The sequence below is a fragment of the Nicotiana tomentosiformis genome, chromosome 3 (assembly GCF_000390325.3).
Source record: "Nicotiana tomentosiformis chromosome 3, ASM39032v3, whole genome shotgun sequence".
Lineage (NCBI taxonomy): Eukaryota > Viridiplantae > Streptophyta > Magnoliopsida > Solanales > Solanaceae > Nicotiana > Nicotiana tomentosiformis.
Window position 1 is genome coordinate 84,196,986 of NC_090814.1, and position 144,179 is coordinate 84,341,164.

General features: G+C 37.5%; 6 protein-coding genes and 1 pseudogene across 13 annotated transcripts in view; 4 read left to right on the plus strand and 3 right to left on the minus strand.

The window, feature by feature from the left end:
• Positions 1-6,284, plus strand: part of LOC104087232 (uncharacterized) — a 9,055-nt gene extending 2,771 nt beyond the window's left edge. For 3 of the 4 annotated variants that reach the window (XM_009591648.4, XM_009591647.4, XM_009591646.4), the window contains 9 exons: positions 453-664; positions 942-1,075; positions 1,318-1,362; positions 1,459-1,512; positions 2,881-2,985; positions 3,087-3,293; positions 3,563-3,648; positions 4,601-5,601; positions 5,696-6,284. In XM_009591648.4, coding sequence (XP_009589943.1) covers positions 484-664; positions 942-1,075; positions 1,318-1,362; positions 1,459-1,512; positions 2,881-2,985; positions 3,087-3,293; positions 3,563-3,648; positions 4,601-5,601; positions 5,696-5,970 — 2,088 coding nt within the window. In that variant the 5' untranslated portion in view covers positions 453-483 and the 3' untranslated portion in view covers positions 5,971-6,284. Of the gene's footprint in view, positions 1-347; positions 371-452; positions 665-941; positions 1,076-1,317; positions 1,363-1,458; positions 1,513-2,880; positions 2,986-3,086; positions 3,294-3,562; positions 3,649-4,600; positions 5,602-5,695 lie in introns of those variants that run through there. The other variant, XM_033653669.2, reaches the window with a different exon arrangement.
• A 1,721-nt stretch (positions 6,285-8,005) lies between these two features.
• On the plus strand, positions 8,006-8,962 carry LOC104087231 (uncharacterized). Its single transcript, XM_009591645.4, has one exon. The coding sequence runs from the start codon at positions 8,125-8,127 to the stop codon at positions 8,863-8,865; it is 741 nt and encodes a 246-aa protein (XP_009589940.1). The 5' UTR covers positions 8,006-8,124; the 3' UTR covers positions 8,866-8,962.
• A 1,946-nt stretch (positions 8,963-10,908) lies between these two features.
• On the minus strand, positions 10,909-18,205 carry LOC104087230 (SKP1-like protein 21). 4 transcript variants are annotated; one of them, XM_070197189.1, is made up of 10 exons: positions 17,795-18,205; positions 16,923-16,980; positions 15,707-15,928; positions 15,364-15,555; positions 15,171-15,281; positions 14,947-15,028; positions 14,108-14,211; positions 13,798-13,973; positions 12,484-12,617; positions 10,909-11,239 (listed from the first exon to the last, which is right to left on the minus strand). In XM_070197189.1, the coding sequence occupies exons 2-10, from the start codon at positions 16,956-16,958 to the stop codon at positions 11,223-11,225; spliced, it is 1,074 nt and encodes a 357-aa protein (XP_070053290.1). In that variant the 5' UTR covers positions 16,959-16,980; positions 17,795-18,205; the 3' UTR covers positions 10,909-11,222. The 4 variants fall into 4 exon arrangements, with proteins under 4 accessions (XP_070053290.1, XP_009589938.1, XP_033509559.1 ...); XM_009591643.4 differs by having other exon boundaries at positions 10,909-11,242; XM_033653668.2 differs by having other exon boundaries at positions 10,909-11,242; positions 16,923-16,970; positions 17,795-17,936.
• A 13,411-nt stretch (positions 18,206-31,616) lies between these two features.
• Positions 31,617-94,560, plus strand: LOC104087229 (short-chain dehydrogenase TIC 32, chloroplastic-like). 2 transcript variants are annotated; one of them, XM_009591642.4, is made up of 8 exons: positions 31,617-31,942; positions 33,464-33,695; positions 33,837-33,916; positions 34,475-34,628; positions 35,199-35,277; positions 35,530-35,614; positions 36,203-36,249; positions 36,788-37,036. In XM_009591642.4, exons 1-8 carry the CDS (start codon positions 31,837-31,839, stop codon positions 36,944-36,946), a joined length of 942 nt encoding a protein of 313 aa, XP_009589937.1. In that variant the 5' UTR covers positions 31,617-31,836; the 3' UTR covers positions 36,947-37,036. The 2 variants fall into 2 exon arrangements, with proteins under 2 accessions (XP_009589937.1, XP_070053291.1); XM_070197190.1 differs by lacking the exons at positions 35,530-35,614; positions 36,203-36,249; positions 36,788-37,036 and adding exons at positions 72,125-72,209; positions 94,514-94,560 and having other exon boundaries at positions 31,618-31,942.
• LOC104108593 (short-chain dehydrogenase TIC 32, chloroplastic-like) lies at positions 38,717-48,513 on the plus strand (annotated as a pseudogene).
• A 1,153-nt stretch (positions 94,561-95,713) lies between the features above and the next one.
• LOC138908109 (uncharacterized mitochondrial protein AtMg00810-like) lies at positions 95,714-96,361 on the minus strand. Its single transcript, XM_070198748.1, has 2 exons — positions 96,295-96,361; positions 95,714-96,180 (listed from the first exon to the last, which is right to left on the minus strand). The coding sequence occupies exons 1-2, from the start codon at positions 96,359-96,361 to the stop codon at positions 95,714-95,716; spliced, it is 534 nt and encodes a 177-aa protein (XP_070054849.1).
• Positions 96,362-98,843: 2,482 nt separating this feature from the next.
• On the minus strand, positions 98,844-99,506 carry LOC138908110 (uncharacterized). The gene is made up of 2 exons (XM_070198750.1): positions 99,416-99,506; positions 98,844-99,337 (listed from the first exon to the last, which is right to left on the minus strand). Exons 1-2 carry the CDS (start codon positions 99,504-99,506, stop codon positions 98,844-98,846), a joined length of 585 nt encoding a protein of 194 aa, XP_070054851.1.
• Between the last annotated feature and the right edge of the window lie 44,673 nt (positions 99,507-144,179).

Consider the following 144,179-nt stretch of genomic DNA (forward strand, 5'->3'; position numbering starts at 1 on the left):
TCCAGATGTTTTGGATTTGCTATATATCTGTTTTAGGTCAGGATGTTTTAACATTGTGGCTGTTCATGCAAGTAATTCTGTTTATTCTTCTTTTCTGTCCATTTGTTTGCTGTAATTTTTCGTAACTCAGTGGCATTCTGTGATTGTATCTTCAATTTATGAGTACAGTTTCAAAAATTTTATTTTCAGTTTCAAAATTTATGAGTAGTGTCTCTTCCAGGTTATGTCTAAAGATACAAGTTGTGTTCATCTTTTACTTTTTTCTTGCGTCTCTTTTTATTTCTGCTGTAAAAAACACATCTTTTGCAGTTCTTGCCTGCCATGATGAAGATATAGTATATCTACACAAGCCCAACTCAGAAACATGCATGTACAGATATATCTGACTCGTGCTGCAGAATATGCGATATTAATTTGGATTGTTGATATCTAATTGATAACTTCTTCTGCAGTTCAATTTTATGAGCCATTAACTGAGAATACATGTCGGTTGCAAAGCTCAGAATAGGTGCTACTCCAGCTGCAATGAAAGCCGATGAGGGAAATGATTCGCTTGATACTCTGATTAGGCAAGCCATAGGCAAGGAGCCTCTTTTTTCTTTCTCAAGAACAGGGGATGGTCCTGTCCAGTGGTTTCAACTGCTTCATGGTTTAGAGCAGCAAGGTAACAAAGTAACGTCTAAAAATGGCTGCATTCATAGCATACATCATTTCTCTAGGTTTTGAGCATATTAGATAAGTGAGTCAGGTAAGTCACCAATATTTCAGTAGGTCTGAAAACCTTGTGGTTGTAAAGAATGTCAAGCTTTTGGCAGTACTTGTCTTTTGTGTGTTAGAGGCAGAACCCTTCAAGTACATGAAATGGACTAAAAATTGGTTACCTATGGAGCTACAGTTGAAGCCATGAGGATTGATTTTGGTTTATGTGGTTCTTTGTGCAGATAATGCTGGTGGTTGGCCAATGCTAACACCGTTAAAACTTCAGAAGTGTGAAAAATGTTCTCGGGAATTTTATGCCCCTATAAATTATCGGAGACATATGCGTCTGCATCGCCGAGCTTTAAACTTTGATAAGGTATCTTTAGATGTCATTTTCCTTTATATTACTTTGTACTTTCAGAATAACAAGTTTGTTTTGTTCCAGAAAGTTATAGGTTTACTGTTTGCATATGTAAACCACCTTTTTCCAATATAATTTCCATTCTGGTGACCTTTACAATGTTTTGTTATAAAACTAAGTGCAGTTGTGTTTGCTTGTCAATAATTTGAATGTGGGTGTGCTACATGTGCATCTTATTATTTGTTCACATTTTGCAGGAATCTCGCAAATATAGGGATCTGCTGGGAGCATTTTGGGATAAGGTACTCCCCTCTGCTCCCCTCTCTAAATTTTCTCTGTAGTGTTGTTCAGTGTCCTTTGTTCCATATGGCTATTTATGTTTGCATAACTACATGCAGCTCTCAGTGGATGAGATTAAGGAAGTTGTATCGTTGCATGATGTTTCAATAAAGGTAAGTACCAGATTCACTTTACCTGTCTTAGGTATTTGTTCGCCTGGAATTTGAAGTGAGTTTTCTTAACATGCAAATTTTGACCTTATCCAAAAAAAAAATGCAAATTTGAGACAAATGTGAAGATCATCTAAAATCAACCATTGATCATTAAATTGCTTGCAGTGATTGTAGTAGGATAATTGGTGATGTGCTACAAGGTGCTTCTTACATCTCTGACGTATATATGTGAAGTTGACAATAGTATATTTATCCTATGATTGTTGTTGTGATACTAATATTGTTTCCTTTTTGTCATTTTGTCATTTTGTCATTTTGTCTTTTTATTTTTTTTTGAGCCGAGGGTCTTTCGGAAACAGCCTCTCTACTCCTTCGGGTTAGGGGTAAGGTCTGCGTACACACTACCCTCCCCAGACCCCATTAGTGGGATTTTACTGGGTTGTTGTTGTTTGTTTGTTTGTATTCTGCATGTTCTACCTTTCTATGAGAAATTACAGCTTAATTCTTATGCACTTAGTTCTATTTCCCTTTATAGAGAGGTAGCAGGCTGATTATTATCACACAAGTAATTGTTAACTGTAGAGGTTAACGGATCTATTTTTTATTCAAACTATCTCTTTATTTCATATAAATGTCTACTCATGCTAGAAATCTCTAGCTTGTTTATAACAGTGTTATGAAGAGCGTGAAGCGAGGAAAAGCGACAAGCCCCTTTTCGCTTAAAGCGTGAAGCGAGAAGCGAAGCACTCGCTTTTTTGAAGTGAATCGGAATTTTAAAAAAAAATACTAAAATAAATATTGCGTAGACAACACATGTACTGTAAGAAAATGTTCAATACTTCAATGCAAAAACTAAAGAGTAGCATCAATGAAAGCACAAAATGAGCATCCTTTTTTTTTACAAGATTGTCAAATTCTTGTATTCCACTATCATTATTATATTCCACTATCATTATTCCACTAGCACAAAATGAACTTGAAGAACTTGAACTTGAAGAATGCTGAAAATGGGCTGATGTTGTGAAAAAAGACTCAGTTTTTTTATTTTTTTCACTCAAGTAACATTGGCTCACTTAAAAGACTGAAGCGCTCGCTACAGTCGCTTCTCGCTTCAGAGCCAGACGCGGACACTTCATCTGACCTACTACACTTCACAACATAAAAGCGACACAGCGGTCGCCTCGCTTCGCGCTTTAAGCGCCGAAACGAGCGCTTTTCACAACACTGGTTTATAATAAGCGTACGACTGGCGGTAAAATTTTCTTTAAAGTGACTGTTGGACTGTAGTACCCTAGAAAATTCTAACGTTTCATCTGCTGATCTTTAAACTTACAAAGGATCATTTTTGTGGTTGATAATGACTTTCAGGACCTTGCTGGATCTTCACTTGTTAATGACCTGGCAACATCTCTGCAAAAGATGGTGATTTGGGCTCATCCTCAAGATTATTATAAGGCTGGTTTAGCTTTGTTGGTAAGTAATCTATTTCAACTTCCTGTCAAGTGCTATCGATGCTCTTCCCGACAAAAGAGAAGTGAGCAGAAGAGCCAATAATGCTCATAGTTAATTTGCAGGAAGTCATCCAAGGTAAACCTTCCAAGCTTCCAATTACCTCTCAGGAATTATTTAGCATCCTTGATGATGCTAGCGAAAAAACATTTTTATGTGCTGGCACAGCCGAGTCGGTGCAAAAATATGTTTTTGACGGGTATGCTGCCAAAAAAGGTCTCGAGTTGAAAAATTTGGTTGCTTGCGCTAGCTTCCTTTTTGAACAGAAACTGGTAGTTCTTTCTCCCCTACCTCTTAATTTTTTTTCTTTATTTCTTGAGAACTAGCTAGCTTTATGTTGTCTGTGTGTACATGTCTATAGAAATATTAACGCCATGCACCAGCATATTGCATTGAAATGAATGTTTCTAGGTTAATTATATTTTGGAAAATGCTGATAGTTGTGCAAAGCATTCTCTGTTTATTTTTTCTTTTTCTCGTATCAGACCGATCCTGTCCTTTAAACCAACATGCACAGTGACTTGTGTCCTGTTATGCCCAGGTAAAAGCATGGTTCGCAGACAAAGATGCTGAAGCTATGAGATGCCAGAAGTTGCTTTTTGAGGAGGAAGAAGCTGCTCAAAAAAGGTGAGGCACTGTTTATTGTATTTCTCGTTCTCTAATATTGCCTTTTCATGTGTCCCACTAGGAATTATGGCTTTTACTGATCATCATTTTTCTTATGTTCTTAGTAGGTAGTCAATAATTGATAAAGAGGTATTCTTTTTATTTTATGGAATGAAGTGTTAGAAAACGTTTACATACTCGAGGTGTGACTATTCTTGTAAACAGATTTATATGTTGTGAAGTTGTGCTCTTGGAGTTTATTCCCTCTTTTCTTGAAGCATATTACTTTTCATTTAGTTCTCAATCCCAGAAATGGTATACATGTTTTGAGGACCGGTGATGTTGACATTTATATCCCTATTAATGTGGCCAATAATTTCCTCTGGTTTCATAGCTGCTTGTTTTGTTACTTGTTCTTGGCCAACTGATTTGTAAGTCTGGAAAATAAATAATGAGGAGATTTCAATAGCTTTTTTAGCATTTCCGGAAGGGGATAGAGTGAGACTGAACCAGCGATTCTTGTTCATAGTTGTTGGGAGAGTTCTCTTCATGCCATGTCAAGAGTTCGAGGCTGAAAGTTGTCAGCAGAGAAAAAGCGATAGAGTGAGACACAAATCAAAGGGGAAAATATTCTACATGCTTAACAACTCCTAGTTACTTGAAAGATTTGTTATCACTTACATAAAAATAAAATAAGATACATGATTTGCCTCCGGGGCATTGATCTAGTGGTAAGAGCACAACATGTGATGTAGATCATCGTTCAAATCCTGCTGGCTGCTGCAGACAAATGCTTGATATTTAAGTATAGAAGGGTATAGGGGCAATGCCCATTATTTATTGAGTTTAGAATCGTCCGTCACTAGCCCTCGGACTTTACTCAGTTATCAAAAAAAGAATAAGATACATGATTATATTTTCAGTTGTGCAGTTACAGAAACTCATTTTCACTATCATTCTTGTTTTCTTGTAGACAAGCTGAGCTGTTGGAAAGGAAAAAGCTGAAAAAGCTTAGGCAGAAGGAACAGAGAGCAAGAGAGCAATCAAATTGGGAAAGGGGAGATTTGGAGGTACCTGCTGATTCTTTTGAAGGTCCAATAGCAGAATCTTCTGTCCGTTCAGCGGCAGCATCTGAATCCAGTTCTAGTACTCCCGAAGTATCTGATGATATTTCCTCCTGCCTTGAACTTGTTCAATTCACTAACAATGAAAATATGGACATTGAAGCCCAACTAAATATCTCTCATCCACACCTGGATCTGGTTGAAATTCAGGATGTTGAACCCCCTCCAGTGTCTGCAAATAGTCGACGGCATTTCCCCCACACCCAGTGGCAAGTCGCAAAATCACAAAGAACAGGGAGAAATGGTTTTCGTAACAGCCAGAATCATGAAGTACAGAAACTTGAACCAGTACAGAAGCATGGAGTTATTAAAGACCGAGGTGCCCCTGTTAATGGCAGTAAGATTTGGACAAGAAAAATTAGAGTGCAAAATGGTGAGCGCTTAAGGCTGGATCCGCAGAAAGAGGCAATTGATCAAGATCAGAGTAACTGTGAAGTGATGATTGGTTCTATATCTGTTCCAATGAAAAATTGCAGCACACATGGACAGGGTAACTGTCCTACTGTCGAAAAAGATAACTTTGAAAGCACAGAGCCAGCCATGCTACAAAAGTTAAATCATGTACAGAAGCCAGCAAAGCATGATGTTCTTCAGGATGGGTCAAATGGAGCAGCTGTGAAGCTCTGGAGGCCTGTGAGCAGGCATGGAAGTGGACAACAAGATCCTGGAGAGGATGTGATCTTTGTAAAGTTGGACAATCGGACTTCCTCCACTGAAAATAATTTGCGATTATGCTCGAGGGACAACCCTACTGGCAAGAGTAAGAATTACACATGTCAGGTTTCAGATGGAAATGTTTTTCAAGGTCTGGGATTTTGCAGTGTATCTGCGAAAGCTTTTCTATCTCAGAGTATGTTTCTATGCTCTTATTCATCTCCTGTTCTAGGTTTTCTACCTGCTTATTATCACCTTCATATTAGTCTGACTGGTCTGAATAAATGTAGGATGGAAGGAGGCAATCTCGGGAGATCATGTTAGATTAGTCCTTTCCGATGACACTGAGGTTTCAGGACAGTCCGACATGCAAAATGGCAGTTCAGAAGCAGCCCTGTCATATGCTGATCAGGACCATGGTATTCTTGTCAAAGCTGACAACCAGCAGGCAAATACTGGAGATCTTAGTTTTTCGTCCAATGGCAACACTAAGGTCAAGTTTAGGCAGAAGCATGATAAGTCTACTAAGATAAAGTACATTCCAAAGCAAAAACAAAACCCATAATTTAGTAGGATAAAGGTATTTCATGGTTATACCAGATTGTGCACAGCTTTTACAGTCCAGCAGAGGTTCCGTTTTACCTGTGGTCTTCTGTCAAAGAGTTGAAGGAAGGTTTTCTAGAGTATACAGTGCCATTCTCTTATTGGAGTTGTCGCCGCATTATGGCTAGGGTAGTTTTCTTTTTGCAGCTTCCAATTTTTCTGTAATAAGTTGGCTTTCTAAATTTTTTGATCTCAGTGCTCGTCATTTTCTGCCGTTGCCGCTCACCAAATCTCATGTTTTCTCGGACAATATATGAATATAGGATCAATTGATAAGATAGTCCCAATTATTTACTGAACAATTAGATTAGCACTCACTCTGAGCTTCTTCCAATTTATTTTTGGTTCAGCTAAGATCCCACTTGTGTGATTATACTGGGTTTGTTGTTGTTTACTAAGGGATAACCTTCTTGCTACACCTGCGTATTCAGGCTCCCACAGGATACTCGCATTCTTTAGTTCGCTGCACTGGCTGTTGATCTTTTTCTATCCTCCTAAGAGAAAATATGAAGAAGGTTCATTCCAACTTGTGCAACATAATTCCTGACGACTTGACAATACGGCCAGTCTTTTGTTGCCCAGCTTAGAATACATACTTAAGTAACTGACTAGGATTGATCTGTGTCTTCAGTTTTCATGGGGAGGCTATTCAGATTGGTCATGTTATAACGGATTAATATCATTATTACACCAGTTGTATAATTATGAATACTCTCATGTTCTAGTCAAATTTAACTGATGTGGAGTTTAAGATTAAAATGTTGAACAGATTATCAAATACAATAATATAAAATGATAATAATAACTGATGTTAAACTCAATCGCTAGAGATGAGCAAAGTTTTCAGCACAGTCAAATAGATAACTTGTTGGAAATGTATTTGGTTGTCTATGAGCATCCCAGTGATAAATAGCCCTGAAACACTTCTTTTAGATATTTTTTTCTGAAGTTAATTTTTTAAGGATAAATAGGAAAGACTAACCAATAGGAAAGAATGTCTAGTTTTACTTTTTAAAAAGGTCATTATTTTTTAATCATCTGCTGAAAAGTTGAATTTGCAATGCATAACTCACGGAAGTAACAATAGTGATAACACTCACGGAAAAAGGGGGCGAAAGAATAAACTCACGGACGCAGTCACTCGACAGGCCACAACTCGACCGCCGAACGATATGCCTCCTTAGTAGCTTCACACATTTTGACCAACGACAAATGACTTAGCTATCTAACAATCACATTGTAGGGCTATACATAATTTGATAAATATCGAATTATCGTACTAAAATTAAAAATTTTGATATTTAGTATTTAATATTTTGGTATTCGATATGTTATTTGGTTTAAGTTTTAACAAAATATGATATTATATATGGTATTTGATACTTTTAAATAAAATACCGAAGTATCAATATTGTACCGAAATATATATTATATTACACAAAACACATATTATTAATTACATCATAAATATAAAAAATTAAAATTTTACTTTCTTTTATTCTCTAAGTTCATCAATTAACTCTAAGCAAGTAAGACTACATTTCTAATGATCAAATTTATTCCTTTATGTGCAATTTTCTCTCTCTACGTTGATATTTGATAGTTTTGGATAAAATTTTTGTCAACTAACGTTTTATGTTTTATACTTTTGAGTACTTTAATTAAGAATATTATAATCTATAACTCGATACACTTGTTAGTATTCAAACCGAATAAATCAAAATCGAAAAGAGAAAAAGCGAATCATATTAAATTTAATTAGGTACGATATTGATATAACATTTTAAAAAATTGAATATCGAAAATACCGAACTCAAATATTCATATCGACTTACGAACAACCGCGACATTCCAAAAATAAACTATTTATCCCCTCCCCAAAAAAAATTGCAACGTCCCCTCTTTTCAGCCACGTATTTTAGCCAGCACCTCCAATTGCCACGTGTACTTCCTTGTCCCCTTACAAGACAAAACTTCTGCAATTTTAACTGCAAGTGGTTCTTCACTTTCTGAACCAGTTAGTTCCTGATTATCTTCAAAAAAAGATCACCATATAAACGAATTTTACTTCAAATCCATCACCAAAAAAGTAACCAAGTAACGAAGTTTTAAAGAAATGTCAGGTGGGGTTGGTGTATGTAGTGACATTAGTTTACCCAAAGATGAACACATTCAACAAGACAATAATCAGACCAAATTTCCCAACAATTCCCAGAAAAAAACTCATCACCAAAACAGACGATTCTTCACTTTCAGACAACTTAACGCCCTTGCCGTTGTAATCGTCTTTTCTTCTAGTGGTATGGTGAGTGTTGAGGATTTCGCTTTTGTCCTATTTTCTCTAATTTACATGTACTTCATTTCCAAAATTGCCTTCCCACCAATTTCTCCTCAAACAGAACCCCCTGTTTTTAGTGAAAACAACAAGTTACTGACTCTTTACGTTACAATTGGAGCAATTGTGGGACTATTTCTTCCCATAGCTTATATTTTCGAAGGTATTTACGAGGGTGATAAAGAAGGTATTAAAGCAGCAGCGCCACATGTTTTCTTGTTGTCCAGTCAAGTTTTTATGGAAGGATTGGCATTTACTGATAGATTTTCGCTGCCCATACGTGTATTTGTTCCAGTTTTTTACAATTCGAGGAGGATTTTTACAATTATGGAGTGGTTGACAAGTGAAATTTCTAAAGTGGATCAAGAATATGGAGGAAATGTGAGGAGGTTGTATATGGGTAGAGCTTTAGCTGTTGCAAATATGGTATTTTGGTCCTTTAATTTGTTTGGTTTCTTGTTGCCTGTGTATCTTCCTAAGGCCTTTAAGATATATTACTCTGGCCGCAAACTAAAAGATTGAGTAATGTAAGTATTTCTTAGGCTTTTATTTTCATCTTCTAAAAGATTCAAGTATGTAAGTTATGGTGAATATATAAATGGATTTGTATTTTCTCTGATCTGTCTACATAATTTGATTGATCAAGAAAAGACCCATAGACTTATTTTTTTTTAACAAAAGTGGAAAAATTAAAAAAGACTTCCTAATTAATATTTCCCATTATAAACAGCGAGCACTAAGAGGGTTATGCACGGATTATAGTTTATCTATTTGTGATAAATTAATTACCATGTCTACTATCAAATTAGCTGGAATTTTTTTTTCTATGTAACTTGATAGTTGAAAATTTTAAACTGTCAGTATAGATTTTGTGTTTTTTCAATTTCTAGACGGATTGCTTTTGTTTTATTTTCTTTATGATAAAGATAGATGAACAGTTCATATGTGTCAGTCTGGCACCTTGTTCTTGCCTCTTTGAAATACACAATACTAATAGCTTGTTTGGCCCATTTTTTTTGGAAGCTTTTAGATGGGCTTTTGAGGAGAAGCAGAAGCAGAAAAAAAATAATTTCTTGTCAAAAGTAATTTTTTGAGAAGAAGTTTTGAGAAAAATACACTTAGAAATATTTTTCAAAAGCTTAGCCAAACACTACTTACTGTTCAAAAGTGTTTTAAATTAATTAGTCAAACACAAATTACTTCTAATTCTAAAGCATTTTTAAAAAAAATACTTTCTCAAAATAAATTGATTTTAAAAACTTGGCCAAACAGGCTATAAGTAGGTGTTGGGACATAAAAATTGTAGTTTTTTTTATAAAAAAAAATAGTATTTGGAAGTAAATTTAAAAATAATATTTATAATTTGAAATTATGTTTGGACTTTTGAAAAAATATTATAATTTTGTGAGTTTGGAAACAAAAAATTCTAAAAATAAACTATTTTTTAATTTTTAAAAAGCTTATTTTTGAATTCTTTTTAAAAAATTTAAAATTTTTTATGGACAAATATATTTTTGAAAAAAATAATATTTATAGACAAACAGGTCCAATTTTTCAGGCACAGGGTCAGGGGCGGAGTTAGCCTTCTGCTTACGGGTTCGGTCGAACCCAATAGCTTATGTGCAGACTTTATATTTGTCTTAAAAAATTTATGAAATATGTATAAACTATTATTATAGAAAGAATCTTGAACTCATAAACTTCAAATCATGGCTCTGCCTCTGCACAGGTATCAGGCTTGCCTTGTCTGTTTCCGGCCAGGAGAAAGATACTATACAACTACTATAAGATAAGCTTGTGAGTTAATATAGAATAGAGATCGCTATGACTCCATTATCCCTAAGCTGGTAAAGTTGTGAAAAAAGTTAATAACTACACCATAAAATCCTAGTAACTAAGTAGAATTCAATTACAGTTTTATTCAGATGTAATTTAGACAATAACCTACTGTTCTTTTAATCTTTCAAAGAATTTCGCACCGAGTGTAGTAGACCCGAGTGCAAGATTTCACTTCAGCACCATTTTCTGAAAGCAACTTTGGGAATAGATAGAGGGGAAAACATAAAAAAAAAAATAACCACAAGTTTACACTAAGTGAGCTCTCACGTTGCCTAGAACACCACACTTACGAGTTGCTCACATAATCCATCCCAAGCCTGAATAAAGGAAGAGAGTCGGAATAAGTTGACAGTCAGCGTAAAACTACTGTCATTCCCAGATGAATCCTCACAATTTATGATATTGAGGTTCAAACAGCCAATCCAACTAACTTGGGATCGAGGCCTGGTTATCGTTTGTTTGTTAACCACAAGCTTAGACTAATTACTTGTACAGTGAAGAAACAGAAGCACGATATCTATTTTGTACATAATATACAGTTACACACCCTGGTGTCAAGTGAGGTATGCCAGCCATTTCATGAGAGAAATGGTCATTATACATTCCTTTTTAAGGGGGAAAAGGCAAAAGCAAATTTAAATTAAAAAATAAAAAAATAAAGCAAAGGGGTGGCGGGGGGAATTACAACAGCCATTTGAACCAAATCAGAGAAGATAAAAGAACAGGTTTAAAGAAATTTGGAATCTATTGCAAAATTGGAAATTGTGTCTGGAAATGCATGGCAAATGCAATGCAAGTTACCATAAACCACAAACAACGAAAACTTTCCTTCTATTTTGATATTTCCCTACACTTTGAGCACTCGGCTTGGCTTATCCAGCGACAAGAACTCACTTTTAGCAGCTTGACAAGAGGGTAGAACTTTACATGCAATGAACAACAAAACATTACCAGCCATCGTTGCAAACAGCGGAGACAGGCACGCTGGCATGTTAAGCTCAAGCTGAATCTAAAAGACGCATTATCCACCATTTCAACCATTATCCTCGGTCCACACCTGCTGCAAAGATTATAGACTCCCAATGAGACACAAGATTCTAGCACAAAACAGTCAGCTTTTTATTTCTCTTGCACAATGCAGACATCTGTTTTATCAAGTCGTCTTATATTGATTCGGGTGATTCTGTTTTTCTTTTTTTTTAGGGTGGAAAATGTTCAAGGAGAGGTGCAAAGCTAACAATCAACAAATAATCATTGTTCACAACCACAAACTAGCCACGAAGTTTAATACACATTCCCAGCTCTAGAAGCCGCGACTAATAAATGAAATGACAGGGCCATGAGAAAAATCATGCACGGAGCTACAAGCATTCAGACTAAATTACTTCCCTAATATGTCAACTCCAAAGAACCATTGAAACTCTGACTACAAAAAGTCAGCTGCAGCAATAAGACTACTTATAAGCCTAATTTCCACAGCAAAAATTTGAAATAAACTAGGTTAAAGATCACCCTGACTCAACCAGGAGAAATCGCTGTGGGAAATCAGAAATGTGACACACGTTAAACAAAAGAGATAGAGTTTTGATTTCAAGGAATGCTTTTAGTTCTTTGAGGGAAGTGCAAACAAATCAAATGCTATACCGCATTAAATCTGGAACCATTTCTGACACTACCGAGGCATTGTCTCATTAGGTATATAATGAATGTCAGATACAATCATGGCAGCTCCATACTACGATATTCTTTTACGATTAAGATTCTACTATTTAATTCAACTTCTCAAAACAGCCTAAAAATTATTGTACTTGTTGGCATATTCCAATCACCTACGGATTGAATTCTTTATTTCACTGCAGCTCAGCAAGATCTTTCCTAAAGAATATTTACATTTTTTCTAAGTTCTCTATAAATGTTTGGTCTGTGGAATCTCTTGGGTAATGCCACCGACTGTTAGGAGCTTGTTGGAAAAGTGGCATAGTCAAAGAGTACCTAGAAGACTGAAGCAAATATGGAGAACCATCCCATTATGCATCTTCTGGACTTTATGGCTGGAAAGGAACCGGGCTTGTTTTGAAGGACATAGGGAGCACATTTTTAGAATTAGAAACAAATGTATTCACATCTTGTTTTATTGGTGTAAAAGTAGTGTATCAATGGAACATCAAAAGTTTTTAGAGTTTCTGGATTTACTAGGAGGCCTATAGGATATGGCTGTTTTGGGGTGTTTTCTGTAACTTTTTGTACCATCTTGGTACCTTATGAATAAAACTTTTACCTTATCAAAAAAAAAAATCTTACCTGTACATCTCTTCAAGGAACCATTTCCATTCATGGAAATTGGTCCAAGCCTTCTCTCTGGAGCCAAAGACAAAATCTGTTGCATCCTGTCCGGCCAGTCACAGTTTAGTCGCCGAGCAAAATCCTCAACCTCCCTGCAATTTAGAAATTCAGAATCAAGTTACAAACTCCATATTTTACCATTGGAATAGTTAAAAGAGAACTTGCCCCATACAGACCATAGAAGCCCATGCTAAGAGTAATATGGAAAGCATCTCTCTGTAATAGATAGTAATTGCTACTTCCACACACAGAGACTAGAACAAGCCCCTTCTCCAAAGACAGAATTATGATGGAACTTCTACATATTCTCAAGGATAAATAATAAGAAATGACCTCTGCTACATAACTAAGGATTTATCGATTGTTATCCATTCCCCATCATACGTGGATGAGATCACAGTTCTACACTGATTAAATAAATCCATATACTATGATATGTAAGCAGATTCCAGCTAGAAGAATGCGAGCATTATAATGCTGATTAACTTGCAGTTTGCACAATGTTTAGGAAAGACAACCAGAATACGAAAGCAGGCAAGAAATTAATGCCAGCAGGGGTTGCACGAAGGAAGCAGGTCAAACAAAGAAATCAAGGAAATTCATGGAATTAGATGAACAAAAGACAGATCATCAAAGGTGTGCCCATAGTAGATCCAGATATAGAATCTAGAGTTTTAAACCAAGGGAGCTATATCACGGGGAAAGACTCTCCATGGGATTTTGGGAAGATAAATATTCTATCTCTAACCCTTTTTCTATCTTTTGTTCTTTTTTTCTTTCCTCCTTTTTTGGGGGTGGGGGTGGGGGTGGGGGTTTAGTTATGCGCATAAAGGCTAAGTTATTAACCTTTAAGCCATGCAATATGCCCTGAAGTATGCAAATCCTTCAGTCTTGCCAGAAAGAAGGGATATCGATAGTTACTTATAAAAAAAAACAGATAGTTCCACTGAGCTTCTTAGATAGGTATGCAACCTCCGCAGAAGCCACTGTCAGTAAGTTCACTAAGCAACACAACAGTCCAGAAGAAGCAGAAGGAACCCAGCGAGAGAGAGAGAGAGAGAGAAGCCAAAAAAAACAGCTTTTCATGAATAAAAACTGTGCTTTACCACCAGAGAACTAGTCTTCCCTTCACCTAAAGAATCCTGCCAAGATCTATGAGAAAAAGAAACATAAACATATACTAAAACTCAACAATTTAACATCAGAAATGCAATCATGTCATATAGTAGAACAACACATCTATCTCTAGAACACTATACAAGATAAGCAAACCTGTCAATTTTTTCCTTCATTACTGGATCTAACTCATCATCCATATCAAAGTCATCAAAGTCGAGTTTAGATGGAAACGTTGCAGATGCCGAGTTTTGCAGCTTCGAATTTCTACTCGGAGAAGACACGTCGTTGATATCACCATTTAGGCAGCCAGATGCAAGGCAACTAGATTCCTGAGTACCAGCAAGGATCAGATCAAAATAAATAAAAGATAGTTCCGAGTAACACACTCTCCTCTCTTTTACACGCATGCGAGCAGAAAAAATAAAAGAAACAGAAAGAAACCTAGAGTCCACGAGATGCCAACCTTATTACAGTTTCCAGCTTCATTATTTGAAGAATTGTTTCTAGCTTGTTCTTTTCTCCCTCGAGTTTTCTTTTTATTTTTTGTTTCTCTCACTCCCTTTGGGTCTGCCAAAAAAAAGTACCATGATACAATTAAAAGAAGGAACTTGTCAGACACAGAATCAAGACCAAGGTTCTCAAAACAATAATGTTGGTTATAAATCATCCAATGTCAGGGGCTTGTAGAAATGAGAAGTATACAGTTCTGAGTTGACTGAAAAGCTAACCTATGCATGTGCATGTACTAATGAAAAAGTCAAATCCTTCAGACGAAGCTAGATTACAGTATTATGAGGTCCAGTGACCATACAGACTACAAATATGATGAATATGCAGCAATTTATTTTCTCTGATTATGCAGATATGCAGCAATATGTTTACTTATCGGAAAAAGAATTTATGCAGCAAAGAATTCATCGAAAGCACAAGAATGACGCATGCCCATGACCATAGCTTGGGCAAACTAAAGATACAAACTATGACACGCAACTCCATCGATAAAGTTGCGTGCACTCCAAAACATGCTCTTAACCTTTCCATCAAGAAAGCATCCACAATACAGAACCGGAGAAATAATGATGTAGTGAAAAGAATTCACACCCAAAAGGTGACTAAAGATAGAAGTCGACAAACAATGATACATAGCGATGCCAGGAAGCTGCAATACAACTTCATCTAGTCATTAGCAATATATGGAAATTAACGTACGCAAATAGCTAAATTATACTACTTATATAACATGTAGAAATTAGAGCAACTCTACACCACAACGGAGGGTGTCAATGAAGTTCATAAATATACCTCCATCTCCACCATTTATGAATGACAAAAGATCATCAACGGATCTTTCATCTACACGTTGTTGTTCTTCCACCTCAACATTCTGGAAAATGTAAATGAAGAGCAGTTCCCCATTAATGAATTGATGCAAAACAAGAGTTGATGCATATACAATCACGCAATAATTAGCGTCAACTTAAGTAACCACAATTAAAGATTCAAACAAAAGCTAAATGTCAAAGCACCTTTAGTTTCTTTCGCTCATTCAATTCTTTTCTTTTTTTTGCATAGAGTCGATTTAGAAGGCGGATACGTGGATCATCCGTCATATTTCTTAAAGGCTCCAACTTCTCCTCCTGACGAAATACCACTTCCATGTAAGAATAAAAACAATATGGAAGTAGCGAGCTATCAAAGTTCTATGATAGCGAGACAGACCTCTGTTAGATCATCAGGCAAATGGAAAGTTTCACGTATTTCTTCGGGAGTTTTGCCTTCAATCACCCTGGCAAGTGCACGGCTTGTAAGGTCAACCACAGGCTTTAGTTGAAGGCTGTCAGCAGCAGAAGCCAATTCACATAACTTCTGGGTATCTAACCGGATGTACTTCTCATCAAAAATCTTGCGCTCCTAGATACGTAAAAGACAACTGTTGCACTTAGTGGAAAGCAAATGCTTGAACATCCTATTACATAAAACCTACACATAACATACTGAGCTCTGATTTTCCTTCATTGTGGGGAGAGGACATGCATTGTTAACAAGGAAGCAAGAAATAAACCTTATTAGAACGGCCAGTAACTTGATGGAACCGACAAAAATCCAGTATTAACCCTAAGACAGCAGCATTGACTCGTTCAGGAAGTACAACTGCATTATTTTTCGAGGATCCCGTGCTGTTTTGAAGTACTTCCCTGCATATCACAGGGCAATACATGGCAACCTCTTGCTCCACTTGTTGGATTGAACCATCAGCTGTTTGGAGCCAGATGTATGACTTCATCTGTACGGAAGAACCGCAAAGCAAATTAGCAAGAGTAATTTGGAAACGGTCACTTGATTGGAACCAAGAGTGGGTTGCTCTAGTGGTGAGCACCCTCCACTTCCAACCAAGGGGTTGTAAGTTCGAGTCACCCCAAAAGCAAGGTGGGGAGTTCTTGGAGGAGGGAGCCGAGGGTCTATAGGAAACAGCCTCTCTACCCCAGGGTAGGGGTAAGGTCTGCGTACAAACTACCCTCCCCAGACCCCACTAGTGGGATTATACTGGGTTGTTGTTGTTGTCACTTGATTGGAACATATAATATGGGGAGCAGTGGAAATACACAAAAAATCTATGCCCAAAACTTGGACAGTGACAGAGGATGTCACACGACTTTCCCATGCAAAAGGTATCCAGAAGAAATAACAGTGTCTTTAAATAATAACACTTAATGGCAGCTGTCACACCTCCTTTTTCCCGAGGGGATAGGGAGTTTCAGAAATTAGGTGCTCACAGCAACTAAAATTATGCCACCAGTGCCCGCATTAGAGCTTCCCATTATCAGTTCTCCAACTGGATCAACGCTTACAACATTTCAGCGCAATGATCTATATAACATATCTTGTGTGGTGATGCAACATGGCATCATTAAACTAAGAAACACCTAACTCGTCCATGCAGCATCCATCTTTAAATCTAAAATATGTCTAAAAAAAAGTAAATCAGCAGAGCCAGTTCATCTTAACACAAAAAAACTGATATTCCCAAATCGTGGCATCTCATAATACCTTAAGTGAATGCAACTCACAGCCTGAAAGAGCAACTGATACAAGACACCCTTTAAACGGAATGGGATTGATTGAGGATAAAAGGAATAAAAATTAGAAGGGTGTCCAAAATTCCCATACATCATAACCACTACATGAGCTCATACCTCATGGTCTCTCATACTTCTTTTACTAGATAAATAAATACAGCCAAGTGTCGTTTGAACATAAAAATTTATGGTTTCTCATACCTCTGGTTTGACGATCGCCATAGGACCTCCCGACATGAGCTGCCCAATCTGAGAAAAACTGTTTATAGGCCTTCTCAGAACTAATGCAAGAATAAAGGTAAAATCTTAAAAAATGTAAATGTAGTGAATAAGACAGAAACTTTATTCATTCAGAAGACAAGCATCAGCAAAACCTTCGTAAGTAAACTTTTCCGAATTCCAATAAGACATGCACCTCCAAGGAGATGGTTTCATTAGTAGTATATTCCGCTCAAAATAAAAAACCGCAGCAAGTTGATCAAGTTACATTAATTAACCCCCCCCCCCCCAAAACCCCAAAACATAATATATGAATCTAAAACTACCAACGTCTCCCCCCCCCCCCAAAAAAAAAAAAGAAGGGGCAAAATTAAGAAGTAAAAAAGGAAAAACAATAAACAATCCCCACAAAATACACTAGGTGATTTCTTTCCATCTACCTCAGCTTGGTGGACTTACCCGGTACCCGTGGGAGGTAGCGGGTACCCAGCAGAATAGACGAGGTGCGAGCAAGCTGGCCCGGACACCACCATCATCAAAAATTAAACAATCCCCAGAAATGAACATTTGACAGAGAAGTATCAAAAAACTTCAATTTTCACCCCAATAGTTACCAAATGAATAAACCCGTCAACATTTTCTCCATTTAACCCCAATGAATATCCACCAATTGGAAAACCATATAAAGCAACTCGATTTTTACACGAAATTAAAACCAAGAAACCAATAAAGAACCAATCTTTACTTTACAAAGAGGTAGTTATCAACAATTAACATAGGTAATTAAATTCTTCTTCTCTAACAGAAGTAATTAAACTCAAAATAAAAAAGTGAAAACGAAAATGAAAGGGCACCTGAGGAAACAATGTAGCCACCGTTTGAACAACACCGCAGAAATAAGAGATGGGGAAGACAAAACCCCAGAGGAATATATAGGGTTTTCAGCTAGCAAGAAAATGGAAGAAAGGGAATTTTATTCTTTTTTTGGCTCGTTTAGGGTTTTTATTTTTTTTTATTTTTATTCTTCCCCGATAGGAGGGAGAACAGTTTCTGTAATTGTATGTATATATATCTGGTTTCTGTTTCTGTTTCTGGCACGTGAGTGTCAATGGTAGTTTACCAGATTCGCACGGTTTAGGAATTAGGGCTCTCTATCTCAACGACAATGGTGGCTGCTGGATTTACGAGGGAGCTACTGGTTAACCTCTTTTACTGCCAAATATTATCAACATTTCCTTTTTATTTTTTTCATTTGTTTTCTGTCCGCATTTGGAACTTCAACTATTAAAGAACCTTTAAAGAAATTAACTATGAAAACTGATAGAAAATTTCTATACATCTCTATCACAATTTTTATTATATTATAATTTTCTTTTATTTTTCCTTATCATATTATTTATTATTATTTTTATTCTTTTCTTGTGAAACAAAGTAGATAGTATGAATATTGTGGTAACTTCAAAATATAATAGCCAAATGGAGCAAAATAGGTTATATTTCATGCACATAGCTTAGTTTGAAATTGAGGCGTAATTGTCTTATTTTAAAGTTGATATACAGTGGTTAATTAAATTGTTCTAATTATGTCCAAAATACTACTCTCGGAAGATACTTCTTGTTTCATTTTTTCTCGATAAGCATCTATTTTATGTATAAATATTAGATTTTTACGTTTAAAAAAAGTAAAATAAAATAACTAACTAGTCAAATCTCAACATAACAAGAAAATGGGATGAGTAAAGTATATATTAATATGTAATGTTACACCAGACATAAATTATTATTTATTGTATGTCTGGTGTAACATTACTTATTAATATACACTTTACTCATACCATTTTCTTGTTATGTTGAGATTTGACTAATGTAAATAAACCCTAGTTGAACGTGCATGTTCGTATATAAACTTTACGTTGTTTACCCTGATTTTAACTATACGAGAAAGTTCTAATGATCTAACTATTATTGAACCCTACTATAAGCCAAGCAACAAACAATTTTCCAATGTCTTAGTATTAGTTACTATGCAATGACCATAATTTTGCTTTTCAATTTGTCTTTTCGATCAAATTTAACTCTTTAAATGCTCATTGTCATCTATAAAAGAAATACTATAATGAACTCGCATTTAGTATTCCAAACGAAACATATATTTTAAAATTTTCAAATTGAATTACCTTGGCCACGTGCACAATTGAAATTTTACGAATGATTAAAAATATAACAGATTTCACAGTTAAATTATAATCACTAATTTATAGAATTTCTAACTTAGTTTTTTTTAATAATATTTCCTTTTTATTATATTTCTAAATGCCCTTTGTTGACAAGAAATCGGGTAAAATAATCTCCCACCTCCAATTCTAAATGAATTCAAATGCTTTTCAAATTAAATATAATTTGATTTAATCTCATGTCAATGTGGATTTGTATTATTTTATTTCCATTTATGCTCTATAGTCATTATTAAAATCCTTTCATAAATGATTTTAGCAACTTAATCTTCTTGGATTCAATAAATCTTCTTCACATTCTCTTTTCATAACGGTTTTCCCCCCATAATTTTTAAAGTGCCCAAGAATATTTTTCTTCACATAACCATAATATGTAAATTCAAATTTTTTAAGTTCTAAATTTTAAATCTTTTTATAACTCTCTTCTACCTCGAATTTTCATAATCTCTGTTACCTAATTATTACTTCTAGTTCAAATTGAATTCAAATGCTTTCCAAATGAAATGTTGTTTAATTTCATCTTATGTGATTGATAGATTTTGAATTATTTTATTTCCATATGTGTTCTACATTCATAATTAATATCCTTCCATGAACGATTTTAGCATCTTGATCTTCTTGGATTTCAGCAAATTTTCTTTTGTAGAATTCTCTTTTCATAACAACCAACCCCCCCCCCCCCCCACATTATTTTGCTGTACATTCCCAACAATACTTTACTCGACATAACCATAGTATCTCAATTCAGATTTATAGCAAAATGAATTTCCAATTTTAAATCTTTTCATAACTCTAGCAAATCCTATCTCCATACTCTAGTAGAGCTTGGACAAATATTTTTTGATCTTCCTCAAATCTTATGTTTGTTATATCTTTTTTCCTTTCAAAAAGTTGCAACAACTCAATCATAACACCCTCTTAATCAACATAACTATTCCATTCCTTCCCTATAAGTCTTGGATCTACGACTATTTTGTTTGTTCTTCTAAAAAAATCTTTCAATTTCTATATTTTTTTCCAAAAGTATATTTACTACATAAGTAATTAATTGTTCTTTGATTAAAATTTACTATACCAATATTGAATGTCCATTGTGTTAATTTGTTATCAACGACATTAGTTTGTAAAATTATTGGATTAACATATGAAAGATAAGTCAATAACAGAAATGATACCACACAAAAAATCTAAAAAAGTAAAAGGTTTATAATTTGGAGTCCATAACCCATTTGTGGTTGTTTTTGCCAAGTAGGACAGAAATGCGTGTAAAAAAAAAAAGAGTTACCTAACTATATATAACGCTCTTTTAAAGAGCGCTATACCTTAACGGACGTTTTGGAAGTTAAGGTATAACGCTCTTTAAAAGAGCGTTATATATATATAACGCCCTTATAAACCGCGCTATATATGTATAGCGCAGTTATAAAGAGTGCTATATATGTTTTGTGGGCCCACCAATAAGTCTCATATGTTTAACTGACATAACAATAATTCAAATGTGTATAGCGCCCTCTAAAAGAGCGTTATACGTAAAAATAAAAAAAAAATAAAAAATAAAAAAAAAAAAAAAACAGCCCCTCGAGCTACGCATTGCCTTATTTAAAGGCGTTAGGATTTTACAAAAATCCATTCAAAAATATTCCTTACTCCCACTCAAATTTTTCTTCTTGTTAAATTCTCAAGCATTTTTTCATAATGTCTGAAGAGCGAAAAGCAAGGGTTTCATTATATTGGGGGGGTGAGGTTGTGGTGGCGAATAACTCTGTGAGCTATAATTTATCTCCACATTTTCATGTTAAGTTTTCACTTACAATGGAGTACGATAGATTAGTATCGTTATTATGTAATAAAATGAGTGTGAGGAAACGTTCGGTGAACCTTAAAGTAACCGGAAGATATCTGTATTCCGTCACTCTGCAAGGGGTTGCTTGTTACGCTTAGTTCAACATCGATGATGATGAAACTTTGAGGGATTTTTTGAGGACTCCGGATGAATACTGGGAATTTCTTGTGATAAAAATGTTGGAAATGTACGTCAAGGTCGAAGACGTTCGCAATAATGAGATTGAGCATAGTAGGGATAACCCTCAGCCATCGGGTGGTTATTCTGGAGCAGTTTTTGCCGGACAGATTCCGGATGAAAGAGTTTGCCCTGATTTAAACTTCTCACCACTGGCGAATGAGGAGCGAGGAAATAATTTCTCTCATGTTTTACATAATCCACAAGACGAGTGGTAAACTTCAATTTTCCTTTGTGTTACGATGTATATTTTTGTTGTATTGAATTTGTATTAACGCTCACATATTCCGCAGGGGGTACCAGCCAGATATGACTTTTACAAGTTATGAACCCCCGGCCAGTTGGAATATGCATAGTTTTGGTGTGTTGGATCATGGTGGTTCATCCGGGAGTCGTCACCAACAGGATAATGTCCATCAAGGAATGTCAACACATTACGACTTGTAAGTGAAGTGATACAACTATATGGAAAGTATTTATTAATTTCAGTAATGATGTTTACTTTGTTATTTGTGCAGTAAAAACGAGCAAGTTGAACCACCTGTCCTGACTCAATTTCGCGAAGACGACATATTAAATCGGGATCTGGCAGATGTACAGAGTGAGGAAGAGAACAGTGATTATGATAACAATGCCGATGATTCTAGAGACGACACACCCTTCCCTCGTGAGGATGGTGATGAGGAGGAAAAGAATGAAGGACCTGATTTGACAAGGGAGTATGCTCCACCCCCCGTTAGACCAAGAGTGTACGAGTCTCAAGTGCCGTTTCATTCAAGGAAAATTCCCTACCTTGATCATTTGCCAAATATGCCGGATGTGGATGCTCTGACAAGGGATTTTGATGAAATCCGGACAGCGATGTGGGATGATTCTAGACCAATGGTGCTGGCAAAAGGCATGCTTTTTCCTGATAAAGTGCGCCTAAGTAGGGCAGCGAAAATGTACAGCGTAAAAGAGTATCGTGAGATGACGGTATGGGAGTCAAGTCCGGATGTATGCAAGTTTGTTTGTCACAGATGGTTTACGGGTTGTCATTGGATGCTCCGTGCGAGCAAGAAGAACACAGGTCTGTGGAAAGTGGGTAAATATATTCCCACCCACATATGTAAAATGGACACATTCAATGGGAATCACTGCAACTTGGATATTGACTTGATTTCTCTTGTCCTTATTCTACACCTTGAAGCGTCCATAAGGTATAAAATCAAAGAGTGTATTACATCAGTCCACTAGGAATATGGCCATACCATTACCAAAAGAAAGGCATTTCTCGGGCGCAAACGTGTGTTTGAAATTATTTATGGTAACTGGGATAAGTCATTTGCAACTCTACCCAGGTACATGGTTGTACTGCAGCACTTTAACCCCGGGACGGTTGTTGAATGGAAGCTTGAGCGAAGTCCGGGAAGACCAGAATATATATTCAATTACGTGTTCTGGGCATTTAAACCAGCAATTGATGGTTTTTCGCATTGCCGATCGGTAATATCCATAGACGGCGCTCATGTCTATGGAAAGTATGATATCAAACTGTTGATCGTCGTTGCAGTAGATGCTAATGGACAAATACTTCCTCTAGCTTTTGCTATTTGTGCCAATGAAAGCCAAGAGACGTGGACGCTGTTTTTGAACCATTTGAAAGAGCACATTGTCAAACAGCATTTTCGGTATTTGTCTAATATCTGATCGACATGGTGGTGTCTTAAGTTTTATATAGAATTTGCCTGCATGGCAAGAACCTTATGCCTACCATCGTTACTGTGTGAGACGCCTGAAGGCCAATTTCCAGAAGGCACATCCCAACAAAGATCTGCATGATTTGATGTGGATGGCAGCAACAGAACACTAAGAGCATAAATTCCGGAGGCACATGGAATCTATCAGGCAGGAAGATGAGAGAGCCTATGGTTGGTTGATGCGACATGAGCTTGACAAGTGGACTATGCATGCGGATGGTGGAAGAAGATGGAGAATTCTGACTACAAATGTGTCAGAGCCTTTCAACGGGTTATTGAAGTCGGCAAGAGGATTGCTTGTCACTGCCATAGTGCGCATGTCGTTCAAGCTGATGGCGGAGAGGTTTATTGAAAGGGTTGCAACTGTAACATCATTAATGGAAAGGGGTGTTGAATCTATGCCACTGCCGATGAAGAGATTTGAGAAATACAGGCGGCGAGCACATTGGCATTCATTTTTACAGTATGATCACGACAGAATTTTTTTTGAAGTTCGCACCGCTATCCATCAAAATCGGGGGAATAATATACATACCATAAATGAATATACAAGGTTATGCTCTTGTGGGAAATGATCCATCTATCACATGCCATGCTCACATGCCATCAGGTGCTTTCAACATGTTGGTTTAGGGACAACCAACTACGTTGATAAATAATATAGTGTCGATGCATACTTAAATATCTATAGTGGGCAGTTGCAGCCAGTGGGTGCTGAGCATTATTGATCGCCGAAACCATTTAAAATGGTATGTAACAAGGAGTTTTTGCGGCGAATATAGGTGCAGGTACAGAAGAGAATGCGTATACGGAATCAAATGGATGTTAGCGATACCATTTATGCGCGCAAATGTGGTATATGCTCGCAAACAGGACATGACCGTCAAAAATGTCCTTCGGCTAGTTTGGGTGGCGGTGGTAATCCAGCTCCTGGTGGGAGTTCTTCTAATGTGCCCAACTATCAAGGATACATGTAGTAACTGGGTTTCGTAATGTAGTTGTAATAAGTGTATGTACTTGTTTATGTTGCAAGATGTATCAAATAAAATTATGTTTCCATTGTTGTTAAATCTTATTGATAATGGTCCATTTTTCAGTTGAGTAAATTAATGAATTTCTCCCTCTCGCTCATGTAATCAAAAATAGTATTGGATTTACAAACGGAATTTTTTTTAGTAGACCTTCGAATTTCATGCTAAATTTATTATTAGAAAACTACACTGTGAGAGGAGGAAGATTTTTGATAAATATGTGAATATATATAACGAGGTTAAATATTACGTTATGTGTTAGCATAGCACGGTTAAATACTACGTTATATGTGTTGTCTTGTCGAATTTAAAAGCTGCCCGCCTGCGAAAAAACTATTTTGTATCCGAAAGAATCTTTAACACGCGAAGCATAGCGCGGTTAAATACTACGTTATGTGTAAGCATAGCGCGGTTAAATACTACGTTATGTGTGTTGTCTTGCCTATAAATAATAGGTGCATTCTAGTTATTTTCTGCGCTTAACAATAACCAATATCAAAACTCTCCATAAAGCAGGGTTTTTTTCGCTTTAACAAATGTCTGAACGCCTTTATGTACCAAGGTGCCAATGCGGCAAAAAATGTATGATGACGGACTGTTGGGATGATGGTGAAGTTGTGCGCCGATACTGGATATGTGTGAACAAGTTTTATAGGATTCCCGATGAACCTTTTTGTAATTTTGAGGTATGGATTGATGAACCATGTAAGAAGGAATGCTACAAATAAACTTTGCAGTATATTCATGATTTGAACAAAAGATACGAACGTGATGAGGTTATGTATAAACGAGAAATTGCGGCGTTTAAGGAGAAATTAAAAGAGGTGGAAGAAGAAAAAAATAAGTTGTTGGATCAATTTGAGTGGTTAAATAAGAGAATAGTTGACTAAACAAACCAATGTATGTGTTGAGTATTGTATTTTATCTTTATGCTTTCCATGTCATGTATTTTCATTATGTGTGCCGAATTTAAATTATGTTAAGTTGTTGTGTTTGTGTTTGTGTTGCAGTATTAAAATAACGAAGAACCCGAGAAATATATACATAATGCGCATATAACGAAAACAATAAAATTTGTTGCTATTATTTACATAAAATAATATTTACATCAAATACAAAAAAAAATTAAAAAAAATCAATGTGTTCCACAGCCTGTGTGCTTCAATGCAGCCGTTGGCCTGAGGCGCATCCCATCCCGCCCAACTACGCTATCAGGATCATCCTCATCACATCGCCTCTTTATAGCAGGATGCGCTGCAGCATGATCATCAGTAGTGCTGGCAGGATCGGTAGAAGGGTCGTCGGTCCAGTAGTAACCTACAAAAGAATAAGCCAGATCAGTAAAGGAAAATATATATTAAGTCACAACAATTTAAATTGTCTTACCACGATCTCGTTGGCCTCCTGAATATAATCATCCGTCGCAGTCAGGTCAGCATCGCACAAAGCGGCCTCCGTGACAGGCGAGGATGAAGCCTTAATAAGAAAATTAATAAAGTTATTTTATGGAAAATAAATGAGAATTTTTTTAAAAGTAAATACTAATAAAAACATACTTGCGCCTGTGAAAGCTCCCCAGCACCCCTCGATGATGAGCCATAACTCAGCCGACGCCCACTATCCACATCTCGGGTCGGGCGATCCTCAACAGTAGTCGATGAGCCTGGGAAGTATGCATCCCAATCCTCTCCGGTAATGTCCGTGCCCGTGATCAATAATGGACCTGACGGGGGTCACCTGCGAAGTTCCTAGAGTGAGCTGCAGCCCACGGATATATGACAGCATGTTGTTGCGATACTCGTCTGGCTCATGAAGGTCACCCAGCAAATCAGCATCAATATAATCAACATGGGCCTCAACGCCCCCTTGCTGGGGACCACCTCCTCGCCGCCCACCACGACCCCGTGGGGCAGCCCTGCCTCGTGGGGCACCCCTACCTCGTGGGACACCCCTACCTCGCTGGTACTGCTCTGGCGCCACATAAGCAGGGTCGTGTCCTAAGCATTGATATTCTCGGGCTCGTTGCAGTGTCCGGGCAGCCACCTCTGCAAGCTGCCAGCCATAATCGTGCAAAGCGTCTGCTCCCTCACCGGTATGCTGTTGCATTTGCAATCCCATCTAGTAGACTATATGTAGGCCAATAGCCTGCACAACGTATAAAATATAAACTACAGAATACTATGTTACAATTATATAAGTAATAATACCAGAAAATATACTAGGGCCTCGTGCCGCCCGGCGTATGGAACGTACCGACCGCCAGCTCGATGAATGGGATTCCCGATGAAAAGTTGGGTAACACGGCGGTACTAGGGCATATACTCATGAATAGTATCCGTCCGGCTCTGTGAAGGGGGGAGGGGGGGCTGAATCAGGGGGGAATCAGGTCAGCTCACCGGTCCCAAGTATCGACCTACGCCTCTAGCCATGCCATATGTGTGTCTTCCACCCTGGAACGATCATCCCGCTGATAATGTGTGGGCTCCCATATGGGCCCTCTCGGTACAAGCTGCGGACGGCCAAACTGGCATAGTATCCTCTCCGTGGCATGATGCTCCACAATATCGAGGCACATCAGCGGGACTGAAGTGCTCCAAATTAGTCGGCCGACCGAGCAATAATCGGGCAGGCCACCTATCAAGTCGTCGCTGTATGGCGTCCAGATGAACTATTAAATAAAAATAGAAAACGTGAGTATGCGCAACACATGTGAAGCTATACCAAGTAAACTTAGGTATACATTTACCTGTGCGCCCTCCGGCATATCCAACAAATCCCTGCAAAGGGGGAGATTATGCCGAGCCTCATAGATATGTACGTATCCCCGCCGGAGAACCCACCTTCTAGTTAGAGGGAGAAACGGAGGTGGTACATCCAGAGGTAATGGTGGTAGAGGTGGCTACAACTGCAGTAACGGCTCCCGGCCCCAAACCTAATATACAAAGTTGACGTAAAATTTAAGATTAATTTTTACTAGATATGTTATAGTGAATAGAGTATTCGAATATGTTGTCACCTATAGAAGCGGCAAAAATCCACATACGTCATGTTGGGTGCCCATGCTCACCGGCACATCTGCCTGTACAAGTAGGCGAGAACAGCAGCACCCTAGTTGTACTGGGGTAAATCATCTAGCCGCTCAAGATGATGAATAAATCTCAAGCTGACTAGGTTCCCCGAAGTGTTCGGGAACAAGACCCCTCTAAACATAAGGAGTAACAACAACCTCATATACCGGTGAATATGCAGATCATTTGTCTCGCCAGTGATGTCGGGGTGCAATATCTCCAAATGTTGTCGAATAGCTGTCAAACTCATGCGACTGGCCTCTGAGTGTGCAGTCTCATCCTGTGGCATGAAACCAGTGAGCTGTTGTAGCATGTCCAAATACTACCCACGCGTCATCTCTCTCATGGCCTGAGGTAGTGCAACGGGCAGTCCATCAACGGGCAGGCCATATAAAACCTCCACGTCCTGCAGCGTGATAGTGGCCTCGCCAATGGGCAGGTGGAATGTGTGCGTCTCCGGTCGCCACCGCTCTATCAGGGTTGTGACCAAAGACTAGTAGAGCTGCAACCGCCCGATCTCCAAAATCCTGTAGAAACCTGTAACCTGTAGGCGCTAGATTATACAGGGATGGAGATCTTTGTCTTTCATAAAATCCCACATGTCGTCCACTCTCCTGGCACGGAGAGTCTGGGCCAATAACTCTCCCTCACATACGTGCGCGGACCTATGATCGCCTTGTAACACTAATAGCTCATCGGAGAAAGGTCCGGGATGCATAGGCGGCATGCCCATGTCGTCTACTGTAAATTAAACAACATTAATTGTATGTTTGATCTGTAAATTAAATAATTAATTTTTATAATTCTACAATATTTAATTGGACAGAGTATATATCTATGGGTTTCAGGCTCAATATTTGAGGCCCAGTAGCACCAAGCTATCCTGAATTCTTGTATGTTTCAATTTTGTTATTTTCATAATTTTGTATGTTTGATCTGTTAATTAAATAATTTTTTTAAAGTTATACAATATTTAATTGGACAAAGTATATATCTATGGGTTCCATGCTCGATATTTGAGGCCCAGTAGTACCAAGCTATCCTGAATTCTTGTATGTCAATTTTATTATTTTCATAATTTTGTATGTTTGATCTGTAAATTAAATAATTAATTTTTAAAGTTATACAATATTTAATTGGACATAGTATATATCTATGGGTTCCAGGTTCGATATTTGAGGCCTAGTAGAACCAAGCTATCCTGAATTCTTATATGTAGGGGTGTTCATAAAAAATAAAAAACCGAGCCAAACCGAAAACCGAACCAAACCGACTAAAAAACCCGATACTTTTTAGGTTTGGTTTGGTTTTGGTTTTAAATTTTAAAAACCCATCAAATTTGGTTTGGTTTTGATTTTAATAAAAAAATAACCAAACCAAACCGACTATAAAAGTAGCTATATAAATTTATTATTACTACTATATATATGTATATTTTTATATAAAGTTTCTGAAATTTTATGGTATATATTAGTCATTTGTATTTTTGGTCTAGTCCTTTGCTATTATAGTAATCTAATTATTTGTCTTCTAGTTTGATTGGTAGTTTTCTTTTGCTAAGCACAAGAATTTATTTCATGTTAAAAATAATCAATTTTTAATTGAGTACTTAAATTATTCATCACGATTTGAGTCAATTATTATCAATATATCTTAGTAAATGATAGATTTCTCAAAGAGCAATTAGTTTGATAGTATTATGTTGAAAATGTAGTCGCCGAAATATGCATTTTGTAGTGTATGTCTCATATTTAAGAGAAAACCGATAAATAATCGAAAAACCCGAAAACCCGACAAAAATCGACAAAAACCGAAACGATAAAAAATCGACTTAATTGGTTTGGTTTGGTTCCAATATTTGAAAAATCGACTTACTTAGTTTGGGTTTTTTTTTTAAGGAAAAAACGGACCCAAACCGAACCATGAATACCCCTATTTATATGTGTCAATTTTATTATTTTCATAGTTTTGTATGTTTGATCTGTAAATTAAACAATTAATTTTTAAAGTTATACAATATTTAATTGGACATAGTATATATCTATGGGTTCCATGCTCGATATTTGAGGTCCAGTAGCACCAAGCTATCCTGAATTCTTGTATGTGTCAATTTTATTATTTTCAAAATTTTGTATGTTTGATCTGTAAATTAAATAATTAATTTTTAAAGCTATACAATATTTAATTGCACAGAGTATATATCTATGTGTTCCAGGCTCGATATTTGAGGCCCAGTAGTACCAAGCTATCTTGAATTCTTGTATGTGTCAATTTTATTATTTTCATAATTTTGTATGTTTTGTTGTGTAAATTAAATAATTATTTTTTAAAGTTCTACAATATTTAATTGGACAGAGTATATATCTATGGGTTTCAGACTCGATATTTGAGACCAGTAGCACCAAGCTATCCTGAATTCTTGTATGTGTCAATTTTATTATTTTCATAATTTTGTATGTTTGATCTGTAAATTAAATAATTAATTTTTATAATTCTACAATATTTAATTGGACAGAGTATATATCTCTGAGTTTCAGGCTCAATATTTGAGGCCTAGTAGCACCAAGCTATCCTGAATTCTTGTATGTTTCAATTTTGTTATTTTTATAATTTTGTATGTTTGATCTGTAAATTAAATAATTAATTTTTAAAGTTATACAATATTTAATTAGACAGAGTATATATCTATGGGTTCCATGCTCGATATTTGATGCCCAGTAGCACCAAGCTATCCTGAATTCTTATATGTGTCAATTTTATTATTTTCATAGTTTTGTATGTTTGATCTGTAAATTAAATAATTAATTTTTATAATTCTACAATATTTAATTGGACAGAGTATATATCTATGTGTTCCAGGCTCGATATTTGAGGCCCAGTAGCACCAAGCTATCCTGAATTCTTGTATGTTTTAATTTTGTTATTTTCATAATTTTGCATGTTTGATCTGTAAATTAAATAATTAATTTTTAAAGTTATACAATATTTAATTGGACAGAGTATATATTTATGGGTTTCAGGCTCGACATTTGAGGCCCAGTAGCACCAAGCTATCCTGAATTCTTGTATGTGTCAATTTTATTATTTTCGTAATTTTGTATGTTTTATTCTGTAAATTAAATAATTATTTTTTATAATTCTACAATATTTAATTGGACAAAGTATATATCTATGGGTTCCAGACTCGATATTTGAGGCCTAATAGTACCAAGCTATCCTGAATTCTTATATGTGTCAATTTTATTATTTTACATGTTAGTTTCATAATTTTATATGTTTGTTTTGTAAATTAAATAATTAATTTTTGTACATTGGACAGAGTTTGTGTTTGATCTATCAATATAAGAGATACTTAAACTACAGGGATACTACGCTAAAAGGCTCTACATTTTACTACGCTAAAAGGGCACTATATTACTAGTCTTTAAGCAAATAAATAATCTAAACTAGATAAACAAATAATAAATTTAATCACAAAACATTCACGGAAATACATATAAAACAGTAAAAGAAATTTATTAAATATTTTTATTAACAAATAATAATGATTTCTCAATTTTTACATATTTTTTTAGAACACTAATATCTTAGCCCGGATAAAAATAACATACTAGTTTAATCGCAAAAAAAAATACGAAATAACATGAAAACACATTCAAAACAACTAATATGCATTATTTATACGAGTTTCGACATAAACTAAATCGGAATAGCTCGATTTATGTTTTTCGGAAAGTTGATAAATTGAAAATTTGAGTCCGAAACAAGCAAACCACAACATAGAAGGCTTGGCTACGACGTGGGACCTACAATCTTGTCGTTTTGTGTGACGGGTGGGGTCCACTCGGATTTTTTTTGGAGATTTTTTTTGGGGGTGGGGGGTGGGGTGGGAGGGGGGCTTCAGATTTTTAAAAAAAAGGGGTAAGTGGACTGGTGGGGAAGAAGGGAAGGGGACCGTTTTTATCTATGTATAGCCCGGTATATAACAACGCTATACATATAGCGCTTTTATATACCGCGCTATGCATAGTTGTCTTATCAGCTCAGGCATAACGCGATTTATATATATATATATATAAGCTCTTTTAAAGAGCGTTATACCTTAACGTCCAAAACGTCCGTTAAGGTATATCGTTCTTTAAAATAGCATTATATATAGTTAGATAACTCTTTTTTTTTACACGCATTTTCGTCCTACTTGGCAAAAATAATCACAAATGGGTTCTGGACTCTAAAATTTGAGGGTATAAATAGACTTTGCATATAAGATCACTTGTTAATTATCGGATTTTGAGATATGATAAAGGAAACATTCAAAGTTTAAAGTTGGAAGAAAATATTAATTTTGTTACAAAAAATGAAAGGAGAAAAAATAAATTTCACACAAGAATTCACTCAAAATGGATAAAAATTAATGTCAAAACCAATAAAGTCCAAAAGGTGGATTAACCATTATATTATGAGAAAAATGATATGGTTAGTGTTTAACTTGTAAAAATAGTAAGGTGTGTAGATTGGGCAAATGTGTAGGCTAGCACTTCCACTTGGCAACATACGCTCCACACCAGGTACATTCATATTCTTGGTCAGACAACTGCAATTTTTAATTTTGCTGCTACTTCCGTGTCAGTCCGCTAATTCAGGAAAGTGAAACATGCAAGTCGTAATTTAATTTAATGTTTGCTTTTAATACACATTTATCTGTGCATTAAAGCAAAGCTAACTTCTGCACTATTTTCCAGTTCCCATCTCTTCCATTTATCTACAACACAGACAAGCATAAAAACAAACCAAGAAAACTAAAATGTGGTTTTTCAGGAGAAAAGGGGCATCTGGGTTTTCGTATAATTCTACTGCTGAGGAAGTTACTCATGGAATTGATGGCTCTGGTCTCACTGCCATTGTTACAGGTTACACTCTGCTTCCTCCTTTTTACTTTCTTGAAAATTCCCTTTTTGATTCCTGCCTATAATGGTCTAATTTGAACTCGATCGTTGCTATTGTTGGTGCATGCAACTATTTCCCTTAAAAAATGGAGGACAACCCGGTGCACATAGCGCGGTATCCGGATACCGGAAATGCCGGATCATAAGGGTCTATTGTATACAAACTTACCCTACAATGGTCGTGTATTGTTTACACGGCTCGAACCCACGATGACATCAAACCGCCATGATTCTCCTTCCATGCAACTATTTCCTTTAGTATGTTAAATTAAAAAAGGGTGACACCTTCATCGATTAAGGGTATGAACCAATAAATTAAAGTTGATTGCTGACAATATTCAATTTCAACTTCATTTTGTACCAGACCAACATAATTGGTAATTGAATTTCATTCATAATCTCATGATGTACTGAAAAGCTAATGAAATATTGAATTCCTTAAAGTAGTCATCAGTCATCAGGCAATTTCTTGACTACGACCTTGTTACCAATGCTTATGTGGCCCAGCTAATGCAAAAATTGGTCTACACAACGATTAGACTATTGCAGAAGCTGCAATCTGTATATGTAGTTGAAGCAATTGGTCTATTATCACCAAGTGTGAAGTAGAAAAAAATCTATATTGGTTAACTTTAATTGATACATTCTCATGTTGACCTCTTCTTCATTTTCCATACTATGGCTACTAGTGATTTATCATAAACAGTGAAATTGAGGAGGTCACGAGTTCAAGTCGTGGAAACAAAATCTTGCAAAAATGATGGTTAAGGCTGCGTACCAGGGGTGGACCGACCTTGAAGCAAAGGGGTGTCATGTGACACCGCTTCGTCAGAAAATTTTATTATATATATATATATATATATATATATATATATATATATATATATATATATATATATACACACACACACTGTGCATATACCTATATATAGAAAGAAAATGACACTTTTTAGCGTTAAGAGTCGCTAGCATTGGTTCGGCGCATGATTTTGTTCGCCGATGTTGCAGGTTCGAGCTTCACCCTAAGCCTATTTTTGGCAAATAGGACCTCTGTGGCTAAAAGTTGTCGTTATGTACTAGCATCGCACCCACTTGCCTCTTAAAACAGTATTTGACCAATGGGTCAAGGCTATCTATTACCTAGAGATGTGATACTAATAATTTTGTTATCTCTTTTATAAATATCGACACTGCTTACAAGAAATCTTACGTACGCCCCTGCTGTGTACAATAGACCCTTGTGGTCTGGCCCTTCCGCGGACTCCGCGCATAGCGGGAGCTTAGTGCACCGGGCTGCCCTTTAGTGAAATTGACAATACTAATGTAAATACGCATGTTTGAGTAAACTGGCTTTTTTAGACAGTTGAGATTACACATTGGATTCTCTTAGGTAAAGTGTGTGCAATGTCTTTATTAAGAGGCGGGGAGGCAGGAAATGTTAAGCGTTTAGCAGTATCTGGTTTGCTCATGAACATCCATTTGCAGGAGCATCAAGTGGTATTGGATCTGAAACTAGCCGTGTTCTTGCTTTGCGTGGAGTTCATGTTATCATGGCCGTCAGGAATATGGCTGCTGGAAAAGATGTTAAAGAAACAATAGTTAAGGAAATCCCTGCTGCTAAAGTTGATACGATGGAGTTAGATCTTAGCTCATTGGCATCAGTGAAGAAATTTGCTTCTGACTTTAAATTATCAGGTCGCCCATTGAACCTTTTAATGTAAGTGAAGAATAAGAGTGATAATCAAGTACCTGAATTACTCCTTATATATCATTTAAGTAGCTTTGTTCTCTGTGTGAATCTGTTCCCGCTTCATATATCTCCACATAGGTCAGTTAACATCATCTTCTTCTTTGAAAGTAATAATGCAGGAGTGATGGCAACTCCCTTTATGCTCTCAAAAGACAACATAGAGCTGCAATTTGCTACAAATCATCTAGGTAACAACTATTTGATAGATATATGTTTCTATGCATATATCGATCATGGAATGAGGAAAAGCATAATTTGGTTTGGAGAAGATATTATTGATGTTTTATAGTAGATCATAGAATACTTGCATTTTCTTTTATCTTTTCTTTTTTGTTCCAGCAACAGTTCATTTTATCTCCCTTCCTGATTTTATTGAGATGAAGATTCAGTTCTCGCTGAAAAGAGATCAATAGTTGATTCTCAATTTTGACATCTTAGGCTTATGTTATAAAATGCATACATAAAAGACCATCTGAGACCTGCTTTAACTTGTATATCCAACAACGATACAAAGGAGATAAAGCATGATTGTAGAATCACACGGGTAAGCGGGCAATTAATGTCCCTTTTGTATATGTTGTCATCCTACTCTTCTGTAATACAACACAGAAATGAAAAATCTTACAAGGTTGGTAGTAAGTTGTAGATAGATGATAGGCGCGCAATGATTCTATAAGTAAGCTTTCAAGACATTCTTCCTGTTTATTTGTCTTAGCCATAATTATTCTATTTTGTTGTGTTTGCAGGTCATTTTCTTTTGACGAATTTGTTGTTGGACAAGATGAAGGAGACAGCACGTAAAACAAAGAGAGAGGGAAGGATTGTGAATGTTGCATCAGAGGCTCATCGATTTGCATATCGCGAGGGAGTTCGGTTTGACAAAATTAATGACCGCAAAAGGTAATTTGATTAAATTTTATTGCCTAATTTTCAGAAAGTTCTCCATATTGTAAGAGAAACCTGTGTTTACTCAAACCATCACTTTTTTGATGACTTCTTTAATCATCCTGGAATTTTCACAATTTCCTATCTAAAGCGCCAGTAGTTCCATGAGAGTGTATATATTTAATACTATGTATTTTCAATGTTATCATACCTGAAACTAGGATGAGTACTTGCAATTCGTTACAAGTTCTTGGTTGACCATCTCTCTTGTTAATTTTGTTGACTGCTGTTGTTACCTGGAGAGTACTGGAGTTATGCTATTTGTATTTTAACTTAAATGAATTATTTTAGACTATCAATTAAATGATCACTTAACTTGTTTGGTTTCTTTCAATCTTAATAGTTGCTCATTTCGACTATTGTACCAACCAAAGAAGACAAAATTTTCGTGCTAAAATTGACGATTCATTGTCGTCTTTTTCACTTAAAGCTACATAACCATGATTACGATTACATGACAAAAATAGTCTTGCCCTGTGGAGAATTGATTTTAATTGTCTATGTTGTTTGTTATCTTATGCGCAGCTACAACAGCTTCGGTGCGTATGGCCAGTCAAAGCTGGCTAATATACTGCACGCGAATGAGCTTACGAGACGCTTAAAGGTGATCTTTCAGAAAATAATTACATACTGATTTTAATTCTGATTTTATCTCAGCGGTTCTTGTGTAGTCATGATATGTCTCCATTCCTAGAGGCAAACACATATATTTCTTAAGGTGGATATTTGGACCTCTTTGCACATTAAGAGAATTCTTGGTTTGGAGTCTGACTTCTGTAGCCCAATCATAGCTTTATATGAGGGTCCATGCCATTCAATTGAAATCGAAGATTTGAGCGATCGTTGTTTCTAACAGGAAGATGGAGCGGAAATAATTGCAAATTCACTTCATCCTGGAATGATCACAACCAATCTTTTCCGTCACATGGGTGTTTTTGATGGTAGGAAGATTCTCTTTTCTTCTTTTTTCTATTTAGTGGCCGGTGTCTGATTAATATGAATGGTATGTGCAGTCTGTTATCTATTTTCTTTATGTCTGGAAAAAAGCATCTGTCCTCTTACTAATGCTAACTCATGGCATAATGAGAAAAGGCAGTCGTATTTTGATCTGTAGATTTGTGGTGCGTCATCGCCCTTCTTTTTCCAACATTTGACAAAGTTAATCCTTAGTCTGTGTCGACAAGTCACTCTAGCTCTTTCCTCTTTTTCTCTTTATTTTATTTTTTCCTCAGTGGGGTAGAAAGGGAGGGGGGTTGTTAAGAACTCGACCACTACAAATTTAGGGGAGGAGAGGGGGATGGAATTGAACCCTCACACTAAGTCTAATGGTCATTATCGAGCCACCAGGTTGTCTCCTTGCTGACTTTGCATAGCTTCGTGAGATACACATCTCTGTGACATTTAACTTCAGAAAGTCTTCATATATAGTTCTAAGCCCACGGTCATTGTAGAATATTCACGTGTAATGTTTGTCTCGCGTGCTGCCTGGAGAGAAGCGAACATGAAATATTCCTTTCTTCTTATAACAGGTCTTGTAAGCAAGCTTGGAAAACTTGTGCTTAAAAATGTACAACAGGTATGTTTCGCATCGAAGCATTTAAATTTGAAGTATGCACAGATGTATAATTTGTACTTCAAATAGATCTATTATTTTGCAAATCTATTCACTGTGCAGTGAATTTTGACATGTTCTTGAACAATTAGTTTTGCTCACGATGGGGAAAATGCCTAAATAGTATAGGCATACAGCACCTGTTCTTGCTATCAGAGGGTTTTTTCTTAGGATCAATAATCAGTTGGATAAATATATTCATCAGTCTCATCTAGAAACATAATTTGTATTTCTCATAAGTCTTCTGATAAAATTCCCTGGTATGTACATGGGAAATTTAAGAAAACGGAACCTGACCAAAAAACAAATTCCGGGAGGTAAGTCACAAAACAAAACTAGAGAATGATTTGTCGATACTCTATACAGAATAGCTTGTCTAATACTCTCTTGACGCACATGACCTTTGCTCAGACCAAGAAGGCTAGAATATGATTCACTAAAGAATAAAAATCATGATGCTATGGCAAATGACGAGTTTAACGTTCGTGTTTCTTCTCTATAGGGAGCATCAACCACCTGTTATCTTGCATTGCATCCACAAGTGAAGGGAGTAAGTGGTGAATATTTTCTGGACAACAATTTGGCGACAACAACAGCGAAGGCTAAGGACATGGATTTAGCTAAAAGGCTTTGGGATTTTAGTATGGATTTGGTCAAGTAAACATATAACATGTTGTACCAGTGATATAGAAAAGTAACTTTGTATTTGGTCGTTTATGATCTTATTATTGCACTAAGTGTTAGAGATGGATATCGTGCTGTGTTTAGTGTTTAATCTTCAGCTTTCTGCAGATGTTCAACGTTTGGACCGAGCATGCTTAAAATGAAAATCTTTTATGAGCCGCTCAAAGCAAGAAAGCCTGAGCGGGCTGTTCTCTTAAACAAACTGGATCAATATTCTATTATGCCACTCCGAATTTAAGTTCTATGCACTAACTTTTTATAAAAATATTTATACAGTCATGTCACCTAAAAGGTAATTATATGTAATATGGTAAGTAACATGTTATAACAAGTTAAATTACACTGGTGGTGTAAAAGAAGAGTATAACTTAATCTACTAGTCCTAAATCATAATTGTCCCATCAACTACTTCTTTTTCTTTGCTTTTTATATTTCCTAAATTTTGGGCCATCTAAAATTTCCGACTCTGTACATTTCAATCCACTATTAACAATCAAGAAAATGAAAATAAGGAGAAAAGAAGACAGGATTCAGAACACAATTACTCCTATTATACTAGAGAACAAATTCGAGGGAAGAAGACTGGTAATTGGGGTAGTTTTTATGGGACCTGCTCGGGTTACGGTCATTTAACTTTGTCCAATATTTCGTGTAAATAGAACGGGCTAGTCATTTTTTGTGTAATTAACTTTCGTGTAATTGAAAAATAATCAGCATTTGTAAAGTCATTGAAAAATAATCATTATTTTGCTGAAACACGAAAAGTTCTAACATAATATGCGGGATTATGGAGCTCCTACGTATAAGCTTCCAACATATTATATTGATACTCCAGCACACGGAAAGTTCACGCATAACATGCTAGATTATAGAGCTCATGCATATAAACTTCTCGCATATTATGTTGGAACTCCAACACATTATGAAATTCCAGCACATTATGCTAGAATCTCATATGTAAAAAATTCGAACTCCAGCATATTGTGTTGGAATATTTTCGGATTTTTAAGGGAGTTTTTGTTCAGATGTTTTCTTTACATGAAAAATGGCTAAATTTCGATCACTTTTGAAATTGTGACTATTTTTCAGTTACCAGTTGTAAATCTGACTATTTTTTTTTCCAATATTTATATAGAAGAATATTTATTCATTATACCAGTAAATCTTAAAATTATTTCTTGTTATATTAAATTAGATAAATTTTCAAACTTTGACAATAAAGTAACAAAATTATTTTTGTCACATTAAAGTAATCGATTTTATCCGCTATAGGATTAAATTCACAAAATTTTAACCATAAATCGCCTTGACGAATAAGTTTGTTGTAATAGTGGACTTTAAAATGAGTAAAGTTAAGTTAAGTTACTTTAATATAATAAAAAATAATTTAGTGACTTTATTGCTAAAATTATTAAAATTTAGTAACTTTATATAATTTTGTAACTTCTTATAACATAGATCATGATCATTTTATTTGTTCTTTGGTAGCAGACGAGCAGTAATGTTCCCGAAATACTGAACACGTGTGGTGAGATGAAAAAGAAAAAAGAAAAAAGAAAAAAAGAAGAAGATGTGCAGTGTGATTGATGTAGTGCCCGGTAAGCAAAGCTGCATTTTGCATTTTTCCAGTTTGCATATCCATAGGTAGATGTATGGAGATTCTACACAATTAATCTGAGCTATTAATTTAGTGTCAGTACCATTAAACTCCGTGTAAGCAAGCAGAGCAGCAAAGCTAAACAAAACTATGTGGCTTTTCAACAGGAAAGGGCCATCTGGCTTTTCATATTCGTCCAAGTCACCCATGGAATCGGCGGCTCTGGTCTCACTGCCATTGTTACAGGTTCACTCTCCTTTCTCCATTTCACTTTCTTTTTTGTAAAACAAATAGTATTCCCTTTTGGTGGCATGCAATAGGTGTTTGTATATATGACTACTTCTTTTAAGTCTACTTTCAGCTCTTTGCTTTAATAACAATAATTCAAGTGTGACACTCTCATGGATTAAGTATATAAGTATTTATCAATTTCTCCTTGAAAATATATGTTGCTTTGCATATATTTTTTGTCCTATACATGGACATATAATTACACGAGATATAGTGCCAGAGCCACCCTTCTAGAAGGCGTGTCGCTGGAAACTTACACAGTGTAATTAATATGTAACTTGTATTTTGGCACATCTTGATTAGTTTCTTTTTCTTCTCAATGGTGGTATTAGCACCTTGTTGTGCTCATTCCATAGGGGGAGGAAGACTAAGAAAGATATTGCCATGATATTTAATGCTATAATAAAAATATAACGCATTGATTTGAATATCTCTTTACAATATTTTTGTTCTTTTATATATCTTAAGCTATACATATAGTATAATATAGTATAGTATAGTATATATATATATAAGCTTATATTTATAAGCTTATATTTATACTATACTATAGTCTATACTATATATACATCTCATAAGATATATAAGCTATATTCGATATATATATAAGCCTATATATATACTATCGAATACGGCTTATATACTATAGTATAGTATAGTATAATATATATATACTATATATACAACTTAAGATATATAAACTATATTCGATATACTATATATACATCTTAAGATATACTATATATCTATACTATACTATATATACATCTTAAGATATACTATATATACATAGTATACTAGATATACTAGATATATATATATAGTAGATATACATGTATATATATAGTATATCTTAAGATGTATATATAGTATATAAATCGAATATAGCTTATATATAGTAAGATGTATATATATTATAGTATAGTATAGTATATACTATATATACAACTTAATATAGTATAGTATAGTGTATATATAGTATATACTATACTATACTATAATATATATACATCTTACTATATATATTATATATATCTTAAGATGTATACTATCGAATATGACTTATATACTATATATATATATATAGTATAGTGTGTGTATATATAAGATGTATATATAGTGTAGTGTGTGTGTGTGTGTGTATATATATATATATATATATATATATATATATCTTAAGATGTATATATAGTATAGTATAGTATATATATAAGCTTATATATATATATATGTATATCGAATATAGCTTATATATCTTAAGTTGTATATATAGTATATACTATACTATACTATAATATATATACATCTTACTATATATAGTATATATATCTTAAGATGTATACTATCGAATATGACTTATATACTATGTATATATTGTATAGTGTGTGTATATATCAGATGTGTGTGTATATATCTATATATATATCTTAAGATGTATATATATACTATATATATACTATAATATATATACATAGTTTATAAGTCATATTCGATAGTATACGTCTTAAGATATACTATATATACATCTTACTATATATATATATATATATATAGCTTATATATCTTAAGATGTATATATATCTTAAGATCTACTATACTATACTATATATATATATATATATATATATATATATAGTATATCTTAATATATATATATATATATATATATATATATATAATATATATATATATATATATATATATATATATATATATATATATATATATATATATATATATATATATATATATATATATATATATATATATTTTAAGATATATATATAGTATATAAATCGAATATAGTTTATATATCTTTATTACTATTTTTTTTCTCTAACTTCTATAAAAAAAAATAATTAAAAATACAAAGTTTCTGTTGGGACCGTTAGTTCGTGGTCTCGAGACCGGCCCACTTAACTCGGGACCGTTAGTTCGTGGTCCCGATCCCGAGCCGGTTCCAACAATAAGCCCGCGAAGCCCGGGACCGTTTAGGACCGGACCGCATAGGACCGGTCCACTTAGGACCGGCCCACTTAGGACCGGGCCTGCGAAGCTCACTTAGAATCGGGCCCGGCCCACTTGCCACCCCTACTTACACTATGTAGATAGGTAATATATATATATATATATATATTAATTATATATTAATTTCTCTTGATTTTTTCGTGTGTTTATTTTTTTATATATTTTGAGTCCCTTCGGCGAAAGTTTCGGGCAAATCCCAAGCAAGTTGGAGATGAATCTTCTATAATCATTCCAATTCATTTGGGCGCCTATCATTCCACTACTCAATAGTTTATCTCGTAGGATAACTTAGATTCTATAGCACTACGGATTCTCGAAATTTATGCCCCTTTTCTATACTGTCATACTATCTTTAACTACACTCGAAAAGACTCCTGTCAAACAGTGAGCTTTATATAAATGTGTGAATAACGACTAGCCTTATTCCTAGCTCGTTGATATCACCTACACAAGTATATATGCTTGGCTTCCATTCTGCTATGTTTTTCACTAAGTCCGCATGTATTTCAAGAACTTTATTTGTTAGGTCTTTTATGAAAACTTTCCTCCGTATGATTGTTGGTCTACCTCGAATTCTTTTAACACCTTCAATAGTCATGTTACCAGCTACGGATTAGTGCATTTGCATGTTACCAGCTACGGATTAAGCAAACCATCTCCGATGACATCTTTAACATTTTCCTCTGTTTGTTTTACTTGTACCTTTTGGCAATTGTCATCATTTTTAATCTTGTCTAATTTTTATATGACCAAATTATCCATATGTCTAGGACATTCATCTGCTACTTGTAGATAGATAGAGGCCTAACATTAATGCGCATATAGCATTGTTGGTCTCACAACTTTTCAATAAAAATAAAACTTTTCACTTTGTTACATATGGATGACTTTAATTTATTGGGAATGCAGATTTTTAGGTTTACTTCCATTTCCCTATCATGGGTATTGCTAATGTATGCTAAGCTTCGCGATTGACACTACTGATGTAAATACGTGTGTTTCTGACCAACTTGGCTGCTTATATACATCTCAGAATCTTTTATGCGAAGTCTGTGCAAGGTCAAGCACAAAATAGTAATTTTGGAAAAAATAATAATCCCGCCCATGAATAATATCCACGGCAAATAATAAAAATATAAGAGAGTAATAACGACATCAACTCTTTTAATTGGTAAAATACAATACCCGAGCGGAGCAATATAATCACTATAATATTACAACTTAGTAGTGTCAAGAGACTACTACAATCTTGAAAGAAATAACACTCTTTATTTGAAACAGCTCACTATAATATTACTCACTATTTATCTCACAGACTACAATCTATGGATTACTCTCTCTAACTTCTATTGCTTCTATCTTATTTTTGGTGTCACTGAAATGAAGAATGGAGTCCTCTATTTATAGTAAGAGATGTCATTCAACTACTATAAAGAAGATGTCTTGTTGTTGATTTAGTCATATAATTTTTCAACAAAGTTAGGCACCTCCCATTTTCTTCAAAAAAGTTGTCAACAAAGTTAGGCACCTCCCATTTTCTTCAACAAAGTTGTCAACAAAATTAGGCACCTCCCATTTTCTTCAATAAAGTTGTCAACAAAGTTAGGCACCTCCCATTTTCTTCTTTGTTTTTCTTTAATAAGCCCCACAAATCTCTCCCTTAATTTTGATTTTTCTTTTTCATTCCAAGACTTGATCTCAATCTCTGAAAATTCTCAAACTTAAGAGGCTTTGTAAAGATATCTGCAGCATGATCATGAGACTTCACATATTTGAGCTTGACTTCCTTCTTGGCAATGCACTCTCTGATGAAGTGATATCTTGTATCTATATGCTTGCTTCGATCATGATACACCGGATTCTTGGCGAGTGCCTGTGCAGATTTGTTATCAATACAAATCTCTGTAGCTTCAATTTGTGGCAAATTGAGCTCATTCAATAATCTTCTTAGCCAAATAGCATGACAGGTACATGATGTTGCTGCTATATATTCGGCTTCACAAGTCGAGAGAGTAACTATGGATTGTTTCTTTGAACTCCAAGAAATAACAGAATCACCCAAGAAAAACACAAAGCCAGTTGTGCTTTTTCTATCATCAATATCTCCCGCATAATCACTATCACAAAGTCCCATAAGGTTGAAGAAGAATAAAATAACCCAAAGTTGATCGTACCTTTTAGGTAACGAAGAATTCTTCTAGTGACTTTCAAATGGGTGGAGGTAGGAGTTTTCATGAAGCGACTTACTACTCCAACTGCAAAGAGTATATCTGGCCTGGTACAAGTCAAGTTCCTCAAACTTCCCACAAGACTTTTGAAAAATGTGGGATCCATATTTTCTCCTTCATCAAACTTGAACAATTTTGTCCCACTCTCCATCGGTGTGTTCACGGAGTTGCAATCGAGCATGTTGAACTTCTTCAAGATTTTCTTCGTATAGCTTTCTTGAGAGATGAAAATTCCATCCTCCATCTGCTTCACTTCTAGGCCCAATTAGTATGACATGAGCCCTACATCTGTCATCTCGAACTCACTAGACATATCTTTCTTAAAAGCTTCAAACAAACTTGGGTTATTACCCGTGAAAATAAGATCATCAATATAAAGACAAACAAGTAAGATATCTCCATTAGTATGAACTTTAAGGTAAATAGCATATTAATGGAGACAACGAGTAAACCCATTGTCTTGAAAATACTTGTCGATGCAACTATTCCATGCTCGTGGGGCTTGCTTTAATCCATATAAAGCTTTCTTCAATCGCAACACTTTATCTTCATGGTTTTTGACCACAAAGCCCAATGGTTGTTCAACATAGACTTCTTCTTCAAGATAGCCATTCAAGAATGCTGATTTGACATCTAGTTGATGGATCTTCCAATTCATTTGCTCCGCCAAAGAGATCAGCAAACGAATTATCTCTATGCGGGCAACAAGTGCATAGACTTCTTCATAGTCAATGCCTTGCCTTTGCTTGTAGCCTTTATCCACAAGCTGTGCTTTGTATCTCTCCACATCTCCATCAACATTCTTCTTTGCCTTGTATACCCATTTAACTCCAATTGCTCGATGACCATTGGGAAGTGTTGGTAACTCCCAAATGTTGTTCTTCTCTATTGACTCGATCTCCTCCTGCATGGCTTGTCTCCACCTTTTGTCTTCAACAGCTTCATCAAAGTTCATTGGTTCACTATCAGCAAAGAGACAATATAAAAAATCAAAATTAGTAACTTCTTCTGTGTCCTCATAGAGCTCTTGAATACTCCTTGTCCTTTGCGGTTGTTCATTTGAACTTTCTTGAGAAGAGGGAGATGCAACATTTATTGGAGAAAGAGGTGGAGTTTTATCCTGCACAGGTTTCACGGTTTCTGGTTCTTCTTCATCACCAAAGTATGGAAGAAAATCATATGAAGTTTCTTCCTGAGCTTCCCAGTTCCATGCCAATTCTTCATCAAATTCAACATCGCGACTTACCACCATCTTGCCGCTACTTGGGTTATATAGCTTGTAGCCTTTTGAACTCGTATCATAGCCAACAAATACATGCTTGACACTTCGATCGTTAAGCTTCGCTCTCCCTTGATGTAGCACATGAGCATAGGCTATGATCCCAAAGATTCTCAAGTGCTTGACACTTGGCTTTCTTCCACTCCATGCTTCTTGAGAGGTTTGATCTCTAACATTTTTTGTTGGAGACTTGTTGTTCAAATAAACTGCATAATATACAGCTTCTGCCCAAAATTTCTTGGGCATATTTTTAGCTTTTAACATACATCTAGCCATATTAAAAATCGTTCGATTCTTTCTCTTTGCAACTCCATTTTATTGGGGTGAATAAGGTACCGTTAGTGGGCAATGAATTCTATGAGATTTACAAAAGTCATTAAACTTTTTTGAAGTGAATTCGCCTCCTCTATCGGACCTTAAAACTTTTATTTCATAGCTACTTTCTTTTTCTACAAGTACTTTAAAATTTTTAAAAGTAGCAAAAGCTTCAAATTTTTGGTTCAAGAAATAAACCCTAGTCTTTCTACTAAAGTCATCAATGAAAAGTAGAAAGTATTTACTTTTACCAAAGGAAGGTGGATAGATTGGTCCACACACATCAGTATGAACAAGCTGAAGCGGCTTGGTTGATCTTGACATGGCCTCCTTTGGAAAACTCCTCATTGCATGTTTTCCAAGAAGACAAGCTTCACACAATTGATTGGGATGACTTATTGATGGTATCCCATGCACCATGTTCTTCTCCCATTGATTTTAGCGCTTCAAAATTCAAGTGCCCAAATCGCATGTGCCAAACACCATGATTCATATTGTACATTAGCCTTCAAACACTTTGCATCAATTGTCTTAAGATTCAGAGAGAATAATCTATTCTTAGCCATATGCACTTTAGCAATTAGAATTCCACTTGAATCTCTAAGCCAAAGATGCATATTTTTCATGTGGATGTCATATTCCTTTTCAAGAAGTTGGCCCAAACTCAAAATATTACTTTTTAATTTTGGGACATAATAAACATCTTGAATTAACTTGTTACTACCATCTTTACAGGAGATCATAATCGTACCTATCCTTTCAATTTGAATCTTTGAGGTATCTCCAAAGGACACATTACCTCTCACCGTTTTATTGATTTCCACAAACTTCTCTTTGCATCCACACATATGATTGCTTACTCCATTGTCCAAATACCACGAGCTGTAATCATCCTTATTTTCTTCCTTGAGTGCCATCAATAACGTTGACTCAACTTCTTCTTTCTTGTCGTCAACAAGGTTAACTTTTTCTTTAACATTGCTATGACATTCCCAAGAGTAATGACCAAATTTATGACAATTATTATACTCAATTTTTGATTTGTCATACCTTTGTCCATTATTTTCTTTGGTAGTAGCCACGTCCTCTTCCTCCTCTATGTCCACGACCACGATCTCTTAATGTCTGGTGGATTTTAACTTCATTGTTGAAGTTGTTAGCGTTGCTTCTTCCTCTTCCATGACTGCCACGACTTCGTCCCCGTCCATTCCCTCGATAGCTCTTTCACCTCCATAATCTTTGAAGGATGCCTGAGTTTTAAGAAGTTGCTCCAATGGTACTTCTTGTCTCCTCTTGATCTTTTATTCATGGGCCTGTAAAGAACCCTCCAATTGCTCTACCATCATATAGTCTAAATCTTTAGACTCCTCAATAGCACACACCACAAAATCAAATTTAGGTGTTAAAGTGCGAAGGATATTTTCTACCACACGGACATCTTTTATATCCTTCCCATATCTTCTTAATTGATTTACAACAACCTTCACTTTTGAACAATAATCTAAAATGCATTCGGATTCTTTCATTTTTAAAACTTCAAAATCAACCCTTAGAGTTTGAAGTTTTACCTTCCTCACCTTGTCAACTCCTTGAAGAGAATTTTGTAAAATCTCCCAAGCTTCCTTTGAGGTGATAGCATCTGCCACCTTTTCGAATATGGCATCATCCAGACATTGATGGATGAGCGTGAGGGCTTGTTGATCCTTCTTCCTTGTCTTTGCCAAGACATCTTTTTCATTATGAGGCAGAGCTTTCTCATTATCGGGTTTTGCATACCCTCTATCTACGATTTTTCACACATCCTGAGAGCCAAGAATGACTTTCATACGTAGACACCATTTTTATAATTATCTTTTGTGAGACGGGGTACTGAAAAGACAGCGTACCATTATTTGCCATGGCTCTGATACCACGTTGTTAGAAAAAATAATAATCCCGCCTAGGAATAATATCAACGATAAATAATAAAAATACAAGAGAGTAACAATGACACCAACTCTTTTAATGGGTAAAATACAATACCCGAGCGGAGCAATATAACCACTGTAATATTACAACTTAGTAGTGTCAAGAGACTACTACAATCTTGAAAGAAATAAACTTCAAAGCTCACTACAATATTATTCACTATTTATCTCACAAACTACAATCTGTGGATTACTCTCTCTAATTTCTATTGCTTCTCTCTTATTTTTGGTGTCATTGAAATAAAGAATGGAGACCTCTATTTATAGTAAGAGATGTCATTCAACTACTATAAAGAAGATGTCTTGTTGTTGATTTAGTCCTATATTTTTTCAACAAAGTTAGACACCTACCATTTTATTCGACAAAGTTGTCAACAAAGTTAGGCGCCTCCCATTTTCTTCAACAAAGTTGTCAACAAAGTTAGGCACCTCCCATTTTCTTCAACAAAGTTGTCAACAAAATTAGGCACCTCGCATTTTCTTCAACAAAGTTGTCAACAAAGTTAGGCACCTCCCATTTTCTTCTTTATTTTTCTTTAATATGAGCCCCACAGTGAAAATCTTGAGTGTTCTATTGAGAGGCAAGAAATTTATTCATTTAATAAATATTTGTTTCGCTTATAGACATCCATTTGCAGGAGCATCAAGTGGTATTAGATCTGAAACCAGCCGTGTTCTTGCTCTGCGAGGAGTTCATGTTATCATGGCTGTCAGGAATATGGCTGCTGGAAAAGATGTTAAAGAAGAAATAGTTAAGGAAATCCCTGCTGCTAAAGTTGATGTAATGGAGTTAGATCTTAGGTCAATGGCATCCGTAAGGAAATTTGCGGCTGGCTTTATATCATCGGGTCACTCGTTGAACATGCTAATGTAAGTGAAGAGTAAAAGTGGTAACCACATACTAGAAGACTTTGCACTTTTGCTACCTAGTTTTCCCCTTTTGCACGAATCCCTTCCCCTCTTCATATATCTCCACATACATCTATTAGTATTATCTTGTTTTCCATAAGTAATAATGCAGGAGTGGGGGGGAATTCCCTTTATGCTTTCCAAAGACAACATAGAGCTGCAATTTGCCACAAATCATCTAGGTACGGCTGTTTGTTATACGTATGTTTCTGCGCAATATATCGATCACAGAATGAGGAACAACATAATTGGACCATTCTATGAGGAGAAGATATATTTTTTATGTTTGCAGTAAAAGAGAGCTCGAAATATTTGTATCTTTTTTCAATTCCAGCAACAGTTCATTTTAAAGAATAAAGCATCTAATCTAAATGTATCTCCGTTCCTATTTTTACTGAAATGAAGATTCAGTTCTCACTTAAAAGGAGATCAATAGTCAATTCTCAATAATGTCATTTTAGGTACGGCTGTTTGTTATACGTATGTTTGTTATACGTATGTTTCTGCGCAATATATCGATGATTTGTCATGTCAAATGATAAGTTTAACTTTCGTGTTTCCTGTTCTATAGGGAGCATCAACCACCTGTTATCTTGCATTACATCCACAAGTGAAGGGGGTAAGTGGTGAATATTTTCAGGACAACAATTTGGCCACGCCAACAGCGATGGCTAAGGACATGGATTTGGCTAAGAAACTCTGGGATTTTAGTATGGATTTGGTCAAGTAACATCTAACATGCATGTACCAATACAACAGAAAAGCAACTTTGTATTTTTTAGTTTTTTTTTATCTTATTGGAGATGGATTTCGGGGAATATTGTTACTATATCATTTATTTAGGAGAAATCGAGAGAGGATTAAGAACACATGTATTATACTTGTGAACAAATTCGATGAGAAGAAAAGACCAATTTTCTTTTTTCTTAAGGTTTATTATTGTATAAATGATAAATAGTCTATTTTAACTTCTAATAGAACTGTAACAACTTGTTTTAATAGAAAGAGCCAATAAATAAACTGAAATGTTGAAATCTCATCAAAGATAATTTCATGTGCTCCACATTATTACAAGTTGGACTAATGTTGATTTTGAACAATGAGTATCGGGGAGAGTCCATGCATTTGCTTATTTTTATTTTTATCTTTTTGAATTTAAATGCATGTCAAAGTGTGCAATATGGATTTGTCCAATCTCCGCAATGACAAGGAAATCCCAAAAGAGAAATACAATGAAAATTCATTGTTGTGTTATGCATTTATTTATTAAGAAAGGGTGAAAAGTCAATTTCTATACGATATTTAGACTTGCTCATTGCATATTCTACTTATTCTTGTCGTTATTAAGCCAACTCAAATTTACAGTTAGATACTCAATAAATGCATGTCTGTGATGACCCAAAGTGTCATCTTTAAATTTAATAAGTAATTCTGTATTCTAAGACCTCGAAAAATACTATTTATCATTCCTCGACTTGCATGCGCAATCCGCATAATTTTTCGAAAAGTTTTTATGTGAAAAATAGATTAAAATGTGAAATAGAGCTTTAAAACTCAACCGAGTTGACTTTGGTCAACATTTTGAGTAAACAGACTCGGATCAGTATTTTGACAATTCCGATAGGTCTCTATCGTGATTTGGAACTTGGGCATATGCCCGCAATCGAATTTCGAGGTCCCTACCCCGAGATATGAAATTTTGATAAAAAATTAATAGTATGAAAGCTTAATGATTTTTAAGAATTTACTGATGTTGGATTTATTGACACCGGGTTCGTATTTTAGTTTCAGAGCCCGGTATAGGTCCACTATAATATTTATGACTTGTCTGCAGAATTTGGTGAGAAACGGAATTCATTTGACGTGATTCGGATGTCCGGTTGTGAAAATACAAGTTTTAAAGTTTTCTTGAAAATTTTCTTTGATATGGTGTCCGATTCGTAGTTCTAGGTGTTAATTTGCAGATTTGATTGCGCGAGCAAGTTCGTATGATGTTTTAGGACTCGGGTGCATATTTGGTTTGGAGTCTTGAGGGCTCGGGTGAGTTTCAGATAGGCTACGAGATGATTTCGGACTTAGAAAAATCTGGTGTACTGCAGACTTCAGGCTTCTGGTGTGTTCTTCTTCGCGTTCGCGAAGGTACTCTCGCGAACGCGAAGAGTAAATTGGACTGGCATGTTTTTTGCTTCGCGTTCGCGATAGAGGGAACGCGTTCGCGAAGGGTCGAGGTGCAAAGCTTCGCGTTCTCGATTGAAGCCTCACGTTCGCGAAAGGTAAATGGCCGGAGAGAAATTTGCCTTCGCGTTCGCGAAGGGCAGCTCGCGTCCGCAAAGGCAAAGCTAGGCAAGCTTCCCGTTCGCGAAGGGTAAAATTAGACAGCACAAATTTGTGCTTCGCGAATGCGAGGCACTGACCTTGTTCACGAAGGGTAAAAATTCGAGAAACAGATGTTCTAGAAAATGGGATTCGTTTCATTTTCAACCATTTTCCATTTTTAAGCTCAGATAGGGCGATTTTTGGGCGATTTTCACGAAAAAATATTGGGGTAAGTGTTCCATATCCTATATTGATTATATTTCACGATTCCATACTTATTTATATCATGAATCAGTGAAATTTTGGGAGAAAAATCAGATTTTTATAAAATCTTCCAAAAATAAAAATTTAAGATTTGAAGGTCCATTTGACAACGGAATTTGATAATTTTTGTATGGTTGGATTCGTCTCTGAATGGGTGTTCTAATTTCGTAAGTTTTTCTGAGATTTGAGATGTGGACCCCACTGTCAATTTTTAAAGTGAATTTCGAATTTTATCCGGAAAATTAGTAAATTCATATGGAATTAATTCCTATGATTCGTATTGAGTATATCGAATTGTTTGTGAATAAATTTGATGCTTTTGGAGACAAATTCAAAAGGAAAAGTTGTGGTCGAGTAATTGATTGAAATTATAAAGCGAGGTAGGTATCGTGGTTATCTTGACTCGAGGGAATAGAACCCTTAAATTATTTGTTATGTGAATTGCATGTGAACGACGTATAGGCGAGGTGACGAGTGTCTATACGTCGTCAAATTAATTGTTTGCATAATTATTTGAAAATCCTAAATTTGTTTTAATACATGAATTAATTATTATGATAATTGTTTTCTCCTATTCTTTGTCAAATATTAATTCTTGAATTCCTGCAATAATTGCTACATGGTGATTTGATTTATGTGCATTAATTGTTACTTGACATTTAGCATATTAAATAGTAAATTGTCTATTTTCTCCCTGATTTCCATAATAAATTGCTATTTGTCATTGTTTGTTTCATAATTAAATCATAATTTTTGTATGCTTGTCATCTTTAAAATTTTATATTAATTATTGCATTTATCAGGGCAATTTCTTCTATAAGAATTGGTAAATAGATATATTGGAAGAGCGGGTTGCACGCTGTAACAGAATTGATCAAAATAAATATATTGGGAGATCGGGTTGCACGCCGCAACAGACTTATTAAAAGTCTATATTGGAGGATCGAGTTGTACGCCGCAACAAACTTATTAAAAGTCCATATTGGGAGATCGGGTTGCACGCCGCAATAGACTTGTTTAAAAGTCCATATTGGGGGATCGAGTTGCTCGCCGCAACAAACTTATTTAAAAGTTTATATCTACTTGATTAAAATAAATATATGGGAGGATTGAAAACAAATATGTTGTGGGAGCGGGTTGCACGCTGCAACAAAAATTGATTGAAATAATATTTGGTTATGACTGTTGAGTTGGCTTCAACTATTAGAAATGAGTTACCTAATTTAATTCTATTATTATGGTTATTATTATTATTATTGCGTACAAGTTAATGTAAGTGACATGCTTTAGCCTCGTCACTACTTCGTCGAGGTTAGGCTCGACACTAACCAGTATATGGGGTCGGTTGTATACTACACTCTGCAATTCTTGTACAGATTTCAGAGTTGATCCAGCGGTGTACCATAAACTTGCTCGGGTTTCAGTTACCAGAGAAGACTTGAGGTATAATTGCACGGCGTCCGTAGTTCTGAAGTCCCCGTCTACTTTACTTTAGTTGTGTGTTTATTTTCAGACAACTTTATTTTTTTCAGACCTTTATCTGTATTATTCTAGAAGCTTGTGCACTTCTGACACAAATTCTTGGATGGTATTTAGACACCGTTATTTTTATGAATTATTCACTACATTGCAAACTTTACTTCCGTATTTATATTTTTGTTATTAATAAATTTAAAAATTATTTTAAAATGGATAATATTATTCTAACGTTGGCTTGCCTAGCAAGTGAAATGTTAGGCACCATCACAGTCCGAAGGTGGGAATTTCGAGTTGTGACAGTTGGTATCAGAGCCCTAGGTTACATAGGTCTCATGAGTCACGAGCAAGCTTAGTAGAGTCTGAAGGATCGGTACAGAGACGTATGTACTTATCTCTTAGAGGCTATGAAGTTTAGGAACAATATCACTTCTTTCTTATTCTGTCATGCAAATTTTTTCTAACATCGATGATTGAACCATTCTACTCTTATTCTTTCGCAGATGGTAAGGACACGTAATACATTTACCGATGGACAGGGACTAGGGCCCCCGGTGAAAACTATGGCCAAGGGGAGAGGTCGAGGCCGAGGTCGTACTAGAGGCCGAGGCAGAGGAAAAAGTAGAGCTCAGTCTAGAACTCGAGTAGCAGCACTTGTTGTAGAACCTCAAGCGGATCTTGAGGAGGAGGTTCCAGTTCAAACTATACCAGTTGGACCAGTTCAGGTCCCGGAAGGATTTATAGCTACTCTAGTACTTCAGGATGCTCTAGTCCGTCTGATGAGTCTTATGCAGGGCGTAGCCCAGGATGGTACATTTCCGTAGCACCAGTCATCTCACAGGCTGGGGGAGGAGCACAAACTCCCACTACTCCCACTCTGGAGCAGATGGCTCCCCAGAATCAGGCTCCAACAGCCCTGCCAGTTGGGGTAATTCAGCCAGTTGTTGCGGCACAGACCAGTGATAGTCCTGCCATGTCCTTTAAGGCCTTATTGAGACTGGATAAGTTTACTAAGCTCTTTCTAGTTCACTTCAGTAGTACATCTTCTGAGGACCCACATGTTTATCTTGACTGCTGCCATGAGGTGCTGTGAAACATGGGTATAGTTGAGACCAATGAGGTTGATTTTGCTGTATCTCAGATGACGGGTTTCGACAAGAGGTGGTGGAGAGATTGTACATTGACCAGACCAGTTGGATCGTCTACACTTACCTGGGAACAGTTCTCGCAGCTATTTCTGGAGCAGTTCCTTCCTATCACACTTAGAGAGGATTACCGCAAGCAATTTGAGCGTCTACAGCAGGGCAGTATGACTACTACTCAGTATGAGTCCCGTTTTGTGGATTTAGCCCGTCATGGTCTCCTTTTACTACCTACTGAGAGAGAGAAAGTGAGGAGGTTTATTTAGGGACTCACTCACCCTATCAGGCTTTAGATGGCCAAGGAGACCGGAAGCGAGATTTCTTTCTAGGCAGCTGCTAATGTCGCGAGGTAGATCGAGATGGTTCTTGCACAGGAGAGAGGGCAGAGGTCTGATAAGAGGCCTCGTCAGTTTGATGGTTTTAGTGGTGCATAGTCTGGAGGCAGGGGTAGTTTTCGTAGGGGTCATCCTCCCAGACCGTTTTATTCAGCACTTCAGGCATCTCTCGGTGCTTCAGGGAGTCACGATCCTATTATGCCTTACTCAGGGTAGCCAACACTTAGTGCACATTCAGCTCCTATCAGTGCATCACCACTCCAGAGTCACTACAATGGTTATCCGGCCCATTCGAGTCAGCTTTAGCTCCAGCAAACACGGTATCAGGATGTGTGCTATTAGTGTGGGAACATTGGTCATATCAGGAGGTATTGCCCTAGGTTGGCGAGTAACAAATCTCGATAGGATTCTCGTGCCATCATACCAGCACCGGTTGCTTCACCGCCTGCTCAGCCAACTAGAGGTAAGGGTCAGGCTACTAGAGGTGGAGGTCAGGCCATTAGAGGTGGAGGTCAGACCGTTAGAGGTGGAGGCCAGTCAGCTAGAGGCCTTCCCAAGGACGCAGTTCAGAGTGGTGGGGCTCACCCCCTATTTTATGCTTTTCTAGTTAGGCCTAAGGCCGATTCATTCGATGTTGTGATCACATGTATTATTCCAGTTTGCCATAGAGATGCTTCAGTTCTATTTGGTCCAGGATTTACTTATTCCTATGTGTCCTCCTATTTTTCTTCATATTTTGTGCCTTATGATTCTCTAAGTGCTTCTGTGTGTGTATCTACACCGGTGGGAGACTCTGTTATAGTCGATCATGTCTACCATTCGTGTGTGGTTACTATTGGTAGTTTTGAGACTAGTGTTGATATTCTACTTCTTGATATGGTAGATTTTGATGTCATCTTGGGTATGGATTGGCTTCCACCTTATCATTCTATATTGGATTGTCATGCCAAGACAATGACCCTAGCCATGTCGGGGTTACCTCAGTTAGAGTGGAAATAAACTCCTGGTCATTCTATCAGCAGGGTTATTTCTTATATGAAAGCTCAGCGTATGGTCTAGAAAGGGTGTCTAGCCTATTTGGCATATATTCGCGATCCCATTGAAGATGTTCTTTCTATGGACTCAGTACCAGTTGTTCGTGAATTTCCAGAAGTATTTCCTGCAGATTTGCCGGGGATGCCACCCGATAGAGATATTGAGATATTGACTTCTGTATTAATTTGGCTCCGGGCACTCAGCCCATTTCTATTCCACCATACCATATGGCCCCGCCGGAGTTGAAAGAATTGAAGGAGCAGTTACAAGACTTGCTTGATCAGGGATTTATTAGACATAGTGTCTCGCCCTGGGGTGCACAAGTACTATTTTTAAAGAAGAAAGATGGCTTTATGCGGATGTGTATAGATTATTGGCAGTTGAACAAGGCCACTATCAAAAACAAATATCCGCTGCCAAGAATTGATGACTTATTTGATCAGCTTCATGGTGCCATCGAAGATCAATTTAAGGTCTGGTTACCATCAGTTGAAGATTAGGGCATCTGATATCCCTAAAATAACTTTTCGGACTCGGTATATGCATTACGAATTCCTAGTGATGTTATTTGGGTTGACAAATGCCCCAGCAACAATTATGGATTTGATGACTCGGGTGTTCAAGCCCTATTTGGATTCTTTTGTGGTTGTATTCATTGATGATATCTTAATTTATTCCAGCAGTCGAGAGGAGCATGAGCAACATCTTCGGAGTGTGCTTCATACTTTGAAGAATAATCAGTTATATGCCAAAATTTCAAAATGTGAGTTTTGGTTAGACTCAGTTGCCTTTTTGGGGCATGTAGTATCGGCAGAAGGCATAAAGGTAGATCCTAAGGAGATTGAGGCTGTTCAGAATTGGCCTAGACCTACTTCAGTTATAGAGATCTGGAGTTTCCTTGGTTTGGTAGGTTATTATCGTCGGTTCATGGAAGGGTTTTCATCTATAGCAAGCCCATTGACCAGAGTGACCTAGAAATGTGTCCCATTCAGATGGTCAGACGAGTATGAGTTGAGCTTTCAGAAGCTCAAGACTGCTTTGAGTACGACATCAGTGTTGGTATTACCCACAGGTTCATGATCGTATATGGTATATTATGACACATCTCACATTGGGCTTGGCGTAGTATTAATGCAAGATGGCAGGGTGATTGCATATGCATCGCGACAGTTGAAAGGTCACGAGAAGAATTATCCTGTTCATGACTTACAATTGGCAGCCATTGTTCAAGCGCTGAAGATTTGGAGACATTACCTCTACGGTGTCTCATGTGAGGTATTTACTGATCATCGTAGCCTTCAGTATCTGTTCAAACAAAAAGATCTTAATTTGAGGCAGAGAAGATGGTTGGAGTTGTTGAAAGATTATGATATCACCATTTTGTATCACCCCGAAAAGGCCAATATGGTGGCTGGCGCTTTGAGTAGAAAGGCTGTGAGTATGAGTAGTCTTGCGTAAATTCTGGTCGGTGAGAGGCCATTAGCTGCAGATGTTCAGACTTTGGCTAATCAGTTCGTGAGGTTAGATGTTTTAGAGCCCAGTCGGGTTTTAGCTTGCACCGTCGCCCGGTCTTCTTTATATGAGCGTATCAGAGAGAGATAATATGATGATCCTCATTTACTTGTCCTTAATGACACGGTGCGACACGGTGATGTAAAATAGGTTATTGTGGGGGAAGATGGACTTCTGCGAATGCAGGGTCATATTTGTGTGCCTAATGTGGATGGACTTTGCGAATTAATTCTTGAAGAGGCACACGGTTCTAGGTATTCTATTCATCCAGGTGCCGCCAAAATGTATCAAGATTTGCGGCAACATTATTGGTGGAGGAGAATGAAGAAGGATAGAGTTGCATATGTACCTCGGTGTCTGAATTGTCAGCAAGTTAAGTACGAGCATCAGAGACCTGGTAGTTTGCTTCAGAAGTTAGAAATTCCCGAGTGGAAGTGAGAGCGTATCACTATGGATTTTGTTGTTGGATTTCCCCAAACTCAGAGAAAATTTGATGCAATATGGGTTATTGTGGACAGGCTGACCAAGTCGGCACATTTCATTCTAGTGGCAGTTACCTATTCTTCAGAGCGGTTAGCTGAAATTTATATTCGTGAGATTGTCCGTCTTCACAGTGTGCCCGTGTCTATTATTTCAGATTGAGGTACGCAGTTTACCTCACACTTCTGGAGGGCTGTATAACGTGAGTTAGGCATGCGAGTTGAGTTGAGTACAACATTTCATCCACAGACAGACGGTCAGTCAGACCACACCATTCAGATATTGGAAGATATGCTTCGCGCTTGTGTTATAGACTTTGGAGGTTCTTAGGATCAGTTCTTGCCACTTGCGGAATTTGTTTATAATAATAGCTATCAGTGGAGCATTCAGATGGCTCCATATGAGGCATTATACGGAAGGCAATGCCGTTCGCCAGTTGGCTGGTTTGAATCGGGAGAGGTTCGGTTGTTGGTTACTGATTTGGTACAGGATGCCTTGGATAAGGTCAAGATTATTCAGGATCGACTTCGCACAGCTCAGTCTAGGCAAAAGAGTTATGTCGCCCTTAAAGTTCATGATATTGCCTTCATGGTTAGAGAAAGAATATTGCTCCGGGTTTCACCTGTGAAAGGTGTAATGAGGTTCAGAAACAAGGGCAAGTTGAGCCCTATGTATATCAGACCTTTTGAAATTCTTGAAAGGGTGGGTGAAGTAGCCCATTACCACCTAGTTTATCAGCGGTTCATCCAGTGTTCCATGTGTCTATGCTCCATAAATATCATGGTGATCCGTCCCATGTGTTAAATTTCAACTCAGTCCAATTGGACAAAGATTTGACTTACGAGGTGGAGCCGGTGGCTATTCTAGCCCGGCAGGTCCGACAGTTGAGGTCTAAGAGTTATCCTTCAGTTCGGGTGCAATGGAGAGGTCAACCAGTAGAGGAATCTACCTGAGATACCGAGTCGGACATGCAGAGTAAATATCCACACCTTTTCTCCAGCTCAAGTACTTTTTCTAGCTCCGTTCGATAACGAACGTTTGTTTTAGAGATGGAGAATGTGATAACCCAAAGTATCATCTTTAAATTTAATAAGTAATTCTGTGTTCTAAGACCTAGAAAAGCACTATTTTTCATTCCTCGACTTGCATGTGCAGTTCACATAATTTCAGAATGTTTTTATGTGAAAAATGGATTAAAATGTGAAATAGAGCTTTAAAACTCAACTGAGTTGTCTTTGGTTAACATTTTGAGAAAACGGATGCGAATCAGTGTTTTGACAATTCCTGTAGGTCTGTATCGTTATTTGGGTCTTGGGCGTATATCCGAAATCGATTTTCGAGGTCCCTAGCCCAAGATATGGAATTTTGATGAAAATTTAAAAGTTTGAAAGGTTAATGATTTTTAAGAATTTACTGATGCTGGATTTATTGACACTGGGTTCGTATTTTGGTTACGGAGCCCGATATAGGTCCACTATAATATTTATGACTTGTCTTTCTAATTTGGGGAGAAACGAAGTTGATTTGACGTGATTCGGACGCCCGGTTGTGAAAATATAAATTTAAAGTTTTCTTGAATTTTTTTTTAATTTGGTGTCCGATTCGTAGTTCTAGGTGTTGATTTGACGATTTGATTGTGCGATCAAGTTCGTATGATGTTTTAGGACTTGGGTGCATGTTTGGTTTGGAGCCCCGAGGGCTCGGGTGAGTTTCGGATAGACTACGGGATGATTTCAGACTTAGAATCTAGTTTGCTGCAGACTATAATCTGGTTTGCTGCAGACTTCAGGCTTCTGGTGTGTTCTTCTTCGCGTTCGCGAAGGTACTCTCGCGAACGTGAAGGTACTCTCGCGAATGCGAAGAGTAAATTGAACAGGCACATTTTGTGCTTCGCGTTCGCGACAGATGAAACGCGTTCGCGATTGAAGCCTCGTGTTCACGAAGGGTAAATTTGCCTTCGTGAAGGCCAAGCTAGGCAAGCTTCGTGTTCGCGAGGTAGCCCTTGTGTTCACGAAGGGTAAAATTGGCAGAACAAATTTGTGCTTCGCGAACGCGAGGCACTGACCGCGTTCGCGAAGGGTAAAAATTCGAGAAACAGAACTTAAGTTCTAGAAAATGGGATTCGTCCTATTTTCAACCATTTTCTATTTTTGAGCTCGGATAGGGCGATGTTTGGGCGATTTTCACGGGAAAATATTGGGGTAAGTGTTCCTTATACTATATTGATTATATTTTAAGATTCCATACTTGTATATATCATGAATCCGTAAAATTTTGGGAGAAAAATCTGATTTTTATAATATCTTCCAAAAATAAAAATTTAAGATTTGAAAGTACATTTGACATCGGAATTTGATAATTTTTGTATGGGTGGACTCGTCTCGGAATGAGTGTTCGGATTTCGTAAGTTTTTCTGAGATTTGAGATGTGGGCCCCACTGTCAATTTTTAAAGTGAATTTAGGATTTTATCCGAAAAATTAGTAAATTCATTTGGAATTAATTCCTATGATTCGTATTGAGTATATCGAATTGTTTTTGAATAGATTTGACACTTTTGGCAACAAATTCAAAAGAAAAAGCTGTGGTCGAGTAATTGATTGAAATTGCAAAGCGAGGTAAGTGGCGTGGTCAACCTTGACTTAAGGGAATAGTACCCTTAAATAATTTGTTATGTGAAATGCATATAAACGACGTATAGGCGAGGTGACGAGTGTCTATATGTCGTTAAATTAATTGTTTGCATAATTATTTAAAAATCCTAAATTTATTTTAATACACGAATTATTTATTATGATAATTATTTCTCTCCTATTCTTTGTCAAATATTAATTCTTGAATTCCTGCAATAATTGTTACATGATGATTGGATTTATGTGCATTAATTGTTACTTGATATTTAGTATATTAAATAGTAAACTGCCTATTTTCTCCCTGATTTCCATAATAAATTGCTAGTTGTCATTGTTTGTTTCATAATTAAATCATAAATATTGTATGCTTGTTGTCCCAAAAATTTTATATTAATTGTTGTATTTATCGGGGCAATTTCTTCTATAAGAATTGGTAAATGGATATATTTGAGGAGCGGGTTGCATGCCGCAACACAATTGATCGAAATGAATATATTGGGGGATCGGGTTGCACGCCGTAACAGACTTATTAAAAGTCCATATTGGGGGATCGGGTTGCACGCCGCAACAGACTTATTAAAAGTCCATATTGGGGATCGAGTTGCACGCTGCAACAGACTTATTAAAAGTCCATATTGGGAGATCGGGTTGCACGACGCTACAAACTTATTTAAAAGTCCATATTGGGAGATCGGGTTGCTCGCCGCAATAGACTTATTTAAAGGTCTATATATACTTGATTAAATAAATATATGGGAGGATTGAAAATAAATATGTTGTGGGAGCGGGTTGCACGCTGCAACGGAAAATGATTGAAATAATATTTGATTATGACTGTTGAGTTGGCTTCAACTATTAGAAATGAGTTACCTGATTTAATTCTATTATTGTGATTATTACTATTATTGTGTACAAGTTAATGTAAGTGACATGCCTTAGCCTCGTCACTACTTTGTCGAGGTTAGGCTCGGCACTTACTAGTACATGGGGTCGGTTGTACTGATACTACACTATGCACTTCTTGTGCAGATTTCGGAGTTGATCCCAGCGGCGTACCATAGACTTGCTCGGATTTCAGCTACCAGAGGAGACTTGAGGTATAACTGCACGACGTCCGTAGTTCTGAAGTCCCCGTCTACTTTACTTTAGCTGTGTGTTTGTTTTTAGACAGCTTTATTTTTTTCAGACCTTTATCTTTATTATTCTAGAAGCTTGTGCACTTGTGACACCAATTCTTGGATGATATTTAGACACAGTTATATTTATGGATTATTCACTACATTACAAACTTTACTTCCGTATTTGTTTTTTTGTTATTAATAAATTTAAAAATTATTTTAAAATGGATAATATTATTCTAACGTTGGCTTGCCGCAAGTGAAATGTTAGACGCCATCACGGTTCGAAGATGAGAATTTCGGGTCGTGACAATGTCAAAGTGTGCAATATGGATTTGTCCAATCTCCGCAATGACCTGGAAATCCCAAAAGAGAAATACAATGAAAATTCATTGTTGTGTTATGCAATTATTTATTAAGAAAGGGCGGAAAGACAATTTGTATACGATATTTAGACTTGCTCATTGCATATTCTACTTATTCTCGTCGTTGTTAAGCCAGCTCAAGTTTACAGTTAGATACTCAATAATGTTTTTTCTTTGAAATTTTTCAAAGAAATTTTAAGTATATTCATCATTAAGTTTGTGTTCAATAAAAAATTTAGTTTTTAATTTGTAAATCATGTTTAAAGAAAAAACTCAAATAATTAGTTAGGTTGACTGTTGACCAAGAAACTAGAGACAATAATTGCTCCTACTAGCGGTTTACAATCACCTTAATAGATAGGTTTGTTATTATAGTGAATAAAATTTAATGACATTATTGTCAGAAATTGTATTTGATATTATAATGATAAAGTTAAATGAATTAGGAATGTGACTTACTCTTTATTCTCATCCCGTAGCTACGTTAACAATGACAACTTGTTTGATGCATTTGGTGATCTTTAGCAGGGAGATCACATGTTGTTGATGCACATTTACAAGTATTGAGGGAAAGAATAGAAAAAGTGAGGATCAAATAAAGATTGGAGAAATCTTTGATGTGTGAGCAGGGATACTGCATGCAATTAAGCTTACAAAAAGCTTAAAGGTGCGTTTTTTCGGAAAATAAATCTTACATGCTACTTTTCGCGTGCCTCCATTCCTCGAGAGTCTAGAGGTGGCAATAGTTAAAAGAAAATCCACTCATATTATCCATTAAAAAATGAGTTAAATAATGAATTTTTTAAAAATGGATCGAATATGGATAAGAACCATATTATCCACTTAAAAAATTGTTAACCAAATAGATAACAATTGTGTTTAACTTTTACATTTATAAAGCCTCAAATTGGAGATTCCTCAAGTTTGGAAGATTAGGAATTCTCCCACAAGTGATCATATTCAAGAAGATATGAATAATATGGATACCCATATTATCCGCCGGCTAACCCATTTTGTATCCATCTAAAATACGGATCTGGTCGGATAATTTATCCATTTTTAAATTATTCATTTTTGACCTGCTCATACCCGACCCGCCCGTTTGCCACCTTACTCAAGACAAATACATATATTTCTTGGAGTGAATTTTTGGGCATTCCTTTTTGCACATCAAGAAATTCTTGGTTTGGTGATACCAACTTGTCACGATCCAAAATCCCACCACAGACGTCGTGATGACACCTAGTATCTAAGACTAGGTAAGCCGATTTCCATTACATTTCGAAGCCATTTCTTTTTGAATATGAATTGAATAGGTAATCAAAACCAACATCGGAACAAATATGAATATAACAACCTCCCAAGACTGGTAGTACTGAGTCACGAGCTCTAATTGAATACATGAAATGATCTCAAGGATCGAATACTCAATACCGTTTGATTAATAATTAACAGTACAATAAAATAAAAAGACTTCAAGGGACTGCGACGACCAAGCAGCTCTACCTTGAATCCTTACGATCACACTTTAACTATGTCCGAGTCCGATAGCTCCAATACCTGGCTCTGCACAAACAATATGCAGAAGTGTAGTATGAGTACACCACGGTCGGTACCCAGTAAGTATCAAGACTAACCTCAGTGGAGTATAGACGAGGTACAGTCAAGACACTCACTAGTCTAATAGCCTGTGCAATAAGATATATAAAATAATAGGAAATAAATAACAATAAATGCAACAAGAACGCCATTAATAACGCTCAACAATTTATAAATACAAATACACCCAATTAAATCAAGTATTTCAAATAAATATCTTACACATATAATTCTTCCGAATAAATCTCTTTCAAATATAATTCCTTCAAATAAATATCTTTCAAATATACTTCCTTTAAATAAATATCTCTCAAATATAATTTCTTCAAATAAATACCTTTCGAATGTAATTCTTTCAAGTAAATCTTTTTGAACAAAAATCCTGCCAAATAAATCTTTTTGAATAAAAATCCTTCCAAATAAATATTTTGAATATAATTCTTTCAATTAAAAAGTCACCATGTGACACTTCATTTCATAATCATACAACTACGAGTCTCAGCCCATTTTCATATTTTTCATAAACACGTGTCTCAGCCCACTTTCATATTTTAATGGCACTTCGTGCCTATAATTAAATCATCATATTTCCCCAGCACCTCGTACCCTCATTTCATATCATAATTGCACAGACAATTCACGTGCCAATATCATCATTATTTACTCATGACACCTCGTGCCCATATTTCATATCATAATCCGCCTGGCAATGGCCACATACCCCAATTTTAACATAAATCATACTATTACCAATTTACCAACATCAAGACCAATTGCACAAGATATAAAAATAAACACAATAAAAATTACAACATCACATAAAAATTTCCAACGCAACAACCCCACATCATCACATATCATCCGTGACAATAGCCACCCTTATCTCTCCTATAGCCACCCTTATCACTCCTATAATAGCCTCCCTTATCCCTCCGCCCTGATAATATCAATAGCCACCCTTATCGCTCCGCCCAGACAATACCCCAACACACATAACAACAGTGAAATACCTCTCTTATGCCCACATAATATCAACAGTGAGATGCCACCCTTATATCCTCAAAATGATAACTCAATTAACACAACAATTTACACGGAATATTATCACGGCAACGTAACAAAAATCAATTCATATCACAATTTGCACAATGGTTACAACCAATTCTCAGGATATAACAAAATCAATTAATTTCACAATAAATAGCCCAAGGCTCCACACAATATATATAAAACCTCAAAACAATCAACAGAGATAGAAAAATAATCAACATAGGGAACACCTTCATTAATCCAAATTTAGATAATTATATTAACACTTCTTCTTAAGCTTGCTTAATTAATTATTTTCATAGGAAAAATTCATAATGAAATAAAATTTCAAGAAATATCAAACCATCAAACTTACGGAAATCACATAACTATACAAGTAATAATTACATCGAATTGTCATATAAAAACAAGTTTAATAATTGATTTGAGGCATGGCAATTAGATGATTAAATATATACCAAATAATTATCCAATTTACTACACAATATGCCCAAGACTTTAACTCAATAAATTTTGCACATATAAGCCCGAGTACGTACTCGTCACCTCGCGTACACGACTTTTTATATTTCACAAATGGCACATAAGACTCGATGCCTAAGGGGTAATTCCCCCACTCGAGGTTAAGCAAGGCACTTACCTTTTTGAAATAAGTCGATATTCCAAAATAGCCTTCTTGCTTGAATTGACCCCCGGACAGCTCAAATCTATCCAAATTAACTGTACAACTTCATTAAAATTCATCGAAAACAATTCTGAATAATAAAACATCGATTTTAAAATTTATTCTAAAAAGTCAACAAAAGTCAACGCATGGCTCGCCTCACGGAATCCGACATAATTTTCACGAAATCCGAACACCCATTCCGATACGAGTTCAACCATACCGATTTTATCAAATTCGATAATAACTCGATCTCCAAATCTTAAATTTTCGTTTTTGAAAGATTTTGCAAAAATCTTGATTTTTCTTCCATATATTCAGGGATTCATGATGTAAATGAGCATGGAAGCATGAAATATAATCAATATAGGATAAGGAAAACTTACCCCAATATTTTTCCATGAAAATAGCCTAAAAATCACCCAAGAACCGTGCTCCAAAAATCCAAAATAAAATGAAGGAAATAACCATTTTTGGTCCTTATGTTTCTGCCCATCTGTAACTAAAAGTCCATTTTCCGTCACTAAAAGACCACACCAGAACTTGCTTGCACCAGCCTTTATTCAATCGATCATAACTTTATGTACAAATACCCAAATGATAAATGGTTTAACTTTCTTGAAACTATAATCAAACGAATACAACTCTCATGTTTTGATAATTTTTTGATTCCTTATGAATTGCGAGATATAAGCTTCCAAAGTCGGCTCCATGCATCAGAAATTTCTAGCAAAACTGCTTTACCAGCCTTCATTCAATCTATAATAACTTTCTGTACAAATATCCATATAATGAATGGTTTAACTTTCTGGAAACTAGAATTAAAGAGCTACAAATTTGACGTTTTAAATATTTTCAGATTCCTTATAGATTAAGAGATATAAGTTTTTCAATTTGGCTCCATGCACCAGAAATTTTTGGCGAACAGCTCTGCAACAGAAATTTCCAGCAACCCTCTTTGTCCGAAATCCATTCCGTTTACCTTCCGAAATCCACCCGAGCCCCTCGGGACCTTAACCAACTATACCAACATTTTTCAAAATATAATACGAACTTAGTCGAGGCTTCAAACTACATCAAACAATATTAAAACGACGAATTGCACCTCAATTCAAAATCTATGAACTTTGAACTTTCAAATTCTATATCTTGTGCCAAAACACATCAAATTAATTCGTAATGACTTCAAATTTTTCACACAAATCATAAATGACACAACGGACTTGTTACAATTTCCAGAATCGGATTCCGACCTCGATATCAAAAAGTCAACTCTCGGTCAAACTTCCCAAAAATTCAACTTTCGACATTTCAAGCCTAATTCCACTACGGACCTCCAAATAATTTTTCGAACACGCTCCTAAGTCCAAGATCACTATACGGAGATATTGACATCATCAAAATTCTATTCGGGAGTTATTTGCTCAAAAGTCAACTCTCCGGTCAACTCTTTTCATTTAGGCTTCTAATTAAGGATTGTTTCTTTTAATTAATTTTGAATCTTCCGAAAAATCAAGCTCGACCACACCCGCGGGTTATAATACTTATTACGAAGTTTCTCGAGACCTTAAGTCGCTGAACGGAGCGTTAATTCTTAAAACGAGAAGTCGGATCGTTACATTCTCCAGCTCTTAAACAAACGTTCGTCCTCGAACGTGGTAAGAATTATTCCGAGGTTACCAAATTGATGATTTTACTTTTACACATATACTTACGGTTGATCCCACATTACCTTATTTGAGATAAGTCCGACAACACCGTCTCAGTTGAGATTATTTCTTTGATTTACACTTATAAGCCTTAAAACTAATTTCTTACACTCCAAACATTTTTAAAAGGCCTGATTTTCACATCAACGCACGGTATTAGTCTCAACTGGCTATAGCCATTAGCCACTCGTGTCTCCACACACATCAACTTTCTTGATAGTGCTGAAGTACTTTGAAATTATTCCGGGGTGTTACGTCCCCCCTCTTAGGATCATTCACTCTCAAATACATAACATAACTTATCTCTTCTTTTGCACGTCTCAATCTCCCAAATTTTTACTAACTCCCAATTGTTTTAGAAATTTCGGCAGAGTCTCCCCTGTAAATGGGTCTATCCACTTTCCAGAGTAACACCAAAGCAACTCCTAACAACACATCCACAACCCAACAAAGTACCACAATGTATACATCAATAACACTAATCTTAGCATTACATGCACCGCATTATCATAATGATATCAGGACTAGAAGCACATCATATGTATGCCCATCACCACATCTCTGGTCTTAATAGTTGTTCATAATCGATTACAACATCGCTGATTAACCTCATATTAACCAAAACCTCATTTTGAATTTTTCCCAGCTCTGACAGCAAAATGGGAGGCATGAAGACCTCATAACTATTTACCCGACTTAACGAGTCACATTTAACGCCACCTGGGCACTCACTTCGTAGGCTAAAACTCAATAACTATGGCACAATTATGGTACAGAAACACATAAAAGAATTATCACATAAGCCTATCAGGCTTAACTCCCTATTAGTACTTTAGTATAAATTAAACTTCACAAAGGGAGAATTTAAACTCATAAATATTTCACCACAAGAACCTCGTTCTTATATAACTTCCACTGCGGCTTGTATCCCGGTTTAAATATCTCACATCATATAAAAATGCGAGCATCTCGTCCTCAACTCCGAATCACAAGTATTTTGCACATTGTGCCAACTGAAATTTCAATTTCCTTTCTTTCTTCTTTTTAATAAATTTCGTAAACATTTTTCATAACACATAATGAACCCTCATACCGGTAGGGCATATAATTCATAAAATTGGAATCAATTATTCCGAAACACATCAAACCCACTGTAATGACTAATAAAAATTACTTTTTGACTTATAGCTCTCAATGGTGCCCAAAAATATAATGATTGACACGAGCTAACATCATCAAACCTCCCAACATGGATAAACATATAAGTGGTTCACAAAATTACGATGCTCACCCATAAGAGGAGCATAATAGGAGGACTCGCCTCAATATACAGAACCAAATCAAATTAAGGAAAAATATTCTTTATAACAAATCAGGATCATACCTGTAACGACACCATCTGGTGTATCGGTTTCAGCCAAATCATAACGATTATATCAATGGGTCGGGCCTCCACCTCTTAGGCGCCCTCTACTCGTCTGTCCTCCACCCATAACTGGCTGTGCACGTGAGGTAGTTGCTGCACTGGGGTCCATAGTCTGAGTGTTCTGATAAAATCCACCCCTCCCAATTCTGGGACAATCTCTCATAATGTGCCTAGTTTCACCACACTCATAACAGCCCCTCTGAAGTCACGACTGCTCGTACTGAGTCTGTGCCGGTTAATTGGAATAACCACTGTAAAAATCTCGTGTCGGTGGTGCACTATAAGAACTTACTGGGGAACCCCAAATAATCTGATGTGCGGACTGAGCTGGTCGACTGCTCGAACCTCCGCCATAATGGGTCATACATGAAATGTAAAATCCACTGAACCCTCTAGAGCTTCGAGACCTTTTGGCCTCCTTAGACTCCTTTTCCTCACCTAAAACACCCTCAATCATCCTCGCAATGTCCACTACTTGCTGAAATGGAGTATCAATTTGCAACTATCAAGCCATGCATATTTTAAGATCATAATCGATCCCCTCAATGAATTTGCGGACCCGTTCTCTGATGGTAGGAACCAAAGTAGGTGCATGACAAGCTAACTCACTGAACCTGATGGCATATTCTGACGCTGTCATGGTGCCCTGACGCAACCGTTCAAACTATGTACGTCACGCATCTCGGAGGTTCTGGGGAACAAATTCCTTCAAAAACATCTCTGAAAACTGAGCCCAAGTAGGTGGTATTGCATCGACTGATCTATCTTCTTCATAGATTTGCCACCACTGATACGCTACGTTTGAAAGTTGAAATGTAGTAAAGGCAACTCCTCTCACTTCCACAATACCCATGGTGCGGAGAATATGGTGACAATTTTCTAGAAATCTTTGGGCATCCTCTGTAGTTGTGCCACTGAAAGTAGGTGGACTGTATCTCTTAAACCTCTCAAGTATCTTTTGTCCTTCTTCTGATGCCTCTGGCCTAACCTCAGGCTGAACCGGAATAACAGGTTGTACTGGTATTACACCCGTAACCTGACCAACATGAACCTGCTCCTCTGGAGTCGTGGTAGAAGTCTGAGCTACTCCCCCAATCTGCGAAATATTTGGTGCAATGGAGATCAATCTCGCTTGAGTTAATGTACCAAACATACTCAGGAACTGTGCTAAAGTCTCCTGAAGTCTGGGGGTAACAACATGTGCTTCTGATACCTGTCCCCTGACTGGAGCTACTGGCGGCTCCTCAAATGCTGTTTTGACAGGTGCTCTAGTCGAGGCATGTGCCTTTTCTCGACCTCTACCTCAGCCTCTACATCGGTCCCGGCCTCTTGCAGCCCTAGCAGTATGTGCCGATGCCTGCTCAGCTAACCCGGTAGCATGTCTCCTCACCATCTGTGAGAGAATAGAGATACAAAGGCTCCGATTCCAAATTCAACAAATTTCGTACGGCATGAATGAAAGAAGTGGAAATTTTCTAACAGTTCTGTAGCCTCTCGAAGATAAATACAGACGTCTCTGTACCGATTCGTAAGACTCTACTAGACTCGTTCGTGACTCGTAGAACCTATGAACCTAGAGCTTTGATACCAACTTGTTACGACCCAAAATCCCACCATAGGCGTCGTGATGACACCTAGTCTCTAAGACTAGGTAAGCCGATTTCCATTACATTTCGAAGCCATTGTTTTTTGAATATGAATTGAATAGGTAATCAAAACAAACAGCGGAACAAATATGAATATAACAACCTCCCAAGACTTGTAGTATTGAGTCACGAACTCTAATTGAATACATGAAATGATCTCAAGGATCGAATACTCAATACTGTTTGATTAATAATTAAAGTACAATAAAATGAAAAGACTTCAAGGGACTGCGACGACCAAGCAGCTCTACCTTGAATCCTTACGATCACACTTAACTATGTCCGAGTCTGATAGCTCCAATACCTGGCTTTCCACAAAAAATGTGCAAAAATATAGTATGAGTACACCATGGTCGGTACCCAGTAAGTATCAAGACTAACCTCAGTGGAGTATAGACGAGGTACAGTCAAGGCACTCACTAGTCTAATAGCCTGTGCAATAAGATATACAAAATAATAAAAAAATAAATAACAATAAGTGCAACAAGAACACCATTAATAACGCTCAACAATTTATAAATATAAGTACACCCAATTAAATCAAGTATTTCAAATAAATATCTTTCACATATAATTCTTCTGAATAAATCTCTTTCAAATATAATTCCTTCAAATAAATATCTTTCAAATATACTTCCTTTAAATAAATCTCTCTCAAATATAATTTCTTCAAATAAATACCTTTCGAATGTAATTCTTTCAAATACATCTTTTTGAATAAAACTCCTTCCAAATAAACTTTTTCAATATAATTATTTCAATTAAAAAGTCACCATGTGATATTTTATTTCATAATCATACAACTACGGGTCTCAACCATTTTCATATTTTTCATAAACACGAGTCTCAACCCACTTTCATATTTTCATGGTACTTCGTGCCTATAATTAAATAATCATATTTTTCCAGCACCTCGTGCCCTCATTTCATATCATAACTGCACAGATAATTCATGTGCCAATATCACTATTATTTACTGACGACGCCTCGTGCCCATATTTAATATCATAATCCGCCTCGCAATGCCCACAGACCCCAATTTCAACATAAATCAGACTATTACCAATTTACCAACAACAAAACCAATTGCACAAGATATAAAAATAAAGACAATGAAAATCACAACATCACATAAAAATTTCCAACGCAACAACCCCACATCATCACTTATCATCCGTGACAATAACCACCCTTATCTCTATTATAGCCACCCTTATCACTCCTATAATAGCCTCCCTTATCCCTCCGCCCCGACAATATCAATAGCCACCCTTGTCGCTCCTATAGCCACCCTTATCGCTACTATAGCCACCCTTATCGCTCCCCCCAGACAATACCCCAACACACATAACAACAGTGAAATACCTCCCTTATGCCACATAATATCAACAATGAGATGCCACCCTTATATCCTCAAAATGATAACTCAATTAACACAATAATTTATACGGAATATTATCACGACAACGTAACAAAAATCAATTCATATCACAATTTGCACAATGGCCACAACCAATTCCAAGGATATAACAAAATCAATTAATTTCACAATAAATAGCCCAAGGCTCCACACAATGTATATAAAACCTCAAAAAAATTAACAGAGATAGAAAAATAATCAACATAGGGAACACCTTCATTAATCCAAATTTAGATAATTATATTAACACTTCTTCTTAAGCTTGCTTAATTAATTATTTTCATAGGAAAAATTCATAATGAAATAAAATTTCAAGAAATATCAAACCATCAAACTCACGGAAATCACATAACTATACAAGTAATAATTACATCGAATTGTCATATAAAAACAAGTTCAATAATTGTGATTTGAGGCATGGCAATTAGATGATTAAATATATACCAAATAATTATCCAATTTACTACACAATCTTCCCAAGACTTTAACTCAATATATTTTGCACATATAAGCCTGAGTACGTACTCATCACCTCGCGTACACGGCTTTTCACATTTCACAAATGGCACATAAGACTCGATGCCTAAGGGGTAATTCCCCCACTCGAGGTTAAGCAAGACACTTACCTTTTTGAAATTAGGCCGATATTCCAAAATAGCCTTCTTGCTTTAATTGACCTCCGGACATCTCAAATCTATCCAAATTAATTGTATAACTTCATTAAAATTTATCGAAAATAATTCTGGATAATAAAATGTTGACTTTAAAATTTATTCTGAAAAAGTCAACAAAAGTCAACGGGGGCCCCGTCTCTCTGAACCCGACATAATTTTCACGAAATCCAAACACCCATTTCGATACGAGTTCAACCATACCGATTTTATCAAATTCCGATAATAACTCGACCTCCAAATCTTAAATTTTCGTTTTTAGAAGATTTTGCAAAAAACTTAATTTTTTTTTACATAAATTCACGGATTCATGATGTAAATGAGTATGGAATCATGAAATATAATCAATTATAAGATAAGGAACACTTACCCCAATGTTTTCCCGTGAAAATCGCCCAAAAATCACTCAAGAACCGTGCTCCAAAAATTCAAAACGAAATGAAGGAAATGACCATTTTTGGTCCTTAAGTTTCTGCCCATCCGTCACTAAAAGTCTATTTTCCGTCACTAAAATTCTACACCAGAACTTGTTTATGCCAGCCTTCATTCAATCGATCATAACTTTATGAAAAAATGCCCAAATTATGAGTGGTTAAACTTTCTGAAAACTAAAATCAAAATACTACAACTTTCATGTTTTGATAATTTTCCGATTCTATATAAATTGCGAGATATAAGCTTCCAAAGTCGGCTCCACGTATCATAACTGGCCAAATTTCTGACGAAACTGCTCTACTAGCCTTCATTCAATCCATGATAATCTTTTGTATAAATTTCCAAATGCTGAATGGTTTAAATTTCTGGAAAATATAATCAAAGGGCTACAACTTTGACGTTTTAAATATTTTCTGATTTTTTATAGATTAAAATATACAAGCATCCAAAGTTGGCTCTACGCACCAGAAATTTCTGGCGAACAGCTCTACAACAGAAATTTCCAGCAACCCTCTTTGTCTGAAATCCATTCTATTTACCTTCCGAAATCCATCCGAGGCCCTCGGGACCTTAACCAATTATACCAACATAAAATACAATACAAACTTAGTCGAGGCTTCAAACCACATCAAACAACATCAAAATGACGAATCGCACCTCAAATCAAAATCTATGAAGTTTGAATTTTTAAATTCTATATCTTGTGCCGAAACACATTAAATCAATTCGGAATAACTTTAAATTTTGCACACAAGTCATAAACGATATAACAGACCTATTACGATTTTCAGAATCGGATTCCGACCTCGATATCAAAAAGTCAACTCCCGGTCAAACTTTCCAAAAATTTAACTTTCGACATTTCAAGCCTAATTCCACTACGAACGTCCAAATAATTTTCCGGACACGCTCCTAAGTCCAAAAATTATCATACGGAGCTATTGACATCATCAAAATTCTATTCCGGAGTTGTTTGCTCAAAAATTAACTCTCCGGTCAACTCTTTCCATTTAAGATTCTAATTAAGGATTGTTTCTTTTAATTAATTCTGAATCTTCCGAAAAATCAACCTCGATAACACTCGCGGGTCATAATACTTATTACAAAATTTTTGGAGACCTTAAGTCGCTCAACAGGGCGTTAATTCTTAAAACAACAAGTCGGGTCGTTGCAATTATAACTTTGGGTGAGGGGTCCATGCCATTCAATTAAACTCTAAAATTTTAAGTGATCTTTATTTCGAACAGGAAGATGGAGTTGAGATAACTGCAAATTCACTTCATCTCGGAGAAATCACAACCAACATTTTTCATCATATGCGTATTGTTGATGGTAATAGCAAGATTCTCTTTTCGCCCTTTTCTATACTAGTCTTAGAGTACGTGCGTTACACGTGTATACTGAGTCAAACAATTAAATTTGTGTAGAAGAAGAAGAAATTATGTAAAACAACAATGTACGTTAAAGAAGATATAATATTGATTTATCATATTAACGCAATAGTTGAATTCAAAATAATTGAGTATCTTCTGGATTTATAAAGGTGAACAATTTAATATGAACGTGCATGTTTCTCCCGTGTTAGCAATAGCAATACTTAAGCAAGTCTTACATGGACAACTTTGCAACTAATTGCAGTTGGTTTGGAAATACTTGATAGCCTATTATTTAGGATGAGAACTCTTAATGATTTACAAATCCTATGTTTTTTATTAACATATCCTATGGTAATTTGAGTTTTAGTGCTAGTTACAACTTTAACCAACATTAAATATACTTTAAAGATTAACAAAATCGATCAATATTTTAATATTTTATTATTATACATACGTAAACATGCTCGAGTATATAACACAATATATGTATAATAAACACATTGAAATAAAATATGCGTTGAATTTGACATCCTAGGTTCAATCAAATTTTTCTCGCATATTATAGACTTTATCCTATTGTAATTGTTGCAAATTTCTTATAAAATTGATTATCTATATTTTAATCAAACATATATATACACCACCAAATAATAAAATATAACGACAACAAAACAATCAAGCACAATAAATGCCTATAACAAATAAAAAATACAACATACTTTTACCCTCATTCAAATCTTCAAACACTATGCCACACACCATATTCCTTCTAGATATAGGATAAAAATTTAAAGTCATTTTTTACCAACTACTATTTCATAAATTCTTAAAATACAAAATATGATATTTTAATTATTCCCAACTTATTGAGCCTCCTATAACTAATCAATATAAAAAAAAACATTTATCGATTAAGACTAAAGCAAAATATTATCACGACCCAAAATCACACCTGTCGTGATGGCACCTACCTTAATACTAGGCAAGACGACAACCTTAATAAACCACAAATTTTTTTAAGCTTGAAAATATAATATTTAATTTTAATAGAAAACCCTACACATACTGATATAAATACACTCCCAAAATCTGGTGTCATTCAGTATATGAGCATCTAAATGAAAATAAAGTCCGCCTGATAAAAGCATTGTCTGAAAATATAGAACAATATAAAAACTGAAAGAAAAGAGAGTCAAGGTCTGCGGACGTCAAGCAACTACCTCGATAGTCTCCAACAGATAAAGCTCCAAAACATTAGCAACCGCCGTGTCCAAAAGTACCTAAATTTGCACACGAGGTGAAGGGTGTAGTATGAGCATAATCAACTCAGCAAGTAATAATACTAAATAAAGAAGTGAAAGTGGTGACGAGCTTCACAACTAAATCCAATTACAGTAATTTCCAACATAAGAAGGTAGGTATGCTTTCAAGCTCACTATTTAAGACCCAAACATTAATCTCATATCAAGTTCAAATGAAACCAAAGATAATATCTCTCAGAAATTCCCAAACAGTGATATATGACAGCTGAAATGTAAAAAATATGGAATCAATGCATCCTCGTAGAGCAACAGTCACTCAGTCCTCCCATTCACTCCAACCTCACAATCACTATTTCCTCACAGTCACTCATTCCTCTCAATCACTCAGCACTCGGCACTCGCAATAAGTAGGTACCTGCGCTCACTAGGGGTGTGTACAGACTCCAGAGGGGCTCCTTCAGCTCAAGCGCTATAACAAGACAGTCATGGCATAAATCAATGAAACATGCTGCGGCGTGCATCCCGATCCCATATATATCCTCACAATCAGGCCCCCGGCCTCACCCAGTCATCAACATCTCCAGTTTCCCGGGCTCTCAGAAATCAGGATAAGCAGCCCAAACAACAATGACATGATGCATCAATAATGAAAAATAGAGACTAAGATGTAATGTGCAAGTAAAACTGTGACTGAGTGCAAAAGAATAATTTAGCAGATAATTCAATATATACGCGACCTCTGTCGGCCCCTACAGTGTCAACACATGTTTTAAACATGATTTATAGTTTGATTTCTTTAATACGTGAAAAATAAACGGATATCAATAGATTATTCAAGCACACAGTTCCATGGAATTTATCAAGTCATAATTCCTACGGTGCATTCCCACACGCCCGTCACCTAGCATGTGTGTCACCTCAAAACCAATCACATATCATAGAATCTGGGGTTTCATACCCTCAGAGCTAACTTTAAAACTGTTGCTTACCTCGAACCGTGTAATTTCTTACTCTACTATGCCTTTGCCTCGCGAATCGGTCTCCAAATGCCACGAATCTAGTCATAATTAATTCAATCTAGGCAATATAAATTATAAGAATTAATTCCATATGAAAATACTAATTTTTCAACAAAATCCGAAATTTAACTCAAAAATCGGACGTGGGACCCATGTCTCGGAACCCGACAAAACTTATAAAATCCGAAAGCACATTCAACCACGAGTCTAACCATACAAATTTACCAAATTCCGACATCAACTCGACCTTCAAATCTTAAATTCTTATTTTAAAATCCCTTGGCCCAAATCCTCTACGTTCACCTCAAAAACATGTAATGATCACAAGTGACTTACCTCAAATTTTTCCGTGAATTCCCTCTGAAAAATCGCCCAAACCTTGCTTGAAATGTCAGAAATGAAGTCAAAATCGCGAACCCTTGTTTTTAACATTCTGCCCAAACGTTTCGCTTCTGCGGCTAATTATACTTATGCTGAATCTGCGATGGAGCCTGCCCCTCCGTGTTCCGCTTCTGCGATCACAAAGCCGCTTATGCGGCTTCGCAGATGCGGCGAAATCTTTGCACCTGCGCACACTGCCTTGCCAGCCCCCCCACTTCTGCGCTTGCCCAGATCGCTTCTGCGAGCTCGCACCTGCGAGAAAATGTCTGCAGGTGCGATTACACCAGAAGGCAAAATTTTCAGATTTTTTCTTAAGTCCAAATTTTGATACGTTAACCATCTGAAACTCACCCGAAGCCCCCGAGACCTCAACCAAGCATACCAACAAGGCCTAAAACATCATACAAACTTAATCGAAACTTCAAATTACATTAAACAATGCAAAACCCATGAATCATACCCCAATTCAAGATTAATGAAACTAAGAATTTCCAACTTCTATATTCGATGCCGAAACCTATCAAATCAAGTCCGATTGACCTCAAATTTTGCGCATAAGCCACAAATGACACAACAGACGTATTCTAATTTTCTGAATCGGATTCCGACCCCGATATAAAAAAGTCAACTCCCTGGTCAAACTTCCAAACTTAAATTTCTATTATAGCCATTTCAAGCCTAGTTTAACTACGGACTTTCAAATAATTTTTCGGACACACTCCTAAGTCCAAAATCAACATACAGAGCTATTGGAATCATCATAATTCTATTTCGGGGGTCGTTTATACATAAACCAATATCCAGTCAACCTTTTCAACTTAAGTTTTTATTTTTGGAGACTAAGTATCTCAATTCATTTTAAAACCTCGCCGGACCCGAACCAATTACCCCGACAAGTCACATAACAACTGTAAAGCACAAATTGAGCAGTAAATGGGGGAACGAGACTGTAATACTCAAAATGACCGACCGGTTCGTTACATTCTCTCCCTTCTTAAACAAACATTTATCCTCGAACATGTTTAGAATTATACATGGAGCCTCAAATAGGTATGGATATTTGCTCCGTATCTCCCGTTCAATCTCCCATATAGCTTCTCTGACTGGCTGGCCTCTCCACTGCATTTTCACTGAAGTTATGTTTTTTGATCTCAGCTTTCGAACCTACCGGTCTAAAATGGTCACCGACTCCACATCATACGTCAAATTACCATCCAACTGTACTGTACTAAAATCAAACATATGAGACAGATCCCCGACATACTTCCGAAGCATCGATACATAAAACACTGGATGAACACCCGATAGACTAGGCGATAACGCAGTTCATACGCCACCTCCCCAATCTTTTTAAGTATTTCAAATGGCCTAACATCAAACTTCCTCAAAGTCTACGGGAGCCCAACTATGAAGTGCATGGTAATACGCTCCCACTTACACTCCGGAATTTCAAGTCTCTGAAGTAATCCGCCCGGTCTCTGATGCTCGTACTTAACCTGTTGACAATTTAAACACCTAGCTACAAACTCAACTATATCATTTTTCATTCTCCTCCACCGACAGTGCTACCTCAAATCCTGATACATCTTCACGACACCTGGATGAATGGAGTACCACGAACTGTGAGCCTCCTGGAGAATCAAATCACATAAACCATCTACATTAGGCACACATAGCATGCCCTGCATCCGTAGTACAAAGTCATCCCCAATAGTGACTTCCTTGGCATCATCGTGTTGAAATGTGTCCTTAAGGACATGCATATGTGGGTCATCATACTGACGTTCTCTAATACAATCATAAAGAGAAGACTGAGAAACCACACAAATCAAAACTCGGCTCGGCTAAAAAATATCCAATATGACAAACTGGTTGGCCAAGGCCTGAACATCCAAGGCTAAAGGCCTTTCTACTACCAGTAAGTATGCTAAGCTGCCCAAACTCTCCGCCTTACGACTTCAGACATCGGCCACCACATTGGACTTTTTGGGATGATAGAGAATGGTGATATCATAATCCTTAAGCAACTCCAACCATCTCCGCTACCGCAAATTAAGATCTTTCTGTTTAAACAGATGCTGTAGACTCCGGTGATCGGTATAAACCTCACAATGGACACCGTACAAATAATGCCGCCAAATCTTCAAGGCATGAACAATAGTTTCTAACTCAAGGTCGTGGACCAGATAATTTTTCTCATGTACCTTTAATTGTCTAGACGCATAGAAAATTACCCTACCGTCTTGCATCGAGACCAATATGCGAAACATCACAATACACAGTATAAGACCTTGAACTTGTAGGCAACACCGATATTGGTGTTTTAGTCAAAGTTGTCTTGAGCTTCTGAAAGCTCTCTTCACACTCATCCAACCACCTGAACGGAGCACCTTTCTGGGTTAATTTAGTCATAGGCGCCGCAATAGACGAGAAACCCTCCACGAAGCAAATAACCGACCAAACCGAGAAAACTCTGAATCTCAGTAACTGAAGATGGCCTGGGCCAACTCTGAATTGCCTCTATCTTCTTCGGATTCACCTTAATTCCTTCACTGGACACTATGTGTCCCAAGAATGCCACTGAACTAAGCCAGAACACACACTTAGAGAATTTAGCATAAAGTCTCTCATCTCTCAGCCTCTGCAATACAATACCCAAGTGTTGTGTATGCTCCTTCTGGATACATGAGTACACTAGGATATTATCAATAAATACCACGATAAATGAATTAAGATACGGTTGGAATATGCTATTCATCAAGTGCATAAATGTTGCTGGGGCATTGGTCAACCCAAAAGACATCATGAGAAATTCATAGTGACTATAACAGGTCTTTAATGCCACCTTTAGAATATCCAAACCCCGAATTTTCAACTAGTGATACCCGGATCTCAAATTAATTTTGGAGAATACCCTCGCTCCCTGAAGCTGGTCAAATAAATCATCAATATGCGGCAAATGATACTTATTCTTGATTGTAACTTTGTTCAGTTGCCTGTAATCGATGCACATCCGCATAGTACCATCTTTCTTTTTCACAAACAGAATCGGTGTACCCCAAGGCGACACACTAGGCCTACTGAGCAATAAGAGATCAACTCTAGTCTCCAGTCCCCCAATAATTACCACTCATGACCAATACATACGGTCCACAATAATAGTATCGCCCACCGGAGTAGATACAAAAATAGGTGAAACTAAGGACTCACGGGGAATATCCATATAATGAGCAAAATACGATGATACATATGAATAAGTGGAACCAGGGTCAAATAATATAGAAGATTCCTGTGGCACACTGAGACAATACATGTGATCCCTGCATCTGAAGCAATAACATTTGGCCTGGCAGGAAAAACATATAATCGGTCCTGACCGCCACCTGATCGGCCTCCCCCTCTTGGGCGACCCTTAGCTGATTGAATCCCACCTCAAGCTGGCTGGGCAGGTGACGAAGTAACTGGTGTTAAAGTCGTAGTATGACTCAACTGCTGTGCTGGACCTCCCGGGCGATGAGGACACTGCCTCCACATATGCCCAAAATCCCCTCACTCAAAGCGACTCCATGGTATTGGTGGTGGTGAGGACTGAATCGGGCCCCGAGAACCAAAATAACCGCTAGAAGCACCCGATGCAAATGAACCCTGAACTGAAGGAGCACAGGATGAACTCTGGGCTGGAAGGGCACTGAGAGATGACTGACCCTGATGAGAACTGTATGAACTATGGCTGGATAATGCACCATGGTGAACTGGATGACCCATCTGATCATGTCAGAAAGAATGACCCGTGTCGTGGTAATACTGACCCCCTAAAGGAACTCCGCTAAAACCACTCGATCCACGAGGCCTCTTGGCCTCCCTCTCTCCTTGATCCTAACTACGGACCATCTCTATCGCCGAGCAATGTCAACCACCTCGTCAAAAGTAGCACCAGATACCCATTCCCAAGTCATAAGTAACCACAGCTAGTATGTGAACCTCCTAATCCTCTCCCTATCAGTGGGAACCAACCAAACTGCTTGACGAGCCAACTCATAAATCCTTATCATGTACTGGGTCACAGACATTCCATTTTGCTGAAGCTGCTCAAACTGTCTGCGCAGCTCCTCCCTGCGAGACTGTGACACGAACTTCAAAAAAGAGACTAGAGAACTCCTGCCATATAAGTGGTACTGCACCGATTGGCCTGCGTTTCTCTTAAGCCTCCCACCATCTGAAGGCAACCCAGAAAACTAAAAAGTAGTGAACGAGACCCCACTGGTCTCCAGAATACCCGTTGTCTGAAGCATCCGCTGGTCATCTGCCATAACAGGGACTACCAGGTCCTGAGCAGCTGCAACCTGCTGGGCTAGTAGTGCCCCCAGTATCTGAAGTCCCTGCACTACCTGCTCTGGAGTACGGGTAATAGGGGTATGAGTACCTCCCCCGACCTAAGAAGTAGTTGGTGCGGTCTGAGCCGAAACCACCCGAGCAAGGCCACTGCAAACAGTCAATATCTGAGCCAAAGCCTCCTGAAGGCCTGGAATCATAATGGGCACAGCTGGTGCCTGAGCTTGTCCCGCCAGCTCAACTATATCTAGAATTTGTTCCTGAATTGGAGCAACTAGTGATGTTACAGGTGCTGCTCCAACTCCTGTACGAGCTACACCTCGACCTCTACCTCGGCCCCGACCTCTACCACGACCCCGACCTCTCGCGGCCCTAACTGGTGGCACTGTTGGCTGACCTACCGATCCGGTAGTACGTGTCGTCACCATCTGTGAAAGAATAGAATAACAAAAATTTAGTTTCCGAAATTAACAAATTCGCATGACAGAATACAAGAAAGTGAAATTTTTCTAAGGGTTCGGCAGCCTATCGAAGATAAGTACAGACGTCTCCGTACCGATTCGCAAGACTCTACTAAACCTGCTCATGATTCGTGAGACCTATGTAACCTAGGCTCTGATACCAACTTGTCATAATCCAAAATCATACCGGTCGTGATGGCGCCTAGCATAATACTAGGCAAGCCAGCAACCTCAATCAACCATAATTTCTTTTAAGCTTGAAAATATAATATTTAATTTTAATTAAAAACCCCACACATACTGATATAAATACACTCCCAAAATCTGGTGTCATTGAGTACATGAGTATCAAAATGATAATAAAGTCCGACTGATAAAAACATTGTCTGAAAATATAGAACATTATAAAAACTGAAAGGAAAGAGAGTCAAGGTTTGCGAATGTCATGAAACTACCTCGATAGTCTCCAATAGATAAAGCTCCGAAAAACTAGCAACCGTGATGTCCAGAAGTACCTGGATCTGCACACGAGGTAAAAGGTGTAGTATGAGTACAACCAACTCAGCAAGTAACAATACTAAATAAAGAACTGAAAGTAGTGACGAGCTTTACGGCTAAGTCCAATTACAGTAATTTCCAACATAAGAAGGTAGGCATGCTTTCAAGCTCAACATTTAAGACCCAAACAATAATCTCATATCAAGTTCAAATGAAAACCAAAGATAATATCTCTCAGAAATTTCCAAACAGTGATATATGACAGCTGAAATGCAAAAATATGGAATCAATGCATCCTCTCAGACCAACAATCACTCAGACCTCCCATTCACTCCAACCTCACAATCACCCTTTCCACACAGTCACTCATTTCTCTCAATCACTCAGAACTCGGCACTTAGCACTCGCACTCGCACTCAGTAGGTACCTACGCTCACTTGGGCTGTGTACAGACTCTGGAGGGGCTCCTTCAGCCCAAGCGCTATAACAAGCCAGTCATGGCACAAATTAATGAAACATGTTGCGGCGTGCATCCCGATCCCATATATATCCTCACAATCAGGCCCTCGGCCTCACCTAGTCATCAACCTCTCTAGTCTCTCGGGCTCTCAGAAATTATGATAAACAATCCAAACAACAATGACATGATGCATCAATAATGAAAAATAGAGACTAAGATGTAATAAGCAAGTAAAATTGTGACTGAGTACAAAAGAATAATTTAGCAGATAATTCAACATATACACGACCTCTGTGGGTCCTTACAGTGTCAACACATGTTTTAAACATGATTTATAGTTTGATTTCTTAAATATGTGAAAAATGTACGGATATCAACAGATTATTCAACCACACAGTTCCATAGAATTTATCAAGTCACAATTCTTACGGTGCACGCCCACACGCCCGTTACCTAGCATGTGCGTCATCTCAAAACCAATCACATATCATAGAATCCGGGGTTTCATACCCTCAGAGCCAACTTTAAAACTGTTGCTTACCTCGAACCGTGTAATTTCTTACTCTACTATGCCTTTGCCTCGCGAATCGGTCTCCAAACGCCTCGAATCTAGTCATAATTAATTTGATTCAGTCAATATAAATTCTAGGAAATAATTCCATATGAAAATACTAATTTTTCAACAAAATCCGAAATTTAACTCAAAAATCGTCCGTGGAACCCACATCTCGAAATCCGATAAAGGTTATAAAATTCAAAAGCCCATTCAACCACGAGTCTAACCATACAAATTTTACCAAATTGCGACATCAACTCGACCTCCAAATCTTAAATTCTTTTGAAATTTCTAGGCCCAAATCCTCTAATTGTACCTCAAAAATATGTAATCTAGTCGAAATACTCAATGATAATCCAATATTATTGACTAATAATGATCACAAGTGACTTACTCAAGTTTTTCCGTGAATTCCCTCTGAAAAATTTTCCAAACCGTGCTTGAAATGTTAGAAATGAAGTCACAATCGATAACCCTTGTTTTTAACATTCTTCCTAGACTTTTCGCTTCTGCGGTTCACTAAGCCGCTTCTGCAGCGAAGCTGCCGCTTCTGCAGCTAATCACGCTTCTGCAGAATTTTGTCCACTTCTGCGAAGAAGCTGTCCGCTTCTGCGATGGAGTCTGCCCCTCCGTGTTCTGCTTCTGCGATCACAAAGCCGCTTTTGCGGCATTGAAGATGCGGCCAAATATCCGCACCTGCGCACACTGCCTTGCCAGCCCCTCCCCACTTCTGCGCTTTCCCAGATCGCTTCTGCGAGCTCGCACCTTGGAGAAAATGGCCGCAGGTGCGATTATACCAGAAGACAAATTTTTTAGATTTTTCTTTAAGTCCAAATTTCGATACGTTAACCATCCAAAACTAACCCGAGGCCACCGGGACCTCAACCAAACATACCAAGAAGTTCTAAAACATCATACGAACTTAATCCACATCAACATTATTTTTAATCCCCTTAGCGGTAATTCTGCCTCCGCTACTAACTATCTCTCTTCTCTATAATCAGTATGCAATCCACAATTTCTCTAACTCTCCGCTTGTAATCCCAATTATTCTCACTGAACAACCGAGCTGCTTCTAGGTTTGCAGGACAATTCAAGTTTGGCTAAGATGGCAATAACTGAATAGATGCAAGCAAGGGCGGCTGTAGCGTAAGGCAGGTGAAGCTATTGCCTTGGGCCCCTAAATATTTAAGGCCCAAAAAATATAAAGTACTACTATATCATTATATAATATATGTAATTTCTATTTATACAATTATTAATAAAATATTTTAAATTTTAATATATTTAAAAGATTTGGTAGAGCTAGGATTGAATGTGTTAATAGGATAAAACTTTTCCCTCACTAAATTAAATACTATATTTACCTTCTTATCAATTCTATTTTTCTTTCTTTCTTTTTTCATATTTTTCACTATTTTACTCCCTAATTTCAACTCAAATTCTCTAAATTATCTATTCTTTTTTGTTATATTTGATTGATCTACACATCAGAAAGCAAGTTCTTTTATGTCTCATCTTTTTTAACTAAGAAATTTCCGAGACAAGTATCGCAAGGTTTCAAATACAATGAATAATAAGCTCAACTCTTTTACCATTTTCACTTAATGCTAAGTTTTTGTATAGGAGAGAGTTCAATACCATATAACGTGCGCCTAACCCACACATTATACATTGCTCTCTCACCACTAGATCAAAGCCATGTAGACTTTTTTTGTCTCAATATTATATGGATTTTATGAAAAAAATTTCAGGGTCTTTTAATATGTTTTAGGTTTAAGCCACCAATTCCGATGAGCCACGATGATTAATGTTCAATAATTATTTATAGATTACTGCCCCATTAACGTGTTGTTCAACCAACTTCATTCACATTTGGTAACTAAATAACACATTCATTGATTATTATCTTATCTTAATTGAAACTCTATAAAATTTGATTTAGAATGCCAGGAGTGGACAAGTGGCTCAAGTAGGAGACTAGTAAAGCTTTGATTTAGGTTTCCAATTGTTTTCAATAAAGTATTTCATGATCTTATTTCAACTTAGGCAATATTAAAGTTTTTGAAAAAGAAAAGTACAAAAATCCTTGGAAAGAAAGCAAGATTTTCTACTCTTTAACACTAAAAATATTTTAGAACTTCGAATTAAATTACTTAAATCTTTATATTAGTAAATATATTTTTTACAACAATAATAAAGGTAACATATTGAAAATACATGTCTAACATTTTATTTATTTAAGTTGTAGTAGTCTCTTGACACTACCAGGTTGTAATATTATAGTTGTATTATATTGCCCCGTTCGGGTATTGTATTTTATCCCGTTACAAGATTTGGTGTCGTTATTATTTATTGTTAATATTATTCATGCGCGAGATATTATTTTTTTTCCAACAAATACTAAATTCATAAAAGAATAGTGAAGTGGATGAAGTTTAGTGACTTTAGAACGAGTAAAATTTAACGTAATGAAAAATAATTTGGTGACTTTATTGTTAGAATTTTTAAAATTTAGTAACTTTACTAATGATAGTGGGTAATATTCTATTACTTTAATAAGATAATTTTGTAACTTCTTGTAACAAATATCATGATAATGAAATTAACCCAAATTGCTATCTTGGAATCTTGGAGATTTTTTATTTGTTCATTCTTCATTGGTAGCAGACGAGCAGTATTGTTCCCGAAATACCGAACACTGAAGCTGTGCGCAGTGCAGTGCAGTGTGGTGAGAAAGAAAAGGAAAGAAAGAAAAACATGTGAGCAAAGCTGCATTTTGCACCATTTTCCAGTTCGCATATCCATAGGTAGATGTATGGAGATTCTACACAAACAATCGGAGCTATTAATTTAGTGTCAGTACCATTAAACAACGTGCAAGCAAAGTTGCCGGTTTGCACCATGTTCCAGTTAAGATCTCTTTATACACAAACATATTCTAGAAAAAACAAGCAGATCAGCAAAGCTAAACAAAACTATGTGGATTTTCAACAGAAAAGGGCCATCTGGCTTTTCATATTCGTCCAAGTCACCCATGGAATCGACGGCTCTGGTCTCACTGCCATTGTAACATGTTCCACTCTCCTTTCTTCATTTCACTTTCTTTTGGATGAAGAAACATGCCCATTTGGTGGCATGCAATAGGTGTTTGTATATATATGACTATTTCTTTTATGTCTACATTCAGCTCTTTGCTTTAATAACTTTAATTTAAAGTGTGACACTTTCATGGATTAATTGGACCATTCTTTGAGGAGAAGGATTGTGAATGTTTCCTCACGGCTTCATAGATTGGCATATAGCAAGGGAATTCAGTTTGACAAAATTAATGACCCCAAAAGGTAATCTTACTATATTAGATGCAGAATTTCCAAAAAGTTTTCTTGATGGTTATCAAGTGAAACCCGTTTCACTTAAATTCATCACCTGCTTAATGAGATCCCGGAAATTTGACAATTACTGTCTAATAGCTTCAGCAGTTCCATGCTGAGTGTATAATATATTGAATACAGATTTCTGTCACGGTCCAAAATCCAACCAGTCGTGATGGCACATAACCCAACCCGCTAGGTAAGCCAATTAATAATTATTCAAATTAATGAGATTTTTCAAGAAAGAAATGATAATAAAACTACTTTTATACAAGAATTCTAAGGACTGGTAGTACAAATCATGAGTTTCTAAGATTTAGAATTTATAAAGCTGGAATGAAATAAAGTACATAATCTGTTTGAAATATACATGAATAAATTAAGATTCTAAAGCTACCAAGATCAAGAGGCAACTATGACCGGAACGCAGGTACATCTTCAAATCCAGCTCCCATCGTGCACATCAACATCAACAATATCCAACATCTGCACGCAAGGTGCAGAAGTGTACTATGAGTACAATCGACCCCATGTACTCAATAAGTAACAAACCTAACTTTAGGTTGAAAGTAGTGACGAGCTGGAACAAAGGTCGGAGTCCAACACATATAGCCAACAACGGTTCATAACAACATAATAAAAATGATAAAAGAAATAACTCAGAGATATAGTGCTCAGCTCGTTCACCGTTCCGGAAAATAGGTATGCTTTTCGAGTATGTCAGTGAAAATCCAAATCTTTTACCGAAATCACCAAAATATGAGTAAGTTGTAAAATTGCGATTTTTCCCAAAAACTTTCAGGAGGTAAATGTTTCATTTTCAGATGGCATGATGAAAGTACATCTTTATGCCTACATGCTAATGTGTATGTGAAGTCGTGAATGACACAATGTCGTACAATATGAGAAAAATGCATCTCTATGCTTGTATGTCAAGTGTGCATGTCGAATACAATGCATCTCACTGATAAAACTATATGCATACTCTCAGAGTATCAATTCATTCAGTCCTCCAAATCGCTTGGCACTCGCACTCAGTAGGTACCTGCGCTCACTGAGGTGTGTACAAACTCTGGAGGGTCTCCTTCAGCCCAAGCGCTATAACAAGCCAATCATGGAATAAATCAATAAAACATGCTGCATCGTGCAACCCGATCCCATCATAAATCAATAATATATGTTGCGGCATGCATCTCGATCCCATCAATATCCTCACCATCAGGCCCTCGGCCTCACTCAGTCATCAATCTCTCCAGTCTCTCGGGCTCACAATGTCATGAAAATCAGCCCAAAAATGATGATGTGATGTATCAATAAATGGTGACAGAGACTGAGATATGATATGCAAATGAATGCGTATGACTGAGTATGTAATTGCAATGTAAACAAATAACTCAACATCAGAAATGACCTCAGTGTGTCCCAATAGGATAAGCATATAGCCTAGACATGGTTTCTAACATGGATCACAACCCAATTACTGTAGCACGTAGAGATTTTATAGATACAAATAAGATTAGGTAACTACACAGTACCACAGAAATAACTGAGTCACAATTTACACGGTACACGCCCACACGATGTTCAAAACTCAAGAATTCGCTTTATGAAACTTTAGCCAAAAACCCCTATTTCTCTTTTGGAACCCTCAATCAAATACCGAAAATGAAGATAGATTCATAATATAAAATCGAAAATGAGTAGAGAACACTTACTCCAATCCACATGGTGAAAATTGATTGAAGAATCGCCTCAATCCGAGTTCCATAGCTCCAAAAATGCAAAAAATGGTCGAAACCCCTGAAATATAGTACTTTATAATCACAAGGCGAATTAATGAAACGCGATCGCGGAAATACCATCGCGATCGCAAAGAAGAAAATTCCACTGCCCAGAAAATACCTTATGCGATCGCAAATAAAGGCCCGTTAACGCGAAGAACAAACCATACTGCCTCACAACACTAAACTATGCGATCGCAAATGTACCCATACGAACACGAAGCACACAGGCGACCAAGCTTCGCGCATGCGTCCAATAATACACGAATGCATTGAAGAAGCTTCCAACTCCCGCTCTCAGCTCAGCCCTACGCGAGCGCGACATCCACTATGCAAACACGTACAGTCTTCAACACCAAGCTACGCGATCGCGGATGACCAATTGCGAATGCGGATAGGAAACAGCCCAACTCCATATTTCCCTCTATGCGATCGCATATACTAATCCGCAATCGCGAAGAAGAATCCATCCACTAGAAACCAGAACACACCAGTAAGGCCAAAATGAAGGAAAATGATCTGAAACACGTCCGCAACACACCCGAGCCACTCGGGACCCGTCCGAATATACCAACAAGTCCCATAACATAACACAGACCTACACTAGACCTCAAATCTGACATAACAACATCGAAACGACGAATCACACCCAAATTCGAACTTGGGTGAGCTTTGAACTTTCAACTTTCAAAACTCGCGCCGAAACATATCAAATCAACTCGGAATGAACCCAAATTTTGCACACAAGTCCCAAATGACATAATGAAGCTATTTTAATTCCCGGAACCACAATCCGAACTCGATTTCATCAAATTCAACTCTCAGTCAAACTTATGAACCTTTCAAAGCTTTAAATTTCCAACTTCCACCAATTAGTGTCGAATCCTTCTAGGAATATCCAAATGCAAATCTGGGCATACGCCCGAGTCCAAAATCACCATTCAAACCTAACGGAACCATCAAAACTCCATTTCGGGATCAATTCACAAAAGTTAAACTTGGTCAACTCTTCCAACTTAAAGCTTAAATCATGAAATTCATTCTTCCAAATTGATTTCGATTAACCTGAAAATCAAAATCGACGATTCACACAAGTCATAATACATCATACGAGTCTACTCATGCCCTCAAACTATTGAGCGAAGTGTAAATGCTCAAAACGACCGATGAGGTTGTTACAATTTTCGTCGTCATCATACCAGGATTATTACTCACAATTTGTTACATGTTCTTGGTGTACCATCTCTCTTATTGATTTTGATGTCCTAGACTTTCTAACAGCACCTTGAAATTCGTTTTGCAATATGTTGTAGATGTATTGGTGTGACCTGGAGAGTACTGGATGTTATACTCTCCGTATTTGAGCTTTAATATAAATTATTTTAGATTATCCTTTATTTGCGATCGCATCATTTGAATGATCACTAATCTTATTTGCTTTCATTCAATATCAATAGTTGCTCATCGCTACTATAAAATTAATCAAGATGGCAAGCTTTTCTTGCTCAAAATTGAGATTTCATTGCTGTCTATTTCATTTCAAGCCGCATAAACATGACTATGTTTACATGATACAAATGGCTTTGGCATGTGGGAACTTACTTATCATTTGTTGGGAAAAATAATAATCCCGTACAGAAATAATATCTACGATAAATAATAATAATAATACAAGAGAGTAGCAATGACACCAAATCTTTTATTAGGGTAAAATACAATATCCGAGCAGAGCAATATTACCACTATAATATTACAACTTAGTAGTGTCAAGAGACTACTACAAATTTGAAAGAAATAACACTCTTTATTTTAAAAACCTTACTATAATATTACTACCACTCACTATTTATCTCACAGACAACAATATGTGGATTACTCTCACTACTTTGCTTTCTGCTTAGCTTCTCTCTCTTTTTTTTTGGTGTGTTTGGGATGAAACTCAATGAATCTATTTATAAGGGAAGACATACTTGTAATAATATCACCAAACGAACATTTTGGAAATGATACCTTTATTTCCGTGTCTTCCAGCTACTTTATCGCCTACTTTGATTTCACATTTTTGTAAAATATATACAAGAATCGTTTCGGGATTATAACTGAAACCACGCCATCTAATTTAGCCAAACATAATTGACTTTTGCAATTTGCATTACAAATTGCTAAATTGCTTCGGCCGCCCATACGCAATGTAAACCGCTAAACTTGACTTTTTTTTTAAATTTTTATTCAAGTGGGTCCCACAAAATTCTATTGCTTTTCCTTTTCCTTTTCAAAATTTTTCTCTTTCTTTCTTTTCTTTATTTATTTTTTTATTTAAATAGGTCCTACAAATTTTCTCCTTAATTTTGATTTTTCTTCTCCATTCCAAGATTTGATCTCAATCTCTGAAAATCTTTAAATTTGAGAGGCTTTGTGAAAATATCTACAACTTGATTATGAGACTTCACATATTTGAGCTCGACTTCCTTCTTGGCAATGCATTCTCTAATGAAGTGATATCTTGTATCTATATGCTTGCTTCGATCATGATACATCAGATTCTTGGTAAGTGTCTATGCGAATTTGTTGTCAATACAAATCTCCGTAGCTTCAATTTGTGATAAATTGAGCTCCTTCAATAATCTTTTCAGCCATATAGCATGACACGTACAAGATGTTGCTCCTACATATTCAGCTTCACAAGTCGAGAGAGTAACTATGGATTGTTTCTTTGAACTCCAAGAAATAACAGAAGAAAAATACAAAGCAATTGTGCTTTTTCTATCATCAATATCTCCTGCATAATCACTATCATAAAATCCCATAAAGTTGAAATCATTATAAGAAGAATAAAATAACCCAAAGTCGATCGTACCTTTTAGGTAACGAAAAATTCTTCTAGTGACCTTCAAGTGAGTGGAGGTAGGAGCTTCCATGAATCGACTTACTACCCCAACTGCAAAACGTATATCTGTCCTCGTACAAGTCAAGTACCTCAAACTTCCCACAAGATTTTTAAATAATGTGGGATCCACTTTTTCTCTTTCATCAAACTCCCACTCTCCATCGGTGTGTTCAGGGGGTTGCAATCGACCATGTTGAATTTTTTCAATATCTCTTTTGTGTAGCTTTCTTGAGAGATAAAAATTCCATCTTTCATCTTCTTCACTTCTAGGCCCAAGTAGTATGACATGAGCCCTACGTCTGTCATCTCGAACTCACGAGACATATTTTTCATAAAAGCTTCAAACAAACTTGGGTTATTACCCGTGAATATAAGATCATCAACATAAAGACAAACAAGTAAGATATTTACATTAGTATGAACTTTAAGGTAAAGAACATATTCATGGAGACAACGAGTAAACCCATTATCTTGAAAATACTTGTCGATGCAACTATTCCATGCTCGTAGGGCTTGTTTTAATCCATATAAAGCTTTCTTCAACTATAACACTTTATTTTTATGGTTTTTAACCACAAAGCCCAATGGTTGTTCAACATAGACTTCTTCTTCAAGATAGCCATTCAAGAATGCTGATTTGATATCTAGTTGATGGATCTTCCAATTCATTTGCTCTGCCAAAGAGATCAGCAAACGAATCGTCTCTATGCGGGCAACAAGTTCATAGACTTCTTCATAGTCAATGCCTTGCCTTTGCTTGTAGCCTTTATCCACAAGTCGTGCCTTGTATCTCTCCACATCTCCATCAACATTCTTCTTTGCCTTGTATACCCATTTAACTCCAATTGCTCGATGACCCTTGTGAAGTGTTGTTAACTCCCAAGTGATGTTCTTCTCTATTGACTTGATCTCTTCCTACATGGTTTGTCTCCACCTATTGTCTTCAATAGCTTCATAAAAGTTTATTGGTTCACTATCAGCAAAGAGACAATATAAAAAATCAAAATTAGTAACTTCTTCTGTGTCCTCATGTGGCTCTTGAATACTCCTTGTCCTTTGCGGTTGTTCATTTGAACTTTCTTGAGAAGAGGGAGATGCAACATTTGTTGGAGAAGGATGTGGAGTTGTGTACTGCACAAGTTACACGGTCTTTGGTTCTTCTTCATCACCAAAGTATGGAATAAAATCATATGAAGTTTCTTCCTGAGCTTCCCAGTTCCATGAAAATTCTTCATCAAATTCAACATCGCGACTTACCATCACCTTACTGCTGCTTGGATTGTATAACTTGTAGCCTTTTGAACTCGTATCATAGCCAACAAACATAGGCTTGACCCTTCGATCGTCAAGATTTGCTTTCCCTTGATATGGCACATGAGCATATGCTATGCTCACCAAGATTCTCAAGTTCTTGACACTTGGATTTCTTCCACTCCATGCTTCTTGAGGGGTTTGATCTCTAACATTCCTTGTTGGAGACCTGTTGTTCAAATAAATTGCACAAGATACAACTTCTGCCCAAAATTCCTTGGGCATACTTTTAGCTTTTAACATAAATCTTGCCATATTAAGAATCATTCGATTCTTTCTCTCTGCAACTCCAATTTGTTGAGGTGAATAAGGTACCGTTAGAGGACGACGAATTCCATGAGACTAACAAAAGTCATTAAATATTTTTGAAGTGAATTCGCCTCCTCTATCGGACCTTAAAGATTTTATTTCATAGCCACTTTTTTTCTCCACAAGTACTTTGAAAATTTTAAAAGTAGCAAAAACTTCAGATTTTTGATTCAAGAAATAAACCCAAGTCTTTCTACTAAAGTCATTAATGAAAAGTAGAAAGTGTTTACTTTTACGGAAGGAAGGCGGATTGATTAGTCCACACACATCAGTGTGAACAAGCTGAAGCAGGTTGGTTGATCTTGACATGGCCTCCTTTGGAAAACTCCTCCTTGCATGTTTTCCAAGAAGACAAGCTTCACACAATTGATTGGGATGGTTGATTGATGGCATCTCATGCACCATGTTCTTTTCTCCCATTGTTTTGAGCACTTCAAAATTCAAGTGTCCAAATTGCATGTGCCAACACCATGATTCATCTTGCACATTAGTCTTCAAACACTTTGCATCAATTGTTTTAAGATTCAGAGAAAATAATCTATTCTTTGCCATATGCACTTTAGCAATTAGAATTCCACTTGAATATCTAAGCCAAAGATGCATAATTTTCTTGTGGATGTCATATTCCTTTTCAAGAAGTTGGCCCAAACTCAAAATATTATTTTTTAATTTTGGCACATAATAAACACTTTGAATTAGCTTGTGACTATCATCTTTACAGGAGATCAGAATCGTACCTATCACTTCGATTTGAATCTTTGAGTTATTTTCAAAGAACACATTACCTCTCACCATTTTATTGATCTCTACAAACTTCTCTTTGTATCCACACATATGATTGCTTTCTCCATTGTCCAAATACCATGAGATGCAATCATCCTTATCTTCTCCCTTGAGTGCCATCAACAACGTTGACTCATACTTTCTTGTCATCAACAAGGTTAGCTTTTTCTTCAACATTGCTACGATATTCCCAAGAGTAATGGCCAAATTTATGATGATTATAACATTTAATTTTTGATTTGTCATACCTTTGTCCATTATTTTCTTGGTAGTAGCCACGTCCTCTTCCTCCTCTTTATCCACGACCACGACATCTGAATGTTTGGTGGATTTTAACTTCATTGTTGAAGTTGTTACCGATACTTCTTCCTCTTACATGACCGCCACGACCTTATTTTCGTCCATTCCCTCGATAACTCTTTTCACCTCCATAATCCTTGAAGGATGCCTGAGTTTTAAGACGTTTCTCCAATGGCACTTCTTGGCTCCCTTTGATCTTTTCTTCGTGGGCCTGTAAAGAACCCTCCAATTGCTCCACCATCATAGAGTCTAAATCTTTAGACTCCTTAATAGCACACACCACAAAATTAAATTTAGGTGTTAAAGTACGAAGGATCTTTTCTGCCACACAGACATCTTCTATGTCCTCCCCGTATCTTCTTAATTGATTCACAACAACCTTCACTTTTGAACAATAATCCGAAATGCATTCGGATTCTTTCATTTTTAAAATTTCAAAACCAGCCCTTAGAGTTTGAAGTTTTGCCTTCCTCACCTTGTCAACTACTTTGTGAGAATCTTATAAAACTTCCCAAGCTTTATTTGAGGTGGTAGCATCTGCCGCCTTCTCAAACATGGAATCATCGAAACATTAGTGGATGGGCGTGAGGGCTTGTTGATCCTTCTTCCTTGTCTTTGCCAAGACATCTTTTTTATTTTGAGGCAGAGCTTCCTCATTATCGGATTTTGCATACCCTCTATCTACGATTTGCCACACATCCTGGGAGACAAGAATGACTTTCATACGTAGACAATATTTCTCATAATTATCTTTTGTGAGACGGGGGTACTGAAAAGACAACAAACCATTATTCGTCATGGCTCTGATACCACATTGTTGGAAAAAATAATAATCACGTGCAGAAATATTATCCACGGCAAATAATAATAATACAAGAGAGTAACAATGATATCACATCTTTTATCGAGGTAAAATATAATACCCGAGCGGAGCAATATTATCACAATAAAATTACAATTCAGTAGTGTCAAGAGATTATTGTAACTTTGAATGAAATAAACTATTTATTTTAAACACCTTACTATAATATTACTACCACTTACTATTTATCTCACACACAACATATGTGGATTACTCTCACTACTCTACTTCTGTTTTGCTTCTCTCATTTTTTTGGTATGTTTGAGATGAAAATGAATGACTTGATTTATAAAGGACTTGTTGCTAAATTGCTTCAGTCGCACATATTATGCAATGTAAACCACCAAACTTGACTTTTTTTTTTTTTAATTTTTATTCAAATGGGTCCCACAAATTGCTTTTGCTTTAGCTTCTCCTTTTCAAAATTTTTCTCTTTCTTTTCTTTGTTTCTTTTTTATTTAAATAGGTCCCACATCATTGTCTCTATTGTTTGTTATTTATATGCAGCTACAACATCATCGGTGGATACAGCCAATCAAAGCTCGCCAACATACTGCATGCAAATGAGCTTACAAGACGCTTAAAGATATTTTTCAGAAAATAAATCTTGCACACTACTTTCATTTTGAGGTGTTTTTAAGTAAATAAATCTTACATACTGCTTGTCATTCTGAGGTGTTTTTCAGAAATTAAATCTTACATACTACTTTTCATTCTGATTTTATCTTGGCAATTCTTGAGTAGTCATTATGTGTCTCCGTTCCTCGAGACAAATACATATATTTCTTGTCATGAAGTTTTGGGTATTCCTTTTTGCACATCAAGAAATTCTTGGATTGTAGTCTCGACTTCTGTAGCCCAATTATAGCGTTGGCTGAGCGGTTCATGTCATTCAATTTTTATTTCTCGGACTCTCCAAAAATATTGTCGTGTCGGATCCTCTAAAAATAATATATTTTGGAGGATCCAACATGGGTGTGGCATCATTTTGGAGAGTCCGCGCAATATACCGTTCAATTAAACTCTAAAAATTTGAGTGACCTTTATTTCGAACAGGAAGATGGAGTGGAAATAACTGCATATTCACTTCATCCTGGGAAAATCACAACCAATAATTTTTGTTATATGCGTGTTGTTGATGGTAATAACAATATTCTCTTTTCGTCCTTTTTTCATATAGTAGCTGGTGTCTGATTAATATGAGTGGTAAGTTAGCTACCTTTTATATGTCTAGAAGAAAGTCTCTAGTGCTCTGAGTATCACTAATTCATGGCATAATGAGCAAAAGGCAGTCGCGTTTTGATTTGTACATTTCTGGTGCATCATTAATTAGCTCATATTTTGTTTTCCACATCTGACAAATTAATCCGTAAGTTTGTGTTGACAAGTCACTCTAACTCTTCCTTTTTTCTTACTTTGTCATCTTCCTCCTTAAGTATAGTGGTCGTTATTGAGCCACTAGGTTGTCTCCTTGCTTACTCGCATAGCCTTGTGAGATACATATATCTAGTGACAGTTGACTTCAGACAGTCTTTACATATAGTTTTAATCTAATCCCACAAGCCATTGTTAGAATATTTACATGTAATGTTTGTTTTGCATGCTCCCTGAAAATGAAGCAGACACGAAATACTCCTTTCTGCTTATTTCATTGAATTTATGCTCCATTTTCTCTATGCTATAGGTCTTGTAAGCACGCTTGAAAAATTTATCTTCAAAAATGCTTAAGAGGTTTGTTCCGCATTGAAGTATTTAAAATATGTAGTATGCACATATTCTTTTGCAATCTATGCATAGGAGAACGATTGGCATTTTCTTCCGGAGCAAGTAGTTTGGCTCATGCTAAATGTCTAAATAATATTCGGCATATAGTACCACTTATTGCTATCAGAAGCTTTTTTAGGATTGTTAATGATGTTCTCGTGAATCAGTTATATAAATATTGACCAGTCTCATCTAGAAACATAATTTGTTCGTGTTTCTTTAGCCTTCAGTTAGAATTCCTGCTATGAACAGTGGAAAGTGTCAAAATCTTAGCCATTGGCGAGCACTATGAACGTGAAGAAGAAGAAGAAGAAGAAGAAGAAGAAGAAGAAGAAGAAGAAGAAGAAGAAGAAGAAGAAGAAGAAGAAGAGAGAATTGAAAAATTTCCAACTAACATTTACAACTCCAACTAACTCAGTATATACAAGCTAATTAGAAAAATTGAAAATAATAATAGAGAACCCCCAATTTTTAGTAATTACAATATGGTCCCAATAATAACTAACTACTTCACCTAACTAACTTCCTAACTTCCAATACTCCCCCTCAAGCTGGAGGGTGAAGAATGTTGAACACTCCCACCTTGCTTAGTAAAAAATGATGTTGTATAGATGTTAATCCCTTAGTGAAGAGATCTGCTTGTTGATCTTTAGTGAAAACATACTGAGTAGTTAAGAGACCTTCTTTGATACGTTCACGAACAAAATGACAGTCTATCTATATGTGTTTGGTCCGTTCATGGCATATGGGATTCGCAGCTATTTGCATCGCTGCTTTGTTATCACAGAACAATGTGACAGGCTTAAGAATAGACACTCCCAACTCTGAGAAAAGCCCCAACAACCACACTATCTCTGAAACTGCTGATGCCATGCTGCGATACTCTGCTTCAGTGTGTTGCTTCTTTGATTTTCATGAAATCAAGGACTCACCAAGTTTAACTGCATATCCACTAACATACCTCCTTGTCATTGGGCGCTGGCCAGTCAGAATCACAAAATGTTGTCAATGTATCAACATGACCTCATTTCAACAGGACTCCCATTCCTGGTGTAGATTTTAAGTATTTGATCACTCTAATTGCAGCATCCATATGTAACTTCTTAGGCAGTTGCATAAATTAACTTAAAGTCTGCACTGCATAGCTGATATCTGGTCGAGTGACTGTTAGATATAGGAGTTTTCCTATCAACTTTTGATAGCTATTTGCATCTGTCAAAGGATCTTCATTTTCTACTCCAGTGGCTTTGTCATACTCTACTGTGGTGAGCTTTTGGTTGACTTCAAGTGGTGTTAAGGCTGGTTTGGCATCACTTAAGCCCGACTCAGAGATGAGCTCTAAGGTATACTTTCTTTGGTTAAGCAGTATTCCATGATTGGATCTCAATACCTCAATGCCTAAGAAATACCTCAATTCTCCCAAGTCTTTGAGTTTGAATTGCTGATGTAGAGCTGCTTTCGCTTCATCAATCATGTCCTTATTGCTTCCAGTCAGTAGCAAATCATCAACATAGATGAGGATCATGACAATATCCTTGCCCGACTTTGTGGTGAACATAGAATAGTCATAAGTACTCTGCATAGAACCTGCTCCCACCAAAGCTTCTGTAAGTTTTAAATTCCATTGCCTTGACGCTTGTTTGAGACCATATAAAGACTTAAGCAAGCTACACACCTTTTGCTCCCCCTACCTTTGGAAACCCTGTGGCAAATCCATGTAGACTTCTTCAAATAGGTCTCCTTGAAGGAAAGCATTAAAGACATCCATTTGGTACAAGGACTAATCCTTTGAGGCTGCAAGGGCTATCACAGATCTAACAATCACCATCTTTGCAACTGGTGAAAAAGTCTCATGATAGTTTAGTCCCTCTTGTTGATTGTATCCCTTTGCCACTAGTCGTGCCTTGAATCTTTCTACTTCTGCATTAGCTTGGTACTTTATTTTGTACACCCATTTGGACCCAATAGAAGCTTTGCCTGGTGGTAAGTCAATAACCTCCCAAGTCTTATTATCTACTAATGCTTGTATCTCTTGTTTCATGGCTGTGATCCACCTCTCATCCTTTACAGCTTCCTTGAAGTTATAAGGCTCTTTCAGGACTGAAAACACTGACACATAGCTTCTGTACTTTGAGGACATCTTCTCATAAGACATGAAGTTTGAGATTGGATAGTTGCATTTTGAGGACTTCTGTGGCTGCAATACATAGTCCTTTTTCCATATAGGTGGATTTTTTTACTTTGAGTGACTGTCTAGTTGGTGCATTGGAACTAGACTCAGCATTAATTGGCACGAAGCATAAGCAATCACCCTACCCTCCTGCATCAGAACACATCCAATACCTATCCTCGAGGCATCATAATACACAGTGTAAGAACCTTAAGCTGATGGCAGAACTAACACTGGAGTTGTGGTCAAGGTAGTCTTGAGCCTCTGAAAGCTCTCCTCACACTCATCCGACCGCCTGAATGGAGCACCCTTTTGGGTCAATTTGGTCAAGAGCGATTCAATAAATGTTGTTGTTCTATTTTCTTAAATAGAAAATCATGCTCCCTGAAAGAAACATCCCTGCTAATGAAGAATGTTCTAGTGGTTAGGTCATATAATCTATAAACCTTTTGAGAAGTTGAATACCCCATGTGAACAACTTTTCTTGCTCTTGCAGCAAACTTATCATCTAGCACCAGATTAGTGGCATAGCATAGACACCCAAATACTCTTAGATATGCTATTGAGGGCTCTCTACCATACAACATTCCATAAGGACTCTTTCCAGCCAAGATTCTGGTAGGCAATCTGTTTATTATGTAAATAGCAGTTTGTACGCACTCCCCCCAAAACATATTTGGAACATGGCTTTGAAATTTTAATGTCCTCGCAGTATTCAGTATATGTCTGTGTTTCCTTTCAGCTATCTCATTCTGCTGGGGTGTATACACACAACTACTTTGGTGAATAATACCTTGTGATAACAAGAATTCACTCCACAGTTTGTTGAAAAATTCCTTTTCATTGTCTGTTATCAAGACCTTGACAGAAGTATCAAACTGTGTTTTAACCATGTAAACAAATTGCTTCAGGAAAATAATAGTTTCGTTCTTAAACTGCATCAAGAAAATCCAAGTTGCCCTAGAAAAATCATCTACAACTGTAAGAAAGTAATGCTTCATACCATGAGTGCTCTTCTTATATGGCCCTCATACATCCATGTGAACCAATTTAAAAGCTCTAGTACTCCTTTTTAACTATTAGGGAAGCCAAGTCTACACTGTTTAGATAAAGGGCAAACAATACATTTATTTTGCATATAACTATCTACTTTATTTTGCAAAAAAGAGACATATTGCATAACAGGAACAGAGGCATGGCCCAATCTCTCATGCCACAAGCATGATATTTCACCACTTGATCCTTTCACATCTATATGAGCTGCTAAAAGTCTGACTCCTCTTCCTTTCAGTATATATAAACCTTCATCTTCTTTATCAATCGCCTTCATCCTGCCATTGTAAAGGTCTTGAAACACACATAGTGCAGGTAAAAAGGTGGCAGCACACTTTAGATCTCTAGTTAGCTTGGACAATGACATTAGATTAAACTTGAAATCAGGAACATGTAGAACATTCTCTAGTTTATCAACATATGACAAATATGAACTTCCCACATGTTTAATTTTTGTAGTAACACCATTTGGCAATGTTGCTTTATCTTGTGTCCTGTCATCTATTCTTCTTACATCACTTATTAAATCTAAAGTAGATGATATGTGATGTGTTGCTCCTGAATCTACAATCCAATCATCATTCCTTTTGTTTGAAACATGCACACTGGAAGATAATGCAGTAATTATACCTGCAACAGTTGCTTGATTTTGAGTCTTAATGTCACTTGGTGGTGAGTCTTTGCTGAGCAAGTCTAGGATCTGTTGGTACTGTGCTTATGTGAAAAAATGATCTCCTCCTTTAGACTGTGATGCTACTGATGCTCCTTGTGAGCCTTGAGCCACATATCCTTCTTCATGATTCACAGAACCTTCCACATGATTTGCAGCAGTTAGTATCCCTTTAGGTTGAAATCCTTTCCTTCTTCTGAAATCTTCAGGGTACCCTACGATCTTGTAGCAATTTTCTTTTGTATGTCCTCTCATACGACAATGTTCACATTGCAGATATTGTTTTCTTCCACGAAAACCTTGACCTCTCCCTGCTTGCATAGCTAATGGATCTGTCTTATGACCTATAATTCCACCTCATGCGCATTGTTGACTATCATCCTGTGTTATAAGTGCATATGCCTGATTAAGGGGTGGTTCAGTGGTTTTCATTAAAATTTGCCTACGAGCCTGATCGTATGTATCATTTAGTCCATCTAGGAACTGCATAACTCTTTGTTGTTGTAAATGAGTCATATGCTCTTTAGATTTTGGACAACCACAGTTCGGAGATGGTACTAATGCATCATACTCTGCCCACAGCTCCTTCAACTTGGTAAAATACACAGCTACATAATCCGCTCCTTGAGATAATCGCGAAATTGCTCTGTGTAATTGAAAGATACGCACTCGATTCACCTTATCAAATCGCTCCTGTAGGTCTTCCCAAACTGCATGTGCATCTGATGCATAAATGATCCCACTAAGCAGATCCTTCGAAACAGAGTTCATAATCCAGCTGTGCACTATCGCATTACAAGTTTCCCATTCCTCATGGAGATTCTCCTCGAACGACACCTTGGCACAAGCTCCTGTTACAAACCCTAGCTTCTACTTAGCTTTGAGAGCAAGACGCATCGATCTTCTCCACAGTCCATAGTTTTCCGAACCTGTGAGCTGAATTGGAATTAGAACCAATCCTGGCGTGTCTGAAGGTTGAAGGAAAAGTGGATGTGTATGATCGATTCTCTCCGTCGCCATTAATGCACCAGTTCGAGCAATTTTTCTCAAATTGAAAAACCCCCCAGAGAATTTGAAGTAAAGATTAAGAGAATGAATTGAATAATCAATTAGTTGAAGAAATTATACGGCTTCACAGATCAGTCTCCAAAGCTCTGATACCATGTCCAAATCTTAGCCATTGGAAAGCACTATGAACGTGAAGAGGAAGAAGGGAGAATTGGGAAATTTCCAACTAGCATTTACAACTCCAACAAACTCAGTATATACAAGCTAATTAGAAAAATTAAAAATAATAATAAAGATCCCCCAACTTCTAGTAATTACAATATGGTCCCAATAATAACTAACTACTTCACCTAACTAACTTCCTAACTAACAATAGAAAGCATAGAATGAAACCTTACTAAACAATGAAAATGTAGAAACTGAAACCTGACTGAACACTGACAACATAGAAAACGAACCTGACTAAAAATATTCCTAGAAGGCAAGTCAAAACACAAACCAAAGGATGATTTGTCACAGAATAATTTGTTGACGAGAAGTTTTATGGCGTGCCCTCTTTTTATCTCACAAATTTGTAGATCGATATCTTACACTTTTGGGTCCACAAAATTGTGAGACAAAAAAGAGAAAAATAAATTGTTTCCATGTTGACTAACTTATGGCCTTTGCTTAGACGAAGAAAAACATTTAATGAAAGAATACAAAATCATGATGACATGGAAAATAATGAGTTTAACATTCGTGTTTCCTCTTTCTACAGGGAGCATCAACCACCTGTTATCTTGCATTACATCCACAACAGCGATGGCTAAGGACATGGATTTGGCTAAGAAACTCTGGGATTTTAGTATGGATTTGGTCGAGTAACATCTAACATGTACCAATACAACAGAAAAGTAACTTCGTATTTGTTAGTTTTTTTATCTTATTGGAGATGGATTTCGGGTAATATTCTTACTATATCATTTATTTAGGAGAAATCGAGAGAGGATTAAGAACACATTTATTATACTTGTGAACAAATTCGATGAGAAGAAAAGACCGATTTTCTTTTTTCTTAAGGTTTATTATTGTATAAATGATAAATAGTCTATTTTAACTTCTAATAGAACTGTAACAACTTGTTTTAATAGAAAGAGCCAATCAATAAACGGAAATGTTAAAATCTCATCTAAGATAATTTCATTTGCTCCACATTATTACAAGTTGGACTAGAGTTGATTTTGAACAATGAGTATCAGGGAAAGTCCATGCATTTGCTTATTTTTATTTTTATCCTTATCCTTTTGAATTTAAATGCATGTCAAAGTGTGCAATATGGATTTGTCGAATCTCCGCAATGACCAGGAAATCCCAAAAGAAAAATACAATGAAAATTCATTGTTGTGTTATGCATTTATTTATTAAGAAAGGGTGGAAAGTCAATTTGTATACGATATTTAGACTTGTTCATTGCATATTTTACTTATTGTTGTCGTTATTAAGCCAACTCAAGTTTACAGTTAGATACTCAATAATTTTTTTTCTTTGAAATTTTTCAAAGAGATTTTTAGTACATTCATCATTAAGTTTGTGATCAATAAAAAATTTAGTTTTTAATACGTAAATCATGTTTAAAGAAAAAACTCAAATAATTAGTCAAGTTGACTTGTTTACTATTGACTTTGCACACCCATTAAAAAATAATAAATAAAGTGCATAATTTATCATGATACCCATATTAATTGGTGTATGTCTTAATGAATTTGAAAAATAATTTGGAATGAGTAATTAATGCTAAGAAAAAAATAAAAAAAATAAATTATTTAACTCTTGATATGCGAAAAATGACAAGTAAAAATAAAAAATTATTTTTAGAATATTTGACAACTAAAAGTGAACGGAGGGAGTATATTTTTTGGAGTGAATGTTTGGGCATTCCTTTTTGCACATCAAGAAAGTCTTGGTTTGCGGTCTGAAGCCCAATCATAGCTTTGGCTGAGGGTCCATTGTTTATCCGAAAATTTGTACAGTTGAATTTGTTCGAGGTTTCTAGACAAATGGATTGATCTGGTCCAAAGAAGTGATGAATTAATCAATTTGGATGGGAACTACTTAGCTCAAACTGCAGATGGAACTGTTGATCTAATGAGCCCGAGGACAGAATCTCCGGGCACAATAATGATTAGATCAACAAGCTAGAGAGAGAAAAATAGTATCAAGATGCTGTATTGGAATGTATTCTTTGATGTCCAAAAAACTGTCCTTACAATGGGCTTTGAGCCTATTATTTATAACTCAATGGGCGTAATGGTCGGGCCCACCACTAATGAAAGTTATTGAAATGCAATAATGGAAATCTAACGGTAAAAATAAATGCTCAAAACTCTGTAACGAGCCATTACTCTTTAATGTTGTGGAATATTCTTCATTAAATTCCACCGGGCACAACGTGCTTAATGCCTTTATGAACTTGCCTTTCTCGGTGACATACGTGGTAGCTGTGCCTGGCTTTCCGTCCTTCTGGCTTTGGTTCTACGTGTCCCCTTCTTTGGTGGCCACGTGTCGTAGCATATTTTACTCAATATAGATAGTCCCCTTGCTTTCTGGTGACATAACTTTGTGTTACCGGAAAGTTGGTGAAATCCTCTTTCGGAGGGAATTACTATAATTCCTTTTGGAGGTTACTGACGGTTGATTAGACGCATGTCTCTCCGCATTTAATTTCCCAAACATGCATCTTCTTATGATTTAGCACGCCTTTTGCCAATTATCGAGGTAACCTTAGCCAAGTATTTAGCCGCTCAAAACTCCACTCATACGTATCAACTTCCCTTTCCTTTGGGTCTCAAAATTGCTTGAACTTCCGATTTGCATCCCTGTTCTTCATCCCTTCTCTAATTTCCTTACAACACAAAATCGTTTCTTCCCCTTTTCTAATGGCATCTTCATCTAAACGTACCGGTTCTTCGAAGAGCAAGAACAAAAATGAGGATTCTGTTCCTCCAACAATAAGTTCCATAATCCCAAGATGGCTCAATACTTCAAAAGATTCTGAAGAGAAAATTTCCACTGAAAACCCTCGTTCATGGGCGCTTAGCAGATACCCATCATCCATTCATCCTACCAGTATTCCTACTGTGAAGGAAGATTGCAGCTGCTAGGAATTGGACATTATTGCTCCTGATTTGTCAGAGCGAGTGACTCTCCCCATGGCCACCACACTTTGATATCTAGCATGGATGATGACAACGACCGAGAGTGGATGGAATGATTCGTTGTAGTAGCCTCTGGCAACATTAATCCTTTTCGGTTGCTTGAAACTGCTCTCGTAAGTCCCTTTTGATGCGTTTTTCTCCTCCTAAACATTCTTTCATGCATGTATAAGCACTGATCCTTTGTCTCCCGTATGTCTCAGCGATTCGATGTATCCCACCGATGGTAGAAGGCGTTGACCGGTGGGTTCATAAGATCTTGGACATCACCACGCCTGAAATCCACTTGTAGAAAGAGCTGTCCATTAAATATGGATGGAAGGCGAAAAATCATGGTAACTTAATTTTCCCTCGCTTTAGCTTCTGTATATGAGGAATTTGGTTGAACCCTTCTGATTTGCTAATGATTCATTAAATTAGGTCTACATGCGGGTTCGGTTGAGATCCCCGATGAGGATGCTTTGGTGACCCTACTGACGCGACGAGGCTGCTTCAAGAGGCACTTACTCGAACTGGTGCCTTCGCGTCCGCTTAGGGCGCAAGCGTGTCTTTACAGAGCCCCCGGCCAGATAAAAAACAACTGAAAAGAAGGCGTTCCTCTGCGTCCGGGGAAAAGAAAAAGAGGGCAAAGGTTGATGCTCCCGAGTCATCCCTGGTGGCGACGAGGGCTGGTCCTCCTTCCGGGCCAGTCATTGACACTGTGAGGATCGATGGTGATGAAGAAATCTAGTGATGAAAGAGCTTATTTACATAGAAGACAACGATCCTTGTCCTCTCAACAGGGTGCTCAACGTGTTGATGCAGTCACATCCACCGAGGATGATGTCTCGGCACTTTGGGGGGAGTTTGATTTGGTGGTAAATGCCAACTCCCGTTCTCAGCCCCCAATTGTTGTGCCCGGTACTGTGAGCTAGAGTATCGAGTCTTTGCCTTCTTCGGTTGGCGAGCACCCAACAGCCAGTGCTGCCTTCGAGGCCGCTGTTTCCCGTTCTTCCCCTTTATCAGCTTTATCACCACCTTCTCCGCCACCAACAACTGCTACATCATTCCCATTTCCATCCACGCTTCCAACAACAACATCATCTCCAACGACCACATCTGACCGTTTTGAAGGCGTTCCTCTTCCTCAGTCCCCTGTTCATGGGAATTTTGGGAAAAATTATGATGGCCTTTCTAAAGATCCTCAGAAGAGGAGGAGTGTTACCCTTTTGGTCTCTACCGGGTTCAACCTTCTTTCCCGTCCGGTGGAGCTTGCAAATAATCTGAAGCCCTTGGCTTCAGAGAAGGATTAGGAAAAGATTCAGACACAGAGTGTTTGTTGAACAATGCCATGCATAATGCTGCAGCGGTATGTTTCTTTCTTTCTCTACTATTTTTTCCAGTTTCTAAATGAGTGCATTTTAAGTTTTACCTGTTCTTATCTTGCATGCCAATTTTATTGCTTCCGAGGACCTACAAAGGTTAATACGTGAGAAGGAGGAGCTCTCTTCTGAACAGGATCAACTTTTGGCAGAACGAGACCAGACTGATCTTCGCCTCTTGGAATTGGAAACCAGGGACACTGAGGCCGTTATTTTGGAAGCCCGTTTGCAGCTAAGTGAGCAGGAAGTGGTAACCCTCAGCCAAGAAGTTGGGCCGCTAAAGGCCGGTTTTGATGAAGTCAAGGTTAAATGGGCTGAGGTCCAGAATTCCTTTCTTGCTGCCAATGATCGTGAGGCTACTGTTGCCAAAAAGGTAAATAATTTAGAAGCAGCCTTGAATTCTAAGGCCGAAGAGCTTACTGCCGCGGGGGCAAGATATGCCCGGTTGGAGTAGAAGTATAAGAAAACTATCGAGCACAACAGGTTCTATAGTTCGACTGTCCATGACCTTGATGTTAGTCTCTGATCTGCAAGGTCCGCCCCGAATAATCTTTCTGTCGAGATCACTCAACTCAAAGATGAACTCAGGCACCGAGAGGCTTCTACCGTTGTTGAAAACACTTACGCCACGTACAACATGAGAGAAAAAACCTTGGAAGGAGCCAAAACTGGCATTATTGATATTGATGTTGAAATTGCTAAGGCACGCAACCTTGAGTTGGCTGCAAAGAAAGGACTCCCAACGCGGTCTGATGCTCCAGGTTCTTCCGATTCTTGTTCCGAGATTTTGGACACTGAAGAGAAATCGAAAGGCGATGATGCCGAAGATCAAGCTGGGGAAGATGTTGAGCCATCGGTTGAACCGTCTACTGTTCCCGGGGATATGGATACTTCTCTTCCTCCCTATTCTGGTGATGATGTAGCTTAGCTTTTTCTTTCTCTGTTTTGTATTTCTTTTGGCACATTCTTGTAAATAAATATATTTTTTTTCTCAAATGTTTGATCGAGTCTTACTTTTGCTTGAATATTTATGCATTTTTTCCTGTATGTGGTCTCAGATGCATTTTCTTCGATGCACTTCTGTCTCCGACAATTATCCTTTTTACATGAGGGTTTCAATAAGTATTTGCGCAAGTTTTGCTTCTGCGTCTTTTTCATATGTGGCTTCGGGTGTATTTTTCCCCGATAACATTTTTGGTTTCGAACATATATTCTTCCGTAACCAACCCTTTAACATGAGGTTTTTCATAAGTATTTGTGCAAGTTTGGTTTCTGCGTCTTTTTCATATGTGGCTTCGGGTGTATTTTTCCAAGATAGCTTTTTTGGTTCTGGGCTTATATTCTTCCGGAACCAACCCTTTAACATGAGGGTTTTTATAAGAGAGTGTGTGCTCTTGAAGAGGACAACTCCTATTCATTACGGCACTAACATTTGAATACTTGTTTAACTTTCAAATGATAAAATTAGCTCATCTTTCAAACAAGAAACAAGATAAAATCAAAAGGATTTCATTTCATTCCTTCTGTTTTCATAGTTTACATAGGCGTTTTGCTATGCAGAAAAAATGTTCCCATGACTTATGGCTATCTTGTACAACTTGTTTCTACGGGGTTGTCTGTGCAATCCCCGATCCCGATGATGTGTGGCATTCAATGTTGCCTTGCTGAATTTTCGTTCCCGGTTGACGTGGAATTCAGTGTTACCTTGCCGGATTTTCATTCCCGGTGGACGTGGCATTCAGTGCTGCCTTGCCGGATTTTTATTCCCGGTTAACATGGCATTTAGTGTTACCTTGTCCTCATATCATTCTCCCCAGTGTTCGAATGCGAAGAATGCAAATCGGAATACTGGAAGTCTTGTGTCTTCGAAGATACCACCGATGAATCGCTAGGTAATCCTTCGTTCGACAACATATCTTGATTCCCATTAGTAATCTATGCTATCGAGTGAAAGAAAACCTAACAGCCCTCTAGTGGTTTGTGCTCGTGAACGATCGTGTAACTTTTATTCGGTAGCAAACTTTACTTCCCGGTGGGAATTTGCTATCGAAGAAAAGATTACCTTATCGTCCCCGAGTGAAAATTTGTTTGTTTGACTTGTCACCGAAGGTCTTATCAATGCTGTCTTCGTAATATGCTTTTCCATTTCTTTCATTTGTCTACTGTTTGTCAGCAGAAATATGTTTTGAGGTGAGACACGTTCAAGTTGCTGGGTAACTTGCCTCCGTTGCGGTTTTCCAACTCGTATGACCCCTTACCAGTGGTAGCTGAAACCCGGTAAAGGCCTTCCCATGTAAAGGCTAATTTGCCCGCGTTGAGTTCTCGGGTGTTCTAAGTCACCTTCCTCAATACCAAGTCTCCCACTTTGAAATAACGGAGGTTGGCTCTTTGATTGTAATATCACTCCATTCTCTGCTTTTGAGCTGCCATTCTGACATGTGCCAAGTCCTTGCGTTCTTCAAGCAGTTCCAATTTGATTAGCGTTGCCTCGTTGTTTGACTCTTCGTTTGCTTGAAAATACCTTAAGGATGGTTCCTCTACTTTCACCGGTATCAAAGCTTCTGCGCCGTACACAAGGGAAAAAGGGATTTCTCCTGTGCTTGACTTGGCCATTGTTCGGTAGGCCCATAGTACCCTAGGTAATTCTTTGGACCAATGGCCTTTTGATGCTTCTAACATTTTCTTTAGGTTTTGCACAATTATTTTGTTTGTTGACTATGCTTGGCCATCTGCGCTCGGATGGTAAGGTGAAGAGGTAATCTTTTTTATCTTCAAATATTCAAGGAATTTTGTAACTTTTGCACCGATAAATTGTGGCCCGTTGTCGCATGCAATCTCTTTCAGTATTCCGAACCTGCAAATTATGTTTTCCCACAGGAAGTCGACCACTTCGCGTTCTCCGATCTTTTGATAAGGACCTACTTCCACCCATTTTGAAAAATAGTCAGTCAAAATTAAAAGAAACCTTACCTTTCCAGGAGCTGGTGGTAGTGGTCCAACGATGTCCATTCCCCATTTCATGAACGGCCATGGGGACAGAACTGAATGCAGGGATTCCACCGGTTGATGTTCTAGTGATGCGTGGCGTTGGCACTTATCACATTTTCATACAAAGGTTTTGAAATCTTGTTCCATACAGGGCCAATAATATCCTGCTTGGACTAACTTCAGCACCGGAGAATCTGTGCCCGAGTGGTTGCCGCATATCCTTTCATGGACTTCTCTCATGACATAATTGGCTTCAGATGCACCTAAGCACCAGGCCAACGGGCCTTGAAAGGATTTTATGTAGAATTGGTCTTTCTTGAAGCTATATCGTGCAGCTTTGGCATATAATGCTCTCGATGCTTTGGTGTCTTTGGGCAACTTTCCATGCTCGAGTTAATCAATTATCTCGTTTCTCCAGTCCCAGACTAGATTAGTTGAATTTACCTCGTAGTAACCATCTGTGTTCAAGGCTGAGTTCATCAGTTGTACTACCGCACCTGATTCCGGTCCTCAGATTTCTGTTGATGATCCTAGATTTGCTAATGCATCCTCTTCCGCATTTTCTTCCCTCGGGGATGTGGGTCATTGACCACTCTCGGAATTGTGACAATAAATCATGGACCTTTACTACGTATTGTTGCATACGTTCATATTTGGTGTCAAAATTTCTATAGACCTGATTTACCACAAACTGTGAATCACATTTGATTTTGTCGGCTTCGGATTCGAGCCCCTGGGCCAATTCGAGTAGCTGCAATCAAAGCTTCGTACTCTTCTTCATTGTTAGTTAAAGGAATCATTCTGATATATTGCCTTAAGGTTTCCCCCGTAGGCGTGATCAAGACTATGCCGAGCCCGAACCCTTTCACGTTTGAAGATTCGTCTGTGAACAAGCTCCAAACTCCCGATGTCGGTTCCGACACCATTATTTCCTCTTTGGCAGACAGGGGCAATAGTCCCGGGATGGAATCGGCCACGAAGTTAGCGAGGATGTGTGATTTAATCGATGTCCTCGCTTTATACTCTATGTCGAACTCGCTCATTTGAACGACCCATTTGGCCAATCTACCTGAGATCTCGGGCTCATGGAGTATATTCCTTAAAGTAAATGTAGTTACCATGGCTATCGAGTGGCATTGGAAGTAGGGACTTAGCTTCCGAACGACAACTACGAGAGCTAAGGCCAGGTTTTCCAGATGCGGGTAGCGAGTTTCTTCTTTTTGAGCAGTGCGAAGAAGCGATGACACGAAGGGCTTGACAAGTATTCCTTCAAGGCTTGTTGACACTTCAGTGTCCATTCGAAATTATTTTTCTTTTTGAGCAATGCGAAGAAGTGATGACACTTTTCCGATGATTGGGAAAAGAACCTGCTCAAAGTGGCTAATCTGCCTGTGAGTCTCTGGACTTCCTTTACGTTGAATAGTATATTCTGGATATCCTCTATCGCTTTGATTTTGTCGGCATTTACCTCAATCCCCCTTTGTGAGACTAGGAATTCTAAGAACTTACGTGAACCGACCCCGAACGCACACTTCTCGGGGTTAAGCTTCATATTATGCTTCCTCAGTATGTCAAAAGTTTCTTGCATATGCTTCAGGTGATCACCTGCATTCAAAGACTTAACGAGCATATCATCTATATATACTTCCATAGTCTTTCCTATTTGTTTTTATAAACATTTTATTCATTAGATGTTGGTAAGTGGCTCCGGTGTTTTTAAGCCTGAAGGTGTCACGACCCAAAATTTAACTAGTCGTGATGGCACCTAACCCAACCAGCTAGGTAAGCCAACTTTCAACTATTCAATTCCAATAATAATTATTTAAGAAATTTAAGTAAATAAAGATCTTAAACTTATATATTTCCCAAGAACTGGTAGTACAAATCATGAGCTTTCTAAGAATAGAGTTTACAAAGCGAAAATGAAATAAATACATAGTCTTTTTGAAAAGTACATAAACAGAGTTTTACAGATCTAATGCTACCACGAGCAAGATACAACTGCAACCGGGATGCAGGTACATCTTCAATCCAGCTCCAATCGAACACAACAATATCAAAAGCCAACATCTACACGCAAGGTGCAGAAGTGTAGTATGAGTACAACCGACCCCATGTACTCAATAAGTAACAAACCTAACCTTAGGTTGAAAGTAGTGACAAGCTTGTACCAAGGTCAGGTCCTAAATTCAATAACCAACAATAGTTCATAACAACATAAAACCAGTAATACCAGAAGTAACTCAACAATCAAATGCTCAACAAAATATGATTTCTGAAAATAGTTCTACCTTTCAAGTACTTCAATGAAACCCAAATCGTTTACCAGAGTTACCAAAATTATGAATAAGTTTGAAAACAATAATTTTCCCAAATATCATTTCCATAATAAATAAGATGCTTCATTTTCTTTCCAGATAACAAGTGTAAAACAAATGCATCACTATGCCCATCTGTCAACATGTGTGAGAAATCATGAATGATGTGATACCGTACAACATGAGAAAAAATGCATCTCTATGCATATATGTCATTTGTGCATGTCAATGCAATGTATCTCAGAGATAAACTCGTGTACTCACACTCTCAGAGTACTAAATCTCATTGTCTCGCATTCTCTCTCACTATGATCAAGGCTCAGCACACTCAATCACTTAGTGTTGTACAATACATGCTGTGGCGTGCAACCCGATCCATATATGACCTTAAGGCCCGTTGCGGCGTGCAACCCGATCTACATATATATAGTCGATTGCGCTCATTGGGGGTGTGCAGACTCCAGATGGTCTCCTTCAGCCCAAGCGCCATATTGCTGTGGCGTGCAGCCCGTTCCAATATTGTTGCGGCGTGCAACACGGTCCAATAGTATATATATATAGCCCAAAGGCTTGTTGCGTTGTGCAACCCGAATCATATAAAATATAATCAATATCATATGCTGCGTCGTGCAACTCGATCACAAAATGTTACTCACTCACGGGCTCACAATGCCATGAAACTAGCCCGACAATAATGATATGATGTATCAATAAACAACAACTGAGACTGAGATATGATATGAATGCATGAATATGACTGAGTACAATATATCAATGAAATCAGTGAGATAACAGCAAGGAACGACCACTATGGGTCCTAGCAATATCAACATAAAGCCTAAACATGATATTTAACATGATTGATAGCTTAACTGCTTTATCACATGGTGAAAACATGGATATCAACAAGTAGGACCACTATACAGTGCTATGGGGACAACATAGTCTCAATTTACATGGTGCACGCCCACACGCCCATTACTAGCCTGTGCGTCACCTCAACACAAATCACATAACACGTATTTCGGGGTTTCATTCCCTCATAACTAAGATTAGAAGAGTTACTTACCTCGAACAAGTCAATATTAATGTTGAGCAAGGCAGGCGATGCTCCAAAGATGCCATCCCACGCGTTCTGACCTCTGAACGGCTCAAAACTAACCAAAAACAACTCAAATCTGTCTCCAAATGTCCCGAATCTTGCCACAAGCAGTTCAATACAATCAATATAGGCTAAAGGAATTAATTCCACAAGAACTTATAGCCAAAATCCGAAATCGACCCAAACCCGACCCCCGGGCCCACGTCTCAAAATTCGAAAAAGTCACAAATACGAAAGTTCATTCACTCACGAGCCCAACCATACCAAATTCATCAAAATCCGACACCAATTGGTCATTCAAATCCTCAATACCAACTCTCCAAATCCCTAGCCTCAAATCCCCAATTTACACCTAAAAAACACACCATCTAGGTGGGAAATCAGTGGAGAAACATAATTATTGAAGAAAAATGAAGACAAGGAACTTACCTCAAGAATCCTGCTTGAAAAGCCCTCTCAAAATCTCTAACATCCGAGCTCAAAATGATGAAATGAAGCCAAAAATCTTGGACCCCGCTAATATAGGTTCTGCCGAGGCACTTCCTCACCTGCGGAGCCTAGGCTCACACATGCGCGCCCACTTGTGCGAAAAATCTGGGTGCACCTGCGAAAATGACTAATTCCGGGTGCCTCCGCTCCTGCGACCCATGGTCCGCATTTGCGCTATCGCTGGTGCTGAGAAACCATCGCACCTGCGATCCCTGTTGGTCTCCACCTTTTCCGCACCTGCGCTCAACCTGCCGCACCTACGACATCACATATGCAGTCCCCTCTCCGCAGGTGCGGTCACACCAGCAGCTCTCAGACTTCAGCAAGTTCTCAAATCACATTCCAAGTCTGTTAATCACTCGAAATCCACCTGAGCCCCCCCCGGGACCTCAACGAAACATACCAACAAGTCTTATAACATCATACGAACTTAATAGAATCTTCAAATCACCTCCAACAATATCGAAAACACGAATTACATACGGATTCAAGCCTAAGAAAATTCAAATTTTCCAAATTCTACAAATGACGCCAAAACCTATTAAATCACGTCCGATTGATCTCAAATTTTGCACACAAGTCACATTCGACGTTCCAGACCTGCTCCAACTTCCGGAATCGGAATTCGACCCCGATATCAAAAAGTCCACTCCCGGTCAAACTTTCCAAATTTTAACTTTTTCCATTTCGAGCCAAATTCAACCACAGACCTCCAAATCAAAATACGGACGCGCTCCTAGGTCCAAAATCACCCAACGGAGCTAACGTGACCATCAAAATTCCAATCCGAGGTCAAATATTAAAAAGTCAAACTTGGTGAACTCTCCCAATTTAAAGCTTAAATAATGAATTCTTTCTTCCAATTCGATTCCGAATAACCTGAAAGTCAAAACCGATGATTCACACAAGTCAAAATACATCATACGTAGCTACTCATGCCCTCAAACAACCAAGCGATTTGTAAAGGCTCAAAACGACCGGTCGGGTCGTTACATCCTCCCTCACTTAAACATACGTTCGTCCTCGAACGTGCCAAGAGTTGTTCCAAAAGCCATCAAATCGCCGTGTAACCTTACCATGCACATACCCGGGGGTAATCTCATGTTACCCTATTCTATATAGGCCCGACAACACAGCATAACTATAGTTTCTTAATTCAACCTAGCCTATAAACCTTAGAATCCAATTTCCAACATCCGAAATTTCTATAAGATCAGAATCTCACATCTACACACTGTATAAGTCTGCACAAGTTGTAACAAGCCTTTACCATAACCCAAGATGTAATCACATGATGTACCACATAACTTATACTCATAGCGATAATTTCAAATCACAGTAGCTGCTCAAAACAACCCAATATTGGTAATAAACCTCATATAAAACAAAACCTCGTTCTAAAACCTTCGTACCTGCCGATGATGAAAGAAACACGCAAAACTCATAACCATTCATCAGATCAACCACCCATGGAATTCCATTTCATTCAACAAGAACTATAGCAAATTCTAAGCCGACTTTCGATATTATCCTTCCAAACATGCTGTAATCAATTTCGATAATATCCATTCTAGGTTCAATGATCTCATCTCATCTAACACGACCACTCTAGTGACATGCCACATCAATACAATCGGACGCCATAACCTGTGCAATCCGTGCACCAATAAACAACCTTCAAAATATACTCAAATCATAGAAAACTGATTCAGACGGCAGAACTGTCCTGCGAGCTCAACAAATACCACCACAATGCAATTCTAAGAACCTATCACACACCGTAGAACCAAAACACACGAATCTAACACAAGGGATCATATCTCAGCATAACTCTGCTGCAATACGTGACCCCATCCAAACACTGGTCAATATGAAATACCTTAGCCACCATGCTCAAAATCAATAACCATGCAAAATTCGACATCAAGTACCCAAGGTGCATTATCGTAACCCCGGAGAGCAAATAGCACAATACCACAATCCGGAAAGAACATAGCCAACGTGCAAACAATCACGCACTACTCAAATACTCATCTCGCTCAAATTCCGCTATAAAGCCCAAATAGAACCACACCGTGTGTGCATATAACCCACGAATCGCAACCCCTTGCAACATAGAAGAGTAACTCACAGATCATTTCAAAACACGAATAAAATCAACAACAACCAAATGGCACAACCCTCAATAATAGCAGTACGGAGCCAACTAATCTGACTCGACGTAGAATACCCATCCTAGTTGGGCCTACCAATGGGCCCCCAAATCAACTCTGGGCACCCACACATGGATAAATAACCCTTCGAAAGCCGACATGACTGAATCATAACAAAAACTATGGTCTAGCTAGCTTCGGCCATGACTTCACAGTCCACAACCATGAAAACAACCTGCTCTTGAGAACTCCAGTCTCCAAATCCATAGAACACACGAATCCCATATCTAATCCCAACTCCACCATCAGAATGTCTAACACATCTCTCATACACGATCATCCCACGAGAAATACATCTAAAATTCTTCCGTGCCACATGGCAAAATTTGATTATCAGCAGTCGATCAACCAAGAGAGTGTCGTAATACTAATGAAGTGCCCATAAATCAAAACACATTGCCCCTTCTGAAATGTATACTCTCATCAGGCCATACTGATTAGTAATATCATTTGCCTAGTCATCTGAAACCGTTCATGTTGCCTACAAAATTATGTCCTTCCCTTCAAAACTGAACTGTGACCTTGCACAAGCAAATCTCAATCCCACGCAATACACCGTGTCTACCATGCCATCCTGCGAAAGGTACAAAAATCTTATAATCAACTCTGAGTAACAAAAATAATACATACTCGATTAGTCAGCAACCTTCCATTTGATCTCATCCTCGAGAAAAATTCTAATACGCAACATATTCCTCACGCCGGTAGGAAATATACTCCTCGAACCGTGGTAAAAACCATTAAGAACTCCTTGAAACCCATTTGCACATAACCAAGCTATCAAAACCAAATCTCTCTAACTCAACCCAGCCACGCTGGTCGCCAAAAACCAAGAGCATTGCCACGAAACACCTGTGGAGACTAGCCACATCATAGGTACTTAAAGAACCGACTATATCCATTATTGTGCTGATCCAACCTACTACCACACTGTCCTATTTATCCAAGTCCCTTCCAAATTGCCTTCAAATTGATACTTCTCCTTGCTTGAACACCACGATCCTTAACCAAAATTCACCACACAAGAGACACTAGTATAAAACCACAACGCCCTAAGGCCCATAAGTCACTGACTCCTCTCTTAAGCACCCCAAAGTACCACAACTGCGCCACCCACTCTAAGAAGACCTTATGTTAACCTAAAACGGTTTCCTTCACCTTCTTGATGCTGAAATGCATAATCCACAACGGTATAAAAATTCCCAAGTCTCGAAACCATCCAATGTAACTCTCAGTTTCTAGCCATATACAAATCTTGAAAATTTCAAATCGCTACATATAAATCCTGAATCCATTAGAACCATTCTCGAGAGTCATCCACTCTACTCAAATATCAATTAAACAAACCAAACAGACCGAACGACATGCACCCCATTAGCATACCAACACCCAAGGGAGTAACCCACACTCCTAAGCAACTGAGCAGATTCCTACTCCATGTACACTACACCCTTCACGAATAACCACTCAATTATTTTATGATTCACTTATACCCATAGAGTATAATACAACCTGCATCCCGAATTTCCTTTACTTGAGTCATCCTCGATCTCGACCTCTGCAAGTCATAACTGATTCATCAGTCTAATACAACACATCCAAACTCAAATTGCACAATTATCATTTACTGGTAAAGGAGAACTCTTTACAAAACATCATAGGGATCACACAACCTCAAAACACCTTGCAGGAGATAACCCACCGGCTTGCCTCAAGCTGACATTTCTCTATACTCTCCCACAGTCACGACTACTATGCAATCACTTAATTTTCTCGATTCTGAACTCATCAACAAGACATGAGAATCTACTTCACTCCATAACTAAACAACATGAGAGATCCCTCAACACACCCATAATTCGAGACCATATGCCAAATCAAGACATAAATCAGACACCCCATAGTCCTTACTACATCTCAAGTAAACTCTTCTCGTCACATTCGAACAATCTAAACACATCTTGCAGTTACATCATACTCACCACATAGTCATCCAATCATAAATTCCACTAATAGGGACACCAACGGACCTATATATCCCAAAAGCACGTGCTCAGACAATCGAAATCTCCATGCCCAAGCTACCGTCAAAACCCGACCTCAAGTCCTCCAGACTGGCCCATCATCAGCATGCCAAAATCACATCTCGCACCTCAACCATGGAATCACAAGCCACCAACGCACATCTGATACCGAGCTCTCATATGCGCATAGGAATGCGTGAAAGAAATTCAAAGGGCTACACTTCAAGCTGAATCAATGTCGCACGATTAGGAAAGGAAGATGGGAATTATATCCTAAATGTACTGTAGCCTCTCAAAGATAGGTATGTACGTCATCATACCGATCTGCAATACTCTACTAGACACTTGCTCATGACTTGTAGAACCTATGAATCTAGAGCTGTGATACCACCTTGTCACGATCCAAAATCCAACTAGTCGTGATCGCACCTAACCCAACCCGCTTGGTAAGCCAACTTTCAACTATTCAATTCCAATAATAAATATTTAAGCAATTTAAGTAAATAAAGATCTTAATCTTATACATTTCCCAAGAATTGGTAGTACAAATCATGATCTTCTAAGAATAGAGTTTACAAAGCGAAAATAAAATAAATACATAGTCTATTTGAAAAGTACATAAATAGAGTCTTACAAATCTAACGCTACCACGAACAAGAGACAGATGCAACCGGGATGGAGGTACATCTTCAATCCAGCTCCCATCGAACACAGCAACATCAATAACCAACATCTGCATGCAAGGTGCAGAAGTGTAGTATGAGTACAACCGACCCCATGTACTCAATAAGTAACAAACCTAACCTTAGGTTGAAAGTAGTGACGAGCTTGTACCAAGGTCAGGTCCCAAATTCAATAACCAACAATAGTTCATAACAACATAAAACAAGTAATACCAGAAGTAACTCAACAATCAAATGCTCAACAAAATATGATTTCTAAAAATAGTTCTACCTTTCAAGTACTTCAATGAAACCCAAATCGTTTACCAGAGTTACCAAAAATATGAATAAGTTTGAAAATAATAATTTTCCCAAATATCGTTTCCATAATAAATAATATGCTTCATTTTCTTTCCAGATAACAAGTGTAAAACAAATGCATCACTATGCCCATCTGTCAACATGTGTGAGAAATCATGAATGATGTGATACCGTACAACATGAGAAAAAATACATCTCTATGCATATATGTCATTTGTGCATGTCAATGCAATGTATCTCAGAGATAAACTCGTGTACTCACACTCTCAGAGTACTAAATCTCATTGTCTCGCATTCTCTCTCACTATGCTCAAGGCTCAGCACACTCAATCACTCAGTGTTGTACAATACATGCTGCGGCGTGCAACCCGATCCATATATGATCTTAAGGCCCGTTGCGGCGTGCAACCCGATCTACATATATATAGTCGATTGCGCTCACTGGGGGTGTGCAGACTCCAGATGGTCTCCTTCAGCCCAAGCGCCATATTGCTGTGGCGTGCAGCCCATTCCAATATTATTGCGGCGTGCAACACGGTCCAATAGTATATATATATAGCCCAAAGGCTTGTTGCGGTGTGCAACCCCTGGGCCAATAAATCATGGACCTTTACTGCGTATTGTTGCATACTTTCATATTTGGTGTCAAAATTTTCGTAGACCTGATTTACCACAAACTGTGAATCACATTTGATTTTGTCGGCTTCGGATTCGAGCCCCTGGGCCAATTCGAGTAGCTGCAATCAAAGCTTCGTACTCTTCTTCATTGTTAGTTAAAGGAATCATTCTGATATATTGCCTTAAGGTTTCCCCCGTAGGCGTGATCAAGACTATGCCGAGCCCGTACCCTTTCACGTTTGAAGATTCGTCTGTGAACAAGGTCCAAACTCCCGATGTCGGTTCCGACACCATTATTTCCTCTTTGGCAGACAGGGGCAATAGTCCCGGGATGGAATCGGCCACGAAGTTAGCGAGGATGTGTGATTTAATCGATGTCCTCGATTTATACTCTATGTCGAACTCGCTTATTTGAACGACCCATTTGGCCAATCTACCTGAGATCTCGGGCTCATGGAGTATATTCCTTAAAGTAAATGTAGTTACCATGGCTATCGAGTGGCATTGGAAGTAGGGACTTAGCTTCCGAACGACAACTACGAGAGCTAAGGCCAGGTTTTCCAGATGCGGGTAGCGAGTTTCTTCTTTTTGAGCAGTGCGAAGAAGCGATGACACGAAGGGATTGGCAAGTATTCCTTCAAGGCTTGTTGACACTTCAGTGTCCATTTGAAATTATTTTTCTTTTTGAGCAATGCGAAGAAGTGATGACACTTTTCCGATGATTGGGAAAAGAACCTGCTCAAAGCGGCTAATCTGCCTGTGAGTCTCTGGACTTCCTTTACGTTGAATAGTATATTCTGGATATCCTCTATCGCTTTGATTTTGTCGGCATTTACCTCAATCCCCCTTTGTGAGACTAGGAATTCTAAGAACTTACGTGAACCGACCCCGAACGCACACTTCTCGGGGTTAAGCTTCATATTATGCTTCCTCAGTATGTCAAAAGTTTCTTGCATATGCTTCAGGTGATCACCTGCATTCAAAGACTTAACGAGCATATCATCTATATATACTTCCATAGTCTTTCCTATTTATTTTTATAAACATTTTATTCATTAGATGTTGGTAAGTGGCTCCGGTGTTTTTAAGCCTGAAGGTGTCACGACCCAAAATTTAACTAGTCGTGATGGCACCTAACCCAACCTGCTAGGTAAGCCAACTTTTAACTATTCAATTCCAATAATAATTATTTAAGAAATTTAAGTAAATAAATATCTTAAACTTATATATTTCCCAAGAACTGGTAGTACAAATCATGAGCTTTCTAAGAATAGAGTTTACAAAGCGAAAATGAAATAAATACATAGTCTTTTTGAAAAGTACATAAACAGAGTTTTACAGATCTAATGCTACCACGAGCAAGATACAACTGCAACCGGGATGCAGGTACATCTTCAATCCAGCTCCAATCGAACACAACAATATCAAAAGCCAACATCTGCACACAATGTGCAGAAGTGTAGTATGAGTACAACCGACCCCATGTACTCAATAAGTAACAAACCTAACCTTAGGTTGAAAGTAGTGACGAGCTTGTACCAAGGTCAGGTCCCAAATTCAATAACCAACAATAGTTCATAACAACATAAAACAAGTAATACCAGAAGTAACTCAACAATCAAATGCTCAACAAAATATGATTTCTGAAAATAGTTCTACCTTTCAAGTACTTCAATGAAACCCAAATCGTTTACCAGAGTTACCAAAATTATGAATAAGTTTGAAAACAATAATTTTCCCAAATATCATTTCCATAATAAATAAGATGCTTCATTTTCTTTCCAGATAACAAGTGTAAAACAAATGCATCACTATGCCCATCTGTCAACATGTGTGAGAAATCATGAATGATGTGATACCGTACTACATGAGGAGAAATACATTTCTATGTCTGTATGTCATTTGTGCATGTCAATGCAATGTATCTCAGAGATAAACTCATGTACTCACACTCTTAGAGTACTAAATATCATTGTCTCGCATTCTCTCTCACTATGCTCAAGGCTCAGCACACTCAATCACTCAATGCTGTACAATACCTGCTACGACGTGCAACCCGATCCATATATGACCATAAGGCTCGTTGCGGTGTGCAACCCGATCCATATATATGTATAGTCGACTGCGCTCACTTGGGGTGTGCAGATTCCGGAGGGTCTCCTTCAGCCCAAGCGCCATATTGCTATGGCGTGCAGTCCGATCCAATATTATTGCGGCGTGCAACCCGATCTAATAATATATATATATATATATATATATATATATATATATATATATATATATATATATATATATATATATATATATAGGCCGAAGGCTTGTTGCGGCGTGCAACCCGATCCATATAAAATATAATCAATATCATATGCTGCGGCGTTCAACCAGATCCCAAAATGTTATTCTCACTCAGTCATCAATCTCTCCAGTCTCTCTCACGGGCTCACAATACCATGAAACTAGACCGACAACAATGATATGATGTATCAATAAACAACAAATGAGAATGAGATATGATATGAATGCATGAATATGACTGAGTACAATATATCAATGAAATCAGTGAGATGACAGCAAGTAACGATCACTATGGGTCCTAGCAATATCAGCATAAAGCCCAGACATGATATTTAGCATGATTGATAGCTTAACTACTATATCACATGGTGAAAACACAGATATCAATAAGTAGGACCACTATGCAGTGCCATGGGGACAACAAAGTCTCAATTTACATGGTGCACGCCCACATGCCCGTCACCTAGCATGTGCGTCACCTTAACACAAATCACATAACACGTATTTCGGGGTTTCATACTCTCAGCACTAAGATTAAAAGAGTTACTTACCTCGAACAAGCCAATGTCAATGTTGAGCAAGCCAAGCGATGCTCCAAAGATGCCATCTCGTGCGTTCCGACCTCTGAACGGCTCAAAACTAACCAAAAACAACTCAAATCTGTCTCCAAATGTCCCGAATCTAGCCACAAGCAGTTCAATACAATCAATATAGGCTAAAGGAATTAATTCCACAAGAAAAATACGAAATTATAGCCAAAATCTGAAATCGGCCGAAACCCGACCCCCGGTCCCACATCTCGAAATCCGACAAAAGTCACAAAATCTGAAAGCTCATTCACTCACGAGCCCAACCATACCAAATTCATCAAAATCTGACACCAATTGGTCATTCAAATCCTCAAAACCAACTCTCCAAATTCCTAGCCTCAAATCCCCAATTTACACCTCAAATACACACCATCTAGGTGGGAAGTCAATGGGAAAACATAATTATTAAAGAAAAATGAAGACAAGGAACTTACCTCAAGAATCCCACTTGAAAAGCCCTCTCAAAATCTCTAAACTTCAAGCTCAAAATGATGAAATAAAGCCAAAAATCTCAGACCCCATTGATATAGGTTCTGCCTAGGCACTTCCACACCTGCGGAGCCAGGGCTCACACATGCGCGCCCGCTGGTGTGAAAAATCTTGGCGCACCTGAGAAAATGACTAACTCCGGCTGCCTCCACTCCTGCGACCTATGGTCCGAGTCTACGCTATCGCAGGTGCGAAGAAATCATCGCACCTTCGACCCCTGCTGGTCTCCACCCTTTCCACACATGTTCTCAACCTTCTGCACCTGCGGCATCGCATCTGCAGTCCCCTCTCCGCAGGTGCGGTCACACCAGCAGCTCTCAGACTTCATCAAGTTCTCAAATCACATTCCAAGTCCGTTAACCACCCGAAATCAACCCGAGCCCCCCTCCCCCCCGGAACCTCAACCAAGCATACCAACAAGTCTTATAACATCATACGAACTTAATCAAATCTTTAAATCACCCCCAACAACATCGAAAACACGTATTACACACGGATTCAAGCCTAAGAAACTTCAAAATTTCCAAATTCTACAAATGACACCAAAACCTATCAAATCACGTCTGATTGACCTCACATTTTGCACACAAGTCACATTCGAAGTTATGGACCTGCTCCAACTTCCAGAATCCAAATCCAACCACGATATCAAAATGTCCACTCCCGGTCAATCTTTCCAAATTTCTAGTTCCGCCATTTCGAGCCAAATTCAACCACGGACCTCCAAATCACAATCCGGACGCGCTCCTCAGTCCAAAATCACCCAACAGAGCTAACAAAACCATCAAAATTCCAATCCGAGGTCAAATTATAAAAAGTCAAACTTGGTCAACTCTCCCAATTTAAAGCTTCAACAATAAACTTCTTTCTTCAAATTCGATTCTGAATAACCTGAAAGTCAAAATTGATGATTCACACAAGTAAAAATACATCATACAGAGCTACTCATACCCTCAAACATTCGAGCGAAGTGTAAATACTCAAAACGACCGGTCCGGTCGTTATAGAAGGGCATTACGTTATAACAATATATGCCAAAATTCATTATAGGTTCATTTTGATTTGATTATACCCAGATTAGGCATCGAGGAAACTCATTAACTCATTCCCGGCTATGGCATCAATCATTTGATCTATATTTGGCAATGGGAATAATTCCTTTGGACATGCCTCATTAAGATCCTTATAATCTACGCACATGCGAAATTTTTTATTTTTCTTAGGAACCACTACTACATTAGCTAGCCAATCTGGATATCTTACCTCTCGGATCGAACCAATCTCAAGTAAACGTGTTACCTCTTCTCTGACTAATTTATTCCTTGCTTCTACAATAGGGTGATTCTTTTGTCTTACCGGCGGTATGCTTGGATCCAAGATTAACTTATGCACTACTATCTCTGTCTGGATTCTTGTCATATCCTTGTGCGACCATGCAAAGCTATCAACGTTAATTTTATAGAATTCTATAAAAGCAGACCTGAGCTCTAGGTGTAGTCCTGTTCCCAAATAGAATTGTCTTTCTAGAAATTCTCCGAACAGTGCAACTTGCTCCAGTTATTTTGCCGTGGACTTCGTTGCGTCAGTTTCCTCCGGTACTTGAAAATACCTTGGTATATGATAGTGTTCCAACTCCTCTATCTCTGGGGAAATTCCCTATGGTTTGGGGGCGGAAGCCGGTCCCGGTAACTTCTATGTCGTAGGTTCCTTTCCTTTGCTTTGGGAGACAGATATCGCATTCATTTCTCTTGCGGCCGGTTGATCACCTCTTATCTGTTTGATCCCATCGGGTGTGGGAAATGTCAGCAATTAGTGGTACGTCGAAGGCATATCTTTCATCTGGTGCAGCGATGGTCTTTGTTACGCCCACGGCATACGTGAGGAGTAAAATTTCCCCTTGGGTTGTCACGCTTGCGAGGTTGAATCTAGCAAGGAGCTTTGTTGTCGGGATGTGTCTCCCAGTGAGTTTAGCTTGATCCGGACTCTCCATTGTATGATATTAGCGGAACTTCCTCGATCTACTAAAACACGTTTAATTCTAAAATTTAACACATTTAAAGAAATTACCAGTGCGTCATTATTCGGCAGTAGTAATCTGTCCGCATCTTCATCCGTGAACGTGATATCATCCTCCCGGGGCATCTTACTATGGGTTGTTGATACTTTTGTCTTCTTTGTGGCCGAGAAGGTGATTCCATTATTCTCATCCCCCCACCCCTCGAAGATTATGCTGATCATTTTACGTGGAGGTCACTCTCCTTCTTTCGAGGTTTGCGTATCGTCCCTATCCTGGACATAGTTGTTTTTGGCCCGGTCACTTAATAATTCTCTGAGGTGAACATTCTTTAATAGCGTTGCCACTTCTTCCCGGAGGTGTCGGCAACCCCCAGTCCAATGGCCATTAGTGTGGTGGTATTTGCACCATAAATTTAGGCCCCTCTGGCTGGGATCGAACCTCATAGGTATCGGGAATCGTGCCTATATGATATCTCTCATGGCCGACACTAAGTCTACCATGCTGACGTTAAAGTTATACTCTGATAACTTTGGATAAGGAGAACCTCGAGGTCCAGAGGTTTCTCTATCCTGCAACAATCTGTTGTTCCGCCAACGATCGATCCTTCTGTTGAAAGTGAACTTGTCTGACATCCGGACGCCCTTGTCATGACCTTTCGTCCGCACATAGGATAAAAATCGTCCTATTGAAGTCCACCTATCCGAGTCAACATCATCTTTCATTTTTCCTTTATTCTTCTTCCGTCTATTTGCCGATGATGGAAAGTCAACCTGATCATCTTCGATCATTATTTTTGAGTTGTGCCGGTTGTGGACATACGCCCAAGTTGTTGCTTGAAACTCCAGGAGACTTTCCTTCAGCTTCCGGAAAGCGTCCGAACTTCTCGAGTTTAAACCCTTAGTGAATGCTTCAGCTGCCCATTCATCTGGGACAACTGGTAACAACATACTTTCCTTCTAGAACCGGCTAACGAATCTCCATAATAAATCGGAATCTCTCTGCACGCTCCTAGATATGTCGTCCTTTCGGGCTTGTACCTTTCTAGTACCGGTGTGGGCCTTATGAAATGTTCGGGCAATAACGAGTACCACGTCAAGACTCCCCTCGTGAGAGTCTCAAACAAATTTCTTTAGTAGCATAAACTCAATTTCGTGAGGAGCCCCTTTACCGACGTTGTGTAAGTGGTAATGTGCTCATGTGGATATGAAGTTTCGTCACATTTATGCACTTTAGGCATTCTACCGCTTAGGGATTAGTTCTGGGGCCGCACTCGGCTTGTACGATAATTGAATATACTTCTTCGAGTTCGGACCTTTCAATACCGGTTGTGCACCCGGGATCTGATCCATGCGGGCATTAAATTCCTTCATGAACCGCAAAAGTTCTTCCTTAAATGGGTCGTTGTCGTTGTTGAGGTCAGATCTACTCCCCCCAGCCCCGTCGGAGCCAACTTCACCCCTGGAGTGTTGTTATCAATTCTCTGCGCTGTTTGATTTACAGGAACGACTTGAGGAATTGTATCTCGCCTATTCGCATTATTTGAAGAACCTGACAATGCCTGCTTTAGTTTCGTCATAACCTGATCCTGTCGTGTAAAGATGGATTAGAATGATTTCCTGTTGCTCTTGCAGGATCCTCACTGCATCCGCCACACATCCTTCGTCAACATCATTAGGAGTCTCCTCTCGTACTTGTCTAGGGTATCTCTCGTCATATACCGGTGTAGCGTCATCCCTCTCATTGCGAGTGTCGCTGATTGAGTCCTCTAAATGAGGATATCCCCCTTTAAATTAAGGGTTGTGGGTGTTGTTAACGGTATTGATTGCCATTTTTCTGTGATATTTTTGCCAAGATAGAAAACGATCAAAGCTTGTGAATGGAGAGAAAGCAATGACCAATTTAATCGCATGACTGTCTAAGACCACGGTGGGTGCCAAACCGTTTACCCAAAAATTGGTACAGTTAAATTTGTTCGAGGTTTCTAGATAGATGGATTGATCTGGTCCAAAGAAGTGATGAATTAATCAATTTGGATGGGAACTACTTAGCTCAAAATGCAGATGGAACTGTAGATTTGATGAGCCCGAGGATAGAATCTCTGGGCACAATAATGATTAGATCAACAAGCTAGAGAGAGAAAACTAGTATCAAGATGTTGTATTGGAATGTATTCTTTAATGTCCAAAAATTGTCCTTACAATGGGCATTGAGCCTATTATTTATAGCTCAATGAGTGTAATGGTCGGGCCCACCACTAATGAAAATTATTGAAATGCAATAATGGAAACCTAACGGTAAACATAAATGCTCAAAACTCTGTAACGAGCCGTTACTCTTTAATGCTGTGGAATATTCTTTATTAAATACCACCGGGCATAACGTGCTTAATGCCTTTATGAACTTGGCTTTCTCGGTGACATACGGGGTAGCTGTGCTTGGCTTTCCGTCCTCCCGGCTTTGGTTCCACGTGTCCCTTTCTTTGGTGGCCATGTGCCGTAGCATATTTTACCCAATACATCCATGCCATTCAATTAAACTCTAAAAATTTGAGTGACCTTTATTTCGACCAGGAAGATGGAGTTGAAATAACTGCAAATTCACTTCATCTCGGAGAAATCACAACCAACATTTTTAGTCATATGCGTGTTGTTGATGGTAATAGCAAGATTCTAGTTTCGTCCTTTTTCTATATAGTAGTTGGTGTCTAATTAATATGAGTGGTAAGGGTGGTACATTAGCTACATTCTTTATGTAGCCTCTAGTGTTATCCATATCACTAATGCATGGCATAATAAGCAAAAGTCAGTCACGTTTTGATTTGTACATTTATGTTGCATCATTAATTAGCTCTTTTTTCCCTTCTACAAATGACAAATTACTCCGTAAGTTCTTTCTTTTTTCTTACTTTGTCCCCCCCCCCCCCCCCAAAGCTGAGGTGAAGAGGAGTGGGGAGGGAATTGTTGAGAACATGACTCTGAATTCGAGGGAAGGGGATTGGATTTGAACCTTTATATTAAGTCTAGTGGTCGTTATTGAGCCACTAGGCTTGTCTCAGTGCTGCTCGCATAGCCTTGTGAACGGGGGAAGATTTAAGGGAGCGGAAGGGTGTTCACCCGAACCCCCTTCGTCGAAAAAGTACACTGTATATATAAGGTAAAATCTATTTTTTATCTCTATATATTATGTTTTAAATCCTCTTGACACAACCCAAAAGTATAGTTTAATGGTCTATGAGGGTTCAAACCTCTATTCCCACTAGCTACAATATTTATTTTTGAACCCCCTTAGCGGTAATTCTACATCCGTCACTGACTATCTTTCTTCTCTGTTATCAGTATGCAGTCCACAATTTCTCTAACTCTCTGCTTGTAATCCCAATTATTCTCACGGAACAACCGAGCTGTTTCCGGGTTTGCAGAAGAATTCGGGTTTGGCTCACATGGCAATAACTGAATGGATGCAAGCAAGTGTGGCTCTAGGATAAGGCAAATGTAGCTATTGACTTGAGCCCCCAAATATTTTAAGCCCAAAAAATATAAAGTAATACTATATCATTATATAATATATGTAATTTATATTTATACAATTATTGATAAAATATTTTAAATTTTAATATTTTTAAAAAAAATTGGTAGAGGTAGGATTGAATGTGTTAATAGGATAAAACTGTTCCGTCACTAAATTATACCTTCTCTTCAATTCTATTTTTCTTTATTTCTTTTTTCATATTTTTCACTATTTTACTTCCTAATTTCAAATCAAATTCTCTAAATTAGCTATTCTTTTTTGTTACATTTGATTGATCTACACATCAGAAAATAAGTTCTTTTGTGTCTCATCTTTTTTAACTAAGAAATTCTCGAGACAAGTGTCGTAAGGTTTCAAATACAATGGATAATAAGCTCAACCCCTTTTTACCATTTGTACTTAATGCTATATTTTTGTATAGGAGAGAGTTCAATACCATATCACGTGCGCCTAACCCATACATTATACATTGCTTTCTCACCTCTAGATCAAAGCCATGTAGACTTTTTTTGTCTCAATATTATATGAATTTTATGAAAAAATTTTCAGGGTCTTTCAATATATTTTCGTTTTAAGCTACCAGTTCTGATGGCCACCCTGATTAATGTTCAATAATTATTTATAGATTACTACCCCATTAACGTTTTGTTCAACCAACTTCATTCACATTTGGTAACTAAATAACATATTCATTGATTGTTGTCTTATCTTAATTGAAACTGTATAAAATTTGATTCAGAATGTCAGGGGTGGACAAGTGGCTCAAGTAGGAGACTAGTAAAGCTTTTATTTAGGTCCCCAAAATTTTTCAATAAAGGATTTCATGATCTTATTTCAAGTTAGACAATATTAAAGTTTGCGAAAAAGAAAAGTACAAAAATCCTTGGAAAGAAAGAAAGATTGTCTACTCTGTAACTAAAAATATTTTAGAACTTTGAATTAAATTACTTAAATCTGCATATTAGTAAATATATATTTTTACAACAGTATCAAAGGTAACATATTGAAAATACATGTCTACCGTTAGTATAAATAATAATATTACTTTATGAAGTTAAAAGGTTGATCATTTAGGAATGTTATACTAAAAAATAACAAGTATGAAAAAAATGACAACACTAACTTTTTTCTACATATGTATTGTACTAATAAAAAAAAAGTATAAGATCTCTTATTAAAATTTGGTTTTAGGCCACTAATTTAATGGAGCCGCCCTTGGATGCAAGTATACCTGCAAAAAGTAGTCAATGTTGGAAGAAGGCAAAATACATTATAGCAACTCGGGCGGGTTGGATTATAAGGAAACGGGTGGGTTTTACTTTTGTTTACTCCATAAGATACACATGTGGTTAGAAAATGCCATCTCTCATCTGTTAGCTTTAAGGGCATATTTGAACCAAAAATAAAATACTAAGGGTACTTGGCCCTTTTCCATTTTAAGAGACTAAGTGCACACGTCTGGTAGCAAAATTTTAGGACACTTTTGAAATGATTCACCAAGTCCTTTGCTAATCGAGCAACTATTCAAATAACATGTAAAATGCATCGAAACCACCAGAAAGTTAACAGTGAAAAGAAAAATAAGGAAGCAATACCTTATTATCTCTAAGCAAAGCTTGGATCCAGAATGCTCTTCTCAAGTAACTGATTAGTATATAAAACCAATAATTCTTTGTGCACTTTCTCTAGCATAAACCTCTTTTTTACAAACCCTTTAACAGATACAATGATTTTAAGAACTAAAAGGGTAACAGATACAATGATTTTAAGAGCTAAAAGGGTATCAAATTCTATAAGTGACATTATTTATTTTAAATGGGATTTTCTCAAAAATCGCCACTTGACATAAATCTTGGTGTGCCTAGTCACTATTTCAAAAATAATTTCCCTTCGGAACACATTTGACTCCGAAACTGAGTTGTACTAGAAATTCTGAGTAAGCGAGTTCATTTGACTCGGGAGAAGGTGTTAGGCATTGTTAGAGTCCTATGAAAGTACTCGAATTGGAGGCACAACACACAGAAAGAAAATAAAACACAAAAAAAAGGTTCGAGGTTGTCCCCTCTTAGATAAAGGTAAAATAAAAGAAAAGAAAAAGAAAAGAAGGTACCAAAAGTCTTAAACTATCCTACACTATGTTTCTTCCCCGGTGTCCGTCAAGGCCTCTAATTACATGATACCACGGGGCATTTCCTTAAATAAAATATTTACAAACTCTTCGGGGCATCTCCTCATAAAAACTAAAGGGGTAACCTCTTACCTCAAAGCTGAAAATAAAATATCCTAATATTTGCTTACTCTGTGTTGACGACATAAGCATGCTCCTAGCGATTAAAGTGAAAATAAAACATAACTAAATAAATAAAAATCCATTTCAGATTTTCATTTCTTGTATTTGACCAAAACCCATTTCCTAAGCATGTGAGCAAGTTAATATCTAATGGGTTCGGCCTTTTCCCCCAACTCCCACGGCTTAACAGGCATTCAAGATACAATCATATTTAACATATGTGATATCCCAAACAAGTAAACATTCAAACAAGCAAATCAAATAGGAGAGCAAAAAGAAGAAAGGACAGTAAGGAAATAAAACAAAGAAAAGTGAATTCAAAACATGATTAGAGCTATAAGTCCGTCAAGACTAAAATTTAACTTTACCAAAGATATAAACCAAAGGTCATAAAGATTCTGAGATTGGTTTCATGCAAGAATCACATGAAAAATCAACCTCATTGTGGGTAAAAAAAGTGAAATATAACTTGCCAACTATAACTATAAAATATGGATATTATAATATCACTTCAAACAATAAAAAGCTCACTAATCCAACTTTGAATTATCACACAATTGCAACAAGATAAGACATTCATGCTTTAAACTTCATGTAGGCAAACCAAGACAAATAATTGTCGCATGCTAAATTCCAAAGCACAGAAACTGAATCAACCCAAACGTCGAATCAAGAAACTTGTTCTTGATGTTTTGATGGTCGACATCATAGATTAAAATGGAGATATTCAAATCTTTTCAAATAGCAAAATCTCTAGTAACGCAGAAGATCAACTAAGTGTCAATCTTAACAACATAGAAAATAAGAGAACATGACAATGAACACCACACACTTTCACGTTAGAAGCAAACGACTGAAAGTATTTACTCATGTTATGTTATTTTGGGAATAAACCCCCTAGAGAAATAATATTCACAGTAATAAAAGCGGAATAATAACGTAGCACTGAGATACGGTAATTAACAAGAATAAAAGAGTGACAACGACACCAAGATTTTTACGTGAAAAATCTTTTTGAATAAGGGAAAAACCACGGCCCCGAGACGAGCAACTGGTTTCACTATAGCAAGGAATTTTATACTTTGTAGGTCCAAGTAAAATACTCCAAAGACTACTACAATACTCAAAAGAAATAACCCTTTTTTGATATTCCCACCTCACTACAATATCGCTCACTCTCTATTTTTCTCATAGACTATTTACTTACACCTTGTCTGTGAAGTCTCACTCTTTCTTTTTCTCTTTGTTGGGGTATAGAGATGAGAGCCGAAGCTCTCCTTTTATAGGAGAGCCTCACTCTCTCACGTCTACTATATTTGACATTTTCCTCTCTACAGATTTGCAAATCACATAAGTGCCTACCATATTTGACAATTTTTCTTTCTGCAGATTTGCAAATCACATAAGTGCCTACCATATTTGATATTTTTCTTTCCATTTCTTCTTCATTATGGGGATGGACCCCACAATATTCCCCTCCAGACCCATTCACCTGAAGGAGGTAACACCAGACTTCTAGCTTGAGTGCATGCCGACAAGTTCTTTGCACAATTCGAACTTGTCTCTTGGTACCACCTTGGTCAGCATATCTGCGGGATTCTCACTTGTAGAAATCTTCAAGACTTTTAGAGATTCATTCTCTACCATTTTTCGAATCTAGTGATATCTCATGTCGATGTGTTTGGTCCTTGCATGGTACATGGAGTTCTTGCTAAGGTCTATTGCACTTTGACTGTCACAATAGACGACATACTCCTTCTAATACAATCCAAGCTCTTGAAGGAACCGTCTCAACCATATCATCTCCTTGCCAGCTTCAGTTGCGGAAATATACTCTGCTTCAGTTGTAGAGAGTGCGACACTTTTGCAACCTCGACTGCCATGATATAGCCTCCCTGAAAATGGAAACAAATATCCAGTAGTAAATTTTCTGTTATCAATGTCAACTGTCATATCAGCATCTGTATAGCCTTTCAAGGTTGGATCAGATCCTCCAAAGCACAAACAATCTCCCGTGGTACCTCTCAGGTTCCTAAGTATCTACTTGACTGCTTCCCAGTGTTCTTTTCCAGGATTTTCAAGAAAAATGCTGACAACACCAACTGCGTGAGCAATATGAGGTCTAGTGCACTCCATTGAATACATCAAACTTCCGATGGCAAAGGAACAAGGAACCTTGGTCATGCTTTCCTTTTCCTCCATTGTTGTAGGACACATCTTCTTGCTTAACTTCATATGACTAGCAAGAGGTGGGCTGACTGGCTTAGCATTCTTCATGTTGAAGCGTTCCAGTACACGTTCAATGTACTTCTCCTAAGACAGCCACAACTTTCTGCTTGTTCGCTCTCGAACTATCTTCATACCCAGAATTTGTTGTGCTGGCCCAATTCCTTCATATAAAATGACTTGGACAAATCTCCCTTCAACTTTGCGATCAGCCCCTTATTTTTTCCTACAATTAACATGTCATCCACATACAACAACAAAATAATAAATTTGTTGTCAGAAAACTTTTTGAAGTATAAACATGGATAAGAATATGTCTTTGTGTAAGTTTGACTTTTCATGAATGAGTCAAACTTCTTGTACCACTGTCTTGGTGTTTGATTCAATCCCTGAAGACTCTTAATCAGTTTGCACACCATGTGTTTCCTTTCAGCTACTTCAATTCCTTCTGGTTGATCCATATAGATCTCCTCTTCCAAATCTTCGTGAAGAAATGCAGTTTTCACATCCAACTGCTCCACTTCAAGATCTAGGTTAGCTGCTAAGCTCAAAATTGTTCGAATAGAAGTCATTTTGACAATAGGTGAAAATATTTCGTCAAAATCAATACCTTTATTCTTTTCGAAGCCTTTTATCACCGATCGAGCTTTGTATCTGACCAGCTTGCCATTTCTATCTTTCTTGAGTTTAAAGACCCCTTTGTATTTGAGTGTTCTTTTCCCTTTGGAAGTTAAACCAGCTTGTACGTGACATGTTTTGTAGAGATTTCATCTCCTCTTACATGGCTTTCATCCACTAGTTCTTTTCTGGATAAGACAACACCTCCTTAAGACTTTCTGGCTCCCTTTCATCACTGATGAGGACATACTCTGTGTAAGGGTACTTGCATGACTCTACTCTTGGCCTCTCTGATCTCCTCAGATGTTGAGGTTGTTCTTCTTCCTGAGTGGGGTACTCCACTTGCTTGACATCATCATCAAGTTTCTCCCCCTGCTCAATAACCTCACCAGGTTGCTCCTCCTGCTCACCAATCTCGTCGGTCCTACTTTCTGCACTTGTGGGATTGTTAGAAGTAGAAGGAATAGTAAAAAGGTTAGGAATTATACCATTCTTGGCCTTCTCTAGCATATCATCAGTAGTTCCAACTTCACTTTCCCGGAAGAATACATCTTTGCTTCTGATGACCTTCTTCTTTACAGGATCCCACATTTGTATCCGAACTCTTCATCTTTATATTCGATGAATATGCAGGGAATAGATTTATCATCCAGTTTTGTTCTCTGCTCCTTTGGTACATGTGCAAAAGCTCTACGGCCAAACACCTTCAGATGTGAGTAGGGCACCTCCTTGTTGATCAAAACTCTCTATGACATGTCAAATGCCAACTGAACTGATGGACTCCTATTAATCAGGTAACATGTTGTCTGAACTACTTCACCCCAGAATGACTTAGGCAGTTTAGTCATTCTGAGCATGCTTCTCACCTTCTCCATAATGGTGCGGTTCATCCTTTCGGCTACGCCATTGTGTTATGGGGTTCTAGGAATTATCTTTTCATGTCTGATCCCATGGCCCGAACAGTACTTTTCAAATTCCCTTGAAGTGTACTCACCTCCATTGTCACTTTGGAGATGCTTTAGCTTTTGGCATGTCTCCCTTTCCACCATAGTATGAAACTTTTAGAAAACTTGAAACACCTGATCTTGAATTTTCAAAATATAAACTCATAATTTTCGTGAAGCATTATCAATAAAAGTAACAAAATATTTGTTACCGTCCATCGATTTAATTTCCATTGGACCACAAACATTAGAATATACCAAATCAAGTATATTCAATTTTCTTTCAGACGATGTCTGAAATGAGACTCTATGTTGCTTACTAAATAAGCGGTAGTTACAAGGTATTACCATTGTACCTTTGACATAAGAATTGAGTGATTTCCTCACAAGAATATGCAATCCCTTATCGCTAATATGACTCATCCTTTTATGCCACAAATCTGCAGAAATCTCATCTTGTGACGCGTTCAATTCACCTTGGCATATTTCTGCATTTGTCCTGTACAATGTGCCACGAGAAACTCCCTTTGCAATAACCAATGATACCTTGGTGAGTCTCCACTTTTTATTTGCAAAGTAGTTCTCGTATCCATCTCGGTCTAAAATAATTCCTGAGATCAAGTTCTTCCACAAATCAATTATATATTGCACGTCCTTTAGAACCAATGTGCATATGACATTTGTCTTGATACAAATGTCACCAATCCCCGCAATCTTTGAGTAACTTATGTTGCCCATTCTTACAGTGCCAAAATCACCTGCTACATATTTGCAAAAAAGATCTCTTACCGGTGTGGCATGGTAAGATGTTACTGTATCAACCACCCATTCCGACTCTGGATCTGATAAGTGCATGCATTCATCTTCCTCATTTATAAAGAGGACAATATTATCATTGTTTTGTACCATGACGGTTGTGTTGTCGTCATTCTTCTGGCCACTGCTTTCACCTTTGCCCTTCCTTGGATTTGGGAAATCTCTTTTGAAGTGACCTGGTTGATCACAATTGTAGCAATTTCTGGCTCTTGATTTGGATCGATTCTTAGACTTCCCACGAGCTCCGGATCTACCATAGTTGCTCGAACTCCTTTGATAACTCCTGCCTCTACCTTTTGTGATGAGATCTTGTCCTTGATTTTCAGGCTTCTTTCTCATCTTCTCATTGAGTAGAAGAGCCGATGTGACATCTTTCAACTCAATGGTAGTCTTACCGTACAGGATGATTGTTGCCAAATTATCATACGAAGATGGCAACGAGTTCAATAGTAATATGGCTTTATCTTCTTCCTCGATTTTCACTTCGAGATTGACGATCTGTGTGATTAGTCCGTTAAATACATTTAAATGTGACAAAATATCTGTATATTTACCCATGTGTAAGGCGTATAGGTGCTTCTTCAGGTACAATTTGTTTATCAGCATTTTGGACATGTATAGGCTTTTCATCCTTGTCCAAATACCACGTATGATGTCTTCATCAATGATGTTATTTACCACATCATCTGATAAGTGCAACCTGATTGCACTAGCAGTCCTTTCATCCAAGTTAGCCCAATCCTGAGTTTTTATGGTATCAGGCTTTTTGGCATCAACATCTAGTACCTTGTGTAATCCTTGTTGGATGAGCAGATCTCTCATCCTTCTTTGGTATGTTGAGAAATCTTTATCTCCGTTGAATTTTACTACCTCGTACTTTACTCCGGATATTTTTTTTTCACCGAGTATAGTACTACCGATAGTGAATAGTACTTCTGTGAGCGAGCAGAACCCGTGCTCTGATACCAGTTGTTGGGAATAAAACTCTTACAGAAATAATATTCACAGTAATATAAGCGGAATAATAACGTAGCACCGAGATACGATAATTAACAAGAATTTTGGTGTCGTTGTCACTCTTTTATTCTTGTTAATTACCGTATCTCGGTGCTATGTTATTATTCAAATAGAAATGTTTTTGAATAAGCATTTATTATACCGTATCCAACGTGGAAAATTCATTTGAATAAGCATTTATTATAACGTAGCACCGATACGGTAATTAACAAGTGTTTGACACTTTTCTTTCCTTTTCTTCTTCGTTACGGGGATAGACCCCACATTATCTACTAAATGCTTTTGCAATCGAATGCAAGTTCTACATAAAATAGAAATTCAAACACTTTAGTCTCACTTAACACATTAAAGACAAATTTAACTAAAGGAAATTGGAAGACAACAGCCAGAAGACATATACTGCACCAAGAGAAATCAATCAATCGACACACACTATCACTGCAAAATCAACCTCTATCTCTTAATGGCTCTTTTGAAGCTTGGTTCCTAATAATCCATACTAAGTGAAGGAAAGGAAATGAACCTGTCAAAGCAAACGTTTCTTCCTCTATCTCTTAATGGCTCTTTTGAAGCTTGATTCCTAATAATCCATATTAAGTTAAGGAAAGGAAATGAACCTGTTAAAGCAAACGTTTTTTCCTCTATCAGCAGAAGAAATAGGCAATTCTAAAATTCGGAGAAGCAGCAGTACAAAGGATAAGCAGAGACCGCGAACCAATAGCAAATTTCGAACGGCGCCGGAGAACTCGAAATTTGAACACCTCAGAAAAATCGAGAAAATGAAAAGAAGAAAACAGAATTTTTCGTTTTGTATTTTACTTGTTTTTCTGGAATCAAAAACTGCTCAAAATTCAAAGAAAAGGAACTTTTCAAACTTCCAGTTTCTTCTGGCTTTCTCTCCTTTTTATCCAATGATCCGAAAAATTGGAAAGAGCTCCAATATATATAGCTACTAGTATACGTGCTTGCACTTCGCGCGGTATATGAAAAAAGTAAAGTATAGTTTCATGTAATATCATAATTTTTATTTAAAAAATCAATCTGTACTAAGCAAACATTTTTCATGTTCTTCTACCACCATATGTGAAATTTATCAGCGGAATATGTAAATTTGAGTAAAAGAAATAGAAAATTTAAAAAAAAATGAAGGAGAGAAAAATATAATGTAAAGAACAGGTCAACAGGGATGTACACTTGAGATGCCTCCCTCCCGTTTGTTAATCTTCTTAGTATGAATTATTGACACTCAGAGGTGGATTCATGATTTGAGATTTATGGGTGCCTACTGTAATTTCAAATTAATATGCAATAATAACTGGGTCTACACAAGAGTTACTGGGTTCTCGAAAACCCATATTCAATGCTCTAGGTCCGCCCCTGTTGAAACTTATATTTCATAAGATTGATATGTAATTTTCATTTCTCTAAACAAAAATTGTAAAAAGGAAAGGAAATACTAATGGGTAAAGGAGAAAAAGAAAAAGAACAATCAAATAAATTTTGTTCTCTAAGGCATTTTCTTTTTCTTTTCTTTCCATTCTTTTGTATATCTCCGGCCTATTTTCTCACTGTTCTAATCCCCGTCCAAAATTCCCAACTCTGTCACAATTATGTTAAGAGTGCATTTGTGTGTGTGGTTTTGTTAGCTCAATTTGATTGTTAGGCACAACTCTAAACTAAAAACATATCAAATCTCAATAATTTAGTGTTTCTCTCAGCAAATATTGACATTTAGGGCAAAACAACAAATTATTCACGAAATGAACAAATAACTGTATCTAAAGACATAAAGACATAAATGAGTAACTGTATTAAAATGCGTGAAAATGCGAAAAGATAAGAATGGAAAAGTCATATATGCAGCTTTGATAAACAGAAGTTCAAAGAATATGGCCAGTTAACAGTCATTTATTAGAGTACATTTTTCTTAGTTGTGACAAAAAAAGGTAATAGCAAGGAGTAAACTTGATGCTTAAAATATTATACTATTTTAGAAGCTCACAAATCGTTACTACGCTTTTATTAGTAAACAAATATATATATATATATATATATATATATATATATATATATATATATATATATATAAATGAACAAATAAAGATATCGAAAGAAATAAAGACATAAATGAGTAACTGTATTAAAATACGTGAAAAGGTGAAAAGATAAGAACGAAAAAGTCATATATGCGGCTCTAATAAACAGGAGCTCAAAGAATATGGCCAGTTAATAGTTATTTATTAGCATATATTTTTTTTAGTTGCGACAAAAAGAGATAATAGCAAGGAGTAAACTTGATGCTTAAAATATTATACTATTTCAGAAGCTCATAGATCATTAGTACGCTTCTATTAGCAAACAAATATATCAATGAAAAAAGGATACAATCCTCTGTTAGCCAATGAGTATAACTTCTCATGCCTTCCCCTCCTTGAACCGAACATATAAAGAGTTGTAAAAGTTAGACGTGACATATAGATAATACTATTCTCAAACATGTATACATTCTTAAATGTGTAAACACTTATCATAGGATGTAACTTTAAATGGTCGCTTTGCTCATTATATTATGAAATTTAAAGATAGCTTCTCGTTGTCAAGCTATCCTAGATGAATTACCGACATATTGCATCGCTTGAGATTCATTGTTATAAAAAAATTCTCGGAGCATGAGATGAATCACCATTGTAGAACATTAAGAAAATTGATAGGCTATATGTATATCCCTGTTAGATTTTGATGATCTAACAAATTTACTGTCAAGATTCAGATAAGGAACCTGTTACACATTCTCAAGACCTTAAGATCAAAAGGTTCCAGCTTGGGATACGGTTCAGCTCTTCAGAGTCAAAGAAACAATAGAGGGAACATATAGCTACCGTTTCCCGAAGAAACTGCATAAGTCAACTGCCCTAGCTGTAAAGTTGCTGCCTGCACACGCTACAATGCAAAAACAATGTAGCAGTCAACTCATATCTTTGGCAAATGTGTTAATTGATGCTTATCGCAGTCTTATAAATGATAAATATACTTTAACTTTAGAATTAGGAGAAGCAGAACAGACCAGAGATGACCTAGTAGTCGTTATAGTTGATTTAAAGGAAACAATTAAGAACCTCAAGAAAAAGAAGGATGCCTTAGATGAAAAAAGTGCAAATATAGAACATGAAAGAAATGATCTAATGGTCGTTGTGGTAGAACTAAAAGAGACCATTGAGTGTGTAAGAAAAGAAAAAGAAGTCTTAACTGAGAGGGTTGCTAATATTGAGCATGAGAGAGATGACCTATTAGTGGTGCTCGTGGACTCGAAGGAAATAATTGGGGAACCTAAAATGGAGAGTAGGCCTGAAAATTCTCAAAAGGGAAAGGAATTTGCAAGTGAGGCACACATTAAACTTGAAAGTGGGTTAAATTCAATAAAGTCTAGTCTGTGTGTTGAGCTTGAGAAAATAAACAACTTCATGAAGAACTAGGAAGAGTGAAGAGTGACCTTGAAAAATCACTCAAGTGGACCTGGTCCTGTGATGTTATCACTACCATGTACACCAACAATGGGGAAAACATGCAGGGGATTTGGTTCCAAAAGGAAATGATTCCTTACAATCCTCATAGCAAGTAGGTTACTGTACCTTATAGTTGGCTTTGCACTCGCTGTGGCAACACTGCACTTTAAAGAAAATTGTAAAGCCAGATTTCAGTCACTTCAGAAAAATAAAGTTTTCGTTGAAAAAGTAACTACTGGTAGAGAACCTGGCCCCTCATATAAAAAATGCATGATGCCTGTTTGGACCAGAAGATCCCTCATTCACCCCTTTCCTCATTACAAGGGACCCAAATTCCAAAGTCTAACTCTTCATTTTTTTCCTGTACAGGGAACATTGAAAGGAAGCAGCCTACAATGGTACATGGATAGCGGTTGCTCAAAGCATATGACTGGAAGTACAAATGATTTTCTTTCACTTAAGGCCCTGCAAGGAGGGAGTGTATCCTTTGAAAATAGAAAGAAAGGATACATTCTGGGAGTTGGAAGGATTGGGAAGTCTCTCTCACACTCAATCGAAAATATGTACTACGTGAACGGGTTGAAGTATATCTTGCTAAGTGTTTCCCAGATCCGTGACAAGGGAAACAAGGTGAAATTTGTGTCAAAAATATGTACAATCACAAACTTAGTGACTGGTAGTAGCAAAAAGATACAAAAATATCTATATTGCTGATTTGGAGTCTCTGCAGAATGGTGATCTCATTTGTCAAAGTGTTGTTCATGATGATGCTGAATTATGGCATATGAGGCTGGGTCATGCAAGTTTCACGTTGCTGAACAAATTGGTCAGGAAGGACCTGGTTCGTGGTCTGCCCAAGTCAAGTTTCAAGGATCACAAAGTGTGTGATGCATGTGTAAAAGGCAAGCAAGTCAGATCCTCATTCAAGCCCAAAAAGGAAGTCAGTACCTCAAGGCCACTTGATCTTCTTCACATGGATTTTTGTAGACCCATGAGGGTGGCAAGCAGGGGAGGAAATAAATATATCTTCGTTATAGTTGACGATTACTCCAGATTCACCTAGACTCTGTTTCTCAGAACCAAGGATGAAACCTTTGAAGTGTTTGTTGCCTTCGTCAAAATGATTCAAGTGAAGATGGGTAATAATGTAGCTGGCATCAGGTCTGATCATGGGACAGAGTTCGACAATGCCAAATTAGATGGGTTCTGTACTGAAAATGGTATCACTCACAATTTTTCAACTCCAAGAACACCTCAACAAAATGGTGTTGTGGAGAGGAAGAATAGAACTCTTGAAGATATGGCAAGGACAATGTTGATTGACAGTGGGATTGCAAAGAACGTTTGGGTAGAAGCTGTAAATACTGCTTGCTACTTGGTGAATGGGTGCAAGATCAGGTCCCTTCTGAACAAGACTCTATATGAACTGCTGAATAGAAGGAAGCCCAAGCTGACACATCTAAGAGCTTTTGGGTGTAAATGTTTTGTCCTCAACAATGGAAAGGAAACTCTTGAAAAATTTGATGCCAAAAGTGATGAAGGAATCTCTCTGGGATACTCATGTCAAATCAAAGCTTACAAAGTATACAACAAAAGGACTCAATGTGTTGAAGAGAGTATACATGTTATCTTTGTTGAATCTCACCTCTCATGTGAGAAGGACAGACGTGTTGACCAAGATTGAGAACCTTTATCTGTTCCAGGTGAAGTTATTGACATGGAAAATGGAAAGGCAGACATGATGAGTCATGTCAAGGAATCTAGTGAAGATGATGCAAATACATCTCCATCCATTGGAGAAGAACCTGGTCTCACAATCACTATAACTGAAGTTGAAAATAGAGTTGTTGATACAGTCCAAGGTACAAAGAAGCAGCCAAGAACCTTAATTAGATATACCTGGATCCTCTACCAATGAGATTTAGGTACCAAATTGGAAGCACAAAAGCTCACATCCTCTTGAGAACATAATCACTCCTCTCGACTCAAGAATTCAGACCAGGTCAAAAGCTAGAAACTCACTTGCCTTCTCAGCCTTTCTTTCTCAAATAGAGCCCAAAAACATCAAAGAAGCTTTGAAAGATGCAGACTGGATCAATTCCATGCAAGAAGAGCTGCATCAATTTGAAAGAAACAAAGTATGGCACCTGGTTCCTCGACCTGTAAATCGAACCGTTATATGAACTAGGTGGGTATTCAGGAACAAACTTGATGAGTTTGGAAACACAATAATAAATAAGGCAAGGCTTGTAGTTCAAGGCTACAATCAGGAAGAAGGGATTAACTATGATGAAACTTTTACTCCAGTTTCTCGAATGGAAGCTATCAGAATCCTTATAGCCTTTGCATCACATATGGAATTCACACTATTCCAAATGGATGTCAAAAGTGCATTTCTGAATGGCTTCCTAAAAGAAGAAGTTTATGTCAAGCAACCTCCTGGTTTTGAGAGCCACGAGCATCTTGAGCATGTGTTCAAACTGGACAAGGCACTCTATGGGCTAAAGCAGGCTCCCCGGGCTTGGTATGAATGGTTGTCAAAGTTCCTTCTAGAAAATGGCTTTACAAGAAGGAAAATTGACAACACTCTTTTTTTGAAGAAACGGGGGAGGAACCTACTCATTGTTCAAGTATATGTTGATGATATCATTTTCGGAGCCACAACTGACTCTCTTTGTGAAGAGTTTTCAAAACTCATGGGGAGTAAGTTCGAGATAAGTATGATGGGAGAATTATTTTTTTTCCTCGGACTTCAAGTGAGGCAATCTCAAAAGGGGACATTGATAAGTCAGCAGAAGTACATCAAGGAGCTGCTGAAAAGGTTTGACATGGAAGCATCAAAAGTTATTGACACTCCTATTGCCACAGCTACTCGTCTAGACATGGATGGACCTGATTCCCCTATAAATCAGACCATGTATGGAGGGATTATAGGATCACTCATGTATCTCACTGCAAGCAGACCAGACATTGTGTTTGGCATGGGTCTTTATGAAAGATTTCAATCTAATCCAAAGGAATCTCATATGAATATTGCCAAGAGAATATTGAGATATCTCAAAGGAATGCAGGACCAGGTTCTCTACTATCCCTCATGTGACAACTTTAATCTTGTTGGGTATGCTGATGCTGATTATGCAGCATATCTGGTGGACAGGAAAATAACGTCTGGAATGGCACATTTCCTAGGTTCCTGTCTAATCTCATTGGGTACAAGGAAGCAAAGCTCTATGGTACTCTCAACTACATAAGCGGAATATGTAGCAACTGCTTCTTGATGTGCTCAATTTCTGAGGATCAAACAGTAGTTGGAAGACTTTGGAGTATTCTATGACTGTGTGTCCCTCCTGTGTAACAATACAAGTGCACTCAATATGGCCAAAAATCCATTCCAACATAGGAGAACCAAGCACATTGATGTGTGTCACCACTTCCTCAGAGACAATGTTGAAAAGGGGCTCATTTGCATGAAATTCTGCAGCACAGAAGATCAGATTGCAGATATATTTACCAAGGCCTTGAAAAGAGAACATTTTGAAAGAAATCACCTAGAACTAGGGTTGATAAAACCCAACTGAGAACCTGGTCCCTCGATGATTGGCTATAAAAGAAATGTTCGGGAAAATTAGTTAAAAAGTGTTTTCTGGCACAGTCTAACTCATTTCTATACCGTTACAGGTAGACACGCATGATGATTACAGAGAAAATAGGCAGTGGATGTAGTACACGCTGGTAAAAAGGACAAAGCTTACAGATGCAAGATTAGTCAGGGAACCTGGTTCTCCTGACACAAGTTAGCAGCTTCTCTGTTCTCTCATGCACAATTTTGAACGGTTAAAACAAGTGCCATGTCATCAGTGCGACATTTTCGTTTCCTTGCGTCTTTTGAACCCAAACGTCTCACCCGTTAATAATTGACCAGACTCCCAAAACTGCCGCCCTTTCTTAACCGGTCCCTCATCCATCTTAAATACATTCATCACTGTCACAACTCTTCACATCAAACTTCAAACTCTCACTTCATTTTTCACTCTTCAAACTACCCATTCCTTTTCTTCAATTCATCACTTCTCACCATGGCTGAAAATCATGAAAACTCAAGTGTTCTAAGTAACACCCCAACTGAGTCCTCACCAGTTAAAATACCAATTATGGACTCTTCGCTCCCCACTACTACTATCCAAAACCCTAGGACAGAGTCACCCCCACTCTCAGTTTCCTCTCCCAAAAAATCGAGTTATGGTTCTCATAGGAGTCACAAAAGCTCGACTCCTAAAAGGTTTGTGGCTACGAGCTCTCTTCTTGCTTCGCCGGAAAATCTGGTGAAAAGGGTACAGTTGAAGAAGAAGAAAATCACGAAATCTCTAGTCTTCCTTTGGATGAAGGCTCAAATGCAGACCAAATTGCTAGTTCTGAGAATTCTTCAGTTCCTAATCTTGAGCCCTCAAGTACAACTCTTTCTTCTTCTGCGTTTTCCATGAAGTTACAAGAGAAAGAAGCAATAGAAAACATGCTATCTATAGCTAATGAAGGGGTTATTATCGAAGAAAGTGTGGATGGGTATGAGGTTTAGGGGGGAGAGTCTAAGACTATGGTAGAGGGTAGAGAGCTTGTGCATGTTGAACAATCGGTACAGGACAATACTATCGGGGTACCAAATGAGGGACCCGATACCTCCTCAGAGGATCCAACTCAGAGGTCCTCTCAACAGCCCCAGGTCAATATTGATCCTGCTCCCTCCCCTTATTTCGATGCTGAGCCTTTGTCTGTGGTTGTGCCTGAGATGAGATTTGATTCTGAAGAAGTAGTTGGGGAAAATGTAGAGGATTCTGATGATATGCCAATTTCTAGCTTACCTAGGCATAGACCAATGGTTTCTTAAGAGTCTACTCCTAAGCGGCCTACTACAAGGTTGCAAAGAAATGAGGCTCTTGAGTCTGCGCTTAAGAACATCCAAGCTACACTACTAGAAATTCGGCAAAAACCGATCAAGGTCAACCGACCAACTTTGGTCGGTCAAAAAATCAACCAAAGTTGGTCGGTTTTTCAAAATATTTTATTTTCTAATTTTTTTTTACGAAACCGACCGACTTTGGTCAATTTTCTTTGGCGCAAAAATGCGGGAAACTATTTTTGAGTCCCGCAAAATTTATTTTTCAAGAAACCGACCAACTTTGGTTGGTTTTTCAATTAAAATAAATAAAAATTAATATTTTTGGTCGGTTAATTCGATCGGTCATTTAAAAAAACCGACCAACTTTGGTCGGTAATTTTACTTTTTAATAAAGCCGACCAACTTTGGTCAGTTATTTTCGTGCGAAAATACAATTAAAGAGTATAAACCAAATAAAAGGCAGTCTTAAAATAAAATGCACCAATGATCTAGTGGTAGAATAGTATCCTACCACAGTACAAACTCCGATTTGATTCCCAGATGGTGAATCTTTTGATTACATAATTAAAATACCGACCAACTGTGGTCGGTGCAATATTTCTTTTTTGAATTTAATTGACCGACCAAAGTTGGTCGGTAATTTCCGACCAACTTTGGTCGGTATTCCTTTCCGACACCAAAAATACCGTTCACACGTAAATGGTCACATTTTGGTCGGGTATTGGCCATTACCGACCAACTTTGGTCGGTTGTTTTGGTCGATTTTTACCGAATTTCTAGTAGTGCTAAGTCAAGGAGAAGAAAATTAGTGAAAGATGGGAAAATTGTGAGCGAGAAGTCAGTGCCAATTGTGAATGTGGATGATGAAGTAGAAGAGAAACTTGTTTCCTTGACTAGAAAGCGCTTATAGAAGCATGGTCTCCCCAAGCCTAAAAGGGGATCTTCTGTGTCTGTTGAAAGTTTGAACAAGTTTGATGATGTTGTCGCTAGTGAAAAGGTGGTGAAAGAATCTGGTGATAAGTTGGTAGAAGAGTCTGCTTCCAAGGTGATGGAAGAATTTGAAAAGTCTGTGAAGTCTGATGAAAAAGGAAAGAATGTTCGCAAGTCTGCTAAGAGAAAAGCTGATACTGATGAGGAACCTGGTTCCTCAAAGAAGGCCAAAGTTGGTGATCCAATGAGTGTTGGGAAAGGGAAGTTGAGGAATCAAAAGGTGCTATGGGGCCACACATTTGCCCCTGATATTTTTGAGGAGGCTAGTATGATATAGCTGGTTGAAATTTTTGAGTTTCAACAGTGGACATCTTTGTTCACAAGTGATCCTCCAAAGGTGTATGAGGAGGAAGTTCAAAGGTTCTATGTCAACCGCTTCAAAGTTGAGAATGATCACATCTGCATGCTGGTGAATAGAGGTGATATGGTAATAGAGTCTGCTCTGTTGGTATCTATTCTGGGTGTGCCTGCTAAAGGGCTATCTAGTGTTCAGGGATCTTGTTCTCAAAATTTCAGAAATGCCATCTTGAAGGACAGAGCAGTTCATCAAGGGGAACGGGTACAGAAGAAGGCCCTCCTTCCAGTGTACCAAATGCTATTTGAGTTGGTGATAAAGGTCTTGCTCCCTCGTGCTGAGAGAAGATCTATCACTTCTCGTGCATACGTGTTCATCATGGAAGCACTAGACAACTTCACTACCATCAACGTGCCTGGGATCATGAAAGAGCACATGCAGAAAGTGGCAGATTTTAAAGATGGTAATCATGGGCTGCCTTATGGGTTCCTTCTCACAAAGGTCTTTGAGTATTTCAAGGTTCCTATGGGACAAGCTAAAGTGGGGACTAAGAAGCAAACATTCTCCAAGTCCACTCTGGAAGAATGTGAGTGCATTGATAGGGATGGAGGAGTTGGAAGCACTTCTACCATTTCTCAATTGATCAACGCTCAGAACAATGTTGCTACTGATATAAGGAAGTTGAAAGCAAGGAATGATATTCTTGAGAGTCAATTGAGTCAACTTCAGGAGGCACCCAGTTCCAGCATCTCACACAGTGAAGAGGTTTTCCATCTGACCATGGAGAATGCTGAGCTCAAGAAGCATGTGGAGGGCCTGAAAGAGAAACTGCTCAATAAGAAAATGTCGGCGAATGCTCGAATGGATCTCGTCCTCCAAACCC

Coding starts and splice junctions, on each gene's coding strand:
- LOC104087231 (XM_009591645.4), top strand. CDS start 8,125: ATGTCAGGTGGGGTTGGTGTATGTAGTGACATTAGTTTACCCAAAGAT.
- LOC104087229 (XM_009591642.4), top strand. CDS start 31,837: ATGTGGTTTTTCAGGAGAAAAGGGGCATCTGGGTTTTCGTATAATTCT. Junction 31,943..33,463: donor TCTCACTGCCATTGTTACAG/GTTACACTCTGC, acceptor ATCCATTTGCAG/GAGCATCAAGTGGTATTGGA. Junction 36,250..36,787: donor TGCTTAAAAATGTACAACAG/GTATGTTTCGCA, acceptor TCTTCTCTATAG/GGAGCATCAACCACCTGTTA.
- LOC104087230 (XM_009591643.4), bottom strand. CDS start 16,958: ATGTCGGGAGGTCCTATGGCGATCGTCAAACCAGAG. Junction 15,029..15,170: donor ATGAGCGAAAGAAACTAAAG/GTGCTTTGACAT, acceptor TACATTTTCCAG/AATGTTGAGGTGGAAGAACA. Junction 11,243..12,483: donor TTCCTTGAAGAGATGTACAG/GTAAGATTTTTT, acceptor TAATCTTTGCAG/CAGGTGTGGACCGAGGATAA.
- LOC138908109 (XM_070198748.1), bottom strand. CDS start 96,361: ATGGATGTCTTTAATGCTTTCCTTCAAGGAGACCTATTTGAAGAAGTC. Junction 96,181..96,294: donor CTACATGGATTTGCCACAGG/GTTTCCAAAGGT, acceptor TGGTGGGAGCAG/GTTCTATGCAGAGTACTTAT.
- LOC138908110 (XM_070198750.1), bottom strand. CDS start 99,506: ATGGCGACGGAGAGAATCGATCATACACATCCACTTTTCCTTCAACCT. Junction 99,338..99,415: donor AATTCCAATTCAGCTCACAG/GTTCGGAAAACT, acceptor GGTTTGTAACAG/GAGCTTGTGCCAAGGTGTCG.